This window comes from Tachyglossus aculeatus, chromosome 2, assembly GCF_015852505.1.
Source record: "Tachyglossus aculeatus isolate mTacAcu1 chromosome 2, mTacAcu1.pri, whole genome shotgun sequence".
NCBI lineage: Eukaryota > Metazoa > Chordata > Mammalia > Monotremata > Tachyglossidae > Tachyglossus > Tachyglossus aculeatus.
In genome coordinates this window covers 22664958-22787062 of record NC_052067.1, presented here as the reverse complement: position 1 = coordinate 22787062, position 122105 = coordinate 22664958, and the positions used below count along the sequence as shown (strand labels likewise).

At 44.0% G+C, this 122105-nt stretch overlaps 1 protein-coding gene across 2 annotated transcripts; it reads left to right on the top strand.

The window, feature by feature from the left end:
- Positions 1-49446: 49446 nt before the first annotated feature.
- On the top strand, positions 49447-107263 carry CMTM8 (CKLF like MARVEL transmembrane domain containing 8). 2 transcript variants are annotated; one of them, XM_038769827.1, is made up of 4 exons: positions 49447-49644; positions 101026-101199; positions 104360-104476; positions 106864-107263. In XM_038769827.1, the coding sequence occupies exons 1-4, from the start codon at positions 49498-49500 to the stop codon at positions 106870-106872; spliced, it is 447 nt and encodes a 148-aa protein (XP_038625755.1). In that variant the 5' UTR covers positions 49447-49497; the 3' UTR covers positions 106873-107263. The 2 variants fall into 2 exon arrangements, with proteins under 2 accessions (XP_038625755.1, XP_038625745.1); XM_038769817.1 differs by having other exon boundaries at positions 106358-107263.
- The last annotated feature ends 14842 nt before the right edge of the window (positions 107264-122105 follow it).

Here is a 122105-nt window from a genome sequence, read left to right as displayed (position 1 = left end):
TCATATTTATTGAGCGCTTACTGTGTGCAGAACACTGTACTAAGCGCTTGGGAAGTACAAGTTGGCAACATATAGAGACAGTCCCTACCCAACAGTGGGCTCACAGTCTAAAAGGGGGAGACAGAGAACAAAACCAAACATAGAGACTCTCCTTACTGAGTGTATTCGCCAAGTCTTAATTATTGACAGTTTCCTGTTTGCTCTTGCATCCTGTACTATTCTCTAAAGGATTGACTTTAAGAAAAGGACCATTCTATTTGTACACAAGCTTCAGCTGGCCTTGCAGACATCCAAGCAATTAGATTTTTAAAAATGCTGGCAAAAGTTTATTTGCACTTACAAGTTTTTTGTGGGGTTTTTTTGTGGCTGCACCCCCATTTCAGTATGCATTAAGTTTCAGGGCCATTTCAGAGCACTTAACTAAAAATCTTGTGTTTTCCTCCTGGGACTATGCAGCCAATATTTCCTTCCTGCCTTTAACAGACCTTTATCTTCAGTCTCTCCTCTGCAATTCTCCTGTTTTCCCTCCCTCATTTCCTGTAGGTTCTTCTGATCTTGAGAATAATCACTTAAACTTGTATATACACGTAGAGAAGCAGTATGGCCTAGTGGAATAGGCCATAGGCCTGTATATCATCATCAATCGTATTTATTGAGCGCTTACTGTGTGAAGAGCACTGTACTAAGCGCTTGGGAAGTACAAGTTGGTAACATGTAGAGACAGTCCCTACCCAGCAGTGGGCTATATATATATATGTTCGTACATATTTATTACTCTATTTATTTATTTTACTTGTACATATCTATTCTATTTTATTTTGTTAGTATGTTTGGATTTGTTCTCTGTCTCCCCCTCTTAGACTGTGAGCCCACTGTTGGGTAGGGACTGTCTCTATACGTTGCCAACTTGTACTTCCCAAGCACTTAGTCCAGTGCTCTGCACACAGTAAGCGCTCAATAAATACGATTGATTGATTGATTGATTGGAAAGAGCACAGGCCTTGGAGTCAGAGGACCTGGGTTCTAGTACCGGCTCTGCTATTTGCCTGCTGTGTAACTTGAGCAAGTCACTTCACTTCTCTGGGCCTCAGTTACCTCATCTGTAAATTGATTTTTTTTATGGTATTTGTTAAGCACTTACTATCTGTCTACATGTTTTGTCATCTGTCTGCATGTTTTGTTTTGTTGTCTGTCTCCCCCTTCTAGACTGTGAGCCCGTTGTTGGGTAGGGACCGTCTGTATATTTTGCTGACTTGTACTTCCCAAGTGCTTAGTACAGTGCTCTGTACACAGTAAGCACTCGATAAATATGATTGAATGAATGAGTATGCTAGGCACTGTGCTAAACACTGGGGTAGATACAAGCTAATCAGATTGAACACAGTCCCTGCCCCACAGGGGGCTCACAGCCTCAATCCCCATTTACAGATGAGGTAACTGAGGCACTCCCCTCAGGATCACATTGGAGAGTTTCCAGTATTCTTCCAGTCTCAGATGCAAGAGGAAGAGTCAAGTAGAGGCATACCTATTCCGTTTCTAGCTTGGGCAGTGGCCAGGGAGTGAAAGGCAATCACATATTTATATTTATATATTTATGTATTTATTTATTTATATGTGTATATATTTATTTATATATTTATTGAGCACTTACTGTGTGCAGAGCACTGTACTAAAGGCAATCTGCTACAAGCCAAAACTCACCTGTACTGGGCAACCGTAGCCCGGGAGAGAGTCAAGGGCTCAAGTTTACTGAGTGGAAGAAGGCAATGGTCAACCACCGCCGTATTTTTACCAAGAAAACTCCATGAATACGATGCAGATACGGATACACACAGAATGTTTGCAGATGGAGGTGGGTTGTTCTAGGAGAGATGTGTCCGTGGAGTCAGAGACGACTCGACAGCATAAGAGAAGAACTGAGGCACAGAGAAGTTAAGTGATTGCCCAAGGTCACACAGATAGAACCCACATCCTCTTGACTTTCAGACCTGTGCACTTGCCACTAGGCCACACTGCTTCTCAAGTGCAATAGAATTGGTATATCAATCAATCAATCAATCAATCATATTTATTGAGCACTTACTGTGTGCAGAGCACTGTACTAAGCGCTTGGGAAGTACAAGTCGGCAACACATAGAGACCGTCCCTACCCAACAGCGGGCTCACAATCTAGAAGAGCGGGCTCACAGTCTAGAAGATGCGACCCCTGTCCTCTAAGAGCGACGCTACCCTAGGGATTCTAGATGTCCACAAACTAAGAATTGGTATATCAATCAATCAATCCTATTTATTGAGCACTTACTGTGTGCAGAGCACTGTATTAAGCGCTTGGGAAGTACAAGTCGACAACACATAGAGACAGTCCCTATCCAACAGTGGGCTCACAGTTGAGAAGAGCGGGCTCAACAGTCTAGAAGATGCGACCCCTGTCCTCTAAGAGCGACCCTACCCTAGCAATTCTAGATGTCCACATACTAAGAATTGGTATGTCAATCAATCAATCGATCATATTTATTGAGCGCTTACTGTGTGCAGAGCACTGTACTAAGCGCTTGGGAAGTACAAGTCGGCAACACATAGAGACCGTCCCTACCCAACAGCGGGCTCACAGTCTAGAAGAGCGGGCTCACAGTCTAGAAGATGCGACCCCTGTCCTCTAAGAGCGACCCTACCCTAGGGATTCTAGATGTCCACAAACTAAGAATTGGTATATCAATCAATCAATCCTATTTATTGAGCACTTACTGTGTGCAGAGCACTGTACTAAGCGCTTGGGAAGTACAAGTCGACAACACATAGAGACAGTCCCTATCCAACAGTGGGCTCACAGTCGAGAAGAGCGGGCTCAACAGTCTAGAAGATGCGACCCCTGTCCTCTAAGAGCGACCCTACCCTAGCAATTCTAGATGTCCACATACTAAGAATTGGTATATCAATCAATCAATCGATCATATTTATTGAGCGCTTACTGTGTGCAGAGCACTGTACTAAGCGCTTGGGAAGTACAAGTCGGCAACACATAGAGACCGTCCCTACCCAACAGCGGGCTCACAGTCTAGAAGAGCGGGCTCACAGTCTAGAAGATGCGACCCCTGTCCTCTAAGAGCGACGCTACCCTAGGGATTCTAGATGTCCACATACTAAGAATTGGTATATCAATCAATCAATCATATTTATTGAGCACTTACTGTGTGCAGAGCACTGTACTAAGCGCTTGGGAAGTACAAGTTGGCAACACATAGAGACAGTCCCTACCCAACAGCGGGCTCACAGTCTATAAGATGCGACCCCTGTCCTCTAAGAGCGACCCTACCCTAGGGATTCTAGATGTCCATATACTAAGAATTGGTATATCAATCAATCATATTTATTGAGCACTTACTGTGTGCAGAGCACTGTACTAAGCGCTTGGGAAGTACAAGTCGGCAACACATAGAGACAGTCCCTACCCAACAGCGGGCTCACAGTCTAGAAGAGTGGGCTCACAGTCTAGAAGATGCAAACCCTGTCCTCTAAGAGCGACCCTACCCTAGGGATTCTAGATATCCACATACTAAGAATTGGTATATCAATCAATCAATCAATCATACTTATTGAGCACTTACTGTGTGCAGAGCACTGTACTAAGCGCTTGGGAAGTACAAGTCGGCAACACATAGATACAGTCCCTACCCAACAGTGGGCTCACAGTCTAGAAGAGCGGGCTCACAGTCTAGAAGATGCGACCCCTGCCCCCTAAAAGCGACCCTACCCTAGGGATTCTAGATGTCCACATACTAAGAATTGGTATATCAATCAATCATCATCATCATCATCATCAATCATATTTATTGAGCGCTTACTATGTGCAGAGCACTGTACTAAGCGCTTGGGAAGTACAAATTGGCAACATATAGAGATAGTCCCTACCCAACTGTGGGCTCACAGTCTAAAAGGGGGAGACAGAGAACAAAACCAAACATACTAACAAAATAAAATAAATAGAATAGATATGTACAAATAAATTAAATAAATAAATAAATAGAGTAAAAAAAATATGTACAACCATATATACATATATACAGGTGCTGTGGGGAAGGGAGGGAGGTAAGATGGGGGGATGGAGAGGGGGACGAGGGGGAGAGGAAGGAAGGGGCTCAGTCTGGGAAGGCCTCCTGGAGGAGGTGAGCTCTCAGCAGGGCCTTGAAGGGAGGAAGAGAGCTAGCTTGGCGGATGGGCAGAGGGAGGGCATTCCAGGCCCGGGGGATGACGTGGGCCGGGGGTCGATGGCGGGACAGGCGAGAGTGAGGTACGGTGAGGAGATTAGCGGTGGAGGAGCGGAGGGTGCGGGCTGGGCTGAAGAAGGAGAGAAGGGAGGTGAGGTAGGAGGGGGTGAGGGGATGGACAGCCTTGAAGCCCAGGGTGAGGAGTTTCTGCCTGATGCGCAGATTGATTGGTAGCCACTGGAGATTTTTGAGGAGGGGAGTGATATGCCCAGAGCGTTTCTGGACAAAGATAATCCGGGCAGCAGCATGAAGTATGGATTGAAGTGGAGAGAGACACGAGGATGGGAGATCAGAGAGAAGGCTGGTGCAGTAGTCCAGACGGGATAGGATGAGAGCTTGAATGAGCAGGGTAGCAGTTGGGATGGAGAGGAAAGGGCGGATCTTGGCAATGTTGTGGAGCTGAGACCGGCAGGTTTCAATCATATTTATTGAGCGCTTACTGTGTGTAGAGCACTGTACTAAGCGCTTGGGAAGTACAAGTCGGCAACACATAGAGACAGTCCCTACCCAACAGCGGGCTCACAGTCTAGAAGATGCGACCCCTGTCCTCTAAGAGCGACCCTACCCTAGGGATTCTAGATGTCCACATATTAAGTAACAGAGAATCTCACAGTCTTTTCAGTGCCCCATCCATGCGACCACCTCTATCTCTTCTTCCCTGACCTTTCTCCTGCTAACCTATACAGCCTAAGGACGGTCTCCAGAATTCAGTCAGGACTACTGCACCGGGAGAGAGGGAGAACAGGGCCCTGGCGCAGGCTGCTAATCAGCCATAAGGCAATCAAGACTTCTAATAACAAGGCAATTAAAAATACTACTGCATTGTCTCCGCAAATCTAACCAAAGCAGCATGGCCTAGTGGATTTTAGACTGTGAGCCCACTGTTGGGTAGGGACTGTCTCTGTATGTTGCCAACTTGTACTTCCCAAGCGCTTAGTACAGTGCTCTGCACACAGTAAGCGCTCAATAAATATGATTGATTGATTGATTGATTGCCGCCAAGCTAGCTCTCTTCCTCCCTTCAAGGCCCTACTGAGAGCTCACCTCCTCCAGGAGGCCTTCCCAGACTGAGCCCCTTCCTTCCTCTCCCCCTCGTCCCCCGTCCATCCCCCATCTTACCTTCTTCCCTTCCCCACAGCACCTATATATATGTATATATGTTTGTACATATTTATTACTCTATTTATTTATTTTACTTGTACATAGCTATTCTATTTATTTTATTTTGTTAGTATGTTTGGTTTTGTTCTCTGTCTCCCCCTTTTAGACTGTGAGCCCACTGTTGGGTAGGGACTGTCTCTAGATGTTGCCAACTTGTAATTCCCAAGCACTTAGTACAGTGCTCTGCACACAGTAAGCGCTCAATAAATACGATTGATTGATTGATTGATTGGGTAGAGCATGGGGCTGGTAGTAAAAAGGACCTGCATCCTAATCCCAGCTCTACCACTTGTCTGCTGTGTGACCTTGGGTAAGTCACTTCACTTCTCTGTGCTTCAGGTACCTTAGCTGTAAAATGGGGATTAAGACTGTGAGCCCAATGTGGGACAGGGACCCTGCCCAACCCAATTACCTTGCAACTACTCCAGTGCATGTACAGTGCCTGGCACATAGTAAGTGCTTAACAAATACCACTATTGTTATTATTATTATTATTATTATTATTATTATTGAGTTATACAAAGGTAACAAAAATGTGGACTTGGCGAAAACAGGTAACTTAGTGGGCAGGGAATATGTCTGTTATATTGTCACATTGTACTCTCCCAAGTGCTTAATATAATGGTCTGCACACAGTAATTGCTCAATAAAGGTGATTGATTGATTGATGGAAAGATTTGCCGCCTTGATTTCCATTTCCAGAAGATGTGAACCATAGAAACTGCATTTTCTGACAACAAAAATGGGGAAATGAAACCCTATTATAACTTTAATTATTGCAAATTGAAAATCTGCACATATTAGCAATAGTCTGCTTTCTTGATGAGGTGGACTAATCTGTTTCCGTTGTCCTGCTATATATCTGACTTCATATGGGGCCCATTCTACTTCAGATCAGTGATTCACCCAGAGTGAGAAGTCTGCACACATTGTCACTTTATTGATTAACATACTCATTTCATATCTCCCCAAGTGAATTATGTCTAGAATAAAATTTTAGGTGCAAGATTGACCTTTTTTTCCATCAAATAACTACTTCAGTTAGAGGTTTTTAAAAGTTTGGGGGTTTTTTTAAATTGAATTTTGAAATGCTGGCTAGTATAACATTCAGGTAGATGTCTCATAAAGATGGAGAGCAGTTAAAACCTAAATGCATCATCTTTAAGGCAAGAAAGAGAACTGGCTTTTTCACGGTTTAGGGGTAGTCACCCAGTGGATCTTTAATAAATATTTGTAAATATTTGTAAATATTTATTACCCTATTTATTTATTTTACTTGTACATATCTATTCTATTTATTTTATTTTGTTAGTATGTTTGGTTTTGTTCTCTGTCTCCCCCTTTTAGACTGTGAGCCCACTGTTGGGTAGGAACTGTCTCTATATGTTGCCAATTTGTACTTCCCAGGTGCTTAGTACAGTGCTCTGCACATAGTAAGCGCTCAATAAATACGATTGATGATGATGATAATAACTATTTATTGTTGACGACCATGGTTACGATGTGTTGATCAAACTAGAATATTGGCTCCCTTCCTCTCCACTGTATTTTCCTAATAAACAGAGCCAGAAGATCTGCAGTGTTGACATGGTTTGGATAGAGAAAGGGGCAGATACCCTTATATAACAAAGTAGTTTAGCATCTCTATCTTAGAAAAATCAACATTAGAGAGATTTCCCTTTACCAGTAATGAGTGTTACATTAAGTACTTAGTTAAAAAAAACACATCCTGAAGAGAAGACTGTCTTCCTTTCAAAGGGAATCTCAAGCTTAGCTCTTTTCTGGGTTTGTTTTACCTTCCCTCCCCTGAAGTAGCAAGGGTAAAGTCTATAATTATTGAAACTGTGAACCCCTTATAGGATGGGGACTGTGTCCCATCTGGTTACTTTTTATCTACCCCAACACTTAGTTACAGTATTTTTTAAAAAATGGTATTTGTTAAGCACTTACTATGCTCCAGGCATTGCACTAAGCACTGGGGAAGACACCAGATAATCAGGTTGGACACAGTCCATGCCCTACGCGGGGCTCCGATTATTAAACCCCATTTTACAGATGAGGTAAATGAGGCAAAGAGAAATCAATCAATCAATCAATCAATCGTATTTACTGAGCGCTTACTGTGTGCAGAGCACTGTACTAAGCGCTTGGGAAGTACAAGTTGGCAACATATAGAGATAGTCCCTACCCAACAGTGGGCTCACAGTCTAAAAGAAATAAAGTGTTTTGTCCAAGGATACACAGCAGACAACTGGGAAGCAGCATGGCTCATTGGAAAGAGCCCCGGCTTTGGAGTCAGAGGTCACGGGTTCAAACCCCGCCTCTGCCAATTGTCAGCTGACTTTGGGCAAGTCACTTCACTTCTCTGTGCCTCAGTGACCTCATCTGTAAAACGAGGATTAACACTGTGAGCCCCCCGTGGGACAACCTCATCACCTTGTAATCTCCCCAGCACTTGGAACAGTGCTTGGCACATAGTAAGTGCTTAATAAATGCCATTATTATTATTATTCTCTGTGCCTCAGTTACCTCATCTGTAAAATGGGGATTAAGACTGTGAGCCCCCCGTGGGACAACCTGATCACCTTGTAATCTCCCCAGCACTTAGAACAGTGCTTGGCACATAGTAAGCGCTTAATAAATGCTATCCAAAAAAAAAAAAAGCGGAGGAGCCGTGATTAGAGCCCCAGTCCTTTTGCCGCCCAGGCCACTGCTCTATCCACTGGGCCACGCTGCTTCTCCAGACCATGCTGCTTGGCATATAACAAGTGCTTAACACATTGTTACAGTTATTAATACACATTAACAGCAACAATATCCAGCTGAGGAGTCCTGAAGCCAACTCAGAGCCCAAAGTGTGCGTTTACTTAGAGTATTCTGTGGATCCAGGTGACTTTTGTAATGCCAAGGTAACACAGCAACAAACTGAGAAGCTGTTCTCAGCAAAGTTAATGACCATGATTGTTTACATTTTACTATCTGTAAAACCTTAAAGTGCATCAAGGGGTTGGTATGCCCTCCTTTCCCAGTAGTTTAGTTGTATAACTAAAATAGACATAATTCTTAAGCATGAGCAAACAGTTAATAGATTACCCCTATCAGTGCAAAATCTACCACCCAGATTGGGTACTTCTCTGTGAATTCATAGAGTATCTGCCTTTTTAGGTCCTAAGAAATTTGCAGTAAGTTGTTTTGTCTTTTTTTATTTTCCAGAGGAAGATCCAAAATTAAACCAAGTTGTTAGGGTCAAAACCGAAGGGGTTTACAACACTCAGACCCTGAGTTAAATGAGGCTCATCTGAGTGGACCTGTATTTGCAGCTCCTGTCATGTATTCAGATCACCCTCTTTTCATTCAGTCATATGCATTGAGCGCTTTCTGGGTGCAAAACACTGTTCAAATTATATTTTCTAAGTGCTTACTGTGTGTCAGGTACTGTACTGAGCACTGGGGTAGATACGGATAGTCAGGTTAGACACGGTCCCTGTCCCACAGTCCTAATCTCTACTTTACAAATGAGGTAACTGAGGCACAGGGACTGGCCCAAGATCACAAGGCAAGCAACTGGCAGATTTGGGATTAGAACCCAGATCCTCTCACTCCCAGGCCCATGCTCTTTCCACTAGGTCATGCAGCTTCTTGTTCCTACCACCCTAATAACCATAATTTTTATGCAAAATTGAAGTTCGGTCATTCTCAGGAGAGATTCTAATTTCCTGAACAGTACTCCCAAAATGGTACTCTGAGGTGTCTCAGTGCCTTTGGATGCTACCACACTGCGCAGCCCCAGTCAATCATCTGATAGCATTTATTGAGCATATTCTGTGTGGAAAGCACTATGTTAAATGTGTGGGAGAGCACAATAAAATCAGTAGACATGACCCCTGTCCTCAAGTACCTTACACTATGTGGGGAGAGAGGCACTAAAACATTCAACAGGTATATTCCTGATGTTTTCCCTGGGTTTCGAAGTTTTAGTAATGACTCCTCTGCTTCTTGCCATCTCCTATTATTTTTTACTGGTATTCGTTAAGTTCTTACTATGTGCCAGGCCCTGTACTAAGTGCTGGGGCAGATACGAGCTAATCAGGTTGAACACAATCCATGTCCCACATGGAGCTCTCTCTCCTTCTCTGCAGTCCCACATTCACTCCTGCCTTCAAGATATCTCTACTTGGATGTCCTCCTGTAACCTCAAATTTAACATTTCTCAAACAGAATTTCTTATCTTCCCCCCCAAACCCTGTCCTCCCCCTGACTTTCCCATCGCTGTAGATGGCACCACCATCCTTCCTGTCTCACAAGCCCATAACCTTGGCATTATCCCTGACTCCTCTCTCATTCAAAAGTCATATTTAATCCATCACTGAATCCTGATGGTTCGACCTTCACAGTATTGCTAAAATCCATCCTTTCATCATCATCATCATCATCATCAATCGTATTTATTGAGTGCTTACTATGTGCAGAGCACTGTACTAAGCACTCGGGAAGTACAAATTGGCAACATCTAGAGACAGTCCCTACCCAACAGTGGGCTCACAGTCTAAAAGGGGGAGACAGAGAACAAAACCAAACATACTAATGAAATAAAATAAATAGAATAGACAGGTACAAGTAAAATAAATAAATAAATGAGTAATAAATCTGTACAAACATATATACATATATATAGGTGCTGTGGGGAAGGGAAGGAGGTAAGGTGGAATCATAGGAGAACAAAACCAAACATACTAACGAAATAAAATAAATAGAATAGATATGTATAAGTAAAATAAATAAATAAATAGAGTAATAAATATGTACAAACATATATACATATATACAGGTGCTGTGGGGAAGGGAAGGAGGTAAAATGGGGGGATGGAGATGTGGGCGAGGGGGAGAGGAAGGAAGGGGCTCAGTCTTTATCATACATAAATATAAATTTCAGAGGAGAATGGGTATGAGGATTTCTATCATCCATAAATATAAATTTCAGAGAAGCGGTGTGGCCTAGTGGAAAGAGCACGGGCCCGGGAGTCAGAGCAGAGCAGCGCGGTTCGGTGGAAAGAGCTCGAGGACATGGGTTCAGATCCTTTCCTCTCCAAACCAAACTGTTGCCACGTTAATCCAATCACTTATCCTATCCCACCTTGATTCACGTATCAGCCTCCTTGCTGACTTCCCCACTTCCTGTCTCTCCCCAGTCCATACTTCACCCTGCTGCCCAGATCATTTTTCTACAAAAATGTTCAGGCCATGTTTCCCCACTCCTCAAGAACCACCGGGAGTTGCCCATCCACCTCCACATCAAACAGGAACTCACCATTGGCTTTAATTCACACAATCACCTTGCCCTCTCCTACCTCCTCCTTGCTACTCTCCCACTACAAACCAACCCGAACACTTCACTCCTCTAATGCTGACCCTCTCACTGTATCTCGATCTCATTTACTTCACCACCGACTTCTTGCCCATATCCTGCCTCTGCCTTGAAACTACCTCACTCCTCATATGTGACAGACAACTACTCTCCCCGACTTCAAAGCCCTACTGAAGGTACATCTTCTCTAAGAGACCTTCCCTGACTAAGCCCCCCTTTCCTTTTCTTCAACTCCCTTCTGCATCGCCCTGACTGCTCCCTGTATTCATCCCCATAGTACTTATGTACATATCTGTAATTTATTTATTTATATTAGTCTGCCCCTCCTCTAGACTGTAAGCTTGTTGTGGGTGGGGAATGTATCCGTTTTATTGTACTCTCCAAAGTGCTTAATACAGTGCTCTGCAAACAGTAAGCATTCAATAAATATGCTTGACTGACTACTAAGCCCCATTTTAGAGATGAGGGAAATGACGCAGAGAGAAGTGAAGTGACTAGCCCAAGGTCAAACAGCAAAGAAATGGTGGAGCCGCGATTAGGATCCTTCTTATTCCCAGGCCATGCTCTATCCACTGCTTCACCTAGGCTCTCCGGCTGTCACAAGTTGGCTCAGTTTCACCCAAGCGCATTAGTCTATTGCCTGCTCTTCTTTCTTTAAGGCAGGTTTCTTTGCGTGGATCTCTTCCTCGAAGTTACACCAGCTTGAATTTTTTGGGTTGTTTTTGTTCTTATAGATAACAGCTTCAACAGTTAAAAAAACCACTCCGTATCTGACCCTCTTGCCATATCAAACATGCCCTTGATTCCCTCTTTCCCTAAGCCACTGAGAGGCGAGGCCAAGGGATTCAGATCAGAGGTTCCTGAAACCTACACCAGGTGAAGTTGGAGATGGTGTAGGGTGGCTGTCTTTTGATCCACTCCAGCGGTAATGGTATTTCTGTGTGGTAAAACAATCCAGGTTCACAAACTGGGCCAAGTCAGACTTCATATCCTCTCGGGGATCACTCTGCAGCCTTTCTTCCACTGTCCTCTTGTGTGCAAGACAGTCTGTATATTAGCTATAATAATGGTGATGGTATTTGTCTAGTCCTTTCTGTGTGCCAAACACTCTAATAAACACCGGGGTAGTTACAAGATAATCAGGTTGGACACAGTCCCTGTCCATATGGGGCTCACAGTCTGAGTAGAAGGAAGAAGGATTTGATCCCCATTTTACGGATGAGGTAACTGAGGCACAGAGGAGTTAAGGGGCTTGCCCAAGGTCACACAGCCGACAAGCGGAGCCAGGATTAGGATGCAGATCCTCTGACCCCCAGGCCTGTGCTCTTTCCAATCAATCGATCAATCAATCATATTTATTGAGCGCTTACTGTGTGCAGAGCACTGTACTAAGCGCTGGGGAAGTACAAGTCGGCAACATATAGAGACAGTCCCTACCCAACAGTGGGCTCACAGTCTAGAAGGGGGAGACAGAGAACAAAACCAAACATACTAATAAAATAAAATAAATAGAAGAGATAGGTACAAGTAAAATAAATTAATAAATAAATAGAGTTATAAATATGTACAAACATATATACATATATACAAAACCACGCCGCTTATCTATGCTTCTCTAGCTATGGAGCATTGAGCACTGAGTGAGCATTGAGTGCTCACTATGGGCAGAGCATTGTGCCAAGTGCCATAGTAGATAGAAGATAAACAAGTCGGACACTGTTTCAGCTCCAAAATCTATCTGGACGAAGGCCAGATCCAAACTTGAGTCCTGGAAAGGCCTTTAGGGAAATCAATCAATCAATCAATCGTATTTATTGAGCGCTTACTGTGTGCAGAGCACTGTACTAAGCGCTTGGGAAGTACAAGTTGGCAACATATAGAGGGAAATCAATCAATCAATCAATCGTATTTATTGAGCGCTTACTGTGTGCAGAGCACTGTACTAAGCGCTTGGGAAGTACAAGTTGGCAACATATAAGAGATCCCACAACTCGTTGTGGGCAGCGGACATGTCGACTAGCTCTGGTTTACTGCATTCTTCCAAGCGCTCAGTACTCTGCACACAGTAAATATAATATTTGAGCGCTTCCTGTGTGCAAAGCACTGTTCTAAGCACTTGAGAGAGTACAATACAACAGAAATTGGTGAACAACAATTTGCCGTACTTTTGCTGCCTGTGCAAAATAAGGATCCTGCCAAGGCCAGTTTACGCTTAAAAATATTTCTAGGCTTTTTGCTTAATTTGCTGGTACACTGTCTTCCTGATCACACTTCAGATCTGCTTGTGAGTGTGTCTTTGTCTTTGGTAAATAACAGCCTGTTCCTTCTATTAGCTGACACCATCCAGTCTCTCTGGCTCTTTTTTTTTTTTAACACTGGTTTCATTCCTTTCAATTAGAGCTCCAATAAATAATTCAGTACCTTAAGTCTGCTGTCCCCTCTAACTGGAGTCATACTGCTCATGTGACTAAGAAAAAGGTTTACTTCTGATTTCTTCTCCAACTGAGAAGCAGCGTGGCCTCTGAGAAGCAGGGTGATGTTGTGGAAAGAACACAAGCCTGCGAGTCAGAAGAGCTGAGTTCTAATCCCAGCTCTGCCACATGTCTGCTGTGAGACCTTGGGCAAGTCACTTAACTTCTGTGTGCCTCAGTTACCTCATCAGTAAAACAGGGATTAAGGCTGTGAGCGTGTGGAATATTCCCGACAGGACACACAATTTTCCAATGGGATTTAGGGTGAAACTAACTTTATATACAGTTCATCAAATGGAGCTGCAGTCTTGGGTTAATGTTGCCCTCAACCAGATTCATCCCAGTGACAACTCCTTCAATCAGCTTGAATCTAGCCCAGCATTTCGTACATTATCTGGCACAAAGTAAGTACTTAACGAATACCATTTCAAAAAAACAACAACCCAAAAACCTAACCATTGGTAGAGCAGTCATCCTTTGGCAGAAACATGTGTTTCCCCATGAGAATGGCATTTTACCTGACTGAGGAGTGTGGTTTCTCCCACCCACTATCCCCAGTGTGGGTGTGTTTGCAGCCTTAATGAGTGGATGGTGAGTTGACATACGTATGTGTCATTTCTTTCATTTGCCTGACAAATATTTATAATGAGGTAGAGTTGGATTCTGTCACACAGCTCCTCTTTCCCTCCCTCCTTCCCACCTTTCTCCCTCTTCTCTTTCTCTCCTCTTTCTAGCAAGCCACCTGTGAGCCTGCAGGTTACTTCAAAAATTATTTTTCTATAAAAGAAGTGAATATGAAAGATTTTTGCCAACAGGTTTTTACAGCAGCTTTTCTGCTCCCCTCCCAACGGTGGACGTTTTAGATGAGTTTAGACAGGCCTCTCCGACCCATAATGTTCCCAGCAAAAACAGTAGCAGGACTTCTAAATCCAGCGTTTTCCTGAAGAGGGGGGAGCATAAATTGGGAAAAGAAGGCTGGCAGGGGCAGGAGATCCCTCTTCTGGCAACAGGAGCTGCTTGGAGAACTCTGAGCCAAGCTCTAGCCAGCCTCATTGATACGCCACATGCCTGGAAAAGGATCTGGAAATTCAAGATAAGAAGGCTGGGTTAGAGGTGGAGCATAATGTCTTTGTCAGTAGGCTGACCATAGAGGGCCTGGATTAGCCCAAACCATTCTAGATTATTTTAGGAAATTAAGGAAATGACCAAAATTTGGACATCCCTGGCTAGTCTGTCTTGGGCGGATCAGAACTGTTCTTGCTCATATTCAATGTTTGGATCTTCCATGCTTGGACTGGAGCATGCTCAGTTTGCATCCCACAGTATTCTGGGATGCGTTATAAAAAACTTTCCAGAATGCTTAAGGACTCTAAACCCACACTCTCTTTCCCCTTGTTTTCCTTCCTTCCTCACCTTCTTAATGCCCCACCTGAGAGACATAGGAAGGGTGCTCAAATTGGGTTGGTGTCAGCCCCCTTACAAGACTCTGTATGCCGATGGAACTATTTGGCCCCCCAAAATAACCCTCTACATTTTTCCCTAGAAAAGAATATTTGAGATTTTTTAAAAAATAATTCTTTACATTTGGATGACCTTAGGGGTTGTCACTGGGATGAATCTGGCTGAGAGCAACATTAATCCACGACTGAAGGCCCATTTGATGAGTTGTATATAAAATTAGTTTCATCCCAAATCATCATCATCAATCGTATTGAGCGCTTACTGTGTGCAGAGCACTGTACTAAGCACTTGGGAAGTACAAGTTGGCAACATATAGAGACAGTCCCTACCCAACAGTGGGCTCAGTCTAAAATCCCACTGGAAAATTGTGTGCCCTGTCAAGAATATTCCTACTGTACTCATTCTATAGGTGATGAAACAGACCCCAGGGAGAATTGTTATTTATTTATTTAATTTTTATTGCTGACATTTGCTAATCACAATCATATTTATTGAGCGCTTACTGTGTGCAGAGCACTGTATTAAGCACTTGAGAGAGCACAATATAACAACATTACAGAGTTGGTAGACACAGTCCCTGCAAACAATGAGCTTACAATCTATTCATTAGTTGCCAGGCATGATACTTAGTACTACGAAAGGTATGTGGGAGGATACTGAATCAGGCATCATCCCTGGTCCACAGGTGGGGCTGGCAGTTTTAAAAGGGTAAATAGGGAGGACAGACACACGGAGAAAGAAATTATGGGGTCAGTGGCCTGAAAACAGTTTACCAAAAGTAGTAGTGCCTTACTGTTGGGAGGGAAGAGTCCTTGGTTCTTCACTGCCCCAGAAAGTCTTTGGTCTAAACTGAATAGAGAAGCTGTGTTGCCTAGTGGAAATAGCACAGGTCTGGAGTCAGAGGACCTGGATTCTAATCCTGCCTCTGCCACGGTGTCTACTGTGTGATCTTGGGCAAGTCCCTTAACTTCTCTGTGCCTCAGTTCCCTTATTGGTAAAATGGGAATTAAGACTGTGAGCCCCATGTGGGTCACAGACTGTGTCCGACCTGATTAGCTTGTGTGTACCCCAGTGCTTAGTACAGTGACAGATACATAGTAAGACTTAACGAATGCCATTAAAAATGGAAGTAACATAATTATTAATTAATTATTATCATAGCCCTTCTTAATGCTCTATAGATTGGGCTGAGGCCGGGGTGTGGCGGGAAGGGGGGCAGAGTTCTGATGAGGGAACTCCAGGCCTTTTGACTTGCCCACCTGTAGCACAGCAGTTAACCTGAATCCCTCTATTCCAAGCCCAAAATGACATTAGGCTCAGAAATTAGATTGTGGGAAAGGAAACATTTTAAACACAAGTTGAAAATGCTTTCCGTAGTACAGGTACAGTACTTTCTTAAGCTACTTCTACTCCCTGTCATCAGGTGCATCGTTCCCAAGGCCTTGGGAAGGGTGGGATAGGCTCGTGGTAACGTTGAGGAGGTTCCTGGAAATTATTGCCATCACAAGGCGGTGAAGCAAGTCAACTCGTCACCCTTTAGAAATCAGGTTTCCTGCTGCCATGTCCAGTCTACTACCTGGTAGTCTGAGCACCGCCCCGGTAATCGGAGTCCTTGAACTGGGGCAGATCTTCAGATAGTTTCTGTTAAGAAACTGTAGGATTGTGTGTGATGGAACACAGAGAGCTTATTGTAGTGTGTGCAGATCTGTCAGTTCATTATGATGTGCCTGTGCTTTTTCTTTGGCAGTGTTTCTCGGTTACTTAATGCCCGAAGAACTCATCCATGTGAAACCCACGGCAAAGCAAGAGAGGTTTAGAAATGAATCTCTTTTAGAAACAAATCTCCCTCAGCCGTAGCTTCTGTCACTCGCCGGGCAGGGAGAGGGCTCTTAGGCCTCCAACTTGTGATTTAGTTATGCACTACAGCAAAAGCAAGTAGCATGGCCAAGTGGAAAGAGCACAAGCCTGGGAGCCAAAGGACCTGGGTTCTAATCCCAGTTCTGCCACTTGCAGGCTGTATGGCCTCGGGCAAGACACTGAATTTCACTGTGCCTCAGTTTCCTCACTTGTAAAACGGGGATTAAATACCTGTTCTTCCCCTTACTTAGACTGTGAGCCCCTTGTGGGACAAGGATTGGGTCCCTTTGATTACCTCGTATCTACCTCAGTGCTTAATACAGTGCTTGGCACTGAATAAACACTTAACAAATACCACAATTATTATTACAGAAGTACCAGAAGCTACTAAACAACATGTGTTTTTCTGATCACTGCTTCCTCCCAACAACCTGTTTTGTTCACCAAAAGCTTTGTTGTTCTCTTAAAATAATTTATTTCTTCTCACACAAGTGGAAACTGGAGGCAGGCCGACTCCCGGTCCTGGAGGAAACAGTCACCAAACGTGGTCTGAAGCCTCAAGTTAGCATTCTCAGTTGTTTCACTCATCTCACTCATTTGGATTTACTTTCCTGTTACCTGACACTCGCTCCGTGAACAATGAACTTAAAAATAGGATCTTCCTGAATAGCTCTGGGTGTGAAAACCAACAAGAGTGGTTTACCACACATGCTGGGTAGACAATAAGATTGAAAGAAAAAGTGGTCCCACTTCCCATTTACAAGGAGCAGAGTTTCCTAGCTAGTAGTCAGAGGATCTGGGTTCTAATCCCACTCCGCAATTTACCTGCTCTGTGACCTTGGGCAAGTCACTTAATTTCTCTGTGCCTCAGTTTTCTCTCTGTAAAATGGGAATTTAATATCTGTTCTCCCTCCTACTTAAGACTGTGAGACCCACGTGCACAGTTAGCACTTAACAAAAACCACCATTATTAGTAGTATTATTATTTGGCATTTGCAAGGGCAGGTCTGCAGATAGAAACTTTGTGCTTCAATTTCTCAGGAAACTCTAATGGGGCAAGTACCATTCCTGCTGAATGGAGGAAATCAAATTTGCTCCAGCGTTCTGTTTTGTGTGTGTTGCCTTTTTGAGCGGCTTTTCACATGGAAATTCACTCTTGGATTTAGAGAAAAGCGGTCTGTGGCAGTGCCATCTGCCCTTGACACAGTGACAGGTGGCAGCATCACTGATAGGGGAGCATGGGGAAACTAGTACAGTGCTTTAACTACAGTGGGCACCCTATAAATATTAATCAAGGAAAGCAAGAAAGCCAGAAAGACACACAGAAGCCTGTCTCTGTTCCATGCAAATTGGGGATGACATCAACTGTCTCTTTCATCTTTCAAGGAGCTGCTTTAGCAGTTCCTGGGCCCTCTGGACTTCCGCCGTCCCCAGGTCCCCAGCGTTCAGCTCTCCTGTCCAGACTGGGTGTGGTCATCCGGCCTTCGGAGAGCTAAAATGCTGAAACAAAGCCAGAATGGCAGCCAGGAGTGTGGATGATTTTGTTTTTCTCCTAAGTGGCTCGTCACTTCCTCTTGTGGGATCTGGCCCACGTTTCATTAGTTCTGAGCAGGCGGAATGGGGTAGGGAGAACTCTAGTTGCTCCTGGGGAGACTTGCTTAGAGAGTCCAGTGGAGGTTAGGAAGCCCCGGTAACCCCAGCCGATCTCACTTCCCCCCTTCCAAGCCCTACTGAAGGCTCACCTCCTCCAAGAGGCCTTCCCAGACTAAGCCCCCCTTTTCCCTCAGTTCCCCCTCCCCATCTTCCCGACTCACTCTCTTCGTTCTACTCCCCTCGCCCCACCCCACAGCACTTGTGTATATATGTATATATCAATAATTCTATTGGTTTATACTGATGCCTGTTTACTTGTTTTGCTGTATATCTATATCTATAATTCTATTTATTTATAATAATGCCTGTTTACTTGTTTTGATGTCTGTCTCCCCACTTCTAGACTGTAAGTCCAGTGTGGGCAGGGATTGTCTCTCTTTACTGCTGAATTGTACTTTCCAAGCACTTAGTACAGTGCTCGGCACACAGTACGTGCTGAATAAATACGATTGAATTAATTAATTAATTAATTAATTTCAGCCTACTTAGGAAACTGAGAGGACCACTTGACTGACAAGGCAGCATGGCCTAGTGGATAGAGCACAGACTTGGGAGTCAGAATGATTCTAATCCTGGCTCTGCCACTTGCCTGCTGTGTGACTTTGGACAAGTTACTTCATTTCTCTGTGCCTCAGTTCCCTCATCTGTAAAATGGGGTTTAAGACTGTGAGCCCCATGTGGGACAGGGACTGTGTCCAATCTGATCGGCTTGAATCTACCCAGGTGCTTAGAACGGTGCCTGGTACATAGTAAGTAGAGAAGCAGCGTGGCTCAGTGGATAGAGCCTGGGCTTTGGAGTCAGAGGTCACGGGTTCAAATCCCTGCTCTGCCAATTGTCAGCTGTGTGACTTTGGGCAAGTCACTTAACTTCTCTGGGCCTCAGTTCTCTCATCTGTAAAATGGGGATGAATACTGTGAGCCCCCTGTGGGACAACCTGATCACCTTGTAACCTCTCCAGCGCTTAGAACAGTGCTTTGCACATAGTAAGCGCTTAATAATGCCATTATTATTATTATAAGTGCTTAACAAATACCATAAGAAAGCCTACCTGTGATGACCAGTGAGTGCGGCTGAAAAGGACCAACTGCCCCAACAGACTGGCACACACAGATCCTTCACTCTGTGTGTGTTGGCATGTGTGTCGTGTTCAGAGCCTGACATTGTTTCCAGTTTTGCCTCCTTGTCTCCCAATCTCAAAGCCTCTGTTGGAACGAGCCACTCCTTTCCCTGCTGGCAATGCCAGTCTGACCTGACTGCTGCCGACGCCACCCACCAGCAGCACCTGAGGCCGAGCTCGCCGTATCCTGAAAGCGTTTCCTCCGTCCTCTGTCCTCCCTGGCTCGGTTCCCCACTTCCAGCTTGCTGGGCAGCAGCCGTCGCTCACCGTGGCACGTCCCACCCGGCGAGGCCGGGTCGAGGTGAACATAGCTTTGATGCTGGCAGACTGACTTCGTTCCAGAACCTCACTGGGAACTTCATTCCAGGACAGACAGGCCTGCAATCAGCATGAGGATTGCGAGAACAAGTTCGGGGGAAATGGAATGCGGATCGTGTAGGTGGCAAGTAGAACGGCCCAGGTTTTTTGGGGCGGACTTCTCAGGCCTCAAATCATAATTTAAAAGAGGGGAGGGATGGGCGCTGCCTGATGTGGGGAAACACGGGTGCAGCGCAGTTTAGAGAAAGCCTCAGAGATGAAGAAGGGAGGAGAGATTTCAGGGGCAATAAGGAGAATGCTACAGACAGGAAAACTGAGAACACCCAGTTCTCCTATAACGGGGGTGTTGCTCTGTTACAAAACCCCCAACTAGGAAATCTCACCCTATACCAGTGACCGCGGCCGCCACACGCAGACACAGCAAGCCATTTTAAATGACAGCTCTCTGTATCCAAGCGGGCTCATGTTCCCTAGTTCCTTAACCATGTTCTAGCCAAAAGGTAGAGTGAAAACGTGCTGTGGGGGAACTGAGCATACAGAGAGGATACAGAGACTTCCAGGATTTTGTGACTTGGCATTTTGATACCAGGGAAAGAGGTCCAGTACCACTTGTGGCCCCCTTCACGCTCCCTGGCCACCTTATTTTTTCTAGTTGTATACTAAGCTGTGGGGGAAAGAGACGCTGAAGCTAATGGCACTGCATTTCCCCTACCTTCCCACCTTCCACACAGTCCCCTCTTTACTACTTTTATATCAGCTTTCCTCCCTGTCCCTTAGTCCTTCCCCACAGCATTTTTGTGCCCAAATGATAGGGACGGTTGCTGACAGGAGTGGACAGATGTGCTCATCTGCCCCTGGGGTACACTGTCTATCCCTCATGTGTACCCTCCCCCCCGGAACTACGATTCTCTGCCAACCCCCTGAGACAAGGCTCTCCATGTCTTCAAGGGCCTCCAGCATCTGGCTCCCTCTTCCTCTCTGCTTCTCCTTGAAGACCAGGGACATAACAACAATAATAATAATAATAACAATAATGATATTTGTTAGGTGCTTGCTATGTGCCAGGCGCTGTACTAAGCAGTGAGTTAGATACAGGCAAATCAGGTTAGACACAGTCGCTGTCCCACATGGGGCTTCCGGTCTCAATCCCCATTTTACAGATGAGGTAACTGAGGCCTAGAGAAGTGAAGTGACTTCCCCAAGGTCACCCAGCAGACAAAGGGTGGAGGCGGAATTAGAACCCAGGTCCTTCTGACTTCCAGCCCTGTGCTCTACCCCTTTAGACCCCACTGCTTCTCTTTCTCACTTTGTGAAAGTACTGAAAATGGGAAGTGAAAGGAGACCTTCACTGATCCAGACATTCAAAAGGAAACAAGATATGTCTACTTGGATGTCCCGCCGACACCTCAAATGAAACATGTCAAAAACTGAGCTCCTTATCTTCCCTCCTAAATCCTGTCCTTTCCATGTCTTTCCCTTCACTGTAGACAGCACCACTATCCTTCCTGTCTCGCAAACTTGTAACTTGGTGCTGTCCTCAACTCATCTCTCTCACCCACATATTCAATCTGTCACCAAATCCTGCTGGTTGTACCTTCAAAACATTGCTAAAATCTGCCCTTTTTCTCTCCTTCCAAACTGCTACCATGCTGATCCAGACCCTTATCCGAACCTTTTAGACTGTGAGCCCACTGTTGGGTAGGGACTGTCTCTGTGTGTTGCCAATTTGTACTTCCCAAGCGCTTAGTACAGTGCTCTGCACACAGTAAGCGCTCAATAAATACGATTGATGATGATCTTGACTACTGCATCTGCCTCCTCGCTGACCTCCCAGCCACCTGTCCCTCCTCACTCCAATCTCTACTTCACTCTGCTGCATGGAACATTGATCCCCCTCGTCCCCCTCTCCATCCCCCCCCATCTTGCCTCCTTCCCTTCCCCACATCACCTGTATATATGTATATATGTTTGTACATATTTGTTACTCTATTTATTTATTTTACTTGTACTTATCTATTCTATTTATTTTATTTTGTTAATATGTTTGGTTTTGTTCTCTGTCTCCCCCTTCTAGACTGTGAGCCCACTGTTGGGTAGGGACTGTCTCTATATGTTGCCGACTTGTACTTCCCGAGCGCTTAGTACAGTGCTCTGCACACAGTAAGCACTCAATAAATACAATTGATTGATTGATTGATTGATTGATCAACAAAAAAGTTCAGTCTTTGTCTCTCCATTCCTCGAGAACAATGGCTGCCCTTCCAACTCTGTATCAAAGAGACACTCATAATTTCTAGACTGTGAGCCTACTGTGGGCAGGGATTGTCTCTATTTGTTGCTGAATTGTACTTCCCAAGCACTTTGTACAGTGCTCTGCACACATTAAGCACTCAATAAATACGACTGAATAATAAGAATCGGCTTTAAAGCACTCAATCAGCTCTTCCCCTTCCTACCTCACCTCACTAATCTCCTACTACAGCCCAGTCTGCACACTCCACTCTGGCACCAGCTTGCTCACCTTGCCCCAATCTTGTTATCTTGCCACGGACCCCTTTCTCACATCCTCTCCCTGGCCTGTAACTCCCTCCCCATCCATATGTACCAAACCACCACTCTCTCCACCTTCAAAGCACAATTAAGATCACACCTTCTCCATTAGGCCTTCCCTGATTAAGCCCTCTTTTCCCCTGCTCACTCTCCCTTCTGCATCATCTTTTAGACTTTTAGACTTTTAGACTGTGAGCCCACTGTTGGGTAGGGACTGTCTCTATATGTTGCCAATTTGTACTTCCCAAGTGCTTAGTACAGTGCTCTGCACATAGTAAGCACTCAATAAATACGATTGATGATGATCATCATCATCATCTATGCACTTGGACCTTTGGACATTTGATATTTCCCCCACTCCCAACCCCACATCACTTATGTACATACCTTTAAATCCCCCCTTTTAGACTGTGAGCCCACTGTTGGGTAGGGACTGTCTCTATATGTTGCCAACTTGTACTTGCCAAGCGCTTAGTACAGTGCTCTGCACACAGTAAGCGCTCAATAAATACGATTGATTGATTGATTTATTATAGATTACCTATTTATTCATATTATTGTCTCTACCCCCCTCTAGACTGTAAGCTCATTATGGGCAGGGAATGTTTCTGCTAATACTGTTGTATTCTCCCAAGTGTTTAGAACAGTGCTCTGCACATTGTAAGCACTCAATAAACGCCACTGATTGATTGAAATCTGGCCAGAATTCATTCATTGATTTGATCATATTTATTGAGTGCTTAATGTGTGCAGAGCACTGTACTATGCATTTGGGAGAGTACAGTACAACAATAAACAGTCACATTCCCTGCCCACAATGGGAATCTGAAAGGGAACTCTGCCTGAGTCCTTTGAAGACTTATAAAACCCTCTTTACACATGTCTGCTACCAAATAATATTTTAACTGGAGATGCAATTGAAAAGAATGCAAGAAAGTAAATTCAAATAGAGAGTTAAAACCATAAACAAAGATTCAAACCCGAAAGCCCAAAATAGGTCATCAAGTCCCACTTTTCTGGCATAACCAGCCCGTTGTTGGGTAGGGACCGTCTCTATATGTTGCCAACTTGTACTTCCCAAGCGCTGAGTGCTCTGCACACAGTAATCGCTCAATAAATGCGACTGAATGAATGAATCAGCATTACTCTGTGACAAAAGCAGAAGCATGGCCTAATGTCTATAGCATGGACTTCGGAGTCAGAAGGACTATTTTGGGGTTCTAATCCTGACTCCACCACTTGTTTGCTGTGTTAGCTTGGGCAAACCACTTCACTTCTCTGTGCCTCCTTTGTAAAATGGGGATAAAGACTATGAGCCCTATGTGTCCAATCTGATTAGCTCGTCTCAAACCCAGTGCCTAGTACAGTGCCTGGCACGTATTAAGTGCTTAACAAATACCATAAAAAATAATAAAAGCACTTCTTACCATATGGAATCTGCTTTTAGCTGGTGGAGGAAGCCCACCTTACCCATTCCCAGGAAAGAAAAGCCCCAGACTGAGCCCCCTTTTTCCTCTCCTCCTCCCCATCCCCCTGCCCTACCTCCTTCACCTCCCCACAGCACCTGTATATATGTTTGTACAAATTTATTACCCTATTTATTTTACTTGTACATATTTGCTATTCTATTTATTTTGCTAATGATGTGCATCTAGCTTTATTTCTATTTATTCTGATGACTTGACACCTGTCCGCATGTTTTGTTTTGTTGTCTGTCTCCCCCTTCCAGACTGTGAGCCTGCTGTTGGGTAGGGACTGTCTCTATATGATGCCAACTTGTACTTCCCAAGCGCTTAGTACAGTGCTCTGCACACAGTAAGCGCTCAATAAATACGACTGAATGAATGAATGAATGAAAGAGAAAGATTTTGTCGCCACCCCAACCCCAAGCAAGCGCTTAATATAGTGCTCTGTACTAGTGCTCTGCACATAGTAAAACCTCAATATATACCATTGACTGATTGAGAACTCTGAGGGCACGGCTTTATGCAGGACCACTCCTTACTGATGCCAAACTGCCATGAGTCAACTCCTTTGCTTCCGGGGAAATGTAGTTTCTCTTTTCCTTACCCAGGAATTCCCTTGGGAACTTTCAAAGGGCCTCTGATTGGGTATTTTGAAAACTCAACACACTCAGCAAAGACTGACTGAAAATCAGCCCAGGCTAGCAGTCACCTCACCCAGAAGGTACTGAAGGATTAACCCCACTACCCTTTTTTTTTTTTGATGGCATTTATTAAGCGCTTACTATGTGCAAAGCACTGTTCTAAGTGCTGGGGAGGTTACAAGGTGATCAGGTTGTCCCACGGAGGCTCACAGTCTTAATCCCCATTCTACAGATGAGGTAACTGAGGCCCAGAGAAGTTAAGTGACTTGCCCAAAGTCACACAGCTGACAATTGGCAGAGCCGGGATTTGATTAAGTCATTGATTTATCATCATCATCATCATCAATCGTATTTATTGAGCGCTTACTGTGTGCAGAGCACTGTACTAAGAGCTTGGGAAGTACATGCAATCATTCAGTTATATTTATTGAGCGGCCCACTGCTTATCTGGCATGGTTTCTTAGTAAAATAATTTGCACACAGCAAGCCTCAATAAATACAACTGAATGAATTATTCCAAGCACTGGGGAAGATTACAATGGAGGCAAAGTAGATAGGGTTCCTGGCCTTCACAGAGGCTCTCAATCTAAAATTGAAAATCCGGGCTGAGGCAATGAACACCCAAGATAAGATTGAATCAACAAAATAAGGAGAAAACAGAAACAATCAAAACAATAAGAGCTTATGCAAGGTTACAGATAAGGGAGCAGTTTTCAGGTTTCTCGCCACTGTAGCAGGCCAGTCCAGAGTCCAATAGTTATAAGAGACACAACTTTCCCCACAGTTCCAAAAGAGGTGCAGGGCGCAGAATTAGATCGTAACCTTTAAGAAGGCAGGAATGGCACCTCATTTCCTTTGTGTTCCCCAAGATTGTACTAAATGGGCAGAAACACAGTGAAGATACTCAGTAAATACTATCAATATGAGACTGTTTCAAGCACTATGCTTCTGACATGGACCCAGAATTGAGATCTTGAAATAATAGGTTCTCTTTCTAGTATGAGTTGCATCGCCGTTGTGAGCGCACTGTGGGTCAGAGAGAACTCCCCGGCAGCAGTTGGCTAGGGACCAGGAGACAGGTGTGCCTCAGTTTCCCCAGTAGATTCCCCTCCTGCAGTAGCCCCAGTCCTGGTTCTGGAGTTGTGGTGCTGTGGCACAAATAATAATAATAATAATAATAATAATAATAATAATAATAATAATGGCATTTGTTTAGCGCTTACTATGTGCAGAGCACTGTTCTAAGTGCTGGGGGGGATACAAGGTGATCAAGTTGTCCCACATGGGGCTCACAGTCTTATTCCCCATTTTACAGATGAGGGAACTGAGGTTCAGAGAAGTTAAGTAACTTGCCCAAGGTGACACAGCAGATGGCATTTGGGGGAACTGGTTAGCAAGGCAGGGCGGCCTAGTGGAAAGAGCACGGCCCTGGGAGTCAGTGGAGCTGGTTCTAATCCCGTCTCTACCACTTGCTTTCTGGGTGACCTCGGGAAAGTTGCTTAACTTCTCTGTGCTACAGTCCCCTCAACTGTAAAATGAGGATTCAATCCCACACCTTCCTACTTAAACTGTGAGCCCCATGCGGGACAGGGATGTTATCCAGCCTGATTGACTTGTATCTACCCCAGTGCTTAGAACAATGTCTGACATAGTAAATACTTAACAAATTCCATTTTAAAAAAAGCTGCCAGCACTATAACCTTAGCTCTATTTCTCACAGAACTGGAGGCAGTGGCTGAAAGTGACCCACCGTGGCACCCACTTCCTGTCATGACAGTCTTCTTGGAGGGGATGGAAATAGCCAACAGAGCAGCAAAAGGACATTTTTGTGCCTCCCTTACTGTCCATAACTCTGTGTCTGCCTCCCCCACGGCCCACACCCTAATTCTGTGCCAGAACCACCTTCTTCTCTTCTATTTCTCTATCTCTGTGTCTGTCAGTGTCTCATTTGGTTTCCCTGTCTCTGTGCCATTCTCCCTTTCTCCTAGACCCAAGCAAAGCACAAGACTTTAGCTAGTGTTAAATAAAATAAAACTAGAAAAAAATGGAAGACACAGTGCTCAATTTTAATTAAAGGAGACTTCCATTTTGGGGGGGACGGGTTAAACCACACCCTAATTCTGTGCCAGAACCACCTTCTTCTCTTCTATTTCTCTATCTCTGTGTCTGTCAGTGTCTCATTTGCTTTCCCTGTCTCTGTGCCATTCTCCCTTTCTCCTAGACCCAAGCAAAGCACAAGACTTTAGCGTTAAATAAAATAAAACTAGAAAAAAATGGAAGACACAGTGCTCAATTTTAATTAAAGGAGACTTCCATTTTGGGGGGGGATGGGTTAAACCTCATACTTACTCTCCAGCATAAATTTATAAAAGCTAAGTGCATCTAATGACCTGAAACAATTGTGGTGCTCATTTTTATATGTGTATGCTAATCTCATCTTTTAAAAATCACTGATCTGAATATGAATAAGGATAGGCTTCATGTTGTTGATAGGAAAGAGTAGAATTTAAATGAGGAAAGGATCCCGAGCTGAGGGGCACAGCGTATCTGGGAAAATAATTTCCAGGTCTTTGGTTGTTATTTTAATTTCTACCCGCCAGCTTTCCACATCTATAAACCAGCACTATTGAAACATGTCCATTTTGGATGAACAAACTTAGTTGTCTCATCCTTTTAAATCTGGGATGTTAGAAAAGCACCTCTGAATACCAGCCTTCAGAAATCCTTTTAGTTCAAATTAGACTTACACATTTTCATGATGGACTGTGCACATTTTCTAGACTGTGAGCCCACTGTTGGGTAGGGACTGTGTCTATGTGTTGCCGACTTGTACTTCCCAAGCACTTAGTACAGTGCTCTGCACACAATAAGTGCTCAATAAATATGATTGATTGATTAATTGATTGATGGACTTCAGCAAAACACTTTTAGCTTGAAGTTAAGTCTTTTGTTTTTGTTTAAATTGAACCAATTAATCCTTTGCTTCTCCCCGGCTTGAATTTGATTCCAGACTGAGCCCTCATTTACCATTCATTCATTCATTCACATTTACTAAGTACTTACTGTGTGCAAAGCACTGTACTAAGCACTTGGGAGAGTAATAATAATAATAATAAACGGAGACACTCCCTCTCCCTTCTACATCAATCTTGTACTTGGATTTTGTACCCTTTAAGCATTTGATTTTCATCCCACCCCTATTCCCACAGCATTTGTGTGCATAGCCATAATTTATTTTAATCTCTGTCTTCCTCTCTAGACTGTAAACTCCTTGTGGACAGGGAACATGTGTACCCACACTATTTTATTGTACTCTCTCCCAAGCACTCAATAAATACGATTGATTTCCAAACTTCCATCCTTGCAAGATCGATTGATAACAAATCTAGTTCTTTTCCCCTAGGTCCAGGGGAGAGGGCTAGTGTGAACAGCTTGTGCGGGGATTCTGAAAGCAGTTAACTTCCAGTGAATTAAGTTCCCCTTCCTTCCTCTCCCCCTCGTCCCCCTCTCCATCCCCTCCATCTTACCTCCTTCCCTTCCCCACAGCACCTGTATATATATGTATATGTTTGTACATATTTATTACTCTATTTATTTATTTATTTATTTTACTTGTACATATCTATTCTATCTATTTTATTTTGTTAGTATGTTTGGTTTTGTTCTCTGTCTCCCCCTTTTAGACTGTGAGCCCACTGTTGGGTAGGGACTGTCTCTATATGTTGCCATCTTGTACTTCCCAAGCGCTTAGTACAGTGCTCTGCACACAGTAAGTGCTCAATAAATACAATTGATTGATTGATCGATTGATTGTGGGTACAGGGGAGAGGGGCGTAATATGAGGGACAGCATGACCTGGTGGAAAGAGCACAAACCTGGGAGTCAGAGGACCTGGGTTCTAATTCTGACTCTGCCAAATGTCTGCTGTGTGACCTTGGGCAAGTCACTTCACTTTTCTGTGCCTCAGTTACCTCATCTGTAAAATGGGGATTAAGACTGTTAGTCCCACGTGGGACAGGGACTGTGTCCAACTTGACTACCTTGTATCTGCTTCAGCACTTAGTACAGTGCCTGGCACATAGTAAATGTTTAACAAATACCATAAAAAGAAGTTGGGGGTGGGGGGAGGGGTTACTGTTACACTTATAAAACTCCAGGGAATCAGGAAGGCAGTTTTTTCTCCACTTTACCTAGGAGAGTACCCAATTAGCAACCGAAAAAAAAACAAGTTTGATATGTTAGTGCTTTTAGCTTCTTATCTCTTCAAAACATTGAGCTCATTAAGTAGTTAATATGTCAGATACCCCTAGAAGGTAGAATAGGATCTTGATTCTGGAATCGGAGATTGAGAAACTATGCCTCGCCCCAGGCTAACCGGGAAATTAGGTTCCACTCATAGAGTTTCTGATTTCTAATCTCATTCTCCAACAACGAGGGCAAAATCTGTGGTCCTCTTGAATGATTGATATGAACTGGTTATCTTGGGAACTTTTCCATTATTCATGGCATTAAGTTTATTGCTACTCTTGATATGATTTCTAGCATTGCCAAGCACAATAATTTACGTTCTAATTCCAAATGTCCTGTCCCAATCACTAGATTACCTTTCCTCACAACAGGAAGAGATGTGGGAAGTTGATTTTGGGGGCTACTGGTGTTAATATTTTGGAAATAAATGCATCACGTCTCTGAATTTGTTGTAATTGATTTTTCAATCTTGACCTATAAAATGTAATGAAGTACCAGTTAAAAAAAACTAGTTCAAAACCAATAGATTTCTAAAATGGTAACAAAGTCCCTTTGAAAAAGTTACAGATAGGATTGTTTCCCATATAAAAACCTGAATCCATGAAACTCATTTTTCAGGGGGATGCTTTACTACATCTTCTGTGACTAAAATTTATGTGTCAGGGACATTTTTGCTAGTGGAAATATCAAGCACAGTAAATAAAAATGAGCTATGTGATATTGAATCTCTACAAGTAACATAAATTACTGCAAGGGTTCTAAGTCTTCATAATAGTTCAGATAGACACAAGGTTACAATTTCATAGAATGGCATTTTCTTGCTTCCGAGATTAAAATGTATTATTCTGCGGCTGTGGACAGGCCATCCACAGTAAAGAATTTGATCCTTTTAGTGCACATAACGTTACTGCAAATATTGGAAGCTCTTACCAGGTAATATTTCTTTCTGACTTTTAAAACATAAACCACTTTTCTTCACAAAACTTCGATTCTCAAACAGCTCTATTAGCTCTCCATTCTTCCCAGCATTCTGTTGCTGATTTTTTTCATAATTCTTCAAGCATTCCAATAGCAAATGTGTGGACCGGGCAAGAGGATTGTGGATAGCTCAAGGCAGCCCATCACTCCTACTGGAAAATCAGTCAATCAATGGTATTTATTGAACAATATCATAGGCCCCTCTCAGGGTCAAACCTGGAGAATTTCCAGTACTCTACCATTCTCAACTATGGGAGGGAGAGTCAAGCAGAGGCATATCTGTATACGTGTATATATGTTTTTACGTATTTAATACTCTATTTATTTTACTTGTACATATTCTATTTATTTTATTTTGTTAATATGTTTTGTTTTGTTCTCTGTCTCCCCCTTCTAGGCTGTAAGCCCACTGTTGGGTAGGGACCATCTCTATATGTTGCCAACTTGTACTTCCCAAGCACTAAGTACAGTGCTCTGCACACGGTAAGCGCTCAATAAATACGATTGAATGAATGAATGAATGAATATCCATTCCATACCTAGCTTGGGCAATGGCTCGCAAGTGGAAAGCAATCTGCTACAAGTCAAAACTCACCTGTGCTGCACAGCAGGAGCATAGGAGAGGGTTGAGGTTGGAGACTCGAGTTTACTGCATGGAAGGAGGCAGTGGTAAACCACTTCCGTATTTTGACCAAGAAAACTATGGGTTCACTACCAGAACAATTGCCGATGGAGGTGGGATGCTCTGGGAGAGATGCGTCCTTGGCGTCGCTATGTCGGAAATGACTCGAAAGCATAAGACAAAGACAATGCCATAGAGTTGGTAGACTGAACCTTGTCCACAGTACTTTACAATCTAGTGGGAGAGACAGACATTAAAATAAATTATAGATAAGGGAAGCAGTAGCGAATAAGGAGATGAACATAAGTGCTGTGGGGCTGAGGGTGGGGTGTCTCAGTCCAAGGACTACAGGTGTACAGACTCAAGTGTATAGACAATGCAGAAAGGAGGGAGAATAGAACGGGGAGATGAGAGTTAGTCAGGGAAGGCTTCTTGGAGGAAATATGATTTTTCAGATGGGCTTTGAAGATGGGGCTTATGTCCTGCTCATGATTTGATGTCCCTTTCCCCTTCCCTTAATAATAAAAAGTTAATCACTTACTATGTGTTTAGAACAGTGCTTTGCACATAGTGAGTGCTTAATAAATGCCATTATTATTATTATTATTATTATGTGCCAAGCACTGTAGTAGATACAAGATCACCAGGTTGGACATGCCTTACTAGCAGGGAGTAGAATTTAATCCTCATTTTCCAGATAAGGAAACTGAGGAACAGAGATGTTAGGTGAGAGTAGAATTTAATCCTCATTTTCCAGATAAGGAAACTGAGGAACAGAGATGTTAGGTGACTTGTCCAAAGTCACACAACAAAAAAGTGGAAAAGCCAGGATTAGAGGCATGGGCCTCCAACTCCCAGGGCCATGCTTTTTCCACTAGGCCACGATGCTTCTCCCCTCACCCTGCAATTCTAAACTAAAGGCCTCCATAGGACAAACCAATAATTATCTCTCAATTGCTTAGGGGTATTTTAAGAGAACTCTTGGTATCAGAGCAGCCTTAAATATCCATTCCCTCTTCCCCTAATCAGGTTTGGAAAGGGATTTCCCTACCTTCAGGTGCTTGCAATGTGGATGAGCCTGATGTTGTTTGGCCACTGGATGAAATCTCACAATCAGTAGCACCATCTTCAAATTTGAACGACAGCTCTCTTTTTCCTCTATATTTAAAAGTAAAATACAATTGCATAATTTTACAAGTGACGCTGACTTTTAGAAGCACAACAAATTTTGAGGATTATTTGTTCATTCACTATGTGTGTTTTCCAGAAAGTTAATAAAATTAGAAACAATGGAGTAATTGGTTATTTGCATGCACTCTCACCCTTTTCCTTGATTCCCTAACTGACATTCACCCTGATACTTTCAAATGAAACCCGAAATTCCGCAGGTAATTGTTTATGCTTGTCTAACTTGAGGAGCAAATTAATTGCATGTTATTCCTCTCACATATCCTCATGCTGGCACATTCCAGTGCTTAGAACAGTGCTTGGCACATAGTAAGTGCTTAACAAATACCATAATTACTCTATTGGTAACTATTTGTTGTTATAAAAAAGCATATTTTCATGAATATATTTTCACAAACTGAGTGTCAGGCTCAACCTGCTTAGAGTTAACAAGAGTTAACTCTGAGGCACTTGAACACTGTGTACTTGGGTCTATGAGCATCTATTATTATTTCTTTAATATAGGTGTTTCCCCTATATACTATGAAAGCTCAGGAATGTAATATATGACTTGTATGCAGACATATTGTATTCTGACTTCGTCGGACTAAAGTCTTATTTTCCACACAAAAACTCCTCAGAACTGGAATTGAGCAAAATACCTCCAGATTTGGGTATTCGACCTACAATATCTTCTGGAAAGATACTGAATAATATTTTCACAAATAAGGAGTATTCTTCTAGTTCAAGATCAAAGATTATCATGTCCTTAGAAACTACTTTTGGTAGATGATTCTTAGCACAATTTACCTTTCGCAGTGTCTTCTTTTTCTTCTTCCTCTAAGAAACATGATGGATCAGGAGTTCTGTTGCCCCTTGTTTATGACAAAATTTTTCCCCTCCCCTGCAGTTGGCTGTACACCATGAGGCTTTATTTAGGATATTTAGTGTTTTTAAGGTGATTACCATTACCATGATCATGCATTTTATGGTTCAAGTGTCCCCCCAAATCTGTCTGTCTAATAATGTGGCATGGTTCCTGAGCACTTAAATAAATACCAAACTAAATGCATTACACTAACCAAAGAAGAAGAAAAAGATATCCTTTGTAAAGCCTTTGCTAAAGGCAAGCTTGGTTGAAGGTAAGAGGAAAAGAAAAAACCTAATAGAAGATAGAGGAGCCTCATTTTTGACAATAAAAAGGCAGCTAACTGGCAAGGAGCCTGCAGCATGGATATTCAGTCAACTTGGGTGCATTTAGTGTGAGGACAGAGATTTGAATGGCTGACAGAGAAACTTTAGTCAGTGTCATCACTGTCACTTACAATGGCCCATCTATGATGGCCCTTTGCAATGAGCCCAAAGTTGGGTTTGCAAACCTTTAAAATGTGATCTATTTGACAGAAATCTAATTTAGGATGGGATTCAAATAGTTCTTGGTTATGAAAAAAAGAATCCGTCCAGACGATACCAGTGCCACGTTATTCAAAGGCTGTTTGAGTATGTTTGTAACAGAAATAACAGATTGTTCCCAAAACAGATCCAGTATTTTCTGGTTCCCAAGAGTCAAAATCAGTCTTTACCTCTACTGCATGCCACCAAGTATTAGTTTAACTTGGCTTTGGTCAGGTGTTCAAGGACGATATTTACTGCTCTCCTTTAAAAATATCTCTCCTTGAATTATACTTGCAATTTAATTATAACCATATCTTCAAAAGCCGCTGAGACATTATTTTTCTTTCATGTAAGTGAAAATAGCAACAGTTACAAGTTTTACAGGGTAAATTTCTGCAGGCAGGGTCTGGATTTCCTTAGTGTAGTGCCCAGCAGTGAATTACTGACCTGGAACTGCTTGATGGATATTAAGGTGATCCCCAATGTTAATACCTGCAAACAGGTTTAAGGTAGAAAGGTTTCACCTTTGCAATTGGATTTGCACCCTTTATTCATCCTTCCCTCAACCCTACAGCACTTACGTACAGATCCATAATTGATTTATTTATATGAAAGTCTGTCCTCCGCTCTAGACTGTAAACGCGTTGTGGACAGGGAACGTTTCTACCAACTCTGTTATAGTGTATTCCCTCAAATGCTTAGCACTGTGCTCTGCACATAGTAAGTGTTCAATAAGTTTCATTGATTGATTGGTAACTAATGGGGAAAAATGTAATTCTTTACATCAATCCTGCCCTGAAGAAATCACACCTGACTTCTAAGGTAAAGTAGCAGTTTTCCAGATTCTATCTAGACTGTGAACCACATGTGGGAAAGGGATTGTTTCTGATTAACTTGAACAGTGCTTGAGACATAGTAAGTGCTTAAATAAATACAGTGAATATTATGACTGACTTTCTGCCTCCACTTAGATTGTAGCCACCATAAAAATCCGTGACTAGGAATAATCAGCCTAAAAATTTACAGCAACTTTATCATAACATTTTTGCTAATAATATTTTTGGATGACATTTTGATTAATGGCATTTTAGCTAATGGTCATCACCTGCTTATTGGGTACCTTGTTTATGCGCGGCACTGTACTGGGGTCTTCTTGCTGTTTGATAGGCTTCTCTGACCTTTAGGTTTCCCTATCAATTTCCAGAACTAAAAAAGTGAAGTGATTTCATAGACAGTCACTTGACTGCATTTTTGCCTTTGAGCTTGGAATTTGATGTCTACCAGCTTCCTGTGACTACTCTGCCTACCTGTAATCCAAGCTTCTGTATGCTTGTTTTCAACCTGCCCCACCATATTTCCAAAGAAAGGAGTCAATAGTGGCATTTAAAAGTCTGTGTAGGGGGGCGGGGGGCGTGTGGATGATGCCTGAAAACCTGAGGAGGCACAGATCCTATCCTGGAAAGGTTAATTTTGAAGATAATGAAGTAAAGGAATCTCTCCTTCTCTGCTGCCACCCGGGAATAGATGGGTGATTGTTCCAGCAGCAGCATTTGGGTATTATCGAATTATTTTGCTCTGATACTTCAAAATAGAAAACATTTCTCACGAAAGAAAACATAAGCCAGCTTCATGGTCTCTTGAGAGTTTTTTAATTTGCTCTTCAGATCAGAGACAGAGAATAAAATAAGACAGACAGAAGGCTTAGACCTCAAGGAGAATGGAAAGCATCTACCAAGATAGCAAAGCCATAAAAAAAATTATTGGTCTAGAGGATATTAACCCTGCTCCCCATCCTTCAGATAATTCAGAATTGTTTGTTGGAGACCTCCAGACTGACATCTACGGGGAAAGCTTCAGAGAGGGAGAAAAGGAGTTTAGTTATGAGAGACTTTAAGAGCATTTGGTTCTAATAATAATAATAATAATTATGATACTTGTAAAGTACTTACTATGTGCCAAGCACTGTTCTAAGCACTGAGGTAGATTACAAGTTTATCAGCTTAGACACAGTCCCTGCCCTACATGGAGCTCACACTTTAATCCCCATTTTACAGATGAGGTAACTGAGGCAGAGAGAAATTAAATGATTTTACCCAATGTAACAGCTGACAAGTAGCAGAGCTGGGATTAGAACCCAGATCCTTGAGAAGCAGTATGGCTCAGTGGAAAGAGCCCGGGCTTTGGAGTCAGAGGTCATGGGTTCGAATCCCGCTCCGCCAATTGCCAGCTGTGTGACTTTGGGCAAGTCACTTCACTTCTCTGGGCCTCAGTTACCTTATCTGTAAAATGAGGATCAAGACTGTGAGCCCCCGGTGGGACAACCTGATCACCTTGTAACTTCTCCAGCTCTTAGAACAGTTCTTTGCACATAGTAAGCACTTAATAAATGCCATTATCATCATCATCATCATCCTTCTGACTCCCAGGACCATGATCTATCTACTAGACCACATGGCTGCACAGGTGTTCCTAGGAATGAGGCTGTTCTGCCCACCCTGTGTCCTATTAGTAAACCAAGTACAATTAACTAAATTCTCAGAGCAGCCCTATGAGGAATAAAATCTTGTTGTTGCTTTATTCGCTATAGGAATAATATATTTCCCACCCCAGCACCCCATCCTGGCTTCACATAATAATAATAACAATGATGATGTTATTCATTAAGTGCTCGGTCAGCGTCAAGCACTGGTCTAAGTGCTGGGGTACATACAAGTTAGTTTGGACACAATCCCTGTCCCACGTGGGGCTCACTGTCATAATCCCCATTTTACAGATAAGGTAACTGAGGCCCAGACAAGTGAAGTGAACTTGCCTAAGGTCACACAGCAGACAAGTGGCAGAACGGGGATTAGAACCCCAGTCCTTCTGATTCCCAGGCTTTGACTCTAATAATAATAATGATTATTATGGTATTTGTTAAATGCTTACTATGTGCCAGGCACTGTACTAAGCGCTGGGGTGGATAGCAAGTCAGGTTGGACACAGTCCATGTCCCATATGCGGCTCACGGTCTTAATCCCATTTTACAGGTGAGCTAACTGAGTCAAAGGGAAGTTAAGTGACTCGCCCAAGGCCATACAGCAGACAAGTGGCAGAGCCAGGATTAGAACCCATGACCTTCTGACTCCCAGGCCGTGCTCTGTCCACAACGCCACATTGTTTCACATGACCTTGATTTACATTAATCAATCAATCAATCAATCATATGTATTGAGCACTTACTGTGTGCAGAGCACTGTACTAAGCACTTGGGAAGTACAAGTTGGCAACATATACATGTTTAGACACAGTCTAACATGTACATTTACATGTACTGTGACCTACTGGCTGCTGTTCACTTACAACTGCAGTGAAAGAGAGAGGCAAGGGATCAGGGGAAAGAAGTAAGGGGAGAAAATTCTACATATGTAGCTTGCCCGGGGCTTGTGGGGGTGACATGAAAAATGGCCCCAAAACAGGGCCTTCCACTAGTATTTTTGCTCCTTCTCCTGAACCTTTTCCCTCCCCAGCATTTCTAGGCTTTGATCGGAATGCCACTACCCAGTTGGGCAGTGAGTCAGTGAGCAGAAGGGTTAGGAAATTCCACCTGGGGAGATCCCCTTTGTTGGGGGCCTGGATTTTGAACCCCAATCTCTGAAGGCATTGCATTGCCTCATGACATAGACTTCCGTGGACCTCCTCTAGACTGTAACCTTCTTGTGGTCATGGAATGTGTCTACCAATTCTGTTGTATTGTACTCTAAGTGTTTAGTACAGTGTTATAATAATAATAATAGCATTTGTTAAGCACTTACTATGTGCAAAGCACTGTTCTAAGCACTGGGGGGGATACAAGGTGATCAGGTTGTCCCACGTGGGGCTCACAGTCTTAATCCCCGTTTTACAGATGAGGGAACTGAGGCTCCGAGAAATTAAGTGACTTGCCCAAGGTCACACAGCAGACATGTGGCGGAGCTGGGATTCGAACCCATGACCTCTGGCTCTAAAGCCCATGCTCTTTCCACTGAGCCATGCTGCTTCTCACAGTAAGCACTCAATAAATATGATTGATTCTATGCCAACTGTTCATTCAATCGTATTTATTGAGTGCTTACTGTGTACAGGGCACTGTACTAATTCACTCGGTCCTGCTCTGGATTCTGGGGCTGAGCTTGGGAATAGATTCGGGAGCTTTTCCTGAACTTGTCAACTTCATCAGCTTTTCCTCCCCTGGAAAAAATCCAGCACTCAAACCTGTAGGACCTTACTGGTCGCCATGCGATCACTTTACAGCTTTTGTGTAACTAACAAACCTAACCAAGCCAAACCCTCCGGGGAAAGTATTTTCATAATCGTGTTAGTGCTGGCTCCTTGCTGCCACAACTAATAGAATTTATTTTCTTTAACTCTTGTAATTCACTAATAACCTGTTGAAAACACAGGGAGGGTCTATTGTAAACTAGTGTTGCCTAGTGGAAAAAGCATAGGCTTGGGAGTTAGAGAACCTGGGTTCTAATTCTGACTCTTTCACTTGTCTGCTATGTGATGGGGGAAGTCACTTAACGTCTCTTTGCCTCAGTTTCCTCATCTGAGTATGGGAATTAAATTCCTGTTCTCCCTCCTACTTAATCTGTGAGCTCCATATGGGACTGAGTCCAACCTGATTATCTTGTATTTGCCTCAGGGCCTAATACAGTGCTTGGAATATAGTAAATGATTAACAAACACCACATTTATTATTATTATTACATCATAAGATATAGGACCCTAGACCAAGGATCGTTGGGCTGAATACTGTTCTGCTCCAGAAATGTTATATGTGATAAATAATCTGGAAACTCTAGACCTGAGAGGAATAACTCCTTGGATCAATTTCTTAACTTGTTTAGGCTTTAGTTTCCTCATTAATAAAAGGAAACTAACTTCCTAAGTCACAGGGCTTTCACGGATTGTGAGCCCCTCAAGGAAAAGGGGTCTGTGTCTAATTCCCACCTTTATACTCTTTCCCAGTGCTCTGCACACAATAAGCGCTTAATAAATAATATTACTACTACTACTATGACGACGACCACTGCTACTACTACTACTGTTTAAAACAGCTTAAAAAAAACCCTTCTTCAATGTTGGAGAGTCTCTGAAAGAAGCTTACGCTCAAAGACCCTTGGTTTCTCCATCTTTAAATAGGGTTTTTAAGCACACAGACTGTGTGCTTGCCATCTCCTATAAAATGGGACAGATTCTGTCTCAGGGAGAATCTCCCAGATAGATTGTGGCTTCTTGACCAGAGATGGGGAATAGACTGGGAGCTCTCGTCGAACTGTGATTCTATGAAGAAAGATAGTTTTTACCGATTTTAAGAAAATTAATGACTCAAATTATATAAACAATTATTTAATTATACAGATAATTTAATTTAGAGATTGTCAGGGCAAGTAGATGAATATAAATTATGGAATTATATACCAGTTTTAGAGCTCTGCTTGACTGGAGAAAAACTATTTGACAGAGATCATCAGGTTTACAATAGTAGTAATTGTGGTAATTGTGAGAATCAGCGTGGCTCAGTGGAAAGAGCCCGGGCTTTGGAGTCAGAGGTCATGGGTTCGAATTCTGCCTCCGCCACATGCCTGCTGCGTGACCTTGGGCAAGTCACTTCACTTCTCTGAGCCTCAGTTACCTCATCTGGAAAATGGGGACTAAGATTGTAAGCCCCGCGAATGCCCTCCCTCTGCCCATCCGCCAAGCTAGCTCTCTTCCTCCCTTCAAGGCCCTACTGAGAGCTCACCTCCTCCAGGAGGCCTTCCCAGACTGAGCCCCTTCCTTCCTCTCCCCCTCGCCCCCCTCTCCATCCCCCCATCTTACCTCCTTCCCTTCCCCACAGCACCTGTATATATGTATATGTGTTTGTACATATTTATTACTCTATTTATTTATTTATTTATTTTACTTGTACATTTCTATTCTATTTATTTTATTTTGTTAGTATGTTTGGTTTTGTTCTCTGTCTCCCCCTTCTAGACTGTGAGCCCATTGTTGGGTAGGGACTGTCTCTATATGTTGCCAACTTGTACTTCCCAAGTGCTTAGTATAGTGCTCTGCACACAGTAAGCGCTCAATAAATACGATTGATTGATTGATTGGTATTTCTTAAGTGCTTACTATATACCAAGCACTGTACTAAGTGCTGGGATTGGTACAAGATAATCAGGTTGGACATTGTCCCTTCCCGCATGGGACTCACGGTCCAGATAGAAGAGAGTACAATTTAAAGAAACGGAGATACAGAGAAGTGAAGTGACTTGCCCAGGGACACCTAGCTGACACCTGGCAAAGTCAGGATTAGAACCCAGGTCCTCTGACTCGTGCTTTTTCCAGTAGGCCATTACCACCTTTCTCGTTTGTTCTCCTTCAGGGTTTGATCGCTCAAGTTTACCCATCCTCTCCGCTGCTGCCTGCAGTCCCCAGGACAGTTTCCAGGTTCCAAGTGGAACGGCGGTGGGAGAAACAGAGTCACAAGATAGCCAGCTAGAGCTCTGCATTGGCTGGACTCAGCCCAGATCATCAGTCAATCAGTCTGGGCCCACAGAATGGCCCGCTGGGCTTGGCTCAGCCTATGTTAACCCATTTTGGATCTCCTCCAGTCAATCATCATCATCAATCGTATTTATTGAGCGCTTACTGTGTGCAGAGCACTGTACTAAGCGCTTGGGAAGTACAAATTGGCAACATATAGAGACAGTCCCTACCCAACAGTGGGCTCACAGTCTAAAAGGGGGAGACAGAGAACAAAACCAAACATACTAACAAAATAAAATAAATAGAACAGATATGTACAACTAAAATAAATAAATAAATAGAGTAATAAATATGTACAAACATATATACATATATACAGGTGCTGTGGGGAAGGGAAGGAGGTAAAATGGGGGAGATGGAGAGGGGGACGAGGGGGAGAGGAAGGAAGGGGCTCAGTCTGGGAAGGCCTCCTGGAGGAGGTGAGCGCTCAGTAGGGCCTTGAAGGGAGGAAGAGAGCTAGCTTGGCGGATGGGCAGAGGGAGGGCTTTCCAGGCCCGGGGGTCGATGGCGGGACAGGCGAGAACGAGGTACGGTGAGGAGATTAGCGGGAGAGGAGCGGAGGGTGCGGGATGGGCTGGAGAAGGACAGAAGGGAGGTGAGGTAGGAGGGGGCGAGGGGATGGACAGCCTTGAAGCCCAGGGTGAGGAGTTTCTGCCTGATGTGCAGATTGATTGGTAGCCACTGGACATTTTTGAGGAGGGGAGTAATATGCCCAGAGCATTTCAATCAGGTGGCAATCTGTTCAATCAGTTAATCAGGTGGCAGTTTCTACAAACAGAGACTTTAGTGCTGCCACATATCCGGTACATGAAAGAACCGTGCAAACACAGTGGTGCTTGTTGGGACTCTAAATCCAAGCAGCCCTCCAGGATAACCAGTTAATCACACATATGCACCCCACAATGAGCATGTGGCTTTCTCCCCTACCAGAATGCATTTGCAACCCATGGAACTCAAACAGAACTTCAAACTGCGGAGAGAGCCACGCTTCTGACATGTGGCTCTATGACCAGAAAAGGGATTTCAGTTCTTTCAAGGCTCTACTGCTTTTCTCACCTAGACACAATTACGCCAAACAGAGTGGCCTAGTTAAGAGAGCACGGGCCTCGGAGTCAGAGGATATGAGTTTTAATCCCGACTCCACCATTTTTCTTTGATGTGACCCTGGGCAAGTCAGTTAATTTCTCTGCACCTCAGTTACCTCATCTGTAAAAAGGGATTTAAGACTGTGAGCCCCATGTGGGGCCTGGACTGTGTTCAATCTGATAAATTTATATAGAGAAGCAGCGTGGCTCAGTGGAAAGAGCATGGGCTTTGGAGTCAGAGGTCATGGGTTCAAATCCCGGCTCTGCCACTCATCAGCTGTGTGACTTTGGGCAAGTCACTTAACTTCTCTGTGCCTCAGTTACCTCATCTGTAAAATGGGGATTAAGACTGTGAGCCCCACATGGGACAACCTGATCACCTTGTAAATTCCCCAGCGCTTAGAACAGTGCTCTGCACATGGTAAGTGCTTAATAAATGCCATGATTATTAGTATTATTATTATCTAGCCTGGCATTTACACAGCAGCATGGCCTAATGGATAGTGCATGAGCCTGGGAATCATAAGGACCTAAATTCTAATCCTTGCTCTGCAACTTGTCTGCCGAGTGACTTTGTGCAAGTCACTTCACTTCACTGGACCTCAGTTACATCATCTACAAAATGGTACATAAAACCATGAGCCCCATTTGGAACAGGGACTGTGTCCAATCTGATTATTTTGTATCTTCCCCCTGTGCTTAGTATAGGCACAAAGTAAGTGCTTAACAAATACTACAATTACTATTATTATTACTATCTGTTGCATCTTCTTTGAGTATGAAGGACCACTGTATATTCTGCCTGTACCCTTAGGCATTAGTTTTCAGTTATACATGGCCCTGAACTAATCGTCCAGGGATTTCAAGGTAGCAGTCTCCCAGCCACAGCGTTATCTGCATACACTTAACCTAGCATTTTCCAATCCTATCCGTGCTGAATCGGGGCCAAAAGTTTCCATTTTGTAAACCTGCAAAACAAGGGTGAGCTAAAGGTGGAATGTTTACTTTCTGTTGTTCTTCTATCTTGCTATTAGGTTCACCCCATGCAGATGTGTGCCACTGACACTTACAAGCTGACTTAGCTAGTTTCAGCATCTCTAGAGGAAGGCCATGAAATGAAAAAAACAGGAGTCCAGCAGCATAGTCCACTATGCCAACAAAATCTCCCTGTGGAAATGGGGTATGTGGCGTATTCATACGGACTAAAGTACAAGATCCTTGCATGTTGTTCACCGATAAGTCTGATTACTGAATATTACTCCATGTGGCAAGGACAGTGGCTTACCTGAGTCTGATATGATTGTGTGCACTATAAACCACATACGCTTTAGACACCACCTACAGAAAAAAAATATATAAATGTGTAGTTATAGTTTGTTCTTTTACTTCTTCTCTATGCAACAATCGCCTTACCAATTTATGCTGTTTTTCTCAGCATCTGTATTGTTGCCATTTGTTTCATAGAGAAGCAGGATGGCCTAATGGATAAAGCACAAGCCTGGGAGTCAGAAGGTCCTGGATTCTAATGTCACCTGCCATTTGTCTGCTGTGGAACCCTGGGCAAGTCACTTCACCTCTCTGGGCCTCAATTACCTCATCTGTAAAATGGGAAGTAAAACTGTGAGCCCCATGTGGGACATGGACTGTGTCCAACCTGATTTCCTTGTATCTATCTCAGCACTGAGAACAGAGCCTGGAATGCAGTAAGAGCTGAACAAATACCATTAAAAAAAAGAAAAATAAAATTCCTCGCTCTGGATAGTACCTTGCACAATGCCATGCACATACGAGCATTTAATTAACTGATGAAGGATTCTGACACTCTCACCTTACCTCACTTTTAAGTTGAATTTATACAAGGAATTACCTCTTTGGCCTGAAAATAATCAAACCTCAAAGCTCATAACCTTTGTTAATGTTGAACCCCAAAAAGAAAACACATGAAAGCCATTTTGTGCTTCCCCCTGCCTCTCCAACAAGTACCCACTACCATGTTCTATTTTTAATACTCTCTGTTCTTTGATTTCCTGTCATCTTATGGAAATTTGGGGTGACCCTAAATTGATTTTGTCACTGGAAGCAATACTAATCTGGATTGTAGCCTAATCTGGATTCACAGTTCATTGGGTTTTTTTTCCTACTATTTGCATTTTAGATTTGTGGTGTATGATTCCTCAGTTTAATTTTATTCATTCATTCAATCGTATTTATTGAGCACTTAATGTGTGCAGAGCACTGTACTAAGCACTTGGAAAGTACAACTTGGCAACATATAGAGACAGTCCCTGCCCAACAACGGGTAAATATGCTTTTGGGAAAACTTGTTCCTTCTTTCTAGTCAGGCTTTGGTTATAATCCCTATGTTATATGGTTGGTAGAGGCCAAAGCAGTATTAGATTAAGCATTGATTAAATGGAGCTAGATTTAACGCATCTCTCCCCTCATTATCATCCCCCAAAATTGACTTGCTTGAGGATTCTGTCTGTTGGAGGGTGGAAGATGGATTTAAATCAATCAATCAATGGTATTTATTGAGCACTTACTGTGTGCAGAGCACTGTACTAAGCGCTTGGGAAGTACAAATTGGCAACATATACAGTCCCTACCCAACAGTGGGTTCACAGTCTAAAAGGGGGAGACAGAGAACAAAACCAAACACACTAACAAAATAAAATAAATAGAATAGATATGTACAAGTAAAATAAATAAATAAATAACTAGAGTAATAAATATGTACAAACATATATACATACATACAGGTGCTATGGGGAAGGGAAGGGGGTAAGATGGGGGGATGGAGAGGGGGACGAGGGGGAGAGGAAGGAAGGGGCTAATCATGGCATTTGTGAAGTGCTTACTATGTGCCAAGCACCAAGCCCTGGGGTGGATACAAGTTAATCAGGTCAGGCACAGTCCCCACCCAACAGTGGGTTCACAGTCTAAGTAGGAGGGAGGGCAGGTATTGCATCCCCATTTTACAGATGAATAAAATGAGTAAGAGTGAAGTGATTCACCCAAGTTCAAACAGCAGGTGAGTGGCAGAGCCGACACTGCAACTCAGGTGCCCTGACTCCCAGACTCAGTGGAAGCACTAGGCCATCCTGCAGGAAGTTCATCATCATCATCAATCGTATTTATTGAGCGCTTACTGTGTGCAGAGCACTGTACTAAGCGCTTGGGAAGTACAAGTTGGTAACATATAGAGACAGTCCCTACCCAGCAGTGGGCTCCCCATTTTCTCCCCCATTTTCTCCTCTCTCCCCCCAGGGCCAGTGAAGGGGGCTTGCAATGAGTCCTCCTCTGCCTCCCTGGGAAGCTATGGTTGAGAAGGAAGTGCTTTTGGCCAAGGGACGCGGGCAATTGCTCTCATGTTCTCCTTGCCTCCCTGCACGAACACAAAGTGCTCTGCACACAGTAAGCGCTCAATAAATATGGTTGAATGAATGAATGAATGAATCCAGCCACCCAGAGTCTTCTCCCAAATGAACCTAGAGCCAGTCCTGGGTCAAGATCTCCGTCTGCTGCTGCGACTGTCCACAGTCCAAACGCCGCTTGCAGGGTAACTAAGAACTGGCCACTTAAAACTGTGATGGATAATAATAATGATAATAATGATTATTATGGCATTTGTTAAGCACTTACTACATGCCAGACACTGTACTAAGTGCTGGGGTGGATACAAGTAAATCGGAGTGGACACAGTCCCTGTCTCAAGTGGGGCTCCCAGGATCAATCTCCATTTTCCAGAGGAGGTAACTGAGGCCCAGAGAAGCGAAGTGACTTGCCTAAGGTCACACAGCAGATACGTGGCAGAGGCAGGATTAGAACACGTGACCTTCTGACTTCCAGCCCCAGACTCTATATCCATTACTCCATGCTGCTTCGCTGATGGCGAGGAGGACCCCAGACACAAAATATCAAAAACGTGACTTCTACTTTGGCTTCTGAGTCAACACTGGGGAGCAGCGAGGACGAGGCAAAGTGGGAAAGAGAAATTTATTTCTTCCTTCCTAGTTGTCACTGATCTAAGCTTAATTTATTAATTATTTATATTTGTTAAGCGCTCACTAGTGTGAAACACTGTTCTAATCGTTGGGGTAGATGAAAGTGAGTTAGGTTGGACACAGTCCCTGTCCCTCATGAGGCTCACAGTCTAAGGTTGAAGCAGGAGAATGAAAACAGGAATTGGGATGACATACTGGGCTGGGCCTAATGTCCCTTTAAGTCATCTTTCCTACATGACATCATTGTAATTCATTTTAGGAATTTTAAAATGCAACCCAGTCCTCCTGCGGTTGCAACTGTAAGGGAAGCATAGATAAATCAGAGCTCAAAGAGATATTTTCCAGTGACTGTGCACCCACCCCATCTCATAAGACTTTCGCTCATCCCCGGCCCTGCTCTAATTCTCACAAAAGCCCATTTATCAGGCTTCTTTGAGCACCTCATCATCAAACCCTTCCATCTCGGGGCGGGGGGTGGTGGTATGTGCAATGGCAACAGAGGAAATAATGTACCACTCTCCACATTGGGGGGCCGGCCAACCCCCCTCCATGATCCTATGGACCAGGAAAACGATTCATATGGCAACTCCAGAGACGGGAAGCTGAGTGAGGGCATTCAGGAAAAGGAACCTGACGGTGATCCATTGCCTTATCCTGTCTTGAACGGATCATCTCAATTTCCGGAGCTGCCAGCCCTGAGCAACTCTCCTTTATTTAGAAGTATGGAGGGTTTTTTTTTCTGCCCAATGTGGTGTTTATGACAACAGTAGGACTGAGTCAAAGCACTTACTTGGAAGAGAACGGTTTTGACCCAACTTAAGTGCCCCTCGTGGGGGTAGGTAGGGGAGAGGGAGGAGGAAGGGGGACACCAGTTAGCATTATTTTAAAGAAAAGATCCTATAATAAGATTTATTTTTACATTCAAATAAATCATCAAATGAAAAAATGCCACATTTTCTTCTGTTTTTCACCAGGATGGTGGGGAAGCGTGAAATTATACTCCCACCCTAGACACCAAAAATACCTTGTTGCAGCTTGGTGTCTCCATGGCGGGATGATGGGCCTAGATGATTTACACAGAGGGAGACCTAGGCAGATTTTGGAACTTGCATGCAGAAAAGGAAAGAGATTAAACAGGTTCCTTATATTGTTTCTGATGGGAAGGGCAGGAAATGATAAGGCTGTCCAGTGGTGGACTGAAGGGGGGCAGTGGTGGTGGTGGATAGGATGGGTGGGGTGTGTAGCGGACAGAGCATGAGCCTAGGAATCAGTGGTTTCTAATCCCGGCTCTGCCACTTGCCTGCTGTGTGACCTTGGGCAAGTCCCCTCACTTCTCTGTACCTCAGTTACCTCATCTGTAAAATGGGGAATGAGAGTGTGAGCCCCGTGTGGGTCAGAAACTGTGTCCCACGCGATTTGCTTGTAATCAATCAATCAATCAATTGTATTTATTGAGCGCTTACTGTGTGCAGAGCACTGTACGAAGCGCTTGGGAAGTACAAGTTGGCAACATATAGAGACAGTCCCTACCCAACAGTGGGCTCACAGTCTAGATGGTGCCACACAGTAAGTACATAAAAAACACCACAATTATTATTATGATTCACCCCTTTGCTCTCTCCCCCTCCGAGTCCCAAAGCACTTGTGTACATATCTGTAATTTTATTTATTTGTATCGATGTCCGTCTCCCCCGCTCTAGACTGTGAGCTTTTTGTGGGCAGTGACTGTCACTGTTGATTATTGCAGTGCCCTTTCCCAAGCGCTTAACACGGTGCTCCGCAAACAGTAAGCGCTCAATAAATACAACTGATTGATTGACTGCTAGTATTCCTAGTAGTGAGTTTTTTGTGGGCAGTGACTGTCACTGTTGATTATTGCAGCGCCCTTTCCCAAGCACATAACACGGTGCTCCGCACACAGTAAGCGCTCAGTAGATACGACTGATTGATTGACTGCTAGTATTCCTAGTAGTGAGCTTTTTGTGGGCAGTGACTGTCACTGTTGATTATTGCAGTGCCCTTTCCCAAGCGCTTAACACGGTGCTCCGCAAACAGTAAGCGCTCAATAAATACGACTGATTGATTGACTGCTAGTATTCCTAGTAGTGAGCTTTTTGTGGGCAGTGACTGTCACTGTTGATTATTGCAGCGCCCTTTCCCAAGCACATAACACGGTGCTCCGCACACAGTAAGCGCTCAGTAGATACGACTGATTGATTGACTGCTAGTATTCCTAGTAGTGAGCTTTTTGTGGGCAGTGACTGTCACTATTGATTATTGCAGTGACTGTCACTATTGATTATTGCAGCGACCTTTCCCAAGCACTTAACACAGTGCTCCGCACACAGTAAGCGCTCAATAAATACGACTGATTGATTGACTGCTAGTAGATTGTGAGCCCACTGTTGGGTAGGGACTGTCTCTATATGTTGCCAATTTGTGCTTCCCAAGCGCTTAGTACAGTGCTCTGCACATAGTAAGCGCTCAATAAATATGATTGATTGATTGATAGTAGTGAGCTTTTTGTGGGCAGTGACTGTCACTGTTGATTATTGCAGCACCCTTCCCCAAGCACTTAACACGGTGCTCCGCACACAGTAAGCGCTCAATAAATGCGACTGATTGATTGACTGCTAGTATTCCTAGTAGGAAGTGTTTATTTTGTGCTTGGGCAACACCAGGAATCAGGGCTGCATGGGAGTGCAACCTGGAGGCGACCGATTGTGGGGCAGGGGGCTACCGGCCTGATGCCTGCCGGGGGGCCTCCCTCTGCCTATCCGCCAAGCTGGCTCTCTTCCTCCCTTCAAGGCCCTACTGAGAGCTCACCTCCTCCAGGAGGCCTTCCCAGACTCTCCCCCTCATCCCCCCCATCTTACCTCCTTCCCTTCCCCACAGCACCTGTATATATGTTTGTACATATTTGTTACTCTATTTATTTTACTCGTACATATCTATTCTATTGATTTTATTTTGTTAGTATGTTTGGTTTTGTTCTCTGTCTCCCCCTCTTAGACTGTGAGCCCATTGTTGGGTAGGGACTGTCTCTATATGTTGCCAGCTTGTACTTCCCAAGCGCTTAGTCCAGTGCTCAGCACACAGTAAGCGCTCAATAAATACGATTGATGATGATGGGGGGCAGGAGAAGAGGGAAAGGGGGAGGAGGAGGAAGAAGAAGAGGGAAAGGGGGAGGAGGAGGAAGGAAAGAGAAGGTCCTGCCCCAGCACACCTCAGGCGACCAGGCAAGTGTCCGTCTCCGGCCCTCCCCCTTTGCCACGGGGCTGGCGGAGTGACTTTGGGAAGTCCCTTTGCTGACTGTCCCCATTGCGGGCTGCAGCCCATTCCCGGGAAGTTCCCGGGCTCGGACGGGGCAGGCCAGGAAGGGCTCAGGGGGGCGGGCCGAGGGGGGCAGGCCGAGGGGGACAGGCCGAGGGGGACAGGCAGGCCCAACTGGGGGGCCCGGGAGGCTGAAGCCGAGCCATCGGCCGCCAACAGGTGACTCCCCGACGGCCCGGAGGCGGCTGCCTGCCTGGGCCGCCCCCCCGGCCCGGCCCGCCCCAATCCCGGGAGCCCGCGGCTGCAGCCCGGGATCGCCCCCTCCCCAATCCCGGGGCTCTCAGCTGCAGCCCCCTTTCCCTCCCCAATCCCCGCCCTCTCAACTACAGCCCCCACCCCAATCCCAGGGTTCCCACAGGTGCAGCCCCCTTTCCCTCCCCAAGCCCGGGGCTCTCAGCTGCAGCCCCTTCCCCAATCCCGGGGCTCTTGGCTGCAGCCCCCTCCCCAATCCCGGGGCTCTTAGTTGCAGCCCCCTCCCCAATCCCGGGGTCCCCCAGCCGCAGCCCCCTTTCCCTCCCCAATCCCGGATCCCGCAGCTGCAGCCCCCTCCCCAATCCGGGGTCCCGCAGCTGCAGCCCCCTTTCCGTCCCCAATCCCGGATCCCACAGCTGCAGCCCCCTTTCCGTCCCCAATCCCGGATCCCACAGCTGCAGCCCCCTTTCCGTCCCCAATCCCGGATCCCACAGCTGCAGCCCCCTTTCCGTCCCCAATCCCGGATCCCACAGCTGCAGCCCCCTTTCCGTCCCCAATCCCGGATCCCCCAGCTGCAGCCCCCTCCCCAATCCGGGGTCCGGCAGTTGCAGCCCCCTTTCCCTCCCCAATCCCGGAGCTCTCAGCTGCAGCCCCCTCTCCCTCCCCAGTCCCGGAGTCCCATACCTGCATCCTCCTTTCCCTCCCCAATCCCGGGGCCTCACGGCTGCAGCCCCCTTTCCCTCCCCAATCCCGGATCCCACGGCTGCGGCCCCCTTTCCCTCCCCAATCCCGGATCCCACGGCTGCGGCCCCCTTTCCCTCCCCAATCCCGGATCCCACGGCTGCGGCCCCCTTTCCCTCCCCAATCCCGGATCCCACGGCTGCAGTCCTCTTTCCCTCCCCAATCCCAGAGTCCCACACCTGCATCCTCCTCTCCCTCCCCAATCCCGGGGTCCCCCAGCCGCAGCCCCCTTTCCCTCCCCAATCCCGGGGTCCCACAGCTGCAGCCCCCTCCCCAATCCGGGGTCCGGCAGCTGCAGCCCCCTTTCCCTCCCCAATCCGGGGTCCGGCAGCTGCAGCCCCCTTTCCCTCCCCAATCCCGGATCCCACAGCCGCAGCCCCCTTCCCCCCCCCCAATCCCGGGGTCCCACGGCTGCAGCCCCCTCCCCAACCCGGGGTCCCGACAACTGCAGCTCCCTTGCCCCCTTTCCCTCCCCAATCCCGGGGTCCCACGGCTGCAGCCCCCTTTCCCTCCCCAATCCCGGCGTCCCACAGTTGCAGCCCCCTCCCCAATTCGGGGTCCTGCAGCTCCCTTGCCCCCTTTCCCCCCCCAATCCCGGGGTCCCCCAGCTGCAGCCCCCTCCCCAATCCGGGGTCCGGCAGCTGCAGCTCCCTTGCCCCCTTTCCCTCCCCAATCCCGGGGTCCCCCAGCCGCAGCCCCCTTTCCCTCCCCAATCCCGGGACCCGGCAGGTGCAGCCCCGGTCGCCGCCCCCTCCCTCTCCTTCCCTCCCTCTCCTTCCTTCCTTCCCTCCCTCTCCTTCCTTCCTTCCCTCCGTCCATCCCGGAGGGCGTCGTGGAGGCGGCGCCCGGCGATGGAGGAGGCGCAGCGTCCCCGGTCTCAGACGGTGACGACCACCGCCAGCTCCGCCACCGACCACTTCTCCACGGCCAGCGCCAGCTTCGCCTACGACAGGGAATTCCTGCGCACCCTGCCCGGACTCCTCATCCTGGCCGAGATCGTGAGTCCGGCCCCCCCATCGCCCCCCATCCCCCCGCTCAGTACAGCGCACAGCACCCCCCCCCTCGCCCGCCTGCCTTAGTTTCCCCCGGAGCCGCGCTCTCAATCAATCAATCAATCGTATTTATTGAGCGCTTACTGTGCGCAGAGCACTGGACTAAGCGCTTGGGAAGTACAAGTTGGCAACATCTAGAGGCGGTCCCTACCCAACAGTGGGCTCACAGTCTAGAAGGGGAGACAGAGAACAAAGCCAAACATACTAACAAAATAAAATAGAGTAATCAATCAATCATTTATTGAGCGTTTACTGTGTGCAGAGCACTGGACTAAGCGCTTGGGAAGTACAAGTTGGCAACATAGAGAGACAGTCCCTACCCAACAGTGGGCTCACAGTTTAAAAGGGGTGACAGAGAACAAAACCAGACATACTAACAAAATAAAATAAATAGAATAGACATGTACAAGTAAAATAGAGTAATCAATCAATATTTATTGAGCGTTTACTGTGTGCAGAGCACTGTGCTAAGCGCTTGGGAAGTACAAGTTGGCAACATGTAGAGACAGTCCCTACCCAACAGTGGGCTCACAGTCTAGAAGGGGGAGACAGAGAACAAAACCAAACATACCTAACAAAATAAATACAATAGACATGTACAAGTAAAATAAGTAGAGTGATCAATCAATCAATCAATCGTATTTATTGAGCACTTACTGTGTGCAGAGCACTGGACTAAGCGCTTGGGAAGTACAAGTTGGCAACATATAGAGACGGTCCCTACCCAACAGTGGGCTCACAGTCTAGAAGGGGGAGACAGAGAACAAAACCAAACATACTAACAAAATAAAATATATAGAATAAATATGTACAAGTAAAATAAATTAATAGAGTAATAAATATGTACAAACATATATACATATATATAGGTGCTGTGGGGAAGGGAAGGAGGTAAGATGGGGGGATAGAGAGGGGGACGAGGGGGAGAGGAAGGAAGGGGCTCAGTCTGGGAAGGCCTCCTGGAGGGGGAAGAGAGAAACCCCCCACCAGCCTCGCCACTCATTCATTCATTCAATCGTATTGAGTGCTTATTGTGTGCAGAGCACTGTATTAAGCTTCACCACTTGTCCGCTGTGTGACTTTGGGCAAGTCACTTAACTTCTCTTTTTGCCTCAGTTCCCTCATCTGGGAAATGGGGATGAAGACTGTAACACCCCCCCCCCCCCCCACCGTGGGGCAACTGATCACCTTGTAACCTCCTCAGCACTTAGTAAGTGCTTAATAAATTCCATCATCATAGTAATAATGGTATTTATTAAGCGCTTACTATGTGCAAAGCACTGTTCTAAGCGCTGGGGTGGATACAAGGTGATTAGATTGCCCCACGTGGGGCTCACAGTCTTCATCCCCATTTGACAGATGAGGGAACCTAGGCACAGAGAAGTTAAGTGACTTGCCCAAAGTCACACAGCTGACAATTGGTGAAGCCGGAATTTGAACCCATGACCTCTGACTCCAAAGCCCGTGCTCTTTTCCACTGAGCCACGCTGCTTCTCTTATGCTCTCTTATGCTTCTCATAAGTGCTTGGGAAGTACAAGTCGGCAACATATAGAGACGGTCCCTACCCAACAGCGGGCTCACATTCATTCATTCAGTCATATTTATTGAGCGCTTACTGTGCGCAGGACACTGGACTAAGCGCTTGGGAAGTACAAGTCGGCAACACATAGAAATGCTCCCTACCCAACAGTGGGCTCACAGTCTAGAAGGGGGAGACAGACAACAAAACAAAACATATTAACAAAATAAAATAAATAGAATAAGTATGTACAAATAAAATAGAGTAATAAATACATATAAACATATACATATATACAGGTGCTGTGGAGAGGGGAAGGAGGTAAGGCGGGGGGATGAGGAGGGGGCTCAGTCTAGAAGGGGGAGATAGACAACAAAGCAAAACATGTGGACAGGTGTCAAGTCATCACAACAAATAGAATTAAAGCTAAATGCACATTATTAACAAAACAAATAGAATAGTAAATATATACAAGTAAAATAGAGTAACAAATATGTACAAACATATATACAGGTGCTGTGGGGAGGGAAACCTCTTCTGTCAAATGGGGACTATGAGCCCCAGAGGGGACAAACTGATGATCTTGTATCCCCCCAGTGCTTAGAAAAGTGCTTGGCACATAGTAAGCGCTTAACAAATACCATCATTAGTTATTAATAATAATAATAATAATAATAATAATAATAATGGCACTTGGTAAGAGCTTATTAAGCACAGGTTTAGGAGTCAGAGGTCATGGGTTCTAATCCCAGCTCCTCCATTTGGCAGGTTTGTGACTTTGGGCTAGTTACCTAATTTATCTGTACCTCAGTTCCCTCATCTGTAAAATGGGGATGAAGACTGTGAGCCCCACGTGGGACAACCTTGATTACCTTGTATCCTGTCCCCTAGCCCTTAGAACAGTGCTTGGCACATAGTAGGTGCTTAACAAATACCAATGTTATTATTATTATTATTATGTGCCAATCACTGTTCTAAGTGCTGGGGGTGATGCAAGGTGATCACATTGTCCCACATGGGGCTCACAATCTTAATCCCCATTCTACTGATGAGGTAACTGAGGCTCAGAGAAGTTAAGTTTCTTGCCAAAGGTCACACAGCAGACATGTTGGGGAGCTGGGATTAGAACCCATGACCTCTGACTCCCAAGCCCTGGCTCTTTCCACTGAGCCACGCTGCTTCTCAGTATTATTAGAGACCAAGCAGCCCCCACCCCCACCCCAAAGAACACGGGCTTGGGAGTCAGACGTCATGGGTTCTAATTCCGGCTCCGCCGCTTGTCAGTTGGGTGACTTTGAGTAAGTCACTTCACTTCTCTGGGCCTCAGTGACCTCATCTGTACAGTGGGGATTAAGACTGTGAGCCCCATCACCTGATTACCTTTATTAATAATAATAATAATGATAATGGTATTTGTTAAGTGCTTACTATGTGCCAAGCACTGTTCTAAGCATTGGGGTAGATACCAGGTAATCAGGTTGCCCCATGTGGGGCTCACAGTCTTAATCCCCATTTAACAGATGAGGTATCTGATGCACAGAGAAGTTAAGTGGCTTGCCCAAAGTCACCTAGCTGACAAGTGGTGGAGCCAGGATTAGAACCCATGTCCTCTGGCTCCCAAGCCCTTGCTCTTTCCACTAAGCCATGCTGCTTCTCTACCCCAACGCTTAGAACAGTGCCTGGTACGTAGTAAGCACTTAACAAATGCCATAATTAGTATTATTATTAGAGACCAAGCAGTCCCCCCCCCCCCGCCCCCATGTTGCACTTTCCTGGGTTTTGGCCTCATTCAATCGTACTTACTGTGTGCAAAGCATTGTACCAAGAGCTTATAATTATGGCATTTGCTAAGTGCTTACTATTCATTCATTCATTCAATCGTATTTATTGAGTGCTTACTGTGTGCAGAGCACTGTACTAAGCGCTTGGAAAGTACAATTCGGCAACAGATAGAGACGGTCCCTACCCCACAAGGGGCTCACAGTCTAGAAGGGAGAGGGGGCAGAGAAACTGATGAGAGAGAGGAGAGAGAAAAGAGATGAGAGGGGCACTGTACCAAGGCTGGGGTGGATACAAGCAAATCGGGTTGGACACGGTTCCTGTTCCACCTGGAGCTCACAGTCTCAATCCCCATTTTTCGGGTGAGGTAACTGAGGCACAGAGAAGTTAAGTGACTTGCCCAAGGGCACACAGCAGATGTGGCAGAGCTGGGATTAGAACCCAGGTCTTTCTGACTCCGAGGCCCATGCAGTATCCACTAGGCCATGCGGCCCTCCATCAGTCCTGGCCGGGACCTCCCAAGCCCCCAAAAGCCCACCTGCAGGGAATTCCCGGCATCCCTCAGCCAGACCTCCAGTCAGGCTGACCCAAAAGGCTGGGAGCCGGGAAAGGTTCCCGTGGGCCACCGGAGCTTGCTCAAGGAGGTTTACATCCAGTGCCAGGCCGTCAGCCACCCATTAGATGGACACACGTTTTCCTGCCTGCTCACCTGGGCGCCGGGATGGTGGGACTCTTTCTCTCCATGACCTGGGCAAGGCGTTCAATGCTTCGAAGAATGTGGGTGGAGGAAAAAAACAATGTATCAATTGTATTTAGTGAGCATTTATGGTGTGCAGAGGGTTGTACTAAGTGCTTGGGAGAGCACAATGTAATAGAGTCAGTAGACATGTTAATCCCTGCCCACAAGGAGCTTATATCCTAGAGGGGGAGAAAGATATTAAAATAAATGTACAGGGTATAAGGATATGTACCTAGGAGCTGTGGAGGGGTGGCATAAACCGAGAGATGAGGCATTAGCCAGGGAAGTCTTTCTGGAGGGGTTGAGTTGGGTTTTTTTGTTGTTTTGTTTTAAGCAGTGCTTTGAAGATGGGGTGAGTGGTGGGCTGTTCCCTTTGAAGGAAAAGGACGTATAAGCAAGGGGTTGAAATAGAGATGTAACTTGGTATTAAGGGAGTGTTTCCCTTAGAAGAATGCTTGAGACAAACTGCTGAGCTGGCTAGGTAACAATTCCCTCAAAAGTGGACTTTGATTATTTTACTCTTGACTGGATGGTTGGAATCAAATGGGTGTTTCTCTAACCATAACTTGGGGAGCTTTGGAGCAGGGAAGAACTAACTAATCATTAGCTCCCTTTTCCTTAATCCATGTAAGAGCCTAATCTGCCCACTTACTATTAGGAATTCCTGATACATTCTTTCCTTTTTTAATTTAGTCCTCATGATCAGTTGTTGCCCCATTCCTTCACTATCTTTAGCTTTTTATTCTTTTCCCCGCAGAGTTTGGTTCAGTCTGACTGTTCTCCCACACTCCTCGGCTTCCTTCCTACTAAGCAGGCTTGAAGATCCTGAATGAGTTTTTGAGGGGTTCCAAGATGCTATCTGACAAATTCTGCCTTGCCCTAAGTGAAGAAATGATTCCCTGACGTTGTATGCCTGTTTTAGTCCCTTAATTTAAAGGCCAACACATGTAATCCCCCCTCCCTTTCAGCCCCGCTTCAATTCCGAACTATTCCTTGGCTTTTATTATGACTTTAAAAAATGTAATCTTGGTTCATCTTTCCTATTTCAAAAAGAACCAAAAAACAAACTAGGGACAGAGACAATGTGGCTTCGTTAAAGGGAAAGCATGCCTCACTACTCTGCTGGAATTCTTTGAAGGGGTCAGCGAGCATGTGTCTAAAGGGAACCAATAAAAACAATATATTCAGACTTTGAAAAGGCCATTGACAAGGTTTTACACCAAAGGCTGTTTAAAAAGTGAGTAATTATGAGATTAGAGGGAATGTTCTGTCCTGGATCAGAAACTAGCCAAAAGGCAGGAAATAAAGGGGAGGGGGGGATAAATGGGCACTCTAGGAGATGGAGATGTGTATGTAATCCCGAGGCTGGGTGCTAGAATTGGTCTTATTTAACATAAGTGACCCGGAAGGAGTGCAGAGTTAGATTGCCAAGTTTGCAGATGATATTAAGCTCTTCCAGGATTATGAAATGCATCTGGATGGAGGAAAACTGCAGGAAGATTTCATAAAGCTGAGTGAACTGAAAAGTGACAGATGCATTTTAAATTGTGGAGACAGCTAAAAAAGTTAACGTAATGATGGCCATCACCAAGGATGGCAGAGAGAGCAAGGTATAATTTGTCACTATATAGGTCTATAACCTGGAATATTGCAACAGTTCTGGTCACTGCATCTTGGGAAGGATGCAATTTAGTTGGAAAAGACTGAGGAGGACGCTCCACCCCTTTCAATCTGTTCTCATAAGGAAACTTCTTTAGTCCGGATCACCTTATTGACCTTCTCTAGCTCTATTAATAAGTCATTGCCAATATGAGTAGATTGAGTGTCTAAGTGGATGGGCCAAAGATTTGTTTCATGGTAGAACTATGCTTTTTATTTGGATTTTTATCCCTTTCCAGATGAACTCAACATTCAGTTGCCCTTTCTCACTACTGGCATGTATTGCCCCAACAATTTAAAAGAGCAGTCAACAATGACTTGGATGATTACCGATAGCTCTGTACTGGAGTGAAGCAGATGGAGATGGTAGCCATGGCAGCCTGGGACTCTCCTAAGTTTTGGGATAGAGAAATAATGATCAGAGGCAACATCCACCCTTCCCTCATCTGCGTTCACTGGGGAGAGACTCATCCTGCTGTGGCAAAGCAAAGCCTGCCTTCCCAACTCTTAAAACACTGGAAAAGCTGTAAATGACTTGGGCCTAGAAAATGGCCCTGCCTGTTGTGGGAGGGGCCTCGGGACTACTCATTCAGTCCATGGTATTTATAGAGTGTTTACTGTGTGCAGGACACTGTATGAAGTGCATGGGAAAGTACTGTAAGATAGAGTGGGTCATCACAGTTCCCATCCTAAAGGCGCTAAAAGACTAGTGGGAGAGATGGACATTAAAATTAGGTAGGGGAAGTTGCAGAGTGACACCCTCCCCCACCCCCACGGAACTATACTCTTGACTCTTGTTGCTTGAATTAAATCTTTGTTTCTGCTGAATTTACCACTCTATTTCACTATGTGCCTCATCGCTTTGATCCTTGCATATGCCAGTAGGCCAGGGAATATCTCCTCTGGCATAACCCTCCCCCTCTTCTTCCCTCCGCTCCCACCAAATATCTAGTCCAGTTCCTTGCGCATTAAGGCACTTACAGTTTTTACAAAAGTACTTCTTCACATTTTCCATTTTTCCATCCATTCAGCTTCATGATCTTCCACCAGTTTATCTACATCTAGACAGCGTGCCACCATCCAGAGAGCTTAATGTCATCTACACACTGAGACTTCACGGCATACTCCCTCTGTATAAGATGTTTAACAAAGCCAGTACTTTTTTTCCATCCCAACCCCCTGAGTCTCCTGTTTGATTTTTATGTGACAGTATTTTTTTCAATCTCATAATACTAATGATAATGATATTTGTTAAGCGCTTACTATGTGCCAAGCACTGTTCTAAGCACTAGGGTAGATACAAAGTAATCACGTTGTCCCACGTGGGCTCATAATTATTCAATTTTTCAAAAAGCCTTTTGTGTGGTTATTTTCAAAATGCCAATATATCTATCAATTCCCTTCTTCCTACATATGCTTGAATTCCATCAAGGCAGTGAAGCGATTTCCCCATTGAAAAACACCACCCGTTGTGGGATGGGGAGGGGGAGATAGACAACATGGTCTCTTTAAGTACTCACTGACCCTAAACTTATCTACTCTATTAATGAGTCACTGATATATAATTACCTGAATCACTTCTGAAAATATTTTTAGAGATAATAGTATTGGCATTCAGCTGCTCCTCAGGTACAGTGCCTGTTTAAAAATACATTGTGTGCTCTCACCTTTTGCAAATTTACCTTTCAAGTTATCAATCAATTGTATTTATTTGTTATATGGTATTTGTTAAGCACTGTTTGTGTGTCAGGCACTGTACTAAGCACTGGGTAGAAACATGGTAATCAGGTTGGACACGGTCATGTCCCACATGGAGCTCACAGTATTAATCCCCACTTTACAGATGAAACAGCTGAGGCCCAGAGAAGTTGAAATGACTTACCCAAGCTCACACAGCAGCCAAGTGGCTAAGCCGGGATCAGGACGCAGGTTCTTCTGATTCCCAGGCCTGTGTTCTATCTTCTAGGCCATGCTGCTGCTCAGCAATCACTGAGATAATAAGTGCTTTACTGAGCACTTACTGTGTGCAGAAGCCTGTACTAAGCATTTGGGAGAGCATTGTGCAACAGACAAGACAAGTTCCCTGCCCACAATGAGCTCACAGTCTCAGAACTCTTGAATAGATGCCTTAAGTTTCTAGTGATTTTGTTTACACTTTGAGTTTATAAAGTTAGTTTAAAATGACTTGTCTGGTCACCATAATTTGATCCCATATTTTTAAATTGCCATGAGATGGTAGTATCTTAGTAATATTAGTGATGCTTAGACTCAAATTCATTAGATCTCTTGACTATTTCCTTTACAGCCCTGAATGAATCTTCCACCATTAAGATAGTTAACAGAGGGTGACTTTTGCATCCTACCTGTTATGTGTTTGTGTTTTGTCTGTTTCTTCCAGTAGAGTGCAAGATCCTTGTAGGCAGAGAATGTGTCATTGTCGTTTCATATTTCCCAAAAGTTTGGTATATTGCACCAAGGTGGTGCTCAATAAATATGACAATGGTTGGAGACAGAATGCTAAAATAGGTGAATCTTTGATCTGACCCAGAAAGGGCACTTCTTGTGTGTGTTTGCTTAAGTTCTTCCGAATGCATGTATGCTGCTGCAATCTGTTTGACTTGAATACTGGACACTCTGCCATTGGGGAGCATGTCTTATTCTGTGAATTGACTCCTTTCCCTAAACTGGGTTCTTCTTGCCTATCCTCTGTCTTCTCTCACTTTACTTCATTTTGAAATCTTCTGTTCTGCCCAAGCAAGGAAAAAAGGGGAAGGAGGCATAGCATTTCTTAGATAAGACCCTGAGAGAAATGTTTGATTAACCAACTTGACTGTCCAAGAAACCCAGTTGGCCTGGGGAAAGAATAGTAGAACTCCATTTGAAGACAACGGAGTTTTGTAACAGTACTGCTACATAGTAGGTAAATTTCAATTTCATTAGGTGTTGTGATGCTGGATTAATTTTCCCTTGGTTGTATTGTGTTGTCTAAGGGTTTAACCATGTAGATAAAATAAACAATCACAAAATATCCAAATCGCAAACATCTAACTCTTAATCCCTTTTTGCAAGTTGTCATGGAAAAGGAGTGCAGTTTGGTAACTGAAAATCTAAATCCTAGATTTTTCTTGTGGAGTTAAACCTAGTGACTAGTGCAAAATAGGATAATGGGGTAAGATGACAGCAATCAAGTAAGTAGACTTCTAGAAAGTAAGTTGCAACATTTTAGTGTAAGGGTAATTGGAAAGGGCAACTGGATTCCGCTATCCCTTGTCTTTTCCTGCTTAGAAACAGCATGGCCTAGTGGAAAGAGCATAGGCCTGGAAGTGAGGGGACTTGGGATGTAATCCCAGTTACACCACTTGCCTGCTGGGTGATGTTGGGCAAGTCACTTCTCTGTGCCTCAGTTTCCTCATCTGTGAAATGGGGATTCAGTACCTATTCTCCCTCCTGCTTAGACTGTGAGCCCTGGGGGGACAGAGAGTGTGTTCAACCTGGTTATCTTGTAACTTCACCAGTGTTTAGTGCATGGCACAAAGTAAGCATTTAAATATTAATGCTATTATTATTATCATTAATGAGAACCTGGAGACTCTTCACTGCAGAGTGTGGTAGGCATGTGCTTTTTAAAAGGGGCATGTCAGATCCTCTGGCATTTATAGAGAAAAACAGGACTGGCTTCAGACATTTGTGTGCCCTAAGACAGGAGAGAAGTTCACCCAGATGACAATGACTGCTGACCCAAGGGGCCTTTGACGGGGCTGTCGACAGAGCTGCGGGAGTGTGAAATCTTATATCCAGCACCCCAGCTGGCTCTGACCACAGAGCTCCTCCCTGTCTGCACATTGTACGCTGCCAGGGCAAGCGCTGTGCAGGTTGGCATGAGCCTGCCACCTTCACCCCTATACTACTACTACTACTAATAATGGCATTTATTAAACACTTACTATGTGCAGAGCACTGTTCTGAGTGCTCAGGAGGTTACAAGGTGATCAGGTTGTCCCATGTGGGGCTCACAGTCTTCATCCCCATTTTACAGATGAGGTAACTGAGGCTCAGAGAAGTTAAGTGACTTGCCCAAAGTCACACAGCGGACAAGTGGCGGAGCCGGGACTTGAACCCATGACCCCCTGACTCCAAAGCCTGGGCGCTTTTTCCACTGAGCCATGCTGCTTCCCTATCCCACTCCTGTGTCACCCTCTCCCACAACCTGCTCCAGTGCCTCTGGGCTGGTAGGGAGAAGGGAGCCTGGGGTTATCCAACCCTGAGATTACATTACTGTGTTGCCCGCTCGTCTTGCCTGGGATGGGGAGAGCCGACAGCGGGGACCAGATTGATGCTGAGGGGAAGCAGATCAGGTCGCCCAAGTCTCAGTCCCAGATTGGCAGGGGCTGACTAGAGGCAGTGGGTGGTTTTTGGCAAGAACAGACACAGGAAACCCTCTGAGTCACCCCTGATTATCACCCTACCTCTGCTGCTTCTGGGCCATGGAACATGCAGTGCTGGCAGCAGTGGCTGCCCAGCATGACCTGTGGTTAGAACATGAGTCTGGAGTTCAGAAGGTTATGGGCTCTGTTTTTGGTTTTGCCACTTGTCTGCTATGTGACCTTGGGTGAATCACTTCTCTTCTCTTTGTCTCAGTTACCTCATCTGTAAAATGGGGATTAAGATTGTGAGCCCTGTGGGGGGACTGTGTGCAACCCAATTATCTTGGTATACCCCAGTGCTTGGAACAGTGACTGGCACATAATGAGTGCTTAACAAATACCATAATTATTATTATTGCTTAAAGGGATGGCCAAATGTACATTTCCCTTGTAGATTAGTTCATAATTCAGCAGGGTCCCACGTGGAGAAATAAAAGATCAGCAGGGTCCCACATGAAGAAGTAAAGTCTCTGTAAAAAAAACAACAAAAATACCCCCCAAAAAACAACAACTAAATGAGGCTGCTACTTATGTGGCACAGGCCTTAGTAATAATAATAATAATAATGGTATTTGTTAAGCGCTTACTATGTGCAAAGCACTGTTCTAAGTGCTGGGGGGGGGTACAAGGTGATCAGGTTGTCCCAAGTGGGGCTCACAATCTTAATCCCCATTTTACAGATGAGGGAACTGAGGCTCAGAGAAGTGAAGTGACTTGCCCAAAGTCACACAGCTGGCAAGTGGAGGAGCTGGAATTCGAACCCATGATCTCTGACTCCCAAGCCCGGGCTCTTTCCACTGAGCCACGCTCCTTCTCTTAGTACAGTGCTAAGCCCTACTGCTGCTGATCTTTACCTCACTTAGAGGTCCTGCAGTAATACTATGCAGCGCTTTAGCACTCACTCGATTTCTATACAAATAATTCATCACCACTCTTGGAAAACTGAGCATCCCCTCTAAAGGAATCTAAGAAAGATTTAGGCATTTCCCAAGTCCTTTCCAACAGGCCTCTTGCTGACTGTTGTGCCCCTGAATGGGACTCATGGATTATAGATTAGGTTGGTCGAGCTGGTCTCTGGTGGGAATGGACAGTGTATCTCCATTCCTACATTGAACATGACAGTATTCAACTTTACCATGAGTATTATCATCAGACATAACTAATATGATTCTCTGTGATAACTCATGCAACGGTTATTGAAAATAGGATACTACAAAAACATGTATTCCAGGAGGGCTGAGGGATCATGGACTGTCTTCATTGTGCAATATCTTAAAAAAACAACAACAAACTTTGGAGTGTAATTTTCCAGGGGTATATGTTTTTGTGTATGTGCACCTATGGCAGGAAAATGTTAGCATCACTTCAACTGGTGTGATTTAAGATTCTTTTAATTAAAGAAATTCTAAGGATTCCTAGGGATATCTAGATCTTTAGTTTCCTTTGCTTAGTAGATTTTAATGAATGACTGCAGTCTTTTAAGCCTCATTTAGAGTTGCATTCTCCTAAAGACTTAGTACAATGCTCTGCATGTAAGTGTTCAATAAATACCATTGAGATGCAACTTCATTAGCTGAAAGTCCCCTTTCTTTCCTTGATTTTGTCCAAATCTCTTCACACTTTTTTTCCTCCTGATCTTACCATTTTAAGGATTACTACCTTCTCCTATTCTTCTTCCACAATGTTTTCTTGCCTTTTCCTCCAGTGTTTTAACTAAACCTGACATTTTTCCTCTCCCAGCTTGGAACATTAAATGTCAGCCTAATTGGTCTAAGATAATCTATTTTTGTTCTTTAATAGACAAAAATAAGCTTGTTTTGAGATTCAAAATTCACAAGTTTAAGTATTGATGCGAGTAAATAGGTGACTGCAAAAGTAAAATAAAGGTCATTCTTCTCCAGTTCTTCTTCCACAAAGTTTTCCTGCCTTTGCGTTCTTTTAATGCTTTTAATGCTACTCCCCAAAATGAGTAGAGCATGCCCACGGCTAGCTCAGTTTTTTGGTAAGAACCACTTCTCTCTTATGGGAAATCAACTTCCTATGTGATCATGCCTTACCAAATAGATTCATAACTTTCCTCCTGTCATTCTTGTCACATATAATCTAAATACTTCACTTTTGAAAGAAAAGTAGCAATCAACACTTAGAACAGTGGTTGGCACATAGTAAGCACTCAACAAATACCATAATTATTATTTTAAAACTTGCACTATTACATTGCATCTCTGAGTGAACATATATTTCATCCAGGCTTAGTAACAATTTTTAGATTCAGGAATGACTGTGAGGCTCCAGGTGTATTCCAAGGCTCTAAAAGATGGAGAAGTGTTGTCTGTTGCACAACTGCTGACTTGAGAAATTGGCCATCGTTGTTTGCCGCCTCCTTAATTGCCCAGTATTGCTGGGTGGTGTCCTTTGGCAGCTGCTGACTGTATTATATCTTCAGAGATGGCATTTTCTTCCCAAAGGAAAGCTAGAAACAGATTCTTTGTGAAGTTGTTGGGTGGCTTAATTGGGAGTAGGGAATTAAACCTGCACTACTGACTCATGGTGAAACTACATGGTACTGCAATAACTACTCCCTACTCCAGCCATTCCTAAATGTGAAGAACAGGATTACTGTATCTGAACATGTATTAGCCATGTTCCCATGGAGTGCTTCAATCAATCAAATGGTATTTATTGGATACTTCCTGTTTGCAGAGTACTGTGTGCTAAGTGCTTGGGAATGAAAATGCGATTGAGTTGGTAGGAGCTTACAGAGGGAGAGTCAGACATTAAAATAAATTACAGATAGGAGAAACGGGCGAGAATAAGAATATGTATATAAGTGCTGGGTTGGGAGCAAATATGAAATGCTGAAGGGCACAAATGAGTGAATAGGCAATACAGGGGAGGGCAAGTTGGAGTGAGGGCTTAATCAGGAAAAGCCTTTAAAAGGATAATTTTTTAATTATTATTTTTCTTTTTAGGAGGGCTTTGAAGGTGGGGAGAGTGACAAACTGTCAGATATGAAAAGGGAGGGAGCTCCAGGCCAGAGGGAGGACCTGGGCAAGGGGTCGGTAGTGGGACTGAAAGCTCATTATGGGCAGGGTTCCTGTCTGCTAATTCTTTTGCGGGTACATGTCTGCTCATTCTGTTGCATTGTACTCTCCCAAGCACTTAGTGTTGTCCCCTGCACAGAGTAGCTGCTCAAATAGCATTAATTGAATGGGCCGGCATTAGAGGAGCGGTCTATGCAGGCTGAGTTGCAGGAGGCAGGAAAAGGTGAGCTGTATACTGATGATTGTTGGAAAAATTGGTTGCCTTCCTGGGAATCAACCTTTTTATATGTTGTTTGTCCTAGCTGGAGAGAAAAGCTGGGAGTGGTTCTTAGCAGTACTGCCCTGGCCACAGTAAGCCAAATTCGATGACAGATGTCTCCCCCCAAATCTTTTTCAGTACAAATTTCTGGGCAGAAGATTCCCAAACCACTTTCTGCACACTGCCTACTTCCAGCCAGAAGCAACTGCCTAGATGGGTAGATTTGTTTTGTAAGGCTACCAGAAAATTTTCCCCTCAAAATCCAGGGGCACAATTTCAAATCTTGCAAAAATACTTCCATTTGCATGGGCATGTTACATTTGAGAAGTGGTAGAATAGTACTGGCATCAGGTGAAAGGGCACAAATCCTACAGGGAGCCTGTTTTGGGTCAGTAGGGGTCCATGGTGCAGGGGACTGGCTCCATACCTCCCAAGGGGATCTAGTGCAGTTGGTTTAGGGATTAGAGTATATGTCTTGGAAAACAGGACTTGAATAGTCCTGGTTTTGGGGAAGTATCAAAGGCAAGAGAAAAGTAGGTTCATTCATTCACTCATTCATTCAATCGTATTTATTGAGCACTTACTGTGTGCAGAGCACTGTACTAAGCGCTTGGGAAGTACAAGTTGGCAACATATAGAGATGGTCCCTACCCAACAGTGGGCTCACAGTCTAGAAGGGGGAGACAGACAACAAAACAAAACATATTAACAAAATAATATAAATAGAATAAATATGTACAAATAGAATAAATAAGTAGAGTAATAAAATATGTACAAATATATATACATATACAGGTGCTGTGAGGAGGGGAAGGAGGTAAGGCTGGGAGGGATGGGGAGGGAGAAGGGGGAGAGGAAGGAGGGGGCTCAGTCGGGGAAGGCCTCCTGGAGGAGGTGAGCTCTCAGTAGGGCTTTGAAGGGAAGAAGATCCGCCCTTTCCTCTCCATCCCAACCGCTACCCTGCTCATTCAAGCTCTCATCCTATCCCGTCTGGACTACTGCATCAGCCTTCTCTCTGATCTCCCATCCTCGTGTCTCTCTCCACTTCAATCCATACTTCATGCTGCTGCCCGGATTATCTTTGTCCAGAAACGCTCTGGGCATATCACTCCCCTCCTCAAAAATCTCCAGTGGCTACCAATCAATCTGCGCATCAGGCAGAAACTCCTCACCCTGGGCTTCAAGGCTGTCCATCACCTCGCCCCCTCCTACCTCACCTCCCTTCTCTCCTTCTCCAGCCCAGTCCGCACCCTCCGCTCCTCCGCCGCTAATCTCCTCACCGTACCTCGCTCTCGCCTGTCCCGCCATCGACCCCCGGCCCACGTCATCCCCCGGGCCTGGAATGCCCTCCCTCTGCCCATCCGCCAAGCTAGCTCTCTTCCTCCCTTCAAGGCCCTGCTGAGAGCTCACCTCCTCCAGGAGGCCTTCCCAGACTGAGCCCCTTCCTTCCTCTCCCCCTCGTCCCCCTCTCCATCCCCCCATCTTACCTCCTTCCCTTCCCCACAGCACCTGTATATATGTATATATGTTTGTACATATTTTTTACTCTATTTATTTATTTTACTTGTACATATCTATTCTATTTATTTTGTTAGTATGTTTGGTTTTGTTCTCTGTCTCCCCCTTTTAGACTGTGAGCCCACTGTTGGGTAGGGACTGTCTCTATGTGTTGCCAATTTGTACTTCCCAAGCGCTTAGTACAGTGCTCTGCACATAGTAATCGCTCAATAAATACGATTGATGATGATGATGAAGAGAGCTAGCTTGGCAGATGTGCGGAGGGAGGACATTCCAGGCCAGGGGGATGACGTGGGCCAGGGGTCGACGGCGGGACAGGCAAGAACAAGGCACGGTGAGGAGATTAGCTGTAGAGGAGCGGAGGGTGCGGGCTGGGCTGTAGAAAGAGAGAAGGGAGGTGAGGTAGGAGGGGGCGAGGTGATGGACAGCCTTGAAGCCGAGGGTTAGGAGCTTTTGCCTGATGGCCTCAGTAGCCGTTCTGCTTGTGTGCTGACAAAGGCCCTATTTACTTTCATTTTACCACTCCCCATCCCCTTCCTCCTCCCCCTAGGTTCAGTGATTAACATTTCTGTGACTATAGTAAGTTATAATAATTGTCTTGTGCCAGCCATACCATGTATGTGGAAAATAAAATGGTGATTTCAATGATCTGAGCTAAACTCTAATACTATGCAGACTTTGAGCCTCACGATTGATGTGTAATCAGCCTTATGCAAGGACATTAGGGGAATATTAGTTAATAAACCCCTGGGACAAAGGTAGGGGTAGAATATGTTCTTCACATCTGCTTTCTCTTGGCAGTATGACAGCTTCTAGTACCTTGACTTACAAGTGCTGTATGGACTCACAGCCTTTAACTCTGGTATATGGCAGAAGCTCAAGTTTTATGTCTCAATTTTCTCACTACTACATTACTTTGACACTGATCAAAATGACTTTCAGTGTACACGCTGGTACTATACCTTTATCCAATTTTATCACTCAGTGCTTTGAAAAGACATCTGTTCTGTAGCTTCCTGACTGCTATTCTGTTGAACGTAAAAAAAAAAAGTTTGTGTACTTATCTATATTATCTAGGACCAAGATCTGGGCATTTCCTGAATAGCCCACTAAAACAGTAGACAAACCTACTATCCACTAGAAACACTTCCTCATCTTTTGTAACTGAGCCCAAACTATTACCAAAACATCTTTTAAATTTTAGCACCACGAATGTGGTAAGTTTGAAACCACAAAAAAGAAACACCTTTGTTCATAGCCGCTAGAAAGATTTGGCATCTATTGCCATGAGTTTGTGGAGGCAGGAATTATCAAAAGATTTAAGGAGGTTTTGGATAAATTAATTAATGGCTATAATAGAAATATTAGGGCTGGTAGGTGGTACTTTACTGATTGTGAAAATAAAGGAACAAATATCATGCTCTGAATGCTTAGCAGGGTGGGCCATTGGTCTGGCCCATTATGGCATTTCTTAGATAAATAGGGTCTTCACCAAGTATATCAGCATTTTTCCTCTTATTCCAACAGATGCAAGGAACATACTATGGAAAGGTGCTGCTGACAGTGGGACCTAATCCATTAATATGACTGTCACTAGGGATTGTGGAAACCAATATAGGTTCCTCCTCCACTAGATTATTAAGAGCAGGGACAGCAACTTCTACCTTTATTGTATGCTCCCAGTGGCCTAGTACAGTGCTCTGCACATAGTAGATGCTCAATAAATACCAATGATGAATAGGGCCCATTTTATAATCCCTTAACCTGCTATGTGATCATTGCATGAGGGCTTCTCCAAAGCTAAGGTAACTATCTCTTCAGTCACCTGTTTCATAAGTGATTAAGGTTTGGCGAGGAGGAGGAAAAGGATGGCCTAATGCTAGCAGGCTATACACTTGGGCTGTCAGTGATAGTAATAGTGAAGGGCTGTGCTAGGCCACACAAAAGCTCATATTGCCCGGTCTCCAAGTATCCAAAAGAAAGAGGGCCGGCAGCAGAAAACAGCTGCAATATGGTTGTGAAAAGGAATGTCTCTGAGAACCTGCTCTGTAGCAGATACTTCTTGACTATAACATATACTAATGGCTATAATAAAAATATTAGGGCTGGTAGGTGGTACCTTACTGATTGTGAAAATATAGGAACAAATATCATGCTCTGAATGCTTAGCTGGGTGGGCCATTGGTCTGGCCCATTATGGCATTTCTTAGATAAATAGGGTCTTCACCAAGTAAATCAGCATTTTTCCTCTTATTCCAGCAGATGCAGGGACCATACTATGGAAAGGTGCTGAGAAAGACTAACAAAACAGTAGACTAACCTATTATCCTCTAGGAACACTTCCTCATTGTTTCTAACTGAGCTCAAACTATTACCAAAACATCTTTTAAAATTTAATAACTCTTGAGAGAGAGGATGGATGGAGGGACTCAAGGGCTGGGGGCGGGGGGCGGGAGGAGTGTTTTTTTCTGTGTCTGATTAATGTCCACTGGATCTTTAGTCACATTCATAACAAAGTATAGTCCTGTGCATGTGCCTAATGCTCCTGTGAAGAACCTCATCAAAGAATTTCTTCCAGCCAACCCCTAACCAAGACACTTCTTTCTCCTCAGTCTTCCCTCTCGGAACCAAGGAACAAGAGCCTCCAGGATTGGAGGGGTACAAGGCAGCCCACTTATTCATCCTGCGCTTTCAGGCACTGCAGAGCGTGAGGGCCTTCTTGGTTTCATAGATGCCATGACACCGGGGAGTGGACTTTTTCGTAAAGATATAAAAGGCGCTTTGGAGAGGTCCTCCCCCTGATCCCTCAACCCAGAGCGATTCAGCTTTCACATGAGGAGGAAGTTCAGTTCAGTCCAGCCTGCAGAGGGCAGAGGATCCTCAACAGAGCTAGCCATCTCAGTGTGGACTAAATTATAACAGCTTTCAGATGACCTACCAGTGAAGCAATCAATCAAACAATGATATTTGAGTTTTTACTGTGTGCAGAACATTGCACTAAGCACTTGGGAGCAGCATGGTCTAATGGAAATTGCACAGGGTGGGGAGTCGGAGTGTCTGGGTTCTGTTCCCAGCTCTGCCACTTGTCTGCTGTGTGACCTTGGGCAAGTCACTTAACTTCTCTGTGTCTCAGTTCCCTCATCTGTAAAATGAGGATTAAGACTGTGAGCTCCATGAGGGATATGGACTGGTCCAACTTGATTATCTTGTACTCTACATCAGCACTTAGTACAGTGCCTGGCAATCAATCAATCAATCAATCGTGTTTATTGAGCGCTTACTGTGTGCAGAGCACTGTACTAAGCGCTTGGGAAGTACAAGTTGGCAACATATAGAGACAGTCCCTACCCAACAGTGGGCTCACAGTCTAGAAGGGGGAGACAGAGAACAAAACCAAACATATTAACAAAATAAAATAAATAGAATAGATAGGCACAAATAAATAAATAGAGTAATAAATATGTACAAACATATATACAGGTGCTGTGGGGAAGGGAAGGAGGTAAGACGGGGGGGATGGAGAGGGGTACGAGGGGGAGAGGAAGGAGGGGGCTCAGTCTGGGAAGGCCTCCTGGAGGAGGTGAGCTCTCAGTAGGGCCTTGAAGGGAGGAAGAGAGCTAGCTTGGCGGATGGGCAGAGGGAGGGCATTCCAGGCCCGGGGGATGACGTGGGCCGGGGGTCGACAGCGGGACAGGTGAGATCGAGGCACGGTGAGGAGATTAGCAGCAGAGGAGCGGAGGGTGCGGGCTTGGCTGTAGAAGGAGAGAAGGGAGGTGAGGTAGGGGGCGAGGGGATGGACAGCCTTGAAGCCCAGTGTGAGGAGTTTCTGCCTGATGCGCAGATTGATTGGTGGCCACTGGAGATTTTTGGCACATCTGGCACATAGTAAGCACTTAACAAGTACCACAGTTGTTGTTAATGGGAGGGCAAGTAAACACATCCCTGCCCTCAAGGAGCTTACAATCATATTCTTTCAGTACAGTTCCTCTGCAAGAAAAAATCACCATAAGTTTTTCTAAAGAGTTTCCTGGCTTATACAAAGCCAGGATGGACAGGATCAACTCTTTCTAGATCATTTCTTTAGGAACCAGAAGACCTTTCACTTTTCACAGGAAAAAATAGTTAAACAGTAAATTCAAGCTGAAGAGTGTGTTTGAATACTGTTACAAAAGGTCTGTTGTACTACTTTTCAGACTGAGGGCCCTCCCTTCAAGAACTAGCACTGGTGGTTGTTGCTCTCTTCCTAAACACTCTCTTCTCCCACTACACTGTAGGTTGTGCACTCTGTTCCTCTGTTCCTCTTCAGCTAACCATTCGCTGGGCCACTTTCTCGTCTCTCCTGCTACTGACCTCTTGCTCAAACCTTTTCCCCTGCTTGAAACTCCTTCCTACTTCAAATCACCTCACCCATCTTCAAAGTCCTTTGAAAATCGTATCTCCAAGTGCCTTTCTTGATTAATTTCTACACTGGAGTTAGGGAGCCTGGGTTCTAATCCAAGTTCCACCAATTTCTGTTGTATCAGATCACTTAACTTCTCTGTGCCTCAGTTCCCTCATTCACAGAATGGGGATTTAATACTTGATTATCTTGTATCTAAAATAATTGTGGTGTTTAAGTGTTTACTATGAGCCAATTACTGTATTAAATGCTGGGGTAGATACAAGGTAATCAGGTCTCACATGGGGCTCACAGTCGAAGTAGAAGGGACAACAGGTATTGAACCCCATTCTGCAGGTGAGGGAACTGAAGCTCAGAGAAGTTAGCTGATTTGCTCAAGGTCACAAAGTAGGTAAGTGGAGGTGATGGCATTAGAACCCAGGACCTCTGATTCTCAGGCCTGCACTCTTTCCAGTAGGCCAAGGAACATGTCTTCCAACTCTGTATTGTACTCTCCCAAGTGCTTAGTACAGTGCTGTGCACACAGTAAATGCTCAAATAGCATTGATAATGATAGGCCATGCTGCAAATCAGTGCTTAGGACAATGTGTGGTACATAGTAAGTGCTTAACAAATACCACTATCTTCTCCCACTTCCTTCTCAGCTTGTGTTCTTCACTCCTCCCAAGTCAACCATCTAACCATATTCCACTTGCCCCTTGCATAGAAGTAAATCAATCAATGGTATTGGAGTGCAAATCCTTTAGAACCCTCCAAAAGGTTATCATCTTTGAGAGACTTTCTTCAACAAACCTTCATCATCATGGCATCAGAGCATTGTAGTGTCTATCCACTCATTAGCTACAATCAGACCATGCTATTGTCCAGTGGAAGGAGTGTGGCTCTTGAAATCAGAAGACCTAGGTCCCTGGCTCGGCAAGTACCGCAAGGTGTGTTGGAACTGGGCCATTAGTGATGAAGGTGTCCAACTGAACTGTTTAGGGTGTTGCTCTAGGGAAGGCTGGTGAGGACTGCAACCATCTCCTGAGCTATAATGCTATGGGATTGTAGCTCTAAGCCATAAGCTTGTCATAGGCAGGGAACCTATCCACTAATTCTGTTATGTTGTACTCTCCCAAGTGCTTAGTACAGTGCTTAGCCAACTGCTGTACACATAAGTACTTGATAAATATCATTGATTGGTACAGCTTTAGTGCCATAGTCTGACTTGGGTTGGAAATAGATCTGGCACATAAACACTATCTGTGCATTTCATACTACGCTGCACCCCCTGCATACCTACTCATCTGACATTCTCTTGCCATATTTTAAAGGTCTCTTGGACCAAGCCAGTTTTTAGTGGTGAGGTTGGGGCAATTGCTTGGGCCCATTCTCTTCATCAGCCTTCTTTCCAGTATATATATATATATATATAGTGTGTGTGTGTGTGAAAACCTTGATTTCTTATTTTTGTGTAGTCTTTCCCACCTGTCTCCCAGCTGGCCAGTGAAAGTCTTATTTGGTCTAAACCCAAAATGAGCCCTTTTGACTTGGGGAGTGGATCTTGGAACCTGCACCCACTTCAACCTGACATGCCTTTGCAACTTAGAGAGTTTGAGCATGTACACATGATCCCTGAAAACCTTTTTACTTGTGAATGCCAAGAATGAGTTGATGTGGTTTCCTTCACTTGTTTTGCTCCCCATTAAAGGAAGGATAATTAAGACAGTAGTATTGGAATGATTTGAGTAAAATTCTTTGGCAAAAGTGACCTGGTAGAGGTTGAATAATCAAAGCACTTGCTGTGTGCAGAACACTGTACTAAACTTAGGAGAGTACAATATAACGGAGTTAGTTGACACGTTTCCTGCCTACAGTGAGCTTACAGTCTAGGGGATAAGCACTGCTTTAGGCTAAAAGTGTACTGTACTTCGTAGCAATTATCCTGGAACCATTTAACCCCTGAATGTCAGCGTTAAGCTGTTGGCCAGTTCTGACTAAATGTTCCCATGAGAGGGGCATCTATAATCTTGTTTCCCTCTAAAGGAACCTAAAGGTAGCCATTAAATCTTAGTTTCAAAGGATGACTTTTTTCTGGTATATGTTTAGCACTTTCTCGGTGCCAGTGCTACCACTAAAGCACTAGGGTAGATTCAAGCTAAACAGGTTGAACACAGTCTTTGTATCACTTGGGGCTCACAGTTTTAATCCTCAATTTATAGATGACCTCATTAAGGCCCAGAGAAGTGAAGTGACTTGCCGACGGTCACCCAGCAGGCAAGTGGAGGAGCCAAGATGAGAACCCAGATCCTTCTGATTCCCAGGCCTGTGCTCTATCCACTAGGCCAAATGCTTCTTTAATGCTGACTTTTTCCACTGTGGCATAAAGAAACCCAAAGTTTGAAATCTAGTTTATTTTTCAGTGGAGTTGGTGTCCCTATTAAACTTAAACTCCATTTGATTTTTTTAAAAATCTTTTATAAAACTACATTTGGGCAGTGGGAGGACAAGTGAATCTGAAATAGGAATAAAGTTCCACTTCATTGCTTTGATGACAAGTACACTGAATAGACTCTTCATATCCCACGTAGTCCTGTAGGATTCCTACCACTGTTCCTAGTCCTGCTGTCTCCAAAGCTGTGAATTTTTATGTTGAATTGGGTATAGGTTTCCTTGGGAACAAACAAGAAAGGGGACCACACAGAATGGTAGCTAGTGCTCTGTTCAGACAAACAATAGTAGGTGAGATGGAAATATCCAGTAAAACTGGAAGACCTTTTCTTACCTGAAAAAGCAGTCTTCAAAGGTGTACTTACCAGCAGGCTGCTATCAAGATAGAACTCTAGCTCTTGAAAGTTCCCGGTTTCTGAGCCAGAGAGGGGAAGTCATGCCAAAAAACTATACAGACTCTGGGGTGACTGAGGTGTTTGTGATGGCTACAACACCTAGAAACCATAAATCAATAAGCAGCAGCTGGTTGTCTTCAGATTATACACTGCATCACTACTAAATATTTTACCTGTCATGGCTCAAACCTCTACCCAATCCTGGATCTCGAAGAAACCATGTTGGGGACGAGTAAGACTTGTAATGCATATTAACACATACCTATTCTTGGCAAGGATTATAGATCATGTTCTGCTCTAGCCCATCTTTCTCTTTTTATCCTCTCATCAGTCATGGAGTGATGTCTTTCATTGTCCCTCTTTCTCTTGAGCTCTTGGGCTCTTCTTTGCTTGAAACCTCTTTTTATTTTTAAGTTTATCACGAGTTTTGGACGTCCTTTTTGATATTTTCTTTGCCCATTCTCCCTTCGCTCGGCTATCTTTTCATATAGAGGCAGAATAATTTGTTCCCAAGCCTTAAGCAGTCAGATTCCATAGCAGGGTTCATGAGCCTGTCAGCTGAAGTACCCTCTTTTATATGGTGGTTTTATTTGTTTTTTTCCAAACCTGCCTCACTCTCTTTCTATCTTCCCTCTCTCCCACCCCAACCTTTTTTCATTTCTTACTCCCTTGTCTCTCCCCAGTGATCTGCCCCTCTGCCAGCTTTTCCTAAGTAGCTGCTGCCAAATGTGTAAACGGTATATTAATGCAGGAGTCTACACAGACTATCCTGGAGTCCTGTAAAACCTTTATTGTCACTGTGGTGTGAGGGAAGACTGATAATGATTTTCACCCCAGTGCCTCTAGGGCAGTAGAGTCCAGAGTGGAAAAGTCTATGTCCACGGCAACAGCTAGCCTCTCATTTCAGCCTTGAGGATGGGTAAACATTTGCAGAAGGATTTATTGTTCTTCAGGCTTCTCTAACCTCAACCAAAATTTGCAGGATTATTGGAGGGGTATGGTAAGTCTGGAATTATGAATTGTGTGATTGAAGATTTATGCATGTTTTAATGTCAAAAGAACTTTCCAGGGAACTGCTTAACTGTAGAGATGGTTGTAGAATTTAGGTGCAAATTCAATACCTAAATAAAGGTGTAACTTCAAGGGAGAATGTTTAAATGGCTTAAAGTTCCCAAGGAGTCTAGCCAAACTCTTATCAGTTTTCAGATTCAGGTCATTACAAAGCCACCAGCTATGAGGTGAAAGAAATCTCTCATCTAAGGTTGGAAGATGAACCCTCATTTCTGAAGCATTCTGCACTGGTTAGGTGATGGTCACACAAGACTTTTAGATCTTTTTCAACAGAATTCATATTGGCAGAACATGGGCAAATCCAACTCGGAACTTCAAGACTAACCATCGTTGCTAAAAGTGTGTTTTTGGACACTTTCCTCCTTCCCCCCCCCCACAAGAATGTATTAATCCTTTGAATTTGACCCATTGTACAAGAGAGCCTAGCTCATCTGTACAAATATTAGTCTTGACCAAGTCATACAAAAATGTTTGCCATGGAGTGCTTTGAAAGCACAACTGAACGTCTAAGAAAAATGAAACACAATTCTTTAAGCTTGGTTACCTGCTATTTTTCATAGGTTATTTTAATGTTTGCCTCTGCAAATCCAACTAGAGAAATAATTTCTACAAAGTAGCAAGTATCAGCAACTTATCTGTGTTGAAAACAGGTTTAACTAAGAAATACACTGATTGACTTTTATAACTTTAAGAATTGCACTACACTTCTGACACTGCAATCTAAATATGTCCAAAACAGAACTCCTTATCCTCCCCCCAAATCCTGTCTTTCCCATCTCACTGTAGATAATACCACCATCTTCCTTTTCTCACAAGTTTGTAACCTCTCTCTCATCTCTCTCAACCTGTCATCAAATCCTGTTGGTTCTACCTTCACAACATCACTAAAATCCACCTTTTCCTCTCCCTCCAAACTGCTTCCACATTAATCCACGCACTTATCCTAACCCACCTTGATGACTGCATCTGACTCCTCACCGACCTCTCTGCCTCCTGTCTCTTTCCATTCCAGTCCACACTTCACTCTCCTGCCTCAATTCCTCATCTGTAAAATGGGGATTAAGACTGTGAACTCAATGTGGGATCGGGACTATGTCCAACCTGATTATCTTATGCTTAGTACAGTGCCTGGCATACAGTAAGTGCTTAACAAATATGATTTTTTTTTTAAAAAAAAAAGAGGGGCGGGATTTTTAGGACAGTGATTTGAAACAAGAGGGATTTCCCAGCAGGAAAATAGCATGAACAAGGGATCTGAGCTAGACAAGTGGAGCGTGGGGTGTGATTAAGTGAGTTTGGGAGAAGTGAACATTCAGCCCACATCTCCCCTCTCTTCAAAAACCTCCAATGGTGGCCCATCCATTTCCACATCAAACATAAACTCCTTACCTCTACTTTTAAGGCCAGCCTTCCCCCTCCTACCTTACCTCACTGGTCTCCTAATACCGCCAAGCCTCATACTTTGCTCCTCTAGTGCCAACTTGCTCACTGTGCCCCAATCTCATCCATTTCATCTCCAGCCACTTTCCCTGGAATCCCGCCCCCTCCATATACACTGTCCTTAAGGTCGCATCTCCTCCGAGAGGCCTTTACCAATGTCAGCCCTTTTTTCCCCAACTCCCTCTCCCTTCTGTCTTGTCTACCCACTGAATCTGGATCCTTTGGCCACTTGGTATCTGCCCCGTGGCAATTAGATGCATATCTGTTTATATTAATGTCTGTCTCTCCCTCTGGGCTGCGAACTCCTTGTGGAAAGGGAATGTGTCTACCAACTCATATTGTACTCTCCCAGGTGCTTATTCCAGTGATCTGTACATAGTAAGTGCTCAAATACCTCTGATACAGTATACTCGTTCTGTGAGCTGTTTCAAAACATCAACTTTGTGTTATTGAATGAAAAACAAAGCATAATTGGCTTATAGAATGAAGGGCAACTGGGATAACCTGGGTTCTGACACTTCCAATGAGGAAGATGTCACAATCTGAGGGTTTCTGACCTCAGAGCTGAACATCTCTCTGATATGCAAACCTACCCTACTTCAATATATTCTCCTCCCATGAGAGTAGTAGCAGATGTGATGCTTCTGTTTGTTCAGTAAGAATCCGGTGCTTGATCTGTATTTATCCCACTACCCCAATCCCTGTGGACTGGGGCCGTAATCCTTAAAAATCATGTATTGCAACACTGCAGTGGAAATCATGGCACCCTCCTCCATCTACCCCCACAGATCCCAGAGGACCAAACCAGCAGGAGACAGCCACAGTGTCAGAGAAACAGATGAGAAAATATCACTGTTCTCGTTTCCAGGGCCCCCATCACCCCTGGTGATAGAAGGGGAGAAAGTGGAATTTGGGAGGCACAAATGTATTCAACTTACTTCTCTATTGGACTTGAAATTATTTATCTTCTTCCTCTACCTGCTCCCCTCCCCAAAATGCTGGCCAGAGTAAGATATTCAAATATGCACAAAGATGCCTTTGTTGCCTCAGAACCTAGATCTCTCAGATGCCAGTTAAATTTCACTGCTGGGTCTTTGCTGGGTGCCAAGCTTAAAGTGATCCATGGCTAACAACTTGTACAACAGGCCCCGATTCTGCTTGAGAAATATTGAAAAATTTTAGAAATGTAATTTCTCATTCCGGCCTTCCTTACCCTACTAAGCATCTATATTGGCTGATTTTTCTAGCTGTGGAATCAGATGTCCTGAGCAGAACAATTGGGATGAGGGAACATAAATCAACACACTCAGGTGCGTCTGGGCCATTCAAGTCAGACAGCCAGTGGACAGGTCCAATGTAAAGGAGGCCCAACAGAGTGAGTTTAAATATTCTAGTGTGTGTGCTAGGGAAATCTGTCCTAAAAATCCAATTTGATTCACTACTGCCTCGGTCCATACCAGATGACCAACGCTGTTTTGTCTTCTCCTGCTTTTCCTGCTTCCCCACCCCTACTAAATTGTGGGCAGGGAATGTGTCTTATATTACTATGTTGTCCTGTCCCAAGCACTTACAGTGCTCTGCAGACAGTAAGTGCTCAATAAATACGATTGTTTGATCAGTGGTATTTGAGCACTTAACTGTTTCTGTGCTAAGCACTTGGGAGAGAACAGTAGAAACAAAAGACATAATTCTTGCCCCCTAAAGGCTTGAAATAGAACAAAGGGAGACAGACACATTATTTGCAAGTGTAGGAGCAGAAGTTACCCAACAGATAGCACAAATCTAAGTGCTGAGAATGGGTATGAATGCTAGAAGTGGCTTTGCATTGATGTGATTTGAGGGTCAAATCAGGGAAGACTTCTTGAAGGAGGTGAGAAGCAGTGTAGTCTAATGGATAGAGCATGGGCCTGGGAATCAGAAGGACTTGGGTTCCAACCCTGACCCCACCACTTGTCTGCTGTGTGACCTTGGGCAAGTGACTTCCTTTCCTCTGTGCCTCAATTACCTCGTCTGTAAAATGAGGATTAAGACTGTGAGCCCAATTTGGGATCGGGACCATGTCCAACTTGATTATCTTGTATCTACCCCAGTGCTTAGTACAGTGCCTGGTACGTAGTAGGTGCTTGGCTCCGCCACTTGTCAGCTGTGTGCCTTTGGGCAAGTCACTTAACTTATCTGTGCCTGTTACCTCATCTGTAAAATGAGGATCAAGACTGTGAGCCCCAGGTTTGACAACTTGATTACCTTGTATCTACCCCAGTGCTTAGAGTGCCTGGCACATGGTAAGCGCTTAACAAATACAATCATTAATTGAATACGATTTAAAAGGGCGGGGGGAATTTTTAGGAAGGTGATTTGAAATTAGAGGTATTTCCAAACAGGAAAAGACCATGAGCAAGAAATCGGAGGTAGACAAGTGGAGCTTGGGGTGTGGTTGTGTGGGAGAAGTGAAGTGTGTCAACTGCTGTTGACACCCAGATCTACATCTCTGCCCCTGCTCTCTCCCCCTCCCTCCAGGCTCGCATCTCCTCCTGCCTTCAGGACATCTCCATCTGGATGTCCGCCCGCCACCTAAAGCTCAACATGTCGAAGACTGAGCTCCTTGTCTTCCCTCCCAAACCTTGTCCTCTCCCTAACTTTCCCATCTCTGTTGACGGCACTACCATCCTTCCCGTCTCACAAGCCCGCAACCTCGGTGTCATCCTCGACTCCGCTCTCTCATTCACCCCTCACATCCAAGCCGTCACCAAAACCTGCCGGTCTCAGCTCCGCAACATTGCCAAGATCCGCCCTTTCCTCTCCAACCAAACTGCTACCCTGCTCATTCAAGCTCTCATCCTATCCCGTCTGGACTACTGCACTAGCCTTCTCTCTGATCTCCCATCCTCGTGTCTCTCTCCACTTCAATCCATACTTCATGCTGCTGCCCGGATTATCTTTGTCCAGAAACGCTCTGGACATATTACTCCCCTCCTCAAAAACCTCCAGTGGCTACCGATCAATCTGCGCATCAAGCAGAAACTCCTCACCCTGGGCTTCAAGGCTCTCCATCACCTCGCCCCCTCCTACCTCACCTCCCTTCTCTCCTTCTACTGCCCAGCCCGCACCCTCCGCTCCTCCACCACTAATCTCCTCACTGTACCTCGCTCTCGCCTGTCCCGCCATCGACCCCCGGCCCACGTCATCCCCCGGGCCTGGAATGCCCTCCCTCTGCCCATCCGCCAAGCTAGCTCTCTTCCTCCCTTCAAGGCCCTGCTGAGAGCTCACCTCCTCCAGGAGGCCTTCCCAGACTGAGCCCCTTCTTTCCTCTCCCCTCGTCCCCCTCTCCATCCCCCCGTCTTACCTCCTTCCCTTCCCCACAGCACCTGTATATATGTATATATGGTTGTACATATTTATTACTCTATTTATTTATTTATTTATTTATTTTACTTGTACATTTCTATCCTACTTATTTTATTTTGTTGGTATGTTTGGTTCTGTTCTCTGTCTCCCCCTTTTAGACTGTGAGCCCACTGTTGGGTAGGGACTGTCTCTATGTGATGCCAATTTGTACTTCCCAAGCGCTTAGTACAGTGCTCTGCACATAGTAAGCGCTCAATAAATACGATTGATTGATTGATTGATTGATTGCTGTGTGATGAATGAGGAGGCACTATGTAAAATGGACAGAGCTGCTGAAGAGCCTTAAAGCCAGCGGTAAGGAGTTTCCCTGTGGTGCATAGGGAAATTAGCAGCCAAACCTTTTCTCCTTGAGAACTTTCCTGAATTTAAAATACTCATTCATGAGTTGCCCTTCACCTGGATAGCTAAACTAGTTGACTAGGTCTTGCTCACTTGCATGCTGCACATTACAATAGCAGTGGTTCACTCAGAATGCTATGCTTATTTACGGTTCTGTTGGTTGGAATTTATATATCAAATACCCCATTGAGCATTGTTTTGTAGATGCATCCAGGCTACCTTATTAATACAAACTGCACTCCTGTTGTCAGGAGTCACTTTGTGTTGAAGAAAGGGAGAGCAGTTATTCTGGTATGAAAACAAATACTGGCTACTGCAGTACAAGAGACTGTGTGTGCTGTGAGTTATTCTTTATTCAGTAATATTTACTGAATGCCTGCTGGGCACAGAGTAATGTATAAAGCATTTGGGAGAACATAATAGAAGAGAGGGCTTAACCAGTGTGACCCCAGCACAGTGCCAGACATCCTTAAATGCACCCCTTCCCCTTTTCCAGTATGAATCAACTTTACTTTTGCCCCTGTTTGTCTCAGGTAACTGTTAAAGCCAATGGCAACAGGCACACTGCTGAAAGAGTTTTTGACGATCGGATAAAATTAAAGTATTTTGAGTCAAATCTCAGGCTCACATTCAGTCAGTGGCTTTTTAGTGCTTTCTGTGTTCAGAGCACCGTATTGAGAGTTAGATAGAATACAATAAATTTGGTAGGAGATTAACCACCAGAAGAGCATTTGTTGGAAAGAGTTCTGGTAGGAAAATGGAATAGAAAGCTGAAAGGAGAAGTAGCATGATCTAATGGATACAGCACAAACATGGGAATCAGAAGGACCTGGGTTCTAATCCTGCTCTGCCACATAATAATAATAATAATGGCATTTATTCAGTGCTTACTATGTGCAAAGCACTGTTCCAAGCACTGGGGAGGTTACAAGGTGATCAGGTTGTCCCACGGGGGGCTCACAGTCTTAATCCACATTTTACAGATGAGGTAACTGAGGCACAGAGAAGTTAAGTGACTTGCCCAAAGTCATACAGCTGACAATTGACAGAGCCGGGATTTGAACCCATGACCTCTTACTTCAAAGCCCAGGCTCTTTCCACTGAGCCACACTGCTTCACGCATCTGCTCTGTTACCTTGGGAAAGTCACTTAACATCTCTGTGCCTGTTACCTCATCTGTAAATGGGGGATTAATAAAACTGCAAGCCCCACGGGGGACTTGGAATGTGTCAAGTCTGACTAGTTCATATGTATCTCAGCGCTTAATATAATGCCTGGCACATAATAAATGCTTAACAAATACCATTAAAACAACAAAATAAAAAACCCCTAAAACTGCTATGTGCTGATGATGTCTTTGGAATGCTCATTGTGGGCAGAGAGCTGTCTAACATTGGGTTTGTGGAAAGTTAAAAAAAGTACAAAACTATTTTAATCCATTGAGGAAGATGAAAGTCCCATTAAACTAAAAAAAAAACAAAAAAAAACAAACCTTTTTTTCATAAAGGAGACATAAGACAGTCCTGGCCCTTGGAGCATTCGGTTGAATGGGTGGGGAAACATAAAAATGACAGATATAAATGAACAAATTATCTGTAAGAACACATACAACAGATACGATTTATGGGAATAACAAATTTTAGGCAATACCAACATTGTCCTCAACACAGTGCCTTGCACTCAGTAAATATGATTGAATGAATGAGTTAACTAAAATAACTTCAGTTGGCTTCAGAGAGGAGGCATCTTAATGGAGAAGCATTTTTAGCAAAGTTTTGGGAAAGGTTCCATATAGCAAGAAAAATTATAGAAATAACAAGCAAAAAAACCCCCTTCTGGTATAGATAGAGCAGTTATCTACTTGTGCTTTGGGCTAATATGTTTTTTTTAAAAGTAACCTAGCAAATTCCTTCTAAGTGTTAGACCATACACTGTGGCTGTTTAATTAGACTTGATTTCTTGTAGCTTCCTAAAAATGGGCAGTAGCACAACTTGGATTGAGCGCTAAGCAGCATGGCCTATTGGATAGAGCATGAGCCTGGAAATTAGAAGGTCATGAGTTCTAATTCCAGCTCTGCCACTTGTCTGCTGTGTGACCTTGGGCAAGTCACTTCACTTCTCTGGGCCTCAGTTACCTCATCAGTAAAATGGAGATGAGAATGTGAGCCCCACATGGGACAGGGACTGTGTCCAACCTGATTTGCTTGGTATCCACCCTAGTGCTTAGTACAGACTGTGAGCCTGTTGTTGGGTAGGGATTGTCTCTATCTGTTGCCAAATTGTACTTTCCAAGCGCTTAGTATAGTGCTCTGCACACAGTAAGCGCTTAATAAATATGATTGAATGAATGAACATAGTGCTTAACAAATACCATTATTATTATTATTATTAGTGTACTGTCTAGTCCTTCTTTCACCCCACTCCCTTAATCAAATTACCAAACAATTGATCTAAGAGTGTTTGATCCGTTTGGATTTTTACTTAACCATGTGGTTTTGGTTTTTAGGGTTTTTTTTAACTTACATGTCTCAAATTTAGTTGTGATATTTGCAAAGACAGGTTGCCTTAAGCATTAAAAAATCTTGCCTTTGAAACCTGTCCTGGCTTCGCCACATGTCTGCTGTGTGACTTTGGGCAAGTCACTTAACTTCTCTGAGCCTGAGTTACCTCATCTGTAAAATGGGGATTAAGACTGTGAGCCCCACGTGGGACAACTTGATCCCATTGTATCCCCCCAGCGCTTAGAACAGTGCTTTGCACATAGTAAGTGCTTAACAGATGCCATTAAAAAAAATGAAAAGAGAATTGGGGTAATAGAAAACATAAGAAGATTGTAAAGCACTTAGAACAGTGCTTGGCATGTAGTAAGTGCTTAACAAATACCATAATTATTATTATCAAAGGTTTTGCCCAGAGTTACATGAAATGTCACAAAACTCCTTTTTTTCCTACTTTTTTTTTAAACTGGATTCAAAATGTATTCAAGGGGACTGGGGTGAGGAAGGAAAAGAGAGTAGAGGTGGAAAACAATATGATGAATTTGAAAATAGCCTTGCCTGATGAGACTCAAAGGCACACTCACTGGAAGGACTTATAATTAGATTCTGACTCCAGAGTCATGAGATTGTGCACTTGTGACTAACCATTGATTAGATCTCAAGGTTCAGCCAGTGTGACTCCTATTTAATTTTTTTTTTAACATAAGTATCTTGGAGGGACAAGCATGACATTCCAAGTTGTCAGTTTTCTTCCTTCAAAGTCTTGAACAGCTAGCTGCTTCTGCTATATCACAAAAAGTTGGGTGTCCTTGAACAACTTTGTGCTGTGGGAAAATCACAATATTGTAACAGTTGATTCAGAGGGAATTTATGCGCTAAAGGGGTAGATGATGCAAAGATACTACCCTGATGGAAACTTCTTTGATGCAAACTTACTGTGTCCACACTAGCAGGATGCTGTACACCTTTGCATTTTTGTTATACCGTAAACTTGTAAAAATGCCAAAATATCTACAGTTGAGTGTGATTTAGTAAGTAAGACCGAGGTAAAGATTAGGAAGTGTGGCCTTGGAGACTTAAAGTTGTATTCTGGTACCCAACAAGTAGTAGGACTTGATATTATGTGGCTGCCCAGCCTTTTTTTTTTTTTGTCTATTTTTTTCCTGGAGGGTTTTAGAAGCTGCTTCTGCCTTTTGAAAACAATGCTTGTGTCAGCTAAATACAGACTTTTATTTAGTGGCCCAACAGGAAGGCAGAGAGGTTAAAAATAACAATCTAAGTCAATGATGTATTTTCCCTTTGGTGAAAGAGCTGTGTCCAGCATTGTTTTCTAACACAACTTGGGCACTGTTTAAACAAAGTTGGGTATATAAATAAAGTTCAGGTCATAAGTCAAGCATCCATTGTAATAGTTACCCTGATTTTAAAATTAGGTGGGGGGGGAGGGGTGTGTGTGTGTGTGTGTGTGTGTGTGTGTGTGTGTGTGTGTGTGTGTGTGTACACGCGTGCTTTGAACATCTATTTGCATTCCTTTTATTTAAAAGCAAAATTTGGCTATTTAGTAACTAGCTCCAAAATAACTTGCCAAAAAGGAAATGGAAACAAAATATGTCCTTATAAGATCTCTGTGACTTGTAACATGAAAAAGTGACCATATGGAAACTCCATTTTACGTTAAGGCAGTAGCTGTAACCCATATTCTCTGCATCTCAGGATAACTCTGTTCCCTAAAGTAAGATGGGGGAAAGAAACTAAAGTCATATTGACAGCAGGTGAAAGCTAAGCTAGTCTCTAAAGAGCTACTACAGCTAAATTGTTCAAGACTTTGCAGTGCACTTTCAAGTGCACTTGAAACTCAATTTATTTAGAGTCCAATTGTTGAACTTCAGAATTGTTCTAGGCCTAATCCTCTGTATCCCTCTCATTTTTTTTTATTTAATTTAGTCCATTTAGCTACATAGCAGCTCCAGGTTAAGTTCTATAGACAAAATAGAAAGTACTGACTGAGATTCTTTTTTAAAAAATTTCTATCTTAGTTCTACTAGTTGCTCCTGGTCCCATAACCATGGCTAGAATGGGATTGTAATTTAGATTTTTTTTTTGAGTACTACACCTCACCTTCTTATAACTTTTGAAATACTTGAACACTAATGGTTAAAACGTCAGTTATTTCCCCTGTTCACATTGGTTAAAATAACCTGCTTGTCTTGGTTCTAATGCTGAACCTAAATATTTACCTTCCACTTGAAAAATGCTTCCTTCAGGCTGAGTGAAGATATTGAAGTTCCCCCACTGAGTGCTTTATAAAAGCTTTAAATGCAGCTGTTGGATTTGCCTTTTCAAATGAACAGAAGAGTAGACCATTTTTGCTGTAGTATTTCTGAGGCTGGAAGATGGTGTTCCTGAGGAGGTGATGGGAAGCTCTGAGGCAGGGGAAGGCAGGAACTCTGAACAGACTCCTGATGGCATGGTCCATTAGCAGCCTTCCCCCTTCCCCTAGGCACAAGGGCTCCCTCAGCACTCTGTACTATTTTCAAATGGGTTTGTGGCAAGGGGGTTAAGGTAGAGAAGCAGCATGGCCTAGTGGGTAGAGTACAGGCCCGGGATCCAGAGGACCTGGGTTCTAATCCCGACTCCGCCACTTGTAAGCTGTGTGACTTTGTGCAAGTCACTTCACTTCTCTAGGCCTCAGTTCCCTCATCTGTAAAATGGGGATTAAGACTGTGAGCCCCCCGTGGGACAACCTCATCACCTTGTAACCTCCCCAGCGCTTAGAACAGTGCTTTGCACATCGTAAGCGCTTAGTAAATGCTATCATCATTAACCCCAGATTCTTCGCGTGTCTGCTGTGACCTTGGGCAAATCACTTCTCTGTGCCTCAGTTACATTTTCTGTAAAATGGGGATTAAGACTGTGAGCCCCATTTGGGATTCTTTCACTCATTTAATCAATTAGTGAGCACTTACTGTGTGCAAAGCACTGTCCTAAGCACTTGGGAGAGTACAATATAACAATCAGCAGACACATTCCCTGTCCACAATAAGCTTACAGTCTAGAGGAACTGTGTCCAACCTGATTAATTTGTATCTACCCCAGCATTTAGTAAAGTTCTGGCAGTTCAGTCAACTCTTAAATATAAAAAAATAAAAATAAAATCCACTGCTCTTGGGTGGTTTCACTCTTGCATGATTATCCCCCAGGCTGCTGGGATGAACGTTCTGAGTATCCCATGAGGCCAGGGCTAAATGCACCCTAGAGTCCTGTCCAGCCCCCCGATATACTGTGAGACCCCCAACCCACTCTCAGTTCAGGCTGGGCTCAATCATGGTTGTGAACGGGCTGAAAATGCCGTAGCCTTGAACTGGCTGGATTAGAAGCGAGTCTGGGCCAAACCAGAAGCATTCTCCTGGGCGTTCAGAGGACTGCCGAACAGTCCTCTCCAGTTCAGCACTTCCATGCTCCGAACGGCAGGACTCAGGTTTGGCTTGTGCTAGCTCCAGGAGTATGGGTTCAGAGAATCAACCTCAGTAAAGCAGGTTCTATTGGATTTGGAAGTGGCAATCCTGGGCTTTGAACTAGGACTTCTCACATCTCACCACCTAAAAATATGCATTTATCACATAATTTTATCTGCCCTTCTAATTTGACTTCTCTCCTGGATAATACATCGTAGATATCAGCCAGACTTGAGGGAAGAAGAACAATGATGAGAGGAGTGCATGGTGAAAAGGGGTGATGTGATTCGTGGGAGCCTTCAAGGTTTTGGAGATGGAAAAGTTTAAGATTCACTAATATAATAATAGCTTAACAAATACTATAATTGTTTCAGGCACTGTACTCAGCATTGGGATAGATAGAAGTTAATCATTCATTCATTCCATCGTATTTATTGAGCGCTTACTGTGTGCAGAGCACTGTACTAAGTGCTTGGGAAATACAAGTTGGCAACATATAGAGATGGTCTCTACCCAACAGCAGGCTCACAGTCTAGAACGGGGAGACAGATAACAAAACATATTAACAAAATAAAATAAATAGAATAAATATGTACAAGTAAAATAAATAGAGTAATAAATATGTACAAACGTGCATGTGTGTGTGTGTATATATATATATATATATACAGGTGCTGTAGGATGGGGAAGGAGGTAAGGCGGGCGGAATGGGGAGGGGGAGGAGGGAGAGAGGAAGGAGGGGACTCAGTCTGGAATATAATCCCTGTACCACGTGGGGCTCACAGTTTGAGTAGGAAGGAGAAAAGATATTCAATCCCCATTTTTACAGATGTACTGAGGCTCAGAAGTTCCTTGCCCAAAGTCACATGGCAGATGAGTGGCAGAGCCAGGATTAGAACCCATGTCCTCGGACTCCCAGGTTTGTGCTCTTTCTGCTAGACCGCACTGCTTCCTATGAAGCCTAGATGGACCTTTTGCTTTTTGTCACTTCTCTAATAGGAAGACTCAAGCTCTGGAAGTTTTTTGTGCTTTGCTTCTCCCTGCCACTAGCCCCCAAATTGTACGTCAAGAAATTGAAACCAAATCTTGTGTGTTCAACCTTCACAACGCTGCTAAAACCCACCCTTTCTTCTCCATCCAAACTGCTACCCCATCAATCCAAGCATTTATCCTATCCTGCCTTGATTACTTCATCAGCCTCCTTGCTATCTTCCTTGCCTTCTTCTCTCCCCACTCCAGTCCATACTTCACTTTGCAGCCCAGATTATTTTTCTGCAATACAGTTCAGTCCATGTTTCTCAACTCCTCAAGAGCCTCCAGTGATTGCCAATCCACCTCCATATCAGACAGTCCTTACCATTGACTTTAAAGTACTCAATCATCTTGCACCCTCCTACCTTCCCTAGCTGCTTTCCTACTACAACCCAGCCTGCACACTTCACTCCTCGATTGCCAACCTACTCTCTATTCATTGATCTAGTCTAACTCACCACCCTCCTCTCACTCACATCCTGCCTCTGGCCTGGAACACTCTCTGTCTTCATATCTGACAGACGATTACTCTCCTCATCTTCAAAACCCAACTGCTCCAAGAGGCCTTTCTTGACTAAGCCCTCATTTCCTCTTTACCTATTCCCTCTGCATCACCCTTGCACTTGGATTTGCACCCTTTATTCACCTCCTCCCCCTCAAGCCCCACAGCACTTATTAATATAAATAAATTATAGATATATACATGTCTGTGTCCCCTCTAGACTATAAACACTCTGTGGACTATAAACACTCTGTGGGCAAGGAATGTGTCCATCAACTTTTGTACTCTCCCAAGCACTTAATACAGTGCTCTGCACACGGTAAGTGCTCAAATACGATTGATTGAACTACAAAAAGCCCAAGATAACAAATAATTCAGAATACCATATATTCACTTCTTAAAAATTGAATTCAGGTTGTTGAATTTAAGTAGATACACTTCTGTTCATTTTGAATAAGCAAGAAATCTCTGGAATTAAACTCCTTTTTTTGTAGATGCTAAATTTGCTGGGTGGGGGGAGGGTTTGCTTTTAATTTTTCTTCAACTTGTTTCCAAATTTCACCAGAATTCAAGTAAACCAAACAGAATATGGAATTGTGAGGTCATATCTAGGAAACAGTACAATTCCAAGCCATTTCAGCATAGAATGTTTAATCATCTGAAGGAGATGTCAGTATGATTGCAGTTTGTAAGAGAATCCTGCATGTTTGCACTTGTCTATTCCTTTCTAGATGACCAGAGTATAAATGAGCACGGGCTAAGGTCACTGCCCACCACACTCTTCTCCTATCAGGAAAGGGGTTCCCTGCTGAGTTGTTAAAGTTAACAGTTTTAGTGAGTGCACAACCTAGACCTCTCCCACAGTGGGTAGATTAATATTTTGCAACTCAAATTTGGGGAAAGCCCAGAAATGGGTATTGGGTGAAGCACCAAAATTAAGGCAGCTGTTATATCAGTATCACTATTTGTGGGAGAGGAGGAGATTTGTATGTCTGTGTGCTTTGTTGTGGAAAACAGGCCTCTGCAATGATCTTTGGTTCAGACTGTATAAGGTGCTGTGCACTGGTAGCCAAAACTCACTCTTAATAAGGGCAGACTCATCCTGTTCAAGAGCCCGTGCAAGATCACAACTGCATCTAGGTTCAGCATCCCTCTCTGACTCTAGCGTGCTACTCCTTTTTAAGCCTCGTGATCCCAACATAAAGGATCCCTCCTCTTGGTGGAATTATGGAGGAAGACCATTTTTAAAGGGCTGTTGATCATCAACTTGTAGTTCATTTTATTCTTCCGTAGCAAGCTCTTCTTGTTCGGCAGTCACCCTTGCTCTAACCACCAGCCCACACTCCTCAGTTCAAATTATGTAGTCTGTAGCCTTTACTATAGGTTTCAAACTGGTGGCAAGAGGCAGTCAGATAAGAGGATTGTGAGCAAATAGAAGTTTTATTTTCATAGTCACTCATTTGAGGAATTCAAAGGAGAGCTATCACGAGGGAAACAAATATTTCTGGTGACTTTGTCTAGCCAAACGGAACTTCACTCTCTTAGAAAATGAAGAAGCAACCTCTGCATGATAAACCTTCTAAAACTGAGCAGTGATCCCAACATAAAGGATCCCTTCTCTTGGTGGAATTATGGAGGAAGACCATTTTTAAAAGGCTGTTGATCATCAGCTTGTAGTTCATTTTATTCTTCCGTAGCAAGCTCTTCTTGTTCAGCAGTCACCCTTGCTCTAACCACCAGCCCACACTCCTCAGTTCAAATTATGTAGTCTGTAGCCTTTACTATAGGTTTCAAACTGGTGGCAAGAGGCAGTCAGATAAGAGGATTGTGAGCAAATAGAAGTTTTATTTTCATAGTCACTCATTTGAAGAATTCAAAGGAGAGCTATCACGAGGGAAACAAATATTTCTGGTGACTTTGTCTAGCCAAAGGGAACTTCACTCTCTTAGAAAATGAAGAAGCAACCTCTACATGATAAACCTTCTAAAACTGAGCAGTGGAAGAAAAAAACTGAATGATGGCAGCTATGTAGACTGCACCTGTCTTTTTCAATATTATTCCAGCATGACTAGGGCAGGCAAATTTGGGTTTTAAGTAATTTTGTTAAGTTTTAGGAAATGTTGAAGTGGATTCCAGCTAGCTTAGATAAATTCACCCAAAGACTGAAATGGCATCAAGGATAGCACATTCTAGTCAATGTTATTCCTTTCAGTGAAAGGAACTCCGCTGTCTGAGGTAGAAATGATGTGTGTGTTGTGTAAAGTTGAAGCTGTATGGCCTAGTGGATAAGAGTATGGGCCTGGGAATCAGAAGGATGAGGGTTCTGAATCTGGATCCCCTGCTTGTCTGCTTTGTGACCTCGGGCAAATTACTAACTTCTCTGTTCCTCAGTTACCTCACCTGCAATATGGGGATTAAGACTGTGAGCCCCATGTGGGACAGGGACTGTGTCCAACCTGATGATCTTGTATCTACCCCAGTGCCTGACTCATGGTAAGTGCTTATCAAACATCATTATTATTTTTAAAGCACAAAATAGCTATTCTTTTGGCTCTTCACTTGAGACCCCAATTAATATTTTGTGTATTATCAATGTGAACTAGATGCTGGAGCATGAAAACAACTAGGGATATGGGTTATGAAAAGCACCATGTGGCCCAGGTTTTGTATTCTAAATTTAAGGACCAGGGATTTGTAATGCTTGGAGACTATTCCTGCAAAGAGGCCTAGTGGAAAGAGCGAGGTCCTGGAGTCTAAAAGCCACTTTTAACTTTTGTGCCTCAATTTCCTAATCTATAAAATGAGGATTCCCTCCTATTTAGACAGAGCATCCCATGTGGGCTATGGTCTGTGCCCAATGTGATTATCTTGTATCTATCCCAATGCTTGGAACTTAACAAATACTATAATTAGTCAATACCCTGGGCCTTTTCATTAATGAACAAAACAATTATAGCTACTACGGTGGTTCTTATAGTCACATCCTAAAGAAATGATTACTTTGTGTTATTGCTAAAGTTGTACACTCTACTACAGATTTAATTAAGGGTTATTGATCTGCATTTTCTGATGGTAGCCTTTAGACTAAAATTATTAATTTAGTTATTTTTAATGAGAAATGGCGAGGCCTAGTGGGAAGGGCACGAGTCTGGGAGTCAGAGGACCTGAGTTCTAATTTCGGCTCCAACACATGTCTGCTGTGTGACCCTGGGCAAGTCCTTTAACTTCTCTGGGATTCAGTTACCTCATCTGCAAAATGGGGATTCAATACTTGTTCTCACTTCTACATAGACTGTGAGTCCCATGTGGGACCTGATTATCTCCCAAATTCTCCAGCACTTAGTACAGTGCTTGACACACAGTAAGTGCTTAAGGAATACCATTACTTTTATCACTTACTCTGTTAACTTTCCCTGTGGGAACACAACTGACAGAAACAAGAGGGGATATGCAGATAGCAAGAACCATTAGCTTAATAATCAACTCCCATGCAAATGTTCTCAGTCCCAACCACTCTTTGTGACTGGATTAAGGCTCATCTGACACTTAGATGGGGAAAATCCATTCTCCTCTCATCACATATTTACTAAATGCTGGGGTAAAAACAATCACGTTAGACACATGCATCTGATAGACAGATCACTGCAGTGCTTACAGAAATGCAGCTTTTCTGGGTGAGACTTGGAGGAAAGAGAAGACCCAAGCAGTACTGCAGCTCCAGTGGGGAAACCAGAAGTCAGGAGGACAGTAGAAACTTTTTTAAAACGAGATACAGTAAAACACAAGGTCAAAATGCCGCAGCTATTGACTGCTGGGAAGCGGTAGTTGTGGAAATCAGAATTGGTTTTTTAAATTGCTTACTGTGTGCCAGTGTACTAAGCGCTGGGGTAGATACAAGCAGGTGCCAAAAAGGCTGAACATGAGAAGGGAAGAGTCAAGAAGAAATTAGCCAGTGGCTAGTGTGGCATTTTGTAAATCAGTCCACAAATCAAGGCATAGACTGTAAGCTCATTGTAGGCGGGGAACACGTCTACCAACTCTGTTATATTGTACTCTTCCAAACACTTGGTTCAGTGGTCTGCATATAGTAAGTGCTCAATAAATTACAGTTAAGTGATCATTCTGCTAGTAGAACAGTGTGTCCGCCTGCTATCAAGATAGTGTCAGCAGTCCCTGAACTGCTGTTTGGGCACAGAATTTGTAGGAACCTGATATCGATTGAATGAATGAATTTATTTATTTTACTTGTACATATTTATTCTATTTGTTTTATTTCATTAATATGTTCTGTTTTGTTGTCTGTCTCTCTGTGTGGCCAACTTGTACTTCCCAAGCGCTTAGGACAGTGCTCTGCACACAGTAAGCGCTCAATAAATACGATTGAATGAATGAATTTATTTTACTTGGACATATTCTATTTATTTTATTTCATTAATATGTTCTGTTTTGTTGTCTGTCTCCCCCTTCTAGACTGTGAGCCCGCTGTTGGGTAGGGACCGTCTCTATATGTTCCCGACTTGGACTTCCCAAGCGCTTAGTACGGTGCCCTGCACACAGTAAGCGCTCAATAAATATGATTGAATGAATGAATGAATACAAGCCGATCAGATTGGAAACAGTCCCTGCCCCATGTTCATAGTCTTAATCCCCATTTTGCAGATGACTAACTGAGGCATAGAGAAGTGGAGTGAATTGCCCAAATTACTCAATAAATACGATTGATGATGAAAGTCACACAGCAAAATGGCGGAGTGAGGATTGGAGTGAATTGCCCAAATTGCTCAATAAATACGATTGATGATGAAAGTCACACAGCAAAATAGCGGAGTGAGGATTGGAAACTAAGTCCTTCTGACTCTCAGGCCCGTGCTTCATCCACTAGGCCACGCAGGCCACGCTGCTTCTCATGGCTGAGGGAAGAATTGTGATAGCAAGAAACACAATCAGAATTGGGACTTTCTAACAGAAAATTCAGTAGCAGTGCCAAGGCTGGAAGAGACTTGGCAGGGATCGGTCCCTTTGGTCAAACCCACATAGGAATAGCAATAATAATAGCAGTAATAATGACGGTATTTAAGCGCTTACTATGTACCAAGCACTGTTCTGAGCACTGGGGTAGATAAAAGGTAATCAGGTTGTCCCATGTGGTTCTCACAGTCTTAATCCCCATTTTACAAATGAGGTAATCAATCAATCAATCAATCGTATTTATTGAGCGCTTACTGTGTGCCGAGCACTGTACTAAGCGCTTGGGAAGCACAAGTTGGCAACATATAGAGACAGTCCCTACCCAACAGTGGGCTCACAGTCTAAAAGGGGGAGACAGAGAACAAAACCAAACATACCAACAAAATAAAATAAATAGAATAGATATGTACAAGCAAAATAAATAAATAAATAGAGTAATAAATATGTACAAACATATACATATATACAGGTGCTGTGGGGAAGGGAAGGAGGTAAGATGGGGGGATGGAGAGGGGGACGAGGGGGAGAGGTAACTGAGACACAGAGAAGTTAAGTGACTTGCCCAAAGTTACACAGCTGACAAGTGGCGGAGCTGGGATTAGGACCCGTGACCTCTGACTCCCAAGCCTGTGCTGTTTTCATTCATTCATTCAATCATATTTATTGAGCGCTTACTGTGTGCAGAGCACTGTATTAAGCACTTAGGAAGTACAATTCAGCATCAAATAGAGACGATCCCTTCCCACAGTAGGCCCACAGTCTCGAAGAGGGGAGACAGAAATCAAAACAAGTAAACAGGCATCAGTAGCGTCATTGTAAATAAAAAGAATTATAGCTGTACGTGCATTATTAATAAAAATAAATAAAATTATAATTATATACACAAGTGCAGTGGGGCGGAGAGGAGGGTAGAGCAAAAGGAGTGAGTCGGGGCAATGGGAAGGAGGAGCAGAGGAAAGGAGGGGGCTTTTCCACTAAGCCACGCTGCTTCTCAATAAAATTAACTTTGAGCAAAGTATAAATTTTCAGGTTCACAGTTGATGCCAGTAGGGATCGCTTTTTGGGTAACCTGTGGATGTGGCTGACTGCTACTGGGATGTGTAAAGATGATCTTCTGGCCTGCAGCTGCAAGACTGTTCTGTGGCATCTCTCACTGCTTTCAATTTGACCTCAGACTTCATTAGCAAACACAACTGCACAACAAAGGCAGTTGCAAATCCTGGTCCAAAAATCTACCTAACTTCTCTGCTCCTCAGTTCTCCTGTTCTCCCTCCTATTGAGACTGTGAGCCCCTTGCAGGACAGGGGCTTTGTCCAACCTGATTCACTTGTATCTACCCCAGTCCTTAGTAAACTATTTGACACACAGTAAGGGCTTAACAAATACCATAAAAAAGCACATGTTCTGATTGGCATCAATAGGGCACCCCAGCCACTGAACCTGGGAATGTAATCAGATGTGGCTTGGGAGTTGTCAGCTGGTGCCCAGTGAGGCAGCATGGCTTGGTGGTTAGAGCACAGGACTGGGAGTCAGGAGGACCTTAGATCTAATCCTGGCTCTGCCACGTGTCTGCTGTGTGACTTTAGGCAGATCACTTCACTTCTCTGTGCCTCAGTTACTTCATCTGTAAAATTGGGATAAGAGTGTGAGCCCCATGTGGGACAGGGACTGTGTCCAACCTGATTAACTTATATCTACCCCACTGCTTAGGATAGTGTTTGACACATAGTAAGTGCTTAACAAGCACCATAATTGTTATTTTCATTATAAATATGTAGAACTGGGATTATTCAGTTAAGGCTTGCTGAGTTCAGCTGCAGACTATACCTCCTCTTTTACTGTCCCCAAAGCCACCTGTTGGCAAATATGAACATATTCAGTGTATCTTCACTAATTGTATTACTGTACTAGGTTTTTTTTTTAATAATTTAGTTGGTCTGATGTGACTAACAAATCCAGGTTCTTTATGGATAGGAAACACACCGCTGTTTTTATGTACTTTCTCAAGTGCTTAGTACAGTGCTCCCAGTGGGTGCCCAATAAATAGTATTATTACTTACTAACACTGAGTCAAGATCACCATGGACCCACAGAAGGGATTTTTAATTATGCATCTGATTTCTTTGTGTTATTGTACTCTCCCAAATGCTTATTACAGTGCGCTGCACGCAGTGTGCACTCAGTAAATGTCATTGGTTGGGAGATTGTGGCACCTGACCATGCATCTAACTTCTTACCATTAGTAGCATTTTTAAACCTGAAGAGTGACTCTTTACATATATATAAAAGCTGAAACTTATCCATTGAAACAGTTATATATTTTTACATAAAGGATAATGATGCTCCATTTTTCAGTAGTCAGCAGTCCCCTGCCAAATAATTGTGTAAACTATGGTGTGGTTTCTTCACTTCATGCAGATGATGCATAAATGTCAGTAGGGAAGCAAGCTTAACTTTTTCATTATGGAAAGATAAACGAGGACTGGTGTATGTCCATTGGTGGTAAAACATACCACTTCATATTTTAACAAGAATGTCATACAAAGGTGCATCTTGTAATTCAATAAATAAGATGCTGGAGTTAGTTTACAAGGGGAAGCGTATGTTAAAATCCAGCCAAGTCTGAGTTGTGATATCCAAGAGTTGAGGTATGTTTATTAGGCTGGCAGTTGAATAAGTGTTAGGTTTATATATGCTCACTCTGAAGGTGATACCCTTAATACGCTTAGAACAGTGCTTTGCACATAGTAAGTGCTTAATAAATGCCATTATTATTATTACAGAGGTTGAATGCCCAGAAGAGAAATTGTGGATCCATCAGGCAGTGGCAAATATCAAATTTGTGACAGGAGGACTAAAGTGCTGCTGGCCCACAGTCTTATTCATACACCATAATCCCCATTCTCTTCATTGCTGTTTGAGTCTAATAATGATAATCATTATAATAATTGTAGAATGTATCACTTACTAAGCACTGGAATCTACATGAGATAATCAGGTTGAGCCCAGTCCCTGTCTGAGATGGGGCTCTCAGGGACTGTGTCGGACATGATTATCTTGTAGCTACCTCAGTGCTTACTACATGCTTGCCCCACAAGCGTTCAACAAATACCACGCTTATTACTTGCAACTAACTTGCTTTGGAATACTCCTAAATTGGCAGAAACAGGCTGACAGGGTCAGTGGTAGTGACTCAATCATGTCTTAATGAGACTAGCATAGGCCCTACTGAGAGCTCACCTCCTCCAGGAGGCCTTCCCAGACTGAGCCCCTTCCTTCCTCTCCCCCTCGTCCCCCTCTCCATCCCCCCATCTTACCTCCTTCCGTTCCCCACAGCACCTGTATATATGTTTGTACATATTTATTACTCTATTTATTTATTGTACTTGTACATATCTATTCTATTTATTTGATTTTGTTAGTATGTTTGGTTTTGTTCTCTGTCTCCCCCTTTTAGACTGTGAGCCCACTGTTGGGTAGGGACTGTCTCTATATGTTGCCAACTTGTACTTCCCAAGCGATTAGTACAGTGCTCTGCACACGGCAAGCGCTCAATAAATACGATTGATTGAAACAGCAAGCTCACTGTGGACAGGGAATGTGTCTGTTGTACTCTCCAAAGGGCTTAATATGATGCTTAGTACACAATAGGTGCTCAATAAATATGAATGAATGAGAAGACTGAGAATCCAGGAAAAATAAAACACAGAGATTCATTCATTCAATTGTATTTATAGAGCACTTACTGTGTACATAACACTTTACTAAGCACTTGGGAAGTACAACTCGGCAACATATAGAGACGGTCCCTATCCAGAGATGCCAGTAAATGGGCTGTATATTTCCTACAATACCATATCTGTGCCTTAATTCCGAGTGATCATTTTTGGGTTATTCTGGCAGATCAATCAATGGTATTTATTGGGCACTTATTATGTACTAAGCGCTTCAGAGAGTACAATACAAAATAATTAGCAGACACATTCCCTGCCCAACTTAGTCTAGAGGATCTCTTAAAGCTTCACCAGCAGAAACAGTGAGGCTGTAATTGGCACTGTGACTTGGTCAGACCAGTAATGCTTCAAGCCTCTCTGCATCTTGGCAATAATGGCCTGAAGGAATGTTCATCCAATGACATGAGCCTGCTTGAATTGAGTGCATTGTGGTGTCAAGAAAAAACAGCTTGTCAGCTATGTACGGCATCAGAACAGGTGATTAGTACAGTACAGTTTTCCTTAAAGCAAGGCTTTGCAAGAACTCCACCTTAATGTTTTAGGAGAAATGGGCAGACAGTCCCACCAGTGGCAATAGGATACTCGGAAGAACCGTGTTATAGCTGTTCTCTGTGATACCCACTAACATCCCTAGTTTTCCCTTCTACATCTCTACTACTCCCTCTACTTAGCCATTATGGACCACTCTATTAGAACCTATTTTGCCTACCCAGCTATATTTGCTAAAAGGCAAAGCAATTGAGAAGCGGCATGGCCTAGTGGATAGAGAGCATTGGCCCAGGAGTCTGAAGGGCCTGGGTTCTAATTCCGGCACCGACACTTGTCTACTGTTTTGTCCTTGGACAAGTTACTTACCTTCTAGTGCATAGAATGGTGTTTGGCATATAGTAAGCACTTAACAAGTACTATTATTATTATTATTATTATTATTATTACCACCTTATCTGTAAAATGGGGATTCAGACTGTGAGCCCATGTGGGGCAGGGACTACATAATAATAATAATGATGATGATGGTATTTATTAAGTGCTTACTATGTGCAGAGCACTGTTCTAAGCGCTGGGGAAGTTACAAGGTGATCAGGTTGTCCCTCGTGGGGCTCACAGTCTTAATCCCCATTTTACAGATGAGGTAACTGAGGCACAGAGAAGTTAAGTGACTTGCCCAAAGTCACACAGCTAAGTGGCGAAGCTGGAATTAGAACCCATGATCTCTGACTCCAAAGCCCGTGCTCTTTCCACTGAGCCACGCTGATTGGCTTGTACCTACCCCAGCACTTAGTACAGTACCTGACACATAGTAAGTACTTAAATACTGTTAAAAAGGGCACACAACTAATTGTTTTTTTACTTCTCTGCAGGATAGCAAGAGCCATGAGTAGGCAGGAGAGAAAAAACTTCTAACTTCAACACCCATGACCTCACACATTTTAAGCACACAGTACGGTGTGGTGATGTTCATTTTTGAACTAACTCTTCTTTAGGAAACAACCGGGAAAAATACCCTAATTTTACTAAAAACTTTTTACATTAAGTAAAGCAAATATCCTTGTTATAATCTTCCCCGCTGACCGTGGATTTATTGGGCTCCTTGACAGAGCATAAGGCAATGACTGATACTGATAGGTGATAAAATCTAGATTTACTCAACCTTGACTAGCACTCTTATGGAAATATGTCTTTAGAATGCTCAAACAATTTGAAGAGAAGTGACTGTCCATCCTTAAGTAGTAGTTCCCTTCTCCAAAATGAAGTATTTGGACACCATCTAGTGGCTAGGAAAAGTGCTCTGAGGAATGAGAATTTTCACAAGGATCATCTTCTTGACTCTCTTTATCTCCCTAGTGATTTTGCTTTGGGGTTTTTTGTTTGTTTTTCCCTCCGGAAGGTTCTAAATATCCACCACAGATTAAGGCATGGCCTTAATCCAGAAGCAGCATGGCCTAGTGGAAAGAGCACAGGCCTGTGAGTCAGAGGACCAGGGCTCTAATTCCAGCTCTGCCATTTGCTTGCTGTGTGACCTATTACTCTATTTATTTATTTATTACTGTATTTATTTTACTTGTACATACCTATTCTATTTATTTTATTTTGTTAATATGTTTGGTTTTGTTCTCCGTCTCCCCCTTTTAGACTGTGAGCCCACTGTTGGGCAGGGACTTTCTCTATTTGTTGCAAATTTGCACTTCCCAAGCGCTTAGTACAGTGCTCTGCACACAGTAAGCGCTCAATAAATACGATTGATGATGATGATGACCTTGGGCAAATCATTTATCTTCTCTTAAATTCTCAGATTCCTCAACTGTAAAATGGGGATTAAATACCAGTTCTCCCTCCTACTTAGACTGTGAGCCTCATGCAGGGCAGGGATTGTATCTGACCTAATTAATTTGTACCTCCTCCACCAATTAGAACAGTGTTTGACACATAGTAAGCACTTAACAGATACCATAAGAAAGCTACCTCAGTTAATGGAGGTAGGGTGGAGATGGGGCATCCAGAAAGAACAAAGTTATTTCTGCAGTCTCCTCATTACTCAAAGCTTAAATTATCTACCTTATTTTCTTTGGAGGATATTAGAGATACAGTTCTTTGAAAGTCAGTGTCATATAGTGATGTCACTTTGTATTCTGGTATCTTGCAGTATGTCAAACTAAGAGACTGTGTTTCTGAATTGGGCATATAAATTCATCAACCTTGCATATACATCTTTAATATTTTTGTGGTATTTGGTAAGCATTTATTATGTGCCAGGCCCTGTATTAAGTGTAGGGATAGATACAAGGTCAGATACAATGCATATCCCAAGTGGGGCTCAGTCTTAATCCCCATTTTACAGATGTGGCAACTGAAGCCCAGAGAAGTGAAGTGATTTCCCCAAGGTCACATAGCAGGCAAGGGATGGAGCCAGGATTAGAACCCAGGTGGTTCTGACCTCAAGGCCTGGGCTCTATCCACTAGACCATGCTGTTTCTCAATAATAATGATAATAATAATTTAATATCAATTTGAAGTTAGAAAAACATTTAGGGATCTTAAGTGTTCAGTTTATTGCAAATCAGGTGACAGTGCTATGCTATTAATACAAGGAGAGAGGAGAGAATAATAATAATCATTGTGGTATTAAGTGCTTTCTATATGCCAGACACTGTACTAAGAGTTGGGGTGGATACAATTAAATCGGGTTGGACCCAGTCCCTGTCCTATGTGGGGCTCACAGTCTCAAGCCCCATTTTACAGGTGAGGTAACTGAGGCACAGGGAAGTGAAATGACTTGCCCTAGGTCACACAGACAAGCAGCAGAGCCAGGATTAGAACACATGGGCTTTGCTCTACCCACTATGCCATGCTACTTCTTTGTTTTTTTTAAATGGTTTTTACTAAGTGTTTACTATGTGCCAAGCACTGTTCTAAGTGCTGGGGTAGATAATCAGCTAATCAGGTTGTCCCATATGGGGCTCACAGTCTTAATCTTCATTTTACAGATGAGGTAGCTGAGGCACAGAGAAGTTATGGGGCTTGCCCAAGATCACACAGCATACAAGTGGTGGAGCTGGGATTAAAACCCACAACTCTGACTCCCAAGCCTGTGCTCTTTCCACTAAGCCATACTCCTTCTCTAATGTGATGTGAATACCAATATGATGTTAGTAATGAAGGGGAATCCAGGTTATATCCTTTTTCCTCTAAGCCCTGGGCACAGCAGTTTTCTTCCTTTCTTCACTTCATGTAAGTAGATGACACATCTAGAGAGAAGGAACTAGCTACCAATGACTTGGAGATTGACAGTCCTGGGTATCTTCACTGGATCACAAGATGGCATTTATTGAGTGCTTACTGTGTGCAGAGCACTGTGGAGCATAGCAAAGACAGACAGGGGGGAGGGATTGTAATGCAGAGTTAAATAAGGCCTTTATGCAATCCATTTGTTGAAACCATTTTCTATTCCTCACGAGTGATAAAGCCTCAGTTTTTATGTCTAGGCTATAAACTGAAAATAACTGATTGAGTTTGACTCAAACTTCAAGTGCCCTTATTCGGCATGACTGCTGAAAGTAAGAATTATCGGTTCTAAAAAGAGGATGCCAATAATCCAGCCTGAAATTAATGAGATATTACACCAAACATAATAAACACATCTAGGTGCAGTATTGAGTTGTCGATGTAGTATCCAGCCCAGAATTCTGTTCCAACAGTAGTAGCTACAGAATGCTGTCTCCTTGACAAATCTTTGCCAGAAAAGCCAACTTTCCTTAAAGCTATAAATCCAAGAAGGATGCCCTTAACTAGTATACCAAATAAAGAGACTTGTTAATCGAGCTCAGAAATCTAATTGATGAAACATTGCACTGTCTTCGTAGCTGTATCAGCAAGTACTATAAAATCATAAAGTCATAAATTCAGCGTATTTCTTATTTATGCTGTAAATTCAAGCGTTAAACCACCACACTAAACAATGTTCTGATCCTCTCTAGACTGTAAGCTTGTTGAGGTCAGAAAACATATCTATCAACTCTGTACTCTCCCAAGCATTTACTATAGTGCTCTGCATACAGTAAGCTCTCAGACACAATTGATTCACCAAAGCAAATCCACAACCAAGAGCTACTCTAACTTCTTTGGTTCTAATCAAGGATCCCATCATGTTTTTGTGTACAGTGCCAAAAACCATCAAATACCAGCTTGATCGACCTTAGTGATCAAATCAAATATCTAATTCAGTCTTAATAGATTTCCTCTCACAGATATGATTAATACAAAGGCAAAAAACTCCATTAGTATAAATCTTATTTTCTGAAATTACATGTTTTATGCATATTCAACTTAGTTGGATTGCTTTGCCACTTTGGATCGTTAATGAAGATAAATTTTCTGTGCTGCAAGTCTTTAGAATTCATACACAACACTGACTGAATATATAAATTTTTTTCTGGCTATTCTCAGCTATACCCTGGAATCCAGCTCTTAAAGACTTCAAGGAAAGGAGCTTTTTGATAACTTAATAACCCGTGCTGTGATATAAAGCACTTTACTCACTGAGATCTATTCATTGAGGGGAACCTTCAGTTGCAGTGGGTTCTAATTCCAGCACTGCCACTTGTTTGTTGTGTGACCTTGGACCAGTCACTTAACTCCACTGTGCCTCGGTTACCTCATCTGTTAAATGGGGATTAAAATTGGAAGCCCCATGTGGGACATGGATCATGTCCAACCTGATTATCCTGTATCTAGCCAGCACTTAATACAGTACCTGGTGCCTCATAAGTGCTTAAATACCATTTTTAAAAAAATAGGGAAATAGATGATAACCCTCCTCCATGTAACCTCCCTTATGAAGGTCGGGGCACTATTCATCAATATTGTACCTTTGGGAGGTAGGCAAGCATTAATCCCCATTTGCGAAACACACAGAAACAGAGCATCTCACAGAAAGTCATTAATTAGGACACAAACCCCCTAGATTCAGAAGTTCTGATAGTCACTCAACACAGGTAATCTATTAAAACTAGGAAAGCGAGGACTGTGGCTTCAATCAGCATTCATAATACACTTCCAAACTGTTACCTTTATTCCTCTGTTTAATCTGCTTCATTTCCAAATGGAAATATCCCAGGCAATACCTTAACAGTATTAAGGACTAGGAAAGAAAAGTTTGTAAACAGTATTACATCTACTAGAAGCTTTAGTATTAGAGGCTTTTAGAACTGGGGGGGTGGGGGGGTGGGGGGGGGTTGATTTCTTTTGCTGAGATACAGTTGTCCAGCACTAATACCCAGAGGAAATAACCTAAAATTGGTAATGCTCAGTGTTTTGGCCTGCATATCCTGGCCGCCTTCTTGAAGTTCATAATTGTAACTTACAGTGACAGGTATAACAAATGTATAGAAGGGTGTTGTCCGCAGAGGCCCCTGATTTGATGTCCATTTTCTTGTCGGTTAATAATGTGCCCTAAAATAAAACTGCATGCAGGAGTTAGATTGGAATTCCAAGAAATATGGTTGCTGAATTTACACTGCGGCCATAGGATGAATGCAAATGTGTTAAATATTGCAAAAAACACCAAGCCCTCCTGCCTGGATCTCCATCCCCTTTGTATCCAATAAACCCCTCTCTCCCCATTTACAAAGACCTTCTAAATGATATCTCTTCCCAGGAAGCCTTCCCTGACTTCGATGATACTCACCCTCCCCTCCCACAGCACTTATGTACATAGCCTTATATTCTTACTTCCTCTACCTTATTATCTTAATTTATTATCCTGTCTCTCTCCCCCATTTGATTGTAAGCTCTCCTAGAGCAGGTATCATGTCTACCAACCGACTCTAATGCAGTTAGAGTGGTCTCTACATAGAGTATGTGCTCAAAATGATGCCACTGATTGAGGTGAATATAAGGTTAGAAAACAAATAAGCACAAGTGCTAAGAATTGTTGACAAACTAAGGAGTAGAGCTGAGGGTAACCCAAGAGGCCTGCATGAGGAAGGTGAACTTGAGGAGGAAGAAGGATACAGTGTGAGCACTTCTTGACTCTTGTCTGAAATTTTATCCCACTGCCATTATGTACAGAATATGTTGCAAGTAAAAACAAAGTGGTTTGCAGTCTCCAAGTTGTTGCTCTTGGTAGTAATTATTTTTTTTACCCTCCCCTTTCCATACCTTTTCTTCCCCTCCTGTTCCTCCCTTGCCCTCCTTCCATCCCCCACAATGTTTATGCAGGTTTTCGGGCTGTTGGTATGGACACTAATAGCTGGAACAGAATACTTCCGAGTTCCTGCATTTGGCTGGGTGATGTTTGTGGCTGTATTTTACTGGGTTCTTACAGTCTTCTTCCTAATCATCTATATGACAATGACCTACACCAGGATTCCCCAGGTGCCATGGACCACGGTGGTAAGACAGAGTTTAACTGAACAGAAGCTCTTGCATGCACATTAATGTGTTCGTTATTGTTTTCTTCTCTCTCCTGAATATGCCCTTTATTGAGACTTTTCTGCAAAAATGAATGTTTATCTACCAAAGATGCATGCATTCCTCAGTCTTTACCCATCCCATTAAAAGCCAGTTACTTTAAACTTGAGTTAAGCCCCATGTGGTACATGCCCCGCTCTCCAGAGGACATGACTCGCAACCTTTTTTTACTTTTTTTATTTATTATTTTAACGGCATTTGTTAAGCACTTACTAAGTGCCAGGCACTGTACTAAGCACATGGAAGCCAATCAGGTTGGACATTGACTGTCGCACTAGGGACTCAGTCTTAATCCCCATTTTACAGATGAAGTAAGTGAAGCACAGAGAAGTGAATTGATTCACCCAAGGACGCACAACAGAAAAATGGTGGAGCCGGAATTAGAACCCAAGTCCTAGGACTACCATCTGGGTAGGGATTGTCTCTGTATGTTGCCAACTTGTACTTCCCAAGCACTTAATACAGTGCTCTGCACACAGTAAGCGCTCAATAAATACGATTGAATGAATGAATAAATGTTACCTGGCCCTCCTAATTTCCTCCCCAATCGTTCCCACTGATTGGTTCAGCTAAGTATTTACACTTCCCTCAGGAAGAGGCAACACGAAGTGAGCCCACCTGACTTTCTCCTTCCCCACTAAAGCGTGGAGGCCAGTGGAACTAGGAACACCCTGCTTTAGTCTACCTCTGCCTTCTGAGGACACTCAGTTACTACTAGCTATTACCCCTACTAGGTTGTTCATGGTAGATGTAAGTTTTCTGTGGGCAAGGAACATGCCTACCAACTCTTCTACACTGTACTCTTGCAGTAATCACTCAATAGATACGATTGATTAGTGGACTGGTTGGCTAGAACTGGGTTAAAATGTTGATCTCTGGTCAGGCTCAGTGAAGGTACTCATTGGACCCAGAATTGGAGCTAGGGAAGACCACTTATCAGGAATTCAGCTTAGGTTGTGGGCCTGGACATTTCCTGTGATCTGACCTGCCATGGAACCTCGGTTTCATGTGATAAGAGGATTAACTCAATCGGCCCATACAGCGTCCCTCAGCCTATAAGGGGGACCACTTTCTGAGGAAAGTAGCGAAAAGAGAAGCCTTGTGAAGTAAAACCCAGGCTTCTTGATGGTAGGAGGTTAAGTTCCAGGTGACAATTGAGGAGCTAATTTATACCCCAGAAGTTTGGAGCACGTTTCGAAGAATTTGGGAGTCATTCTTCCTCCAGTTAAAAAATCAAAAGGTACAAACTGACCTCAGGTGCCCCGATTCCCTCTTCCCCTCCTCTCTGGAGGAGTTATGCTAAGGGCAATGTTTACAAAGCACTGTTGAGCTCACATGTCCTTGGTCCACAGAAGCTGCCTCCTTTTAAACTGATATGTTCTAAGGAAAGGTGGTGAAAGTGAATCTGGACTAGTTTTCCATAGCAAAAGGAGGGTTTGGTATTAGATCTAACAAAATGTCATGATGTAAGCAAGGGATTTCTGAGCTAAGACTGTTGTTGTACAAAGAGCCTCAATGGAGTGAAGTTGGATAGCTGAGGTAGGTGTTTAATCAGTGGTTCAGTGCACAACCACCAGACAAGCTAAATGAAAATATATGAAAAATCCCAATGCAAAAAAACCCATAATTTCTTGTCAGTTTACAATTGTTCACTAGAATGACTTGCTTTAAAAAAAAAATCCAAGGGCTTTTGGAAACCATAGTTCCATGATCCTGAAGACACTGGAGGAGAGGGGTAGAAAAGTGTGAAGTTCTTGTGTTAGATTCTTAGAATGTGTAATTTTTTTGTGCTTTAAGAGGGTAATGCAACAAATTGGACAATGGAATTTCAAAATGTCTAAATAAGGTTCTGCGAGATACAGCAGTAATAATGGATTAAAATGGAGTAGGCATAGTTCATCTTATTCCCAATTAGTACTTAAATTTCTTGATTTGCTCTAACAAGTACTGCCAATCATGTATTATTTTAAGGCAATATTAAACAAGTGCTGTACAAAACCTATGTTGTTCTCTCTCTCTCTCTCTCTCTCTCTCTCTCTCTCTCTCTCTCTTCCCCCCCTCTCTCCATCTCCCTCTCTCCCTCCCTCCCTCCCTCCCTCTCTTCTAACTAAATTTAGCTGGAACAAACATGGGTTCTGACTAAAAAACCAAGGCATAAACACAAACAGATCAAACAGTCAAGTACTTGTAGTTGTTTGGATTTGTGTGCTACTTCAGGATATTTTTATATCTGGCATAAACACCCACAAGCAGCATGGCTCAGTTAATAGACCATGAGCCTGGGAGTCAGAAGGATGTGGGTTCTAATCCTGGCTCTGCCACATGTCTTCTGTGAGACCCTGGGCAAAACACTTATCTTCTCTGTTCCTCAGTTACCCCATCTGTAAAATGGGGATATGTGAGCCCCAAGTGGAACAGGGATTGTGTCCAACCTGGTTAACTTGTATCTACCCCGGCACTTAGAACAGTTCTTAGCACTTAATAAGTTCTTAAGAAGTACTATTATTATTATTATTATTATGTCTTATTAAGGGTTGCTAAGCTAAGGAAAATGGCTGCATAGGTGTAAAATTTTCCCCCCAAAACCAATTGTAAACAATGTTCAAAAGTCTTGTATTAGAAATGACTCTTCTTAAGTGGTGGTACTTATTGAGTGCTTACTATGTGCAGTAGAACCCAGGCTTTCTGATGAATAGGAGGTTAAGTTCCAGGTGCCAGTTGAGCAGCTTATTATAAATGAAATTCCACCACAAGCATTCTGGTGTACCAGCCTAAATATACCATAGGTTGTGTTTGGAAACCTGCACATCTAGAATGCTCTTGGGGAGCCAGCAATGCAGCAGCTAGTTGAACATGTAAATCGCTTCATCAAGTGGAGGGTTATGATCTCAAAAGCCATGATTATCTCTCTGGGCCCTGACTGATAACCCTGCTTAGAGAAGGAGGTTTTTAAAAAAAACAACCCAAATTTGAAAAAACAATCTCAGAACTAAACACCCAATGCAAGAATGTGTGCAACTGCCAAGTCATTCCTAAGAAGGAGACTCACTGCAATGCTCTTCTGTGTTTTGTTCTGACCCAGGGACTGTGCTTTAATGGAAGTGCCTTTATTTTATACCTCATTGCCGCCATTGTAGATGCATCTTCGGTTACTAAAGAGCAGGACAGCCACAACTACAACAGTTGGGCAGCTTCTTCGGTAAGTAAGCTTTGTTATAATGTAGTATTCCGATGATTAAAGCAATGCCCATATTCTCCATCACCCTTCTGAAGTGGTGATTGTATGGGACCGGCATTGATCTTCTCCAATTCATTATGGAATGGCTTTGGTGTCAACCAGCCAACTCTGATCAAAGTGTGATCTTAACTAAGGCCGTCTCCTATGAGCTACCCAAATGCGCAATGTCAGTTGGAGTAATACTAATAGTGGTATTACTTATACTAATAATGGTATAAGTACTTATTATGTGTCATGCACTAGGGTAGATATGAGAAGATCAAACTGTCCCTGCTCCACAAGGGCTCACAACCTAAGGGGTAGAAAGAACAGGAATTTAATCATTTTACAGCTTAGAAGACTGATAACCAGTTCAAGCCAAGTAACTTGCTCAAGGTCACATAGCAGTCAAGTGGCAGAGCCCAAATTAGGGCTCATATTTCTTGACTCATAGTCCTGTACTTTTTCCACAAAGCTGTGGATGGAGTTGGAGAGAAGCAATTTAAGAGTATAATTTGCACCCATTAACTCCATCTATTCTTCCCTGCTTTTGCCCTAAACTTGCCCTAAACCCCACCCACCCACCCCTGGAGATGGCTCCAATTTCCTGTGGTTCATAGAGGTCACGGAGGGGACTGAGAGCAGATGAGGTAGGGAAGGCTGCTAGCACTTCTTCCCCTGAAAACCTAGAAGACCCCAAAAGCCAAAGTCCCAACTGAACAGTTGCTGATGCAGTGGGCATCAACCCTATCGTAATGAGGTGTGTTCAGACGGTGGAGCAGAGCAGATCAGAAATCCCATGGAGAGCTTGGAATAGTAAATTTCTTTCTAGTCTAAGCTTTTTTTTTTCCATGCCTCAACCCTTAAGGTTCTACTATCCAAAGATGCCTTTCAGGAAATCTTTCCTTCCTTCAGGAACCGGCTTTTCCTGGATGAAATTTGAAGTAATATTACTACTACTAATAATAATACTCTCCTAATCTACTACAGTCCAGCCCACACACTCCACTCCTCTAGTGCTAGTTTACTCACTATGCCCCCATCTCATCTTTCTCACCACAGACCCCTTTCCCATGTCCTTCCCCTAGCCTGGAGCTCCCTCCCCGTCCATATATGCCAAGCCACCATTCTCTCTACCTTCAAAGAATTATTAAGGTCACATCTCCTCTGAGGCCTTCTCCAATTTAAGCCCTCTTTTCCCTGATTTCCTCTCCCTTCTGTGTCATTATGCAATTGGATCTGAGACCTTTAGACATTTGATATTCACTCCAACCCCACAGGACTTATTGCATATCTTTAAATTATTATAAATTACTTATTCATATTAATGCCAGTCTCCCCCTCTAGATTGTAAACTCATTATGAGGAGGAAATATGACTGCTAATTTTGTTGTACTCTCCCAAATGCTTAGTACAGTGCTTTGGACATAGAAAGCGTTGATCGATTGAATAATTAATAATTGTGATATTTGGTAAGCATGTATGATATGCCCACTGGGGTAAATACAAGATAATCAGGTTGGGCACAGAACTGCCCCACCTAGGGCTCCCAGTTTAATGAGGAGTGAGAACAGGTATTTAATCCCCATTTTACAGATGAGGAAACAGGCCCAGAAAAGTCAAGTGACTTGCCCAAGACCACTCAGCTGGCAAGTGGCAGAGCTGGGATTAGAACCCAGGTTTTATCTGAAAGAGTGTTGCCATCTGACTTACCACACAATGTCATGCTTTTTGGGGAAAAAGGGGACACCAAAAATAGAGTGAATTGAATCAGGAAGGTTTGAGTTTGAAAGAACAGAAAATTTCTGATGAGTACTTGTTATTGTGTGTGATTCAATGGAGAAAACTTTTTTTTCTTTACAGTTCTTTGCCTTCATGGTTACAATCTGCTATGCTGGAAATGCCTATTTCAGTTTTATATCATGGAGATCCAGGACTGTTCAGTGAATGCCATTTGACCATTTCAAAACCAGTATCATTGTAAAAGCAGCTGTAGGTATAATGTATATTTCAAGACACTGTGTATGACAAATGTTTTTGTACACTTAGAGAAATTTTATAGAAATGGTTTCCTTCAATTAAACTCTGTACCAGGCACCCTTGCCTCTATCATAGTTTACAATCTCTGGAGGATGCTGCAAATTTCATAAATCGAATTTTCTTAGTATAAATGTAACAGAAATGCTTAGGAAAATGAACTGTCAAGTCTGTAACCCTAGCTTTGATTAAATGTTTTGATAATTTGATTAAATGTTACGAAACCACAAGTGGCATTCATTGATTTCTAATAGGTAAACGATGCGGGAAAATTGGAGCACTGGAGAGTCTTTATGTTGTGGCAGTATCTCTTTATACTTTTTGTTTTTAAGCACGCATGAGGCAGTAGGATGGAATACGCTGAAGCAGGGGGGCATGCATCCCCTTTAACACGCTGGATACCTCTCTCAGATCTACAAGACCAGCTGGGCAGTAGCCTGTTTGAGTGAGAGGGGCAGATGATGTTGAAGCCCTGCACCCTAACAATGCCACACATCTTCTTTCCTTTTCCTGCTTTCCTTCTTCACCCCTAATCAGTAGTGTTTGAATTTTAAAGCCCTGAATCTAGAACTGCTTTGAACCCTGGGTGACAGGTGGGAAGAGGATTGAAAAATGCTTACTGCTTCTGTACACTGATATAGTCTCCCTGCTGTTAGCTTGGAACATTACCATCTGTGATCTGTAAAGTTTTGTGACTTTGTAAATGCGTATTAATAAAGTGGTATTTAAGCACCTACTTTGTTCCAGGGACTGTACTAGGAACTGGGAGAGATACAATATAAGCAAATCCCTGTCCCATATGGGACTTTGTCTAAGGGTGGAGAGAGAGAATCTTATCCCCATTTTCACGGATGAGGAAACTGAGGCACAGAGAAGTTAAGTGATTTATCCAAGATCACACAAACAGGCGAGGAGCAGAGCTGGGATTAGAACCCAGGTCTGTGCTCTTTCCAATAGGCCATGCAATGGTTTTATCTCTCTCTCCCAAGCCTGTCCCGCTCTTTCTCTTCTAGTCTCATCCTTCACTTTGGAGTTGTGGGCCTCTCTTAAGACCCCCTTCACTCTGTCTTTTGTTCTCTTGACTCTCAAAACCCTAATCCTTATATTTCACAGCGTCCTAGCTTACTCCCACCCACCTCCATATACTCTCCTGCTTTGGGTGAAATGGATCATGTCTCCTTAGTGATCAAGGCTTTTTGGATAATATTTAAGTGTTTGCCCAGCCTCAAAGGTCCACTTAGACCAAGAAGTCAAAAGGTCAACCCTATTTATTTTTCTCTTACTATCTTCTGTGGTGGTTTATTTTGTGCCTTTGGTTTTCTGAGTGTTACTGCTAAGAATAGAAAGTTTTCTATCTCTGTTGCCCTAGACATGTTTTTTTGGGGGTGTTATTTTTTGGTTTGTTTTTAATGGTTCCTCTCACTGGGTTTTTTATGTCACTTCTGACTGAATTCCAGCACTATCTGTGGTTTGGGTCTCCTAAGGGGATGTTTGGGGCAGTTTACCTGTGGGCTCAGCTTTTTGCTCTAAAGCCTCTGAGGACTTTCTCAGGCTCTGTACTTTTTGTTGAGATTTAGAGTTCTTTGGGCCATAAAAGAGCATCGTCTGTCTTTCTCTGTGGGTAGGTATCTATATAAAAATAAGTTTGTGTTTATAATGCATGCACACAAATACATTTGTGTGTATATACCTATATACACATAAATAGCATTAGTATTATACATACATATATGCTGCATGAATGAAGAAGGAAAGTCATCCACCCACAAAGGGTTTGTAGTGGGTAGGGTAGAGAAGCAGCGTGGCTCAGTGGAAAAAGCACGGGCTTGGGAGCCAGAGGTCATGTGTTCCAATCCCAACTCTGCCACTTGTCAGCTGTGTGACTTTGGGCAAGTCACTTAACTTCTTTGTGCCTCGGTTCCCTCATCTGTAAAATGGGGATTAAGACTGTGAGCCCCACGTGGGACAACCTGATCACCTTGTATCCCCCCAGCGCTTAGAACAGTGCTTTGCACATAGTAAGTGCTTAACAAATGCCATCATTATTATTATTATTATGATAAACACTAATTTGACTCACATTTGTGTGGATGTCATGCTGCTTGATACATTTCATTTTATTTATTTTTGTGGATGGATAGGGGAGGATTTTTTTTTTTAATGTCTTTGGCCTTTTAGGTAGCAGGGCCACCTTTATGCATTGGTTGAAGGAGCTGCTTTCCCAGGCTCTCCAGTGCCAGTTGGGTGATGGCCCAAGACTGGCCACAGCATCCAACACCAGGGGAACGGCAGCTAGAAGTGGCCAAGGCAGAAGATCCAGGTTCAACCCATGTCCCGCTGCCTGTCAAGTCACCCTAATGACTCACCAGACTACAGAACAGCTAGAAAAACTCCTCCCTCTTCCCTCCACCACTCGCCTACCCGATAAGATGGCTGGAGAGGCTTTTCAGCTTAGTGGGCTGTGAAGCCAGCGAAACCACTAGAGCAGAGAGAGCAGTGGATTTCCCCTTCTGTTGTTGATAGTTTTCTGTTTAGAGAAAAGAGGGTGTTTTTTTTTTTCCTCCCCCTTCTTTCTTTCCTTGGTTAGGCATGGCTGCCAAAGTATTGTATATGAAGCTTCTGTCTATCCTCACACTTACCAACATTTGCATTTTTGGTCAGGGTTTCCCCTGACCTCAAGTTCTGGGCATTGTGGGCAGGTAATATGTCTACCAACTCTGCTATATTGGACTCTCCCAAGTGCTCAGTCCAGTGCACATAGTAAGCACTCAAATGATTGGGTGATTTCTCCCATCTTGTTTGCCTTTGGAAGTGATATTTCCCTTCCTCCACCAAGGGACCACCCCGGGGGGAAGAAGGAGAAGCAGGCCATGTTGGACATATAAGAACTTGCTGCTTTTATGGTCTGACGGTGTCTTCAAACCAAATCCCCCTTCCGTATAAAAGTGGATTTGTTTAACATTGATTGACTTTGCATTGCCTCTCCTCAGAACACAGTCCCAGCATAAAGTAAGCGGACATTTTGTGGGGTGGAACATTTCAGTAGCGATCATACAGGGTGAATCTGAAGGCTGATCAAATGTAATGTACTATGTAATGGTCCCAGATGGGATATGGTTTTTAAGGATTCTCTTGAAGGAGACATCGCGGCCCTCCATTTACTGGCTCTAGAAAGGTAAAAAAATTTTGTCTCTTCACCCTTTGGCTGTCAGGCCTTCTTAGGCTGAAGGTTAGCCGCCTGCTGTGCCTTTTATATCCTAGTCATTTTACTTATTTTTTTGGTCTTTCAAAAATATGTGCCCTGAGTCTGGGGCAACATCCCTTTAAGGAAAGCTGGCATCTATTTGAACAGAGGAAATTACAATTTCCTCTTTGGGTTCTGAATGATTTTGTCCATGAGCAATTTTCAGCAAAGTGGGTGTGAGATGACTAAAGTATTAGTCTTATGACTCTCCAAATATTTATCATAGTTCAGATATAGTTTTAAATTTGCTTTTGGTTTGGCTCCTGAACTAGGCAGAGTTTTGTCAATGCAAATAGTCTCCAGTGATTAATTTATGAAGAAATTCTTATTACAAGAATAATATAACGCAATTGTTCCTCATCTGTGTTCACCACTGGATTCTTCCAAATCTATTCTGTCCTCGCTGATAGGCGAAAGTGGGGTTGTAATTTGTGCTTATCCATTTATAGCAAATCAATAAAGTGCTCTAGGCCCTTCATTTTGTCTATATTGCCTCTTTTGATTTGCACCAAGGCAATACTGTGGTTAAACACGTTCTATAAAAGATCTTTAAAAGTGTACTCATCGAGATCACTGCAGGGCAAAAATATTAAATGTCATTAAAAATCCTTAGAACTGATGTGCCCACTACAGGCATTTTAGAGATCCCAAATGAAGGTGTGTGGACTATATGTAAAATTAAGGGCCCTATGTACAGAGTTCTGAACCTATGCAGAAGTTTGTCACCAACGCATATGGGATTGCAGTGTAAAACTGGCATTAATATAGTCATACGTGGAAAATGTGTGCACACAGGACACAATGAAACAATGTTTAAGGCAACTGCCTAAGCTCCTCAGTAACAATTTATTCATGACTCTTGTGAGTTTGGTAGTGTGTGTGAATTACTTAAATTGATGGGAGCGTGACTAGCTTCAACCCAAGCATTTAGGAAGTACCTACAGATAGTATTCTATTAAGTGAATTTAAGTAAGTTCCTGATCTCTGGAAGCTTAAAATCCAAGGATTATGTAACTGCTCAGCCTCCTCTCCATTTCCTTCCTCTTTCCTCTGCCCCAGGAGGATTTAAAAACTCCTCTGTCTATACTAATTGGTGCAACTGGGGAAGTGGTGAGTTGGAGGAAAATCCCTGCACCCCTAACGTCACTGTAAGGTGCCTTAAGGCCGCCTCCTCAAAATGAGAAAAGTAGCATGGCCTAATGGGTATACTGAGCATGGGCCTGGGAATCAGAAGGACCTGGGTTCTAATCCTGGCTCTGCCCCCATCTGCTGTGTGACCTTGGGCAAGTCACTTCTCTGTGCCTGTTACCTCATCTGTAAAATGGGGATGAAGACTGTTGAGGCCCATGTGGGACAGGGGCCGTGTCCAACCTGCTTATCTTGTACCTCAATGCTTAGTACAGTGTGTGGCACATAGTAAACATTTTTTTTAAATACCATAAAAAAAACCACTTTGGATCTATGAGGTTGGATTTGAATGACTGCCCCCAGCTTAGAGCTGCTTCATGGGCTCTCCACTCCACTCCTGGACTGGCCCAAGACACTTTTCCTAGATGTGGCAGTGGGCACTGTATATATGAATATCCTGTATATATGTATATATGTTTGTACATATTTATTACTCTATTTTACTTGTACATATCCATTCTATTTATTTTATTTTGTTAGTATGTTTGGTTTTGTTCTCTGTCTCCCCCTTTTAGACTGTGAGCCCACTGTTGGGTAGGGACTGTCTCTATATGTTGCCAACTTGTACTTCCCAAGCGCTTAGTACAGTGCTCTGCACACAGCGCTCAATAAATACGATTGATGATTATGATGAGCAGGTGGGACCAGGGAATCTGGAATTTTTCTATGATATCCTGGAACCACTCCCCATGTTGTTTGAAACTCAGATGGTTCCTAAAACCCATCTAGAGCCCTCTGGGCTGGGCTTAGCCTGGATTCCCTGGCAAAGCTCCAAAGAGGTCCCTTGTATTCCTTTGGCAGGTCATATCCCTGAGAAGCAGTGTGGCTCAGTGGAAAGAGCACGGGCTTGGAAGTCAGAGGTCATGGGTTCTAATGCCCTTCCGCCATTTGTCAGCTGTGTGACTTCAGGCAAGTCACTTAACTTCTCTGTGCCTCAGTTACCTCATCTGTAAAATGGGGATTGAGACTGTGAGCCCCATGTGGGACCAGCGTGGCTCAGTGGAAAAAGCATGGACTTTGGAGGCAGAGGTCATGGGTTTGAATCCCAGCTCTGCCAATTGTCAGCTGTGTGACTTTGGGCAAGTCAGTTAACCTCTCTGTGCCAATGGGGATTAAGACTGTGAGCCCTCTGTGGGATAATCTGATCACATTGTAACCTCCCCAGCACTTAGAACAGTGCTTTGCACATAGTAAGCGCTTAATCAATGCCATTGAAAAAAACCTGATTACTTTGTATCCCCCCCAGCACTTAGAACAGTGCTTGGCACATAGCGCTTAACAAATTCCATTATTATTATTATTATTATTATTATTATTATCATTATTATTATCCCAGGATGTCCCCATTGCTGATGGGCTCAAGGTTGTTTTCTTGTGAACTGACATGTGGTCAGGGATTGTCTCAGAGGGGAAGGAATTAAAAATGGATAAAAATGGGGATGGCAGCGGAAGGAAGAGGAATGTACAAAAGGATGAGAAGATGGTGTTGTTTCTGCTCCCCAGGCAACGTTTTTCACGCACTTGGGAGGAAAACCTGATCATCCTCCTCAGATCCCAGTGAACTCCCTCCCTCCTGTTCAAGACGGGTCCTTCCCGTCCCCTGCTCAGTCCCCCATTGCAGTAATAATTCCTGCAGGGAAACACTGAACAGAATATGCAGTTGCGGATCTGTTAAGCCAGGAATTTCCATCTTTGGGGAACTAGAGATTCCAGTCATTTTCTGTTTCATGGGAATCCCAGCTGACGTATAGCTGGTCACCCTCAGAATATTTGGATGTTTTTCTCACCCTACCCAGCTGGGCATTCACATAACTCAAGCCCCTCTCACTCCTGAGGGTCTTGAGTTGTGTTAGTTGACTTCAAATATTCTTTTTTTCCATCTCTTCCTTTAAGCCCATACTCAGACCCTAAAAGGTGAATGATAATCACCCTAACTGCTCTAACCTGTGTGGAAAGGAGAATTTGTTCTTTTTAAAGTTCATTGAAAAACACTCACGTTTTTAACGAGACAGTTGTCTAATGATCAGCACTGAAAAGCAAACTACAGACAGCGCCAAGTGGGAGTTATGCTCTTGAAGAACTTCATGATGTGGGCAAAACCATGTTTTAGTGACCATTGATTCAGTGGAAACTAATGGGTTAGGAGGTAGTTTGTTAGAGGATTTCAATCAATCAATCAATCATATTTATTGAGCGCTTACTGTGTGCAGAGCACTGTACTAAGCGCTTGGGAAGTACAAGTTGGCAACATATAGAGACAGTCCCTAAATATAGAGACAGTCACCATCGCTGACACTTTTGGGTGCAAATTACTGTGTTAAGGCCACCTCCAACGTAAAGCTTTACATCATTGCCACTCACTGCCACTGTATAATATGCCATAACACTGCAAAAAACATAAAATGCTGTATAGTATTAATGTTTTTAGGAATCTTATGGTTCTGGAGAGCTCACCTTAATAACTGCAACTCCCTATGCATTGAAATTCCCTGAGAGTTTGAGCTGAGGAGTTGAGTTCCTAAAGGGCAAAGAGGTGGTTCCTGTCCTTAATCTAAATTAACGAATTTAGAGGAGACAAGATAGATATGCCTAGTTCTCTGCTTCATGTAGCAGTTTTCCTCTCTGCTCCTTTCATCCCGCCCTCTGTGGTAGTGAGATCCACCCACCCTCCCAGTTATTGTTCTCCCCCTTGGTGCTGCAGTTTGTGAGTGAGCAGCGACTGTTGGTGGGGGAGGAAGTGGGGGGATATTGTGACAGGAGAAACGCCCTCCCATATCCTTCCCAACCTTGCATCCGTGACATCGGGTATATGCCTCTGGCCTGGAATGCCTTCCCTCCTCAAATCCTCCAAACTAGTACACTTCCCCCCTTCAAAGCCCAACTGAAAGCTCACCTCCTCCGGGAGACTTTCCCAGACTAAGCCCCCCTTTTCCTCTGCTCCCCATCGCCCCGACTCGCTCCCTTTGCTCTATCCCCCTTCCCACCCAACAGCAGTTTGAATGAACGATTGAATGAATGAATGAATGAATGAACTATTCCAGTCAATTCAGGACACCCTCTTCTCCTATAATGGGAGGATTGTGTTCTTGTGAAACTTTGCTGTAGTAACACTAACCGTTCAAATGACACGCATGGTGGGATGGTAGCTGCTTCCAGTTCTTTCTAATCCCAGTTCTAATCCCAGCTCCACCACGTAAGTACGTATTTATAATTATATTTCTCTTTATTTTTATTAATGATGTGTCTATATCTCTAATTCTTTTTAGTTATAGTAATGCTACTGATGCCTGTTTACTTGTTTTGATGTCTGTCTCCGCCCCTTCTAGACTGTGAGCCTGCTGTGGTCAGGGATTGTCTCTGTTGCTGAATGGTACTTGCCAAGCACTGAGTACAGTGCTCTGCACACAGTAAGCGCTCAATAAATGATTGAATGAATACCCCTCTAGCTCTGTGTAGACTGCTCCTCTGTTAAATTGTATTCTCCCAAGCACTTAGTGCAGTGCTCTGCACACAGTAAGCGCTCAATAAATACAATTGATTGATCAAACATGACTGTGTTCTCTTAGGCACCTATGGCAACTGCCTGGTCTTAGAGGAGGAAGGAAAAGAAGTACACTCAGTACCTTGCTGTTAACTTCCATTACCCCACCATGGCCTTTATGGGGGAGCAATGAGTACCTACAATTGAATAAATGAATGAATGAACATGGGACAAGGACTGTGACCAATCTGCCCTTCTAGACTGTGAGCCCACAGTTGGGTAGGGACCGTCTCTATATGTTGCCAACTTGTACTTCCCAAGCGCTTAGTACAGTGCTCTGCACACAGTAAGTGCTCATTGAATGAATGAATGAATGAACTATTCCAGTCAATTCAGGACACCCTCTTCTCCTATAATGGGAGGATTGTGTTCTTGTGAAACTTTGCTGTAGTAACGCTAACCGTTCAAATGACACGCATGGTGGGATGGTAGCTTCTTCCAGTTCTTTCTAATCCCAGTTCTAATCCCAGCTCCGCCACGTGCCAGCTGTGTGACTTTGGGCAAGTCACTTCTCTGGATCTCAGTTACCTCATCTGTAAAATGGGGATTAAGACTGAGCCCCATGGGGGACAACCTGATAACCTTGTATCCCCCCAGTGCTTAGAACAGTGCTTGACATCTGTAAAATGGGGATTAAGGCTGTGAGCCCCATGTGGGACAACCTGATTACCTTGTATCCCCCCAGTGCTTGGCAGCGCTGTGTGTGTTAAGCGCTTAACAAATGCCATCATTATTATTATTATTATTTCAGGCCTGGGTCTTCTCTGGCATCCACTGCAGAGAGTCTGGCAGAAATCACTACCTGTGGTGCCTCTCTTGAGCCCAGGAAGTAGGTGGTACACCCATAGTCGGAGCAGCAACTGAACCTTTCTTCCTCCAGAAATGGGTAGTCATTCGTAGGCCTCCCCACCCAACGCCAGTCCAACACTTGGACTGGGTAGGTGGTTTGTCACAGATGGGGTTGAGCCAATGGGCCTCATCGTTAGGAAAGAAGCAGGGGTATCATGTGGATGGCCCCCTCTGAGCACACCAGAGGGAGAGGCAAGTAGGCAGAGAAAAAGGCCCCATTCAGTGCAAGCCCCCTTTCACTCATTAACATGAACTTCATCCCCAGACATCCCTTGGCCTGCACATTGTCCCAGGCTAATTGTTTTTTTAAGGCAGGGAAACTTCCGGCCCGCCTGATTAGTCTCTGAACACCACACCAGCATTCTGCAGTCAGTTCCTATTGTCTTCTGAGGGCCTTTCCCGTGCCTTTTTCCTGAGGGCTGGATCTCTAAGACCCCACCTTCAGGGAGCATCTCTGAAGAATGGATGGGACATCAGCTCCCTGTTTGCCCCAAGCCCACTGAAACCTGCACTCTCATGCCTCCAATCAGCCACTCTCTGGTGCTAGTACTGCCTCAGGTTGAGGTGAAACCTCTTGAAATGCATGGATCTGGGCAAAAGGCATTCTTCCTCCCTTCAAGGCCCTACTGAGAGTTCACCTCCTCCAGGAGGCCTTCCCAAACTGAGCCCCCTCCTTCCTCTCCCCCTCCTCCCCGTCTCCATCCCCCCGCCTTACCTCCTTCCCTTCCCCACAGCACCTGTATATATGTACATATGTTTGTACATATTTATTACTGTATTTTACTTGTACATATCTATTCTATTTTACTTTGTTAATATGTTTGGTTTTGTTCTCTGTCTCCCCCTTCTAGACTGTGAGCCCACTGTTGGGTAGGGACCATCTCTATATGTTGCCAACTTGTACTTCCCAAGTGCTTAGTACAGTGCTCTGCACAAAGTAAGCGCTCAATAAATTCGATTGATTGATCCTGCATGGAGACAGTCTACACCACTGTTAAACAGAGAATACCAGGCTGGAAGAACTATTGGTATTGCTTAACAGCTCTTCTTATATACTTAGAGACTACACTGGTAATTCTAAGGAAGACCCTTCACTTGCCAAGGCCTCAGATCTATTTAAAATCTGTGAGTGGAGAGGAGGGAAGTAGGAGAGGAGGGTAGGGAGAGAAGTAGGGACTCAGGAAGGAGAGAGGAGAGGGGGGCAGGAGGAAAGAGTGAGAGGCCAAGAAAGATTTTGATGTTCTCACAAAGCAACTCTCCACTCTAGACCCTGCATAGATCTATAGGCTAACAGGGGAAATGTATTCTGTTCAGAGCAGTAAGCCTTGACAATATGCAAAAGAGAGACATCCCAAAGAGCAGATAAAGTAAAATACCCATGTGACCTGTTTCTGTGGTCAACCAATTCAAAGAGGTTTTGAATTAGCTCTCGGGCAGCTAACTACATGACTCCTCTTGCTTATTTTCCTTCTCTGTGCCCTACTTTCTAGCCACCAATCTAGAAATAATCTGCCTCCTTTTGTTTACCAGCAATCAAAAGCCCCTTTAAAAAAGTTCACCTGAGAATGATTTTATTATACTTCTGCACAATGACCATCTTCCTGGCTGGTACGGAACATAGCTAAGCCTCTTTTTTCAGTGCACCGACATATTTAACTGTGGTATTTAAGCTCTTACTGCCTGCTAAGGACTGGGGTGGAAGCAAGTTAATCAGATTGGATACAGTCCTTGTTCCAGATGGGGCTAAGTAAGAGAATGAACAGGTCTTGAGTCCCCGTTTTACAGATGAGGAAACCTAGACACAAAAAAGTGAAATGGCTTACCCAGGTTCACCCAGCAAGCAAGTAGCAAAGCTAGAATTAGAACCCAGGTCCCCTGACTCTGAGGCCTGTGCTTTTTTTATTAGGCCATGTTGCTTTTTTGTTTACTTGCCATGAAGTATTGGAAATCCTACTTAACCTGTTTAGCCAATAGCGACTCAAGAACATATTTGTGGGGGAGAGAGATATATTTAATATCAAACCACACTGGAGAGGGTGCTTGCCTGTTCTCAAGAGCAAGGAAACAAGTACCATCTAGCACTGCCAAGGCAGGAGACTGAGGTTTCCTTATGAGTTTTTAAAATATCACATGTTTGCCTCTGACTCTTTTGGGGCACAAGATGTGCTCAACCCACAGAAGGTACAATACTGTACTTCCATGGACAAAGTATTAAAGGGTGCAAGGGATTTTCTCACAAAACAACTACTGATGCAGACTCTCTATCAGCTATGTCACCCTCAAACTGAGAGAGAACTCTGCTTCTACCAAGGGTGATAACGGTAATTCTAGGAAGAGGATCCTGAATTTTGCACAGCTACTGTGTTTTCATTGCATAATTGAAAGTCTTGAGGGAATAATAAAGACCGTGTTGTTGTGACAGTGGCTAAAGCTGTGCCTGTAAAGAAATTTGGACAGCTGAAGAGGGAAGGGAATGTGTACCAGCTCTGTACTGTATTCTCCCAAAGGCACGTCTCCTCCGAGAAGCCTTCCCTGACTAAGCCTTCCTCTCCTCTTCTCCCCCTCCCTTCTGTGTCACCCTGACTTGGTCCCTTCATTCATCCTCCCTCCCATCCCCACAGCACGTATGTAGAAGCAGCGTGGCTCAGTGGAAAGAGCCCGGGCTTGGGAGTCAGAGGTCATAGGTTCTGATCCCGGCTCCACCACTTTTCCGCTGTGTGACCTTGGACAAGTCACTTCACTTCTCTGGGCCTCATTTCCTTCATCTGTCAAATAGGGATTAAGACTGTGAGCCCCAAGTGGGACAACCTGATTGCCTTGTATCTACCCCAGTGCTTAGAACAGTGCTTGGCGCATAGTAAGCGCTTAACAAATACCATCATCAACATATATATATATATACACATCTGTAATCTATTTCTGTGTATTAATGTGGGTCTCCACCTCTAGACTGTGAGCTCACTAGGGGCAGGGACTGTATCTGTTGTTATACTCTCCCAACGCTTAGTAGAGTGCTTTGCATCCAGCAAACACTCCATCCCCCCATCTTACCTCCTTCCCTTCCCCACAGCACCTGTATATATGTATATATGTTTGTACATATTTATTACTCTATTTATTTTACTTGTACATATCTATTCGATTTATTTTATTTTGTTAGTATGTTTGGTTTTGTCCTCTGTCTCCCCCTTTTAGACTGTGAGCCCACTGTTGGGTAGGGTCCGTCTCTATATGTTGCCAACTTGTACTTCCCAAGCGCTTAGTACAGTGCTCTGCACACAGTAAGCGCTCAATAAATACGATTGATTGATTGATTGAATAATAATAATAATGATGGTATTTGTTAAACGCTTACTATGTGCAAAGCACCGTTCTAAGCACTGATAATAATGATGGCATTTATTAAGCACTGTTCTAAGCGCTGGAGAGGTAACAAGGTGATCAGGTTGACCCAACGGGGGGCTCCCAGTCTTCTTCCCCATTTTACAGATGAGGTAACTGAAGCACAGAGAAGTCAAGTGACTTGCCCAAAGTCACACAGCTGACAATTGGCGGAGCCGGGATTTGAACCCACGACCTCTGACTCCAAAGCCCGCGCTCTTTCCACTGAGCCACGCTGCTTCGCAATAAATACGGATTAATGAATGAATGCATGAAATTAGCACAGGGGCCTTCCTTCTGTCGGTGCCTGAGGCAACCACCTCAGTGGCCGGCCTGGCTGTGAGGGGGCAAGAGGAAGGCGGCCAAGGCGGGCCAACTCGGTCGGCGCCGCCTCCTGCAAGGTTCTCCCTCCCCTCGGACGGGCTCCTTCCCTCCAACCACCCTCCTGCCCTCCTGGGCGAGTGGGCAGCCATGGCGGGCCAGGGCCTTTCCCAGTTCGCCAGGACCTTTCCCAGTTCGCCAGGACTGGCAGCCCAATTGGCCCTGCCCTCCAACATGGCGGGTGCGGCCCATGGCGCCGCAAAGGCCTTTGGGCCTTAGCGCAGGCGGGGAGAAGCCGGGCCGCCTCAGCCAGCCTGCCTGATAAATGGTGGTTTTTGTCAGGCGCTTACTCGGTGCCAAGCACTGGGCCAAGCCCTGGGGTAGATCCACGCTAACCAGCTTGGCCCACGTGGGGCTGGCAGGCTTCACCCCCGGGACGATGGTAGCGTGGCTCAGTGGAAAGAACCCCGCCTTGGGAGTCAGAATAATAATAATAATAATAATAATGATATTTGTTCATTTGTTCATTTGTACATATTAATTTATCTTGTACAAATCTATTTATTTTATTTGGTCAGTATGTTTGGTTTTGTTCTCCGTCTCCCCCTTCTAGACTGTGAGCCCGCTGTTGGGTAGGGACCGTCTCAATGTGTTGCCGACCTGTACTTCCCAAGCGCTTAGTACAGTGCTCTGCACACAGTAAGCGCTCAATAAATACGATTGATTGATTGATTGATTGCTCTGCACTTAAGGGCCCAATGAATAGTGTTAACTGATAGTGGACAGGGATGATCCATCTAGATTGAGTGCTTTGTGGGCAGGGAAGGGGTCGGCCTCCTCTGTTGTATCGTCCTCTCCCAAGCACGTAGTACAGTGCTCCGCACATAATAAGCGCTCAATCAATCTGACTGTTCCACCTAGTAAACCCGGCCTTCGAAAGCCGAGTTTCCAAACTCCGAAACGGGGCCCCAGTCCCCCCCTCACACCCTCTGCCCTACCCCCTCCCCCTCCCCACAGCACTTGTGTATATTTATCCATCCTTATTACTCTATTTTATTAATGATGTGAATATAGCTATAATTCTATTTATTCTTCTGGTATTGCCACCTTTTTACTTGTTTTGTTCTGTAGTCTGTGTTCCCCCTTCTACTCATTCATTCAATCGTATTTATTGAGCGCTTACTGTGTGCAGAGCACTGGACTAAGCGCTTGGGAAGTACAAGTTGGCAACATATAGAGACGGTCCCTACCCAACAACGGGCTCATGGTCTGTTTATGGCCCCCCCTTCTTACCTCCTTCCCTTCCCCACAGCACCTGTATGTATGTATATATGTTTGTGCATATTTATTACTCATTTATTTATTTATTTTACTTGTACATATCTATCCTATTTATTTTATTTTGTTAGTATGTTTGGTTTTGTTCTCTGTCTCCCCCTTTTAGACTGTGAGCCCGCTGTTGGGTAGGGACTGTCTCTATATGTTGCCAATTTGTACTTCCCAAGCGCTTAGTCCAGTGCTCTGCACATAGTAAGCGCTCAATAAATACGATTGATGATGATGATATAGCCACAATTCTATTTATTCTTCTGGTATTGCCACCTTTTTACTTGTTTTGTTCTGTTGTCTGTGTTCCCCCTTCTATTCATTCATTCAATCATATTTATTGAGCGCTTCCTGTGTGCAGAGCACTGGACTAAGCGCTTGGGCGGTACAAGTTGGCAGCATATAGAGACGGTCCCTACCCAACAACGGGCTCATGGTCTATTTATTCTATTTATTCATATTTATTCTATTTATTTTATTTGGCCTCCCCCTTTCAGACTGTGAGCCCACTGCTGGGTAGGGACCGTCTCTGTATGTTGCCAACTTGTACTTCCCAAGCGCTTAGTCCAGTGCTCTGCACACAGTAAGCGCCCAATAAATACGATTGATTGATTGATTTGGTTTATATGTTTGGTTTTGTTGTCTGTCTCCCCCTTCTAGACTGTGAGCCCGCTGTTGGGTAGGGACCGTCTCTGTTGCCGATTTCTATTTTCCAAGCGCTGAGTCCAGTGCTCTGCACATAGTAAAGCGTCCAACAAATACTGATTGAATGAATGAGTTTTAACTGGGAGAAACTTTCCGTATAAAGTTTTCCAGAGAAGAGTGACGGTGGACAGAGCGTCAAAGGCGGGGTTGGGGGAAGGAAGGGTGGGTCAGCAGGCCTCGCGGGCCGGGCCGGGCCGGGCCGCCTCCGCCCCGCTGCGCGCCGCTCCCCCGTCTGGATCCCGTTCTGTCGGACCCGCCCATGGCCTGTCCCTCAGGCCCCGCCCCTCCCTCTGGACCCGCCTCTGATTGGCCCCGCTCCCGGGACTCTCCCTCCAGGCCCCGCCCCTCCCCTTAGCCCCGCCCACTGTCTGCCCCTCAGGCCCCGCCCCTCCCTCTGGCCCCTCCTCTGATTGGCCCCGCTCCCGGGACTCCCCCTCCAGGCCCCGCCCCTGCCCGTCCCTCAGGCCCCGCCCTCCCTCTGGCCCCTCCTCTTGATTGGCCCCGCTCCAGGGCCTCCCCCTCCAGGCCCCGCCCCTGTCCGTCCCTCAAGCCCCGCCCCTCCCCTTAACCTGGCCCCTCCTCTGATTGGCCCCGCTCCCGGGTCTCTCCCACCAGGCCCCGCCCCTGACTGTCCCTCGGGCCACGCCCCTCCCTTAACCCCGCCCCTCCCTCTGGCCCATCCGCTGATTGGCCGCTCCGCCCCCTGCCTGTCCCTCAGGCCCCGCCCTTCCCTTTGACCCCGCCCCTCCCTCTGGCCCCTCCTCTTGATTGGCCCCGCTCCCGGGCCCCTCCCTCCAGGCCCCGCCCCTCCCCTTGACCCCGCCCCTCCTTCTGGCTCCTCCTCTAACTGGCCCCGCTATCCCGGGCCTCTCCCTCCAGGCCCCGCCCCTCCCATAAGCTCCGCCCCTTTCCTTTCTCGCAGGCCCCGCCCCTCGCTTTGACCCCAGCCCTCCCTCTGGCTCCTCCTCTGATTGGCCCCCGCTCCCGGGCCTCCCCCTCCAGACCCCACCCCTCCCCTT

Coding starts and splice junctions, on each gene's coding strand:
- CMTM8 (XM_038769817.1), top strand. CDS start 49,498: ATGGAGGAGGCGCAGCGTCCCCGGTCTCAGACGGTGACGACCACCGCC. Junction 49,645..101,025: donor TCCTCATCCTGGCCGAGATC/GTGAGTCCGGCC, acceptor ATGTTTATGCAG/GTTTTCGGGCTGTTGGTATG. Junction 101,200..104,359: donor AGGTGCCATGGACCACGGTG/GTAAGACAGAGT, acceptor GTTCTGACCCAG/GGACTGTGCTTTAATGGAAG.